Source organism: Lagopus leucura, unplaced genomic scaffold (assembly GCF_019238085.1).
Source record: "Lagopus leucura isolate 7727_CA_CO unplaced genomic scaffold, USGS_WTPT01 Super-Scaffold_100030, whole genome shotgun sequence".
NCBI classification, from domain to species: domain Eukaryota; kingdom Metazoa; phylum Chordata; class Aves; order Galliformes; family Phasianidae; genus Lagopus; species Lagopus leucura.
In genome coordinates this window covers 267,619-388,156 of record NW_024962281.1, presented here as the reverse complement: position 1 = coordinate 388,156, position 120,538 = coordinate 267,619, and the positions used below count along the sequence as shown (strand labels likewise).

The window sequence follows — 120,538 nt, the reverse complement described above, 5'->3', positions numbered from 1 at the left end:
GCCATTAATAATGAATAGCAAAAACAAATGTGGGGCGGAAATCAATAGAAGCACAGCTGATATCCCAGGGAGAGGCGGGGGGGGGGGGAAGGCCCCCAAATGCACAGAGCTGGGGGCAGGAGAGGAGGGGAGGATGGGCTGTGGGACACTGCTGGGCACCCTGAGGGCCTCCATCCCATCTCTGCTGCACGCAGTTTCTCATCCCGCCCAGTTCCAACCCATGCAGAACATCCCACCCCGCTCCTCGCGCTCCTCTCCGTCGCTCTGCAGGCACTGAGTGCCATCAGCTTCAGGTGGGCATTCAGCAGAGCAGTGGGAGCACGTGGACTCAAAGCAGAACGCTGCTTTGCACCCATAGGAGAGGAGGAGTGGCTCCATTCATGCGGCTGTGCCGGTTACCTTCAGAGCGGTGCGTTAAGGCAATTAAGCAAATTTGTCTTTAATGAGAGTGGTTGTGCTTTGCAGTTTGCCTAGAAATGTTAGAAACAAATTTCTTCCATCATCAAGATGTGAATTAGACATTGTTCCTTAAAGCAAATTCAGGACCATATATATGGAGCTTTGTGTCACCATGTCTTCAACAGAATTTTATATGGAGGCACAGCATGCCGATGAAATGAAATCTTTGCTTTAAATCCGAAGAGAATTAAAAATGTGCAATACCATTATATAAATCAAGATCAGCTGTTCTGAAACAGCACTGCATGAGCTGAATGCCCTCATCCTGCCTGCTGGAAATGGGCCTCCGATGCATGGAAGGAACTCGCACACGTCCCCTGTGCTGGGCAGCGCTGGGTGCCCGGGGCCGGGGGTCGGTCTGGGGGTGCTGCCCCCTGCGTGGCCAAAATGGAGCACTGCATGGGCTCTGCTCTGCTGAGCTGAGCTGCTGTGCTTTCTGCCAGAGATTTGGTGAGAACTCACTAAATGTTCCCGGGATGTAAATAGAAGTAGATACAAGAGTGTTTGAACAGCTACCCTGTGCTGTGCTGGAGCACACCACGTGTGCGAGGGCTGCAGGGCTGTGAGAGGTGTATGCAGGTGGGTTTGCAGGGAAACCTTTGGTTTTCTCCTCCTGAGCCCGGTGTGCCCAATGCACGCACACTGTGAGGCTGCGTTTGCATCGGCCCCGGGTCCTCAGAGCATCGTGAGGGCAGCTCACACTGCAGTGCAGGGATGGACCTGCAGCCATGCAGGGCAGAGGCTGCACCCCAGCAGCACCAGAGCCGTCTGTGCAGCTGGAAGGGGGACAGAGCCGGGAGTGCAGCTCTGAGCTGAGCACCGTGCATTGGGCTTGTCTGCATCACTTGTTCAAAAAAGAGAAGACAAGCAGAGTGGATTGCGGCTGTTTGAGCTCTTCAGACACACAGTGAGCAGAGCCCTGCACAGAGCTGCAGCATTTATGGCACGCAGAGAACATCCCTTCATCTGCAGTGTCCAAAATCCTCTTCCAGGGCCACCTGTAGGACCGTGCTGCTCACAGCCTGCCTGAATTCACATGGCAAAACACGTGAAGGGACATCAGGGCTGGAAGACAAACCAGGTAATGAGTTGGGCGGGATGGATTGCGACAGCTGCTGCAGGATGGAGCTGTCTGAGGGGTGTATGGGCAGCAGCAGTGCAGCACAAGGCCAGGACTGCAGTGCAGACAGCGGTGTGAGCAGCCATCCTGCAGCCCTGCAGCCGGAGCACGGTGTGCAGGGATCCGAGTCAGGGCGGTATTTAATGTTTGATGTCTCAGTTGTTTCCAAATCTGTTTTCTTCCCCAAATGCCAGAACAAATTAGTCTACAAACATCACCACGTTACGGCCTGAGTGCAGCTTTCTGCCTGTGGAAAAAAAAAAAAAAAAAAAAAAAAAAAAGAACAATTCTCCTTCAAGCAGCGCAGTGAGAACATGCAAAAGCATCCGGGAAAACGTGCCGACTTCTGTCTGCTGCTGGGGAAGGAGGACTGCTTGCTCCCCGGGCCGTGCGGCGGCTGTGCTCTGCCCACACTCGGCAGGGCTGCGCCCCCAGCCCACGCTGTCCTCCGCCCTGCTCCATATGGGGACACGGCCAGCGTCCCTTCACCCCGCAGACGCGGCCAAGCCGACCGGGGACGCAGGAAGGCGCGGGCAGCGGTGAGCGGACACGTGAGCGAGCGGGCGATCGGCAGCGCCACGTGTGCGACGGGCCGCGTGCCACGTGCACCACGGCGACATGGAAAACGCATCAGGCCCCGCCGCTGAAACCTGAGGCGATTGGCCGTGAGAGCGCACGTCCTGGGACCGAGCGCTGGTGCCGTTACACGGGACTCCGCTGCGGAGCCGAAGCACGGCGGAGCGGCGCGTTGCTGCGATGTACGGCGCTGCCCGGCGGCCCAAAGCTCACCGGAGGCCGGGGCGCTGCCCGGGGAGCTCTGCGATAGCTCTGCCCTCAGGGCCCGGCCGTGCCCCTGCTCCCCAGGCTGCTGCTGCGTGCTGGTGGGCCCGGCGGCCCCCTCGGCCTCCGCCTGTTCCTCCGTCCCCGGAGCTCTGCGCTCAGCCCTGCCCGGGGGAACCGCGGCCCGGGGCCTCGTGCTGTGCCGCCGGGCATCCGATGGGCAGCAAATGCTGGTGGCTGCGGTGAGCAGCCTGGGCCCGTGGAGCCACCACGGGGAAGGAGCAGCGCAGGCACCGTGAGCGGCGGAGCAGGGACCGGGGAGCTGAGCACCTCGACGCATCAATAATTCATAAAATGCCAGCAGCAATGAAGGGAGAGAGGGACTGGAAGTAGGAGAACAGAATATCATAAAGCTTTTTAATGGTCTTTTTCCATTAGTGTCAGATATGTGGCTGCTCTTCAAGCAGGGGATGTTCCCCGGACTCCCACGGAGTTCAGCGTTCCCGGCACGCTGCGCCCTGCTGCCACATCCCAGGCCGCTGTGATGGCAGGCGCTGCTCAGGGGCTCCCCATGGCTTTGGGGGCATCCACAGGGCCAGGCACCCTGTGAAGGCGCTGCAGTGCGGAGCGGTGCTGTGCCCACCAGCAGTAAAGCTGGCCCAGCTTTGTTGGCCGTGTTCACTCCCTGACGTCCAAAAAAGCCCAAGTTTGAGGACCCTCTGCTCTCGCTGCCAGAGGGCACCCTGCAACCTGTCCCATCTCTGCAGCCTCACCTCGGCCGAGTGCCGTGGTCCTTTCTCCGCAGCAGCACCAGGCATGGCCAGGGCAGTGTGACCAGGGGGTGGGCGCAGGGTGCCAAGGGAGGAGCATTGTGCTGGGACAGGGGGATGGGTGCTGCATCAGAGAGGGGGGACGGACAGACTGAGTGTTTTCTGACTGCACAGCAGCTGATGCAGCCAAATTTCTGTTCTCTTAAGAAAGCACCTGAGCACCTTGTGCTGAAAGGAATCTGTATTTTCTTCACGGAACAGTAGGGGAAGAATGAGGCCAGAACAAGTTGCTCCGCGCCCGGGGACTGTGTGCACTGTGCTGCGTGGCAGTGAATGTGGCACGCAGAGACACACCTCATTAAAGTTTAACAGCACCCAGAGCTCCTGCATGGGTGCCTCCCCCCAGCCACAGGCTCTGCCCCATGGCTGAGCACAGTGCTCACAGCAGACAGAAGGGTGTGAGGGGCATGTGCTGCACGTGGGGCAGGGGATGGCCATCACCAGGCGTCAGCCCTTACATCTGCCTCCAGAGCCATTCAGGCTGCTGTGCTGGGGCTGTGGTGCCAGGAACCAGCATCGTCAGAGGATGCCCAGCACCGACGCTCGGTGTTCCTGTTTGCTGCATTGTTTGCTATTGGGTCTGCTAGCAGCTGGGGGTCTGTCCCAGGCCCCTGTGCAGACCCTGCCCACACCGAGCCCATGGCCCTGCTGTACAGCACGAGGGGTGAGGGAGGGCAGGGAATGGGGACACTGGGAATGGGGACATCAGGTATGGGAATGCCAGGAGTGCTGCCCGCCCCCTCCAGCTGGGCTCCCCCACTGCTGCCCGATGCCAACCCAGGGCTTTGGCCCTGTGACACAGCACCCCTGGGTCTCCTTGGCAGATGCTGGCACTGCAGTAGCCTGCAGGCCCTGCAGACAGCCCAGGGCAAGATTTTTAATTCAGCATCACACTTCAACCTGAAGTCTGAAACAAAAATGGAAAAAGAATGACAGCATGTCAGCACCTCCGAGCATGTGGTGGAGCTGCTGGATGTGATGGAGCTGCTGGATGTGGTGGGGTTGGGGCAGCATATCGGGGTTCCTGGCACAGTGCTGGGGTCAGCATTTGTCACATCGCTGTGAGCGGGGAGCAAAAGGCCACCCGATGTACCCAAAGGAACTTGGGAATTTGAGCAGATTTGGGAGGGAGCAATCACAACATGGAACTCCAAGCATCCTTCCCGTATGTCTGACAGTGATGTGGGACCACTTAAAAAATACTCTTTTAAAATTTACAGCAACCTGAACACTTGGAAAGGTGGAACGTTTAGAAACCTCCACAAGAAAATACTCCCTTCCCAGTGATCCCGCAGCAGCAGCTCTGTGCAGTGATGCTTGGAGCAGAGCCAGCTGCTGCTGAGCTGCCTGGAGCTGCAGGGCCATGGGTGCAGCACCAGAGCAGCATGGAGGAGCAGCGGAGGAGCACAAGGCTGCAGCTGCCGCCCCGGCTGCAGGTTTTACAGAAGCTCTCTGGACACCCCTCTTGCTTGGAGATATTTCATTCGCACTGTCACATCTCTGCTTACTGCCCGCAGTCACTGGAGCTAATGCAGCGCTGGGTTCTCCATGAAGGGGTCCAACCCCAAGGCCAAGCGCTTGCTGAATCCACACTCCCCCAAGGAGCAAACCCAAGATGTGTTTCCAGCCACAGCCCCGAGGATTTCTGCCCATGCTGTGCATTACGTGAGCAGCCTGGCCCTGCTGGTGGCTGCGTCCCACTGCTCCGTTTTTTCTCTATGCTCCCAGTCCTCTCAGCTGTCAATTAGCATCCCTCACACAGCAACTTGTGGAATAAGAATATAGAATTCAACTAAATTCTGGGTGAAGTTTAAACCTGGGTATTGAAAATGCAATAGATGGTACCATTTCCAAAAGCCACATCATGCTGAACAGCCGGCTGACACCAAATTCATCACAGCGACTTGCACATTGCATCTCACAATTAATTGCTCTTGAAACAGCTGCAGTCTCAGAATTACTGACTGATGCTTTCTTGAGAAAACAAACCTGAGCAGTGAGGGAGGGGCTGTGGTGAGGGGCTGTGTGTGGAACGGGGCCAGATCTCTGCTGAATGCAAGACGGGGTCCTTGCAGATGCTCCTCTCTGCCAGCCCGTAATTAATGAATTATTGAGACAATCCTGAAACAAGCAGATGAAAAAAGAGGATGAAAGATGCTAGTGGCAGACAGACAGTCCCACTGTTTGGGGGGATCTAAGCAATCATGCCCAAAAATTGTTTTAATCTCCTGCTGTCACAAAGCACGGCGTTCCTGTTGGGGCGCAGGGTGGGGATGCTCAGCCCGTCCTGTCCCTGCAGAGCAGCACAGGCGCTCATCTCACTGCACGCACAGCTCCGTGCCGCGGCTCCTCGGGGTGAAAGCAGCGGGGCTGTGCTGCCGGGAGCCCCAACCACCCACAGCTGTCAGCTGCTCTCACGGCTGCAGCGACTTTGAGCGAAACTCATGAATAAAGAAACTGAGCTGCAAAATCAAAGTATCCAACAGTCTCTTCAGCACAGCCCCAGCAAAAAGTCCCTTAGTAATTTCAATTATTATTTAAGAAAAGACGGATTTTTATTTTTATTTTATTTTCTGTGACATAAAGAAAGAGATGGGAAAAGTGGGACGGCAGAACCAAAGCCGGCTGGGACGAGAGGACCCGGCGAGCCCTGCTGGGGCTGTGATGCTCCTGGAGCACCGTGGCCTTGCAGGGAAGTGCTGAGATCCGCCTCCTGGCGCTCTCAGGCGCTTCTTGCCTTTGAAACATGCAACTCGGCAGTGGGGGCTTCTCAGCAGGATGTTTTATAACGTCTTGCATCTCAAATGGAACATCAACGCCACACCTGAGCTCGCAGCTCCTGCAGCCGGTTCCTACAGGCTGTACCTACAGTCTGCTCAGCCATCAGAGCAGCCGAGCCAGCGAGTGTGCCACGGAACTGCCACGGAGACTGGCCGTGTGTTTCAGCGACGTGAACAAACAGAGTCGCGGCTGAGCCGCTGAGCTGCGGCCGCATTTCCCGCACCGACTCCACGACTCCCGGCCGGCTGTGCCCGCATTCCGACGCTTCAGTGCTGGGCACGCACCTCCAGCCGCCTTTTGCGGGCAACATCCCTGCTGAGCGGAACGGGGCAGCGCCGCTGTGCTGGAGCTGCGGGCGGCCATCGTTCCGCATCTCTCGTGGGATCGCCCCGTCACCGGCACCCGCTCCCTGGGGCCGCGGCAGGACCGGACTGCGGGGCTCCCACCCCAGGACTCGTTACGGGCGGTCCTCCGGCACGGACCAAGCTGACCGCAGCTCAGGCGCTGCCCGCCGCCCTCCAGCGCCGCCCAGACGCGGCCCCTCGCACGGCGCAGGACGGAGCGGCACCGCCCACACACGCACAGGGCGGCGCGGCGCGGTGCGGAGCGGAGCGCCCCCATGAGGCGGTGGGGATCCGCGCCCGCTCATTGGGCGCCAATTCGCCTTCTGCGATTGGAAGAGCGCAGCCGCCTGCGCGATCCGTTTGGTGCACGTGCTCCACCCGCTCTGCCCGCTGATTGGACGGGGTTCCCGTCGCTTTTTTTCCTACCGCCCGTTCCGGCGGACGTGACGTTATTTCCCGTCTTCTCACTGGGTCACGCCTCACGTGACCGCTTCTCGAGCGGCGCGGGAGGGACTCCGGCAGCCAATCCCGGTGCGTCTGGCTTCCCCCATTCAAAGTCGGCGGGCGTAACGGCCAATCGCGGGGCGGTCCCGCCCCCGCCGTCGTTGACGGGCGTGGGCGGCAGCCAATGAGGCGCGGCGGGGCCTGGCCGGGGCGGCAGCGGCTCGGCGGCGCTGCGAGGTGGCGATGGCGGAACGGGGCGGCGGTGGCGGCGCGGGGGCTGGCGGCGGCGAGGGGGAGGCGGCGGCAGCAGCGGCGGCGGAGCGGTTCGGCGGCGAGCTGAGGTACCGCGCGGTGCGGGCTCCGACCGGGCGCCGCGGCCACCACCGGCCTCCCGCGGCCTAACCGCGGCGCGGCCTGAGGGGCTGAGGGAAGCCGGGCTGCGGGCTCCGTTCCCGTCCCGCCCCGCCCCGTCCGCCTTTGTCCGCGCCGCGCGGGGCCGTGGGGCTGGGCCGGACCTCGCGGACGGGCGGGGAGTGCCGGTGCGGAGCGGGACGCGGCTTCTCCTTCCGGGCCTGGCGCCGGGCCGTGCCGCTCCCTGCTCCCCTCGTGCCGTCGCGGCGCAGTTCCGCTCTCGGAGCGGCGCCGGGCGCTGCGCTTGGGGCCTGGAGCCTGGCCTGGCGGGGCGCTTCCAGCCCCAGGCGGTTGTTTCTCCCCGTGCGTAGAAGTTAACGAGCGCCGTCCTTTGAGTTTGCGAAGGGAAGAATCTGCTGGAGGTTGCAAGTGATTTTTACATACGTAGTGCAGGCTTGGTGTTTTTTCCTCGCGCGGTTGAGCTTTGTTAGCTTTCGCTTTTTTTCTGTTTTAACGAGCATTGATTTCCCTGCAGCTCAGCAGTGAGCGATAGCGAGCTCGGTTTCTCTCCCCTCCCCGCAGGATGGCCCAGCAGCAGGCACTGCGGTTCCGCGGCCCGGCGCCGCCCCCGAACGCGGTGCTGCGCGGTCCCCCCCCGCTGATGCGGCCTCCGCCGCCCTTCGGGATGATGCGGGGCCCCCCGCCGCCGCCGCGCCCCCCCTTCGGGCGCCCTCCCTTCGACCCCAACATGCCTCCGATGCCGCCCCCGGGAGGGATCCCGCCGCCGATGGGGCCTCCACATTTGCAGGTAAGCCGGGCAGTCCGTTGTGTTTGTGGGAACGGGGAGATGAGAGCGGTGAGGAGGGGGAGGAAGGCAGCTGGGATGGCACGCCGTTTCTGTGTGGCGTTATGGAACGCAGGCTGACGTGTGGCAGTGTGAAGCGCCCTGCGTTCAACTCCTTACAGCAATTCTGTGTTAATGGTTTATGCAGAGTGAGTTCACCGCCTGTGTTAACCAAAACCCAACTGCACTTCGGTGCCCTGTGGCTGTGCAGAATGCAGAGTTAACTGTGCACGGCCCTCTGTGCTTGGAAAAATGCACAGCTGATGTGTGTGTCGGCCTTCTGGGGTGTCCTGGTGTGCTGTGACTGCTTACTGGGCAGTGGTGAATGAGCACAGACTGGCAGAAGGTACTGCGGTACAGTGAGCTGAATTCTACCTGAGTTCCAGCATGCACTGTAATGGCAGTTGCTGTGGAAGTTTGCTGCTAGTTCTCACTGCCAATCGACCGGTCAGATAGGCAAGCAGTAATTCTGATAAGCAGATCTCTAATCAGCGATCGAGTATGTTTTGTTTCAGTGCTGTATTCAGAAGGTTATGTCAATAGTGATGCACCAGAAATTGTCAACGGACAAACACTGAGCAAACATCTGAAAAACCTGAGAGTAGACACAAGGTTTGACCAAATCATCAGCACAGAGCTTTCATACTGACATGAGTCTGTGTATTCCTTTGTCTGGGGGAGAACCTTCTTTACCTCACAGTACCTTTGGTGCTTGTCTGGATTTTGTTCTTTTTTAACTTTGAGTGCTCCTGGCATCTACAGGATTAGTCTGAGCGCATTGTGAGCCTGTTGGGCTCAAGTCAGGTGCATCTCTGCTCACCTTTTATCATGTTGTATGTTTAAGTACTTCTGCTTACTTTGCAGATACCTAGACAGTTTGAAAGGCACGACATATCTGGGAGTAAGAAAAGTTCTGTTGTAATAGCAATGTAGGGGTGTCAGGACGGTGTGATTACCATGCAGGGCTGTAGGTGGTGCATAATACTGTGTGGTGTTTAAATAATAGTTTAAATCCACGCTTTGTAGTGGAATACTGAACACTTCTGTGCTGTGAAATTTATTTGAAAGAGTAGGGATGTGGGCAGGAAGGAAAGAAAACATGGTGACGTGGGTCATTCTATGGTATTATTGGTACTTTTATGGTATTTTTGGTCTTGATTTGCCTATGTCTTTGGCAGCTGAGCTGTAGGAGCTTCTTTCCATGTCACTCCTAATGCATGGGAGTGTATGGCTCTGCATGTAGCTTTATGCAAGTGGTGGAGCAGTAGGAACGGAAGCAAAGCAGCCACCAGTGCAGGAGCAAGGAGTTCATGTGGATTTCATGTGAAATAAACCAACATCAGACTGCAGTCTCATCTTGTGTCCTGTCATCACCTTGAATATGAGATCTTTAAAAAAAATGTGTGTGTTTCCCACAGCAGGCTTTTTTTCCCTTGGACATGAGGCACAGTGTTAGAAATTGGCAGTGTGAAGCAGTTGAAAAGACTTGTGGAGTTGAAGATGGAAACAGTAACTTTGTGGGATGTCAGCAGCCACAACTCATCTAGTGCAAAGTTGTCTTTTCTGTTCCCTTCATCTGGTACCAGGACCTTGTTCTTGATCTTGGATGATTTCACGCTCAGCTTAATTTTTTTTAACGCTATTTCCACATGCCATGCCTTTCGCTTGGTGCTCTGTGGTCCCATTTTCTCACTGATATGGTGTTAAAATTCAGGCACCCATTCTCAGACCAGAGAGATCTGAAGGAAATGAAGGTGTGGGACCTGGGAAGGAAGCACAGGACCATGCTTCCTGGTGCCTGCACCATTTCAAGAATCAGCCAGTTAATTTGAAACCCAGAGCCCTGACATCTCATTGTTTTGTGTGCTTGATTTATATTCTGAATGTGCTTTTGCTCTCAGCTGTTAGTTGTGGCTGTTCAATCACACCATGCACTAAATGTCTTCTACAGCTCGTTGCCATACATGAAATTCACACACCAAGCTTGTCTGCGTTTCTTCGTGCTATCAGCACTGTGCTCTGCTTTGCACATGATTCTGAAGGTGATGTGGTGCTTAGTGGGGAGCTGAGCTGTTTTCTCAATCCCCTGACTGCACACTGGATCCTCTTCTCTGCTCCTCGTGCTGCCCTGCATCAATCCAACTTGTTTTTCTTTAGGAAGCAGCAGCAGCAAAGTAAAAGTGGGCTACTGGGGTTCTTCTTACAAGCTGCAGGGTAGTAAAGATAGAGATCACCTAACGGCCAGATGGAGGAGCTGCAGAGAAGTCATGAAGAAAGGAAGTCACCTTAATCGCTTTCTCGTTAGTTTTTAATCCTGTCGGTGGCCTTTTGACTTCCTTTACAATGGTACAGAGCAAAAATCAGAGCTGGTACATGAGTTTAAAAAGCAGTTAAAAATGCATCTCTTAGAGCAGAGATCTCAGGAAAACTTTCAAAAGAAGCCAAATGTGTACAGGATCCAAGGATGCTGCACACACTGAACACTGCCATGGGTAGGACTCAGATTCCATAGTGTGGGTGCAGCTCAGTGCTGGCTTGCACGGCACATCCCACTGAGCCACCCAGTTGCTGCTAATGGGTTTCCAATGTTGTGATGGGCAAACATCACTGCTTCAGCAGAGCCTTCGTCCGTCCTGCTGCGTGTGTGCATTTCTGTATGGTGCCTGTCACATAGGAGGGTAGGGCTGGAAGCTTTTGTGGTGAACTGCCTTGGTATTGCTTTTGCAGGTGGAAATCTTCTGAAGTTTAATTAAAACAGGAGTTATGTGGATAATTGGGCAGTTGTAGGTGCCTGCAGAGTGAATTAAACAAGTTGATGAATTTTGTCGACTGCCGTTTTTTATAGGGGAGCATCTGTTGTGCTTGTTACACACAGGAAATTTCAGAACAGTCCAAATAAACAAGTGAGATAAATGAACGTACCTCTAATTAGAAAACCAGGCATTCAGTTTTCATGTGAGAGCGAATGTGCAGGGCAGTTCTGGATTTCTTCTGATCATGTGACAGTGAAGATGTGTGATTTTTTTTTTTTAATTAGTGTTAGCTAGTGTTGTAGTTAATGGATGTTTGAGATGCGTAGTGGATTGTAATAAAATCTACAGCTCTACTGTGCTAATTAACGGGATGCTTGCTTGTGATTTTAATCTTTAAATAATTACCATTGTGTGACTGCAGTAGTAATGCAAGAAATCATTTTGCTTCACAGTGTGAGCAGTCTGAGGGGCAGTTACTCAGGAATAGTTCCACCACTCGTTCTTTTTTGCCTAGGGATTTTTTCTCCTTTTTCAGAGAGTAGTTTTCCCTCACCCCGCTCCTTTTCATACCACTCCTTGCTGCTGCTTTGCATTTACAGCAATGTCTCAGGTGTGCAGTGCTTCCCTCCGCTGTTCTGCCGTGCTCGGTGGTTTGCTGGGGAGTTCTCTGAGCCGAGGTTGGTTTGTTAAAGCTCTCAGGATGGGCAGTTACCCTCAGCGCGGCTGTAATGAGTGTTGATGCTTCAATAAATGTAAGTTTGACTATGGTATTACATTATTACTGTTGTTTGCCTTCAGAGACCACCATTTATGCCTCCTCCCATGGGCAGCATGCCCCCACCTCCCGGAATGATGTTCCCTCCGGGGATGCCGCCTGTCACTGCCCCTGGGACGCCAGCGATGCCCCCAGCTGAGGAGATATGGGTGGAGAACAAAACTCCAGACGGCAAGGTGAGACGGTCACCAGGGACAGCAGAGCCACGGGTGCTGGCTGCCGTTGTCAAGGTGTTGCCTTGTACAGTCCTACATGCGGGAGCCCCAGATCTTTAAAGAAAGCTTGCGTGGTAAAATCCCGTGTAATTCTATGGATGCTCTTGTTAAAGTTATGTAGTTGCACTTAGAGCAGGAGTAGCTGAAACACTGATGAATGCTCCCTTTCTGCATTGCACCTGTTTGATGGTGACATCCTTAACTCGTAGGTCTATTTCTACAACGCACGCACACGTGAGTCAGCGTGGACTAAACCGGACGGGGTGAAAGTCATCCAGCAGTCGGAGCTGACGCCGATGCTGGCAGCCCAGGCCCAGGTCGGGGCCTCCACACCAACAACCAGCAGTGCCGCGTCGCCGTCGACCTCCTCGAGCACTCAGTCCTCCACAACCTCTACCACAACCACGGCCACGTCGGTTTCACAGACAAATTCCAGTGAGTCCCTGGGGGCTTCTCAGCTTTGCGCTGTTGGGGTGCTGCTTTGGGGAGCTGCTGCAGCGAGAGCTGAGCATCCAGCAGGAAGCAATTTCCACCTACAGTGGGATGTGTTCAAAGTACAATATTTAATCCATGAGAACATTGCATGGGTTTTGTTGTTGTTTTTTTTTTCCTGATTTGGAAGAGTTAGAGTAGTACTGTGCTGGGGTAGGCGAATCTCGGTCAGCATGCAGCCCTTTTTCTTTAGGTCTTTGTGTGTTGTTGTTTTTTGTTTTTTTTTTAATCACATCATATCAAAGCTATTATACATTCATTTCCTTTTGACTGCAGTTAAAGCAAAACTGGTTTTAAAAGTACCTCTCAAAAGAAAAAAACTAAAAAAAATTGAGGTAGGAATAACAATTGTACCAATTTCCTCTGTTTCCAAAACTGCATTTGTTGCTTTAAGAGGAAATCTTTCAGTGCTGCTTTTGGGCTACGTAGAATTGGTTGATTGCAGAATAGAGCTGCTTCTGATGTCTTATTTTCACCACTAGTAGCTTTCTAGCTGAGCCTCATAAGTTTGCATTTGCTGGAGCTGCACAAAAACGGAAAAAGAAAGTCCTTAGCCTCATTATTATTCAGAGATGACCTTTGAATAAGACTCTGAAGATTACTGCTGATTACATGGTCTAAGCCTTTGCTTTTAAGGATTTTCTTACTCAGAAACCCTGGGAGTTTAGGGGTCTTATTTATGCAGCATGGACATAATGAACGTTTGTATGTAGCAATAGTTTACAATACACTTTGGCATATATATGCTCACAAATGCCTCTAGAGCATCGACACAGCTTCTTATCTTAGGTACTCAAATCTGTCTGCATGCATATGTCACCAGCAAACAATTGAGTAAAAACGCAGTGTGTGGACAAAGCAAGGCATGCTAATTAGCAAACGCTTTGGTTTGTGTTCTGCCCGTGTGCAGGGCACTGAAAGCACAGCATCTCTGCTGCTCTGGAAGCCTGTTTAATAGCCCTTATGGCTGTGCTGGCAGAAACATGTACAGTGGGCTAGGCAAAATCCTCTGCAGAAGATGAGCAATTGCTGGGCTGTCTGAACTCCAGCTCTAGCACACAGATGCATCCCACTGAAATATTTGACCTTAATGCTGTCACAAGAGGGACAAGTCAGGCTTAATTTTTTTTAACCCAAACTTCTGGTATCTTTGTTTGAAAGCAAGTGACATTTGGTTTGTTAGTCCTGGAAGGAGGTCAGTGAAGGAGCAAAAGATCTGCATTGCTCAAAACTTTTCAGGGCTTTAATATGAAAGATAAAGCTGTGATCAGCTGCTGTGTTGAAATAGGTCTGGTGTCATCACCTGAGGCTGCGGCCATTTTGCTGAGACACTGGAAGCAGGCAGAAGGTGAACGTTTGGTGCTGGCATAGATTTCTGGGAACTGCTCCTAGTTTTGATGTCGCTCTTCATGCACCTTCTCTGAAGCAAAATGTCTTGGTACTAAATGCTAAGAGTCTGTTCTGCTTCTGCCTGTTCTACCTGCTAAGCTTTGTCTTTGCTTTCAAGAACTGTGACTGTTGGTGTCTGTGCCCAGGTGATAACATTTATCAGTTGAAATAGTTTTACAACTCTTGGGCTTGGCCTGTAAAAGTCTGGGGCTTCTGGTACCTCGTCTGGTACTGATTTGATGCAGGCCTTAAAACAAATCACCTGCTCACTCTTGGCTCTGTTTCCCTAAATTTTAGGCTAAGAACTCTCTCTCGTCCTGAAGCACTTAAGAACAACAGACCAAATATCTTCTTCTAAGTAGCTTAATACCGATACCTGGTTGGGAGTGCTTCTGGCTATGGTTAAATAAAGAAGGCTTCCAGGGTGCCCATATATCATGTGCTTATAAGCTGGGGGTTTTGGTTGTTTTTTGTTATTAACACATTTTTCAACAGTTCCTCCTCTACCAAACCTCAGAGTATGAATTTCAGGGCTGGCCGTTGACTTCGAGCCATCAGGTCTCTAGTTTCTGATATGCAGCACTGCTCCTGGTCACATGCTGATTTCAGGCATGCTACAGGGATTGCTGAATTGAATGCTGGTATTGTCTTTTTCCACTGCGAGGCACTGAAAACCAAGAAATTTCTTGCAGCTTCTGAACAAAAAGTACTTTCCTTTTCCGTGCTTAATTACACATTCCTTAATTGACATTTGTCCATTCTTGGATCACAAATCCATGAGCATGGTTTAAATGAACTGTTGTCATGCACGTGCTGGTTATTACGCTCACTACAATGGAACCTTTGTTAATTCAATATAAGAATAAGCTTTTTCCATTTGAAACTTTCTGTAATGTTCCCTTTCTGTTCTTCTGAACAGGGATGCAGAGTAGAAGTTGATGTATTTGCTGAATGAGCTCTGTCCTTTGCTGTGCTCTTGCCTCCATACGGTCCTGTTAGCAGTAACAAATGGTACAAAGTAAAATCTGAAATGGACTTCCTTTGTGTAACTCAGTGTTACAGAGAAGGCAAAAGCTATTTTCTGTCCAAGAGTGTCTTCCTGTTGATTCTAAGCGTACCTGCTTATGTGACATCTGCTGGGAAACAGAGAGCCAGTATGTTTGCAGCGAATATATTGCAGTATCTGAGATACAAGGTGTTCTTTGTTTTTTTGTTTTGTTTTTTATCAGCACCTACTACACAAGACCAGACCCCAAGTTCGGGTGTTTCAGTTGCCACACCATCAGTCAGTGTTTCAACCTCTGCTCCTTCTGCTACACCTGTGCAGACTGTACCCCAGCCAGTCCCACAGACATTGCCTCCTGCAGTTCCTCATGCAGTACCTCAACCAACTGCAGCAATTCCTGCTTTTCCACCAGTAATGGTACCTCCATTTCGTGTCCCCCTTCCTGGCATGCCTATTCCACTTCCAGGTAAATTGGCAAACTGTGATTGTCTTGTCCGCTACATGTCCATGTTGTCAATTTGTTTGCACTCATGTGTCCACTGTGTATGGAACTTGCCTGAATCCTCTCCACTTAGAGCATTTTTGAAAGAATTCAGGGATAGCAGACAGACTTTTTAATTAACAGTGAGCGTTAAATTTTTCACTACTAATTCTTTGATATCCATATCAGAAAATAGGTACATTTAACCATGTAAACGTTTTTGGTTTTAGATTGTTGAAAATAGCAGGGAGTGTTTAGTGCAGTTCTTGTCTTACAGCAGGAGTCCATGAGTCCATCTCATCAGCCCGTTTAAGAGTGAGATTCTGGACAGAATCTATACGTGGCTGAGAGTACAGGAGGACTGCATTCTGCTGATCACAGTTTCACTTTAATTTTATTCTGCTTGCTAGATTTAGACCTGAGTCTTGTGTTTGAGTATTAGTTAGGACATGGGTTGCACGCCCCTCCCCCCAAAAAATAGATTAAAATAACCTGTGAGCAGGAAAAGTTACCATTCAGATGCACTGCCCTTGATGATGTCAGGAGTTTTTAGCTCTCTTCTGTTGCAGCTCTCAAGTATGATGCCGAAAATTGAAGCAAAATGTGGAGGTTTAAACTGGGGACAATTTAAATGAAGGTATTCAGGATACTAGATTCAGATGCAAAGACTACTGTGAAGAAGTCTTAGGTGGGAGCTCTCTGGTGTCTACGTAAATCAAATTTTATCAGGTTTCAATCAAATGTTTAGTTAGATACTGGAATATTTTAGGCTGGCAAAACTTTGGACTTGCTGTTTGTAATCGTTGAACGGGTCCTGACTGATTCTTAATTAGATAATTCAGTTTGCAGTGAGTTCCCGTTGAGTTCCTGCTCTAGTTCAAAAGTGATCACCTTTTTTTTCCCCTATGTGCAATATCATGAACTATACACTGATGGTTTTCTGTTGCAAGGAAAGGTTTTAGGTTGTGGTTGTGTTGGATATGAGTTAGTTTCTACTTACGAGGAAGGACTCTCAGCTGCCTCCTTGTGCTTGTGGACAGACAGAGCAAGGTGACTCTTTCTCCTGTACCTTCAGTACATGGGTGCAGTACATAGGAGGGGTGCTCTTGACCTCCCAGTGAATGGATTGGATGAGAAATAATACTCTAGGACAGTTCCCACACCTTCTTTTATCAAAAGATAGAGATGTCAAGGCAGCTGAAATGGAGATGAGTTTTGATAATTAGTTAGAAATGCGTGGAATAAAAAGCATTTTTTTGAGAGACAAGAAGAGAGGACTGACTTACAGTTGCTCTTTCTAAAAGAGTATTTTTTGTCAAACAGTGAGCTGTTGTCATCTGTGCTGTGCTTGGAAAGGCTGTCACAGTGTAGCTCTCACTGTTCTAGGATAGGCAAAAATATTATTCTGAGCATAATATCCAAAGCTGAATGAAAAATAGATGAAGGATACAGGGAGGATGCTGATGTCAGTGTGTTGTGAGGTTTAGAGAACAGCAGAAGTGGCCTCAGCAGCAGTCAGCCAGCTGTTCTTGACATTGTCAGCAAGGGGTCAGCAGAGTGTGAAGGGTTGGTGCACGTTAGGGGGATTTGATCAGGCACTGAGGTGTGAACTCTGCTAATGTGGGGATGGTTGAAGCAGCAGAGATGGGTGCCAGTGGGATGGGGTGGGGCTGTGTGGTTGATTTGGTGCTCTTTTGCTTGTTAAAGAGTTCCTTGGGTACTGCAATACAGGAGGAAAGACAGAGCGTCAGTCTTCTCCTTCTTAAGCTCATGTTTGAGAACATGATTCTTCCAAAGCTTTCCTGGTACTGTCTTTGGTGAGATGAGCCTTCTGGGTTGAAGTCATTACGTATGGGAGGATACCTGGCAGCAAAGAGTCTGTTCCCACTAATGAGTCTAAGTTGCTAGTTTGCCTGATCACAGGATAAAAACAGCTTAATCCTTTCAGCCAGCTCTAGCTTGATTGTAATAGTCATAGCCACCATCAAAGAGAAGGAAATCTTTAAATTACAATGAAGAGAAAGTGAAAAGAAGTTAAGGCGACTCCAAGGCAGCACAAGGTGAATTCCAAAAGGCTCATGAAGTGTAATGTGCAGATATTTGGGACTTTGGGCACCTTGCATAAAGTTAGCTGGATTGTTCTCAAGTTGCAGAGACAGAGCTGATGAATGCCATTGCCATGTGATTTCAAAGCTGCTCTCTGCATTACGCTGTAGTAAGACGGAGCAATGGAAGAGTTGATTAGTGATATGTTGTAATCTCAGATCTTAAAAAGTAAGTCTGCTTTCTCTTAATTCGTCTGTTAAAAGTAGCTGTATGTTGGAGCTTGGCAGAGGAAACAGCTCGGGTGTTGCTCAGTGTGATCTGCACTGCAGGATCTCTGCACTGCGATCCCGCAGCGGTGCAGGTCCTGCTGCCCTGCTGAGACATGCTGTAACTTCCGTAACAAAACGAATCTGCTCGTTTGTCTTCAAGTGCATAACGTGATTCCTCCTAAATTTAGACAAATACTTCATTCAGTGCTGTTTGAGTCGATGTTTTTGTGTCTCAATTCACACTTTTTTTATAAGACTTGTTTTGGATTCTTTCATGGAAGCATTTAGTAAAGGTCATTGCAATTCTATCTTCTCAGAAATATTTTTGAAATAAATTGGCAGTATTTTTAGTATGCTTTTGGTACTAGATCTCTGCTGAAGAAAAACAGTAGTTACATTTGTTATAAACACAGGGGTTTAATTTCACTTTGTACTGGAGGTTTTCCAGCTTTGCATGGGGGCGTTGATACACGTTAGGGGAAGAAGTTTCTGAAGCATTCCCGTTTCTGAGAGTCAAAACCTGACTAATGCAGAGAGAACTTCTGCAGTTTCCTTCCATAGCCGAAAATGAAGAGTTTGAGAAATGCATTCTCCTTCTCCCTATCTAATTTCTTACTAAATTTTCCATCTGATTGAGGAGGATTTGATGCTTCCCCTTTGGGCTGTGCCGTTTCTTAGGAGCTGGAGAGCAGAGAAGTTTGTGCTGCTGCCTTTTGAGGGCTGATGCTGTTTTTAGAGCATTTTCAGCTCGCAGCTTTCTAGGAAATGAAAAACGAGGGCCACGTTTGTTGCCTCTGCAGCAGCACAGTGCTGTGTACCTCTGCAGCTTCGTGGCTTTTACTGCTGCACCCCTTTCTTCCAGCTGCAGCCTTCCCCCGCCCCGCGTCTCCTCCGGAGTGCAGAGTGCAGCTCTCACCCCACAGCTCCCCGCTGTGCTCGCCGGGCTGCCTGTCCTGCTGCCCTTCCCTGCACCTTCCAGGCACAGCAGCAGCGCTGATAGCTTCACTTTGCTGCTGCTGCTCGCATGGCTCTGCCTGAGCGAATGCTGTCTGTGGAGAACATCTCCATTAGCAGGATCTGCTCCCGTGGTGCTGCCCCTGCATGCAGGGCTCTGTTCCCCCCTGAATGAACTTAAACCCCTGAGTCATCAATGCACACTTATTTTTTCTAAGCAGCATCCCAGTAATTGCTGAAAAGATGGTTTAATGGAGGTAGAAACTGTTGCTACAGCTTAAGATTAATTTGAAATTGGATCTGGCATAAAATATCAGTGTGAAAAACGTTTGTTTTCTTGCCGGGAGGCTCTTATTGCCTGCCGAATGGCATCCCAAATTGTGGCAGGAGGTCTTAGCACCCAGACTCCCAGTGGTAGCTGACGTACCATGGCAGCTTTCCAACATGCTTGCTTATCCGTTTTGCAGGTGTAGCAATGATGCAAATAGTCAGCTGCCCGTATGTAAAGACAGTCGCTACCACCAAGACCGGTAATTTTCAAACCCATCTTAGTTCGTTTTGTCTGTAAGTTGGCATGGTAGTGAATGTTGTGCTTTATATTTTATTTATTTATTTGCTTTTCCAATTGATTGAATATATATATATATACACACACACACACACACACTTTATTTTCAAAACCAGTATAAATGCAAATGCCATGTTTGGCCAGGAAGTAGCTTTCCCAATTAGCTGTTAGCGCCAGCTAATTTTGTACATCAAACCCAGGACAGTGTTCTGTAACCATTGAGTTCTGTGATAGCTGTGTCCCTTTTCATGCCCATACTTCTCAGTTAGCAGTTTCCTGTGTGTGGATTTTTGTTTTCCCCCCTCATGTGCAGTGCCATGGTTGTGCTCGCGTGTTGGTGTGCGTGTTTGTGTGTCTTACTATGAAACTTAAGAAAAGCCATTTACTGAAATAAGCTCATGGCAATGTGTAGTGTGTACCTTCTCCTTTATTTAAAGAGAAACAATTTTCACGTCAATGTTAAAAGTCCAGAATTGTGATCTTGTAGTGCTAGTCATATCCAGCTTGCTCTTCTAGAAGCTGTCCCTCAAAACATGGTCAGTATATCCATTTTGTTTGATAGAGCAGAGAAATAATTATGTAGCATTTTGGTTGCTTTATTTTCCATATTCTCTTGTCATTTTGCTTTAGGATGTGAATAAGACGTTTTTTTCCAGTCTTTACTACTAAACAGAACCATCACAAACTCTGAAATAGTTTCATTCTTTTTGCTTGTAATCCAAGGCTGTGAATTGATGCTAGGATGAAGTCAGGGTTTAAGACTTAGCAAAGTTCTGCTCTATAACACGTCCTGTGGCTCAGAGTCAGGGCAGCATTGTTTCTTTTCACAGCAGCTTTAGGAATATCCTAAAATGACGGAACTATTCCGCAGTTTAAATCACTCTGGAGAAATAATAAAAGCATACTTTAAAAATACATCTCCTTTTGACGTATTAAAGCAAACATCTAAAGCCCAGCTGTCCTTGCGCTATGCAGAATTGAATATTAATTAAAATTAAGTTGCATTTATGTAACTTTCCTGGTAATATGGGCATTAGTGTTCATTAATACGTAGGAAGAAAACCCAGTAGCAGTGCATTGCTTTCAATCTCATGTAGAAAATAACCTTTTTAAATGTGGGGTGATTACTTGTGAAGTCAGTCAGAAACGTGCCAGGTTTGGGGTCTCTGGTATTTCATTGTCACTCACTGTTCCGTTTCCTTCTCTTTTCTCTCCTCTCCTCTGTTTGCTCCCCCTTCCTGCAGGTGTCTTGCCAGGAATGGCGCCTCCCATCGTTCCGATGATCCACCCTCAGGTCGCCATTGCTGCTTCACCTGCCACTCTGGCCGGAGCAACTGCAGTCTCAGAGTGGACAGAGTACAAGACAGCAGATGGAAAGACGTACTATTACAACAACAGGACTTTGGAATCAACGTGGGAAAAACCCCAAGAACTGAAAGAAAAAGGTGCTGTTTTTTTAAATATAGCTATGGGGAGGGGGAACAGAACTGCTTAGACTAGTGATGGTTGTGTTCGAAATGTGAACAAGAAGTTCTCTAATCCCCCATCTGTCTTAAACGAATCTTTACACCTTGATTGTACGGATCCATTCAAGTCACGAGTCTGAAGTGGCAATCTAAGATGCACCTTTCCTCTCCTGTAGAATCTAAGTACTGTACAGACTCGCAAATTTGAGGAGACCTCAATTACAGGAAGATAGAAAATGGGGGAAAAGATCATTTATTTTAAAGTTTGTAAGCCAGGGAAAATGAAAGTCATTAAAATTCTGAAGGCAAAGTGCGAGGCTGAGTTTGTAAACAGCTTTGAAGTATGAAGAAAAAGGAAATTGCCTCCTGTCCACTAAGTCTGAAGTTGTGCTCTGGTCATGTTCTGCAACTTGCATTTGTTCTAATCCACTTTGTGTCCGTGGGTGTTGTTCCTTTGGAGGAAAATACTTTTATCAGAAAGAAGTAAGAAAGAGGAAAAATCTCGTGGCTCTTATTCAGTGTGTAAGGTCTTTTTTGGGGAAGAAAATCCAGTCAGACCAGAAAGTCCTTCCTTTTATTGTCTGATGGTTCTTTTGGTAACAAGAAGTCATTGTTTAGACATTCATACAGTTATTTAAGTAATTGATATCCATCTTTCTAATAATTCAACCAGCTCTAGCCCATGTCACTCAGTGACACATCTGCCCTTTTCTTCAACACCTCCAGGGACAGTGACTCCACTGCTTCCCTGGGCAGCCTGTCCCCGTATCTCACCATCCTTTTTGAGGAGATTTTTTTCTTATTATCTTAATGTCTCCTCTGGTGCAATGGGAGGCCATCACCTCTCATCCTGTTGCCGTTAGCTGGGAGCACAGGCTGTCCCCCCACCTTACCACAGCCTCCTTTCGGGGAGCAGTAGAGTGATAAGATCTCCCCTAAACCTCCTCTTCTCCAGGTTGAACCATCCCGGCTCCCTCAGCCACTCCTCTTAAGACTTGTGCTGCAGAGCCCTCGCAGCTGCCTTGTCCTCCTCTGGACACGCTCCAGGGCCTCGGTGAGCACAGTGTGGAGGTGCAGCCTCACCTGTGCTGAGTGCAGACAACAGGCACCTCCCTGCTCCTGCTGGCTGCGCTGAGAGTATCTGATACAGAGCCAGGGTGCCGTTGGTCTCTTTGGCCACCTGTGCGCAGTGCTGGCTCGCGTTGGGCTGACTGTCAGCTGGCCACCCCAGATCCTTTTCCTCCATGCAGCTTTTGTGCCAGTCTGCCCCGAGCCTGTGGCGATGCATGGCGTTTTTGTAACCAGAATGCAGAACTCAGCACTTGCTCTGGAGGGTGGTGCATTCAGCTGGCTTTTTAATAGATTGTCTTACGGTATTTCCATGTTCAGTCCCAAATAGATCTTGTACTGGAGATAATCACGTCTTTGTAAGCAGATGTTGTAAAGTGCAAGAATGGAATGTGGTGAAAATACTTTGAAAATAAGTTTTGTTTTTGCTGTTGTGCTGGACAATCGTACTGGAAAAAACACGACTGTTTCTATAATTGTTTGTTAACAATAGTAAGGAGAATTTTATCTTTATGCAGAAAAAATGGAAGAGAAGATTAAAGAGACAATTAAAGAACCTACAGAGGAACCTTTACCAATGGAGACGGAGGAAGAAGAGCCAAAAGAAGAACCTATAAAAGAACTTATAAAGGAGGTAAAAGACCTTGCAACCAAATAGTATCGTCATTTTAGTTCCTACATCCTGCAGGGGTGGATGCATCTGTAGACCAGGCATTATTGACAGGAAACATGGTTGGTAATCTGAGTTCTTGAATTTCTGGGGTGATTTTTGAAAGCCTTTTTCTTTTTTTTTTTTCTTCTTTTTTTCGGCCTTTTAGTGTTTTTTTAACAGAAAAAGGCAATTAAAAAAAAAAAGAGCATGAATTAAGTTACAAAATTAATATGAACATAGCAAAAAGAAAAAAGGTAATCTGATTGCACAGACGTAATCATCTTTTGCTCTTCTTAAGGCGTTCACAAAAATGAAACTTTTCCTTTAAAATCCCTAAATAGCTATTGCTTTGTTTCTTTACTGCTTTGAAACAAAAGTTGCACTTTTCCATGTGCTGTAACAATCTAGTTAGTTTGTTAGGAAGGCATGAGCTAGAAGGTGTTCAGTGCTTGTGCTGCAGTAAAAAAAATCAGCCTTTTTTTTCCTGAAAGGGATTTTGTCGTGCTGAAAAAGCACAGGTTTTGAAGATGCCAAGGTGCTTGAATGAAAATAAATGAAATAAATGTTTTTATATTCATTTCTGTGAACCTGTATGTACACTTCTTAGCATAAATGCAGAATTCAATTATTATTTTTGCTACCCCTGTGTCCTGTTTACTTTTGAGGTTGCAGCTCGTTTGTTTATTTCTGTTACAGAGGTCATTGCAGAATTTCGACTGTTTCATGCTCCACGTCTTTGTTTTGGATAAATGGATTTTAAGACCAAATACATATTTCTTTGCCCCTGCATTTTAGTCCTTGATGAACTGTGTCAGAGATTTGTGCAGATCTAGGGAAGTATTTGAGTAAGGTTTCAGTGAAGTCTAAGCGAAGCAAACACCTGGAGGTTTCCTAGATTGAGTTTTGGAGCAGCTCTGACAGTCTGTGTGATGAAATTCCAGTGCTTTTGTTTGAAGTGTGGTTGAGGTGGAATTGTGAGCTGGTGATTAGCATTGTTTCAAAATACAATTGCTCATTTAAAACAAGTAAATTACCCTGTAATAAACAAGTAGTTGCCTAGCTATCATTGCGTAAATCCTGTAACTTGATTTTGTTGTTTGTTTGTTTGTTTCTTTGTTTGCTTGCTTTTATCTTGAGGAGCCAAAAGAGGAAGAAATGACTGAAGAAGAAAAAGCAGCTCAGAAAGCCAAGCCAGTTGCAACCACCCCTATTCCAGGAACCCCTTGGTAGGTACTGATTTTCCCTGCAGCCTGCAACTGGAGGACTGAAACATCACAAGGAATGTTGCTGGATAGGTAGAACAAGTAATAGTGCATGAAGATCCTTTCATGGCACACTTCTGATCCCAATAACATTGGATTCCTTCAGGCAGCAGTCTTTGTAGTGTAGTCTTTGTATCTCACGCTCACTGCAGTCTGCAGTCTGGGAGGTACATTACCAGCATAGCTTCCTTAGCCCATTCCCCTTCATCTGCTGCCGGTTCCTCCTGATCTGGTATGAAATTCTGGCCCCCCAGCATTGTTTGCTACTTCTGCCCTGTGCTTTGGGGAAGGAATAGGTGCAGCTGCCAACCAAAACAATCCAGTTTTTTTAAGTGATATGGCAATATGAGCACGATGTAACAAGACAAAACGAGACGTTTTGTTGTCTGTTGAATTTCTAGGTGTGTGGTGTGGACTGGAGATGAGCGTGTTTTCTTCTATAACCCTACCACACGTCTTTCTATGTGGGACAGACCAGATGACCTCATTGGAAGAGCTGATGTAGACAAAATTATTCAAGAGCCTCCTCACAAAAAAGGGATGGAAGAAGGGAAAAAACTCAGTAAGAGCATTCTTTTCACCTTCCTTTAAAAGTCTAAATATAATTTATCATTTATTTTGTGTTCATTTCCAAAATTAGTAATGTCCAAACAAGTGAGAAAAATGTAGGCATATCAAAAAAATGCATATAGTTTTGGAATTTCTTCAAGAAAGAAGGTGGGAATGCAAGAACATCAGCTACAGTACAGTTTGAAAATAGCTGCCAAGAACAGAGAGCACGTAAGAGGCTGCTCAGTTGAGGCATCTTTCTGATATGAGTTGTAGTAAATGATCCTGGGATGACACGTGGGCTTGGTAGTTGGAGGAGAGCTAAGTGCAAGTACGTAATCAGGAGATCCAGATGTGCTTTGTTAGGCTGCTTAGTCTGATTTCTTTCCTGGAAATAAAAGGTCAGTGTTCATCATTTTAAATACAAAGCCTGCCATAAATCTGTTAGTGCCCCCAAAACGTTCTGATGGTATTTTTCTGGAAGCAACTAGGAATGCCTCTTCCTTTATCAGAAAGCAGTACTGCAGGTATTGTCCATCCTCTGATTTTGCATAAGGCTTCGTGTGTGAGTTACCGAAGGTAAAAACCTAAAGTAGTATTGAAATCTCTTACAGTTAGAGAAGAGCATGAATCTATAGAAGAAGCAAATGAGGATGAGCCAATCAAAATTAAAAAGCGCAAGTAAGTTTTGAGTTGGTTGTTTATCTTGCTTATGAATATCTATCTTTGGTGGACGAAGTCCAGCAGTCTAGGTTTTAATAGCAGTTATTTCTGTGAGATTTGTTCTCTCTCTGTTACGATAGTTTAGATGTTTTATTTCCTTTTTCACGATGCTCTCTGTAATGGAAGCAGTAGGCCTTAGTTTAGTCAAAGTCATTTCTAGATGCTGTTTTAAAAACAGTTTCACAGGTTTTTTTGTTGTTTTATACTCTTAGTGGTGATCATAAAGTTGTTGATAGTTTGTGAGTTTGTGTTTGGAGCTAAGCACTTTTGCCCATAGTAAATATAAATCAGCAAATTGTGCATTTCTTTCCAGAGAAGTTTTGATGGATAAATTTCTATTACAACATTTTCTGCTTTAATCATTTTAAGGTATTCTCAATTTGAACTAACTGCTGTAGTCTTTTTCACAGAGCCTCACAGTCTTGCACAGGAGATGAGAGAATTAGTGCAGCTAACCTAAAATCTAGTGCACGTCTGGCGAGGCCTCTGAACACAACCAGAACGTGTTAAGTTCTCAGGCTCGCTTGTTGGCACTGAAGTTGTTGAAAATATCTTGGTTGCTTGAACACTTTCAATACGAAAGCATTCCTACCCAAGTCTCAAAGAATGGTCACGACTTGTAAGCCTGTACTTCTGAATTAACCTGTCCCATCAGTTGTGTGACCTGTTACCATTTAACCTCTGACCCGCAGAGCTGACTTGCTACTTCCCAAGTCATACTGTATATTTAATTTTCTTTTTTTTCCCAGGAAGGATGATAACAAAGATATTGACTCAGAGAAGGAGGCTGCTATGGAGGCTGAAATTAAAGCTGCTCGAGAGAGAGCCATCGTCCCTTTGGAGGCTCGGATGAAACAATTCAAGGACATGCTTCTAGAAAGAGGGGTTAGGGAAATAAGCGTGTGTGTGAATGAGTGACTGGGCGAAGGGGTGAGAGGAGGATCAGACAGAAATCTCAGTTCTTAGCCAGTTCAGGACCTGCAGCACTTTATGCAAGGAGAACAGTTTCGTAATTCTTCCAATTCATGGTTGTGTTTGGTACAAGAGCCTATATTTCAGTGAATGTTAAAATCAGCAACATTTCATTTCTAAATAGGTGGAATTAAACAGTTTAAAGATGGAGGTGAGGGGCGAGGAGAGAGGAAAAAAATAAAATAAAATCCAAGTTAAGTAAGCATAAAATTGGAAGATGCCAGTGAAAATAAATAAGAAATGGACACTTAATGTTTTAGGAGGTGTTCCTACATGGGAAAAGCAGTAAGTTCCAGTAAGTAGTAAAATTCGGTAGAGAAGCAGTAAATAGGTTTGTACATCATTATCCTTAAATGGAAGTTTTTATTTTTAGCTAACTAAATTGGGAATTTGCTTTGTACCAATCAGTTCTGGTAAATAAATTAGACTATTAGAGTGTAAATTCAGTTTTTTTGGAAGTTAAATATGTGAAGTGGTTCCAGCTGCCAGTGAGCTTTTTTTAGTTTCAACAACTAAATGTCATGGGTTAATTGTAATAAGGCTTTCCTAAGATTAACTTGAGCCTGTTTAAGTTGGAATCTTGTACCAGAACTGTTGTTTACAAATCATAGCACTTATATCCAACGTCTGCTCTGTATTTTTTCTGAAAACACAAAATCTCAACACTGACTTCTCAGTTTTCTTTTAATGTCACACAGCAGTAGTTATTTTAATGAGTAATTAAGTGTGTGTTACTATTTAAAGTTTTCAGAGCCAATTAGTGTTGGAATTTGCTTTGGCCACCCCCCATAGCTCATCATCTATTAGTGATGAAAACTTCACCATGAGTTTGTCTTTATCTTTTCATGCCCTGTATTTTTTAAGCAAAACTGTACAACCTCTGTATATTCAAGATAAATTAAGCCTCAGTTAAAGTCTGACTTTATTTTTAATTAAAGGTCTCTGCTTTTTCGACGTGGGAGAAAGAACTGCACAAGATAGTTTTTGATCCTCGTTATTTACTTCTCAACCCTAAAGAAAGGAAACAGGTAAAGAAGTGAAATTCACTCTCCTTCCAGCTGCTGCTGGTATCTAAATCCTCCGCCAATTATTTTTGCTCCATGTAAGTCTTTCTGAGTAATCAGTGTTGGAAGGGATTTTTGTTATGATTAGGGTTTGTCGTGAAACTGGAAAAGCCAAAAGAAGTTGGTTGGTGGTTCTGCTGTTTCTCGATGCAGCGTTTTAGCGCAGTAAAAGCTGTATGCGTACAAAAACTTCCAAAACGTGAATGAAGTGATCAGAATCTTCAGTATCTTGTCAGACGACTGGAGTAATGATTAATGCAGTTGAAAAAATAATAGTGAGAAAAAATAATTAAAAAATCCCAAACACCTCATTTATTCTTAAGCAAGTTCTCACTCAGGAGGCTTTGAATGGACGAACGGAAACAGAAAACTCCAAAACACAAGAAGTGTCTGCTTGCTTAAACACAAGTCCCAGTGGAATGTTAACTGGAACTTGTAAGGAACTGTTCACTGTTCAGATCACACGCTCAATATACTGGAGTAATTCACATATTGAAGTGCAAAGCACTTGTAACCATTCTTTCTGCCTTGTCTGTATTGGTTCTGTGATGGGAGGAAGGGGCCAGGGGAAAAGGAAAGAAGTGGGATTTTCTCCCTCCTTGCCTAGAGCTGGTGTGGGTGCAGGTTTTGTTTGGTGTTGTTTCTGCAGGTATTTGATCAGTATGTGAAAACCCGGGCAGAAGAGGAGCGCAAGGAGAAGAAAAACAAAATAATGCAGGCCAAGGAGGATTTCAAGAAAATGATGGAAGAATCAAAGATTAACCCGAGGTAGGAACTTCTTTGTCATTCGTGTGCATAGGAACCAAGTACTTTGGGTAGATTACCTTCATTAACCCCTTCCAAATGGTGAAAGAGGAGAAAAATAAGGTATTAAAATCTTTTTTTGCTTACTATATTATTCTATAAAATAATAGAACTTTATCATGCTTTATGTATTTTTAGTCATTTTGAAGAAATTCCCACAACGTTCTCTGGACTTTGAGAGGTTTCAAGGTCCACCACAGTTGTTCTTTAGTAACCCTGTTTTCTAAGAATATTTGTAGTCTCTGAGAAGTGTTAGGGAAGATTCCCCAGTTTGAGAGTTTGAAGGAACATTTTTCTGTTTAAAAGTGTCTTAATAATAATAAGACTTCTTAATGTTTTGATTACTTTCATATGAAAAGTGTTACTTACCCTTCTCAGCCAGGCCAGCATGCAGTGGTAACAGTGAGATGATAACAGTAAATGCACTAACGCTCAAGATCACGTTGCTAGAAATGTTTGTTTCACAACTTTCTCACACAGAGTTCATGAAATAGGTGCTTATGTCAACAGGTGAGCGTTCTCTTTCAGCATCTCTTGGCTTACTTGGCATTAATTCTTTTACAGTGAAGTAACTGCTTGTTCGGTTTGCTTCCATTTAATTATTTTAGTGATCGGCGTTGGAAAATGATGGAACCCAGTGTTATGTGAATTCTTACATGACTTCAGATGTGATTAACTCTTACTGTGAAGCACCAGTCTGCTCATTTAACGAGGGCAGAAAGTTTGGTAGTCTAGGACGAATGGAGCGATGAGAGTGTTTTAAGGAAAAGTGGATCAGTGAGTTCCACTTAGCATTCACAGACTAACACCAAAGGTTCCTGTTAGCTCTAGTGTGCTCAGCTTCCAAGGTGTCTGCAGTGTGTCGTACTGGGACTGATTCTTACCTAATTATGGACTGGGGTGGGAAAGAGAACTCCGACTGAAAGACTGCCTTGTTTAATCTTATCCTTTGTCTTCTGGTTTCAGTGTTTGTCTAAAGATATTGCTGTACCTCTGTGAGCGTCAGACTACTTTTAATCATCTATCTCAGTCCAACATGCTCAAGAGTTTGTGTTCCACTTAAGCAGCTCTTGTTCTTCAATATAGCTGTACATTCATTTTCTAATCTTTTTGAATAAGCTACCAAATTCTCTTCTTGTTTCAATTTACCCTACAGCAACAGTAGGCTGGATTTTCCAAGTCTAATTATTTCCATGCTGTGATGAAAACATTCGTATGATTATAAGTGTCTCACGTATTCTTGGGGCCAGATTTGCATCAGAGCTTGGAAAAAGCAGAATAGTGGTTTTTTTTGAGGTAAGTGGCAGTACTATATCTACTGCACAGATTGGAATCTGGCCCTGGAGGTGAGAGAACTGCCAGGAAAATGCTATGGGGATAATGGGTGAAAAGCCCAGTACTGCTGCAGCTGCCCATAGTGTCTGAAGTATTTTCAACTCCATGTGTTTTAAGATAAGGCAATACAGTGTTCACTGTAGGGGAGGATTTCAGCAGCCAGTGTTACGTTGTGACTAGCATAGAAAGATTGTTTCCTCAGTAAATCTTAGCATGGTTTGGCTGCAAGTGAATGCATGCGAAGTTTTTAATTTCACAGGTGTGAAATACCTGGACAAGACTGGTGGCTGAACTGCTTAACCACAAAAAAGACAACTTATAGTCAGCTGAGTTTTCATTTCCTTTTCTTGGTTGTGTTGTAGTTTCTCTTCCTCCACCTGCATGTTCTGCAGGTAGCTCTATTAAGTCAAAATAGCAACAAACCAGTACCTTACAAGTGTCTAACGTGTGTGTGCCTACACCGGACTCCCTTCTGTAATTCGTTGATCAAGCATCTCTACAGTGAGAACATAGGATGGTTTTTCTCTTTTTCTTTTTGGTTTTCATTGTGCTCTGGCATGTTTACCAGCAGAAGAAATGTTTTCTCTGCTGAACCTGCTTCCAAGCAAAGACAGCTCTGCCACATTAGTTCACTTGCCATTTTGTTGCAGAACTACTTTTAGTGAATTTGCAGCCAAGCATGCTAAAGACTCGAGATTCAAGGCAATTGAAAAGATGAAAGATCGAGAGGCCTTGTTTAATGAGTTTATCGCAGCGGCAAGAAAGAAGGAAAAAGAAGATTCGAAGACCAGGGGTGAGAAGGTAAGGTGAATTTTTTTAGCTCAGCGGTGTGAGTGGTGTGAGCCTGAGTGAGATGGGACAGAGCAGGGCTTGGTTGGCAGCATGCCTTGGCCGGGACTCAGTCCTTCCCTTCCTGTAGATGTTTTACAATGTAAGCACTTCACGGATGTCTCTTTGGTCTTTCTAAACTAACTGCTTTTAAGTTTGCAGGTATACTGACGTAGAGTGTGTTGAGCTCATATTTGTGACCCTGAGAACACTTTAAGATGCCGTCCCTAGGCACTGAGAGGAACACAGTTCTTGTTCTGCTTGGCTGGGAGGCCCAGAGCCGGCCATTGCCTCTCTGTTCTTAGTGAAGGCAGTAAGATCTTAGAATTCTCTGCAGGCTGCTCCAAGTAAATTTCAAACAGCTTCCATATTTTCTTTGCATTTAAAGCTAGCACTTCCGTGACTTAATCTTTCAGTAAATATATTTTATGTATAAACTGCTGCTTATTAGAATTAAAGGTCAGCTATTAAAGATTAATGAATTCCAAATGTCGTCTGACCGTAGTGTCAATAGTCAAGAGCAGGCTTTCATAGAATCAGAGAATGTTTTGGGCTGGAAGGGACCTTTAAGATCACCTAGTTCCAGCCCCCTGCTGTAGGCAGCGATCCCTCCCATAGCCCAGGTTGCTTGCAGCCCCATCCAGCCTGGCCTTGAGTGCTTTCAGGGAGGGGGCATCCACAGCCTCTCTGGGCAACCTGTGCCAGTGTCTCACTACCCTCACAGGAAAGAACTTCTTCCTAACATCTAGTCTAAATCTACCCTCTTCCAGCTTAAAACCATTTCCCCTTGTCCTGTCACTACCTGCCCTTATAAAAAGTCCCTCCCCAGCTTTCCTGTAGGCCCCTTCAGATACTGGTAGACCGCTATGAGATCTCCCTGCAGCCTTTTCCAGGCTGAAAAGCCCCAGCTCTCTCAGCCTGTCCTCATAGGGGAGGTGCTCCAGCCCTCATCATCATCATCACAGCCCTCCTCTGGACCTGCTCCGACAACTCCATGTCCTCCTTGTGTTGGGGGCTCCAGAACTGGGCGCAGTACTCCAGGTGGGGTCTCACAAGAGCAGAGCAGAGGAGCAGAATCACCTCCCCTGCCCTGCTGGGCTCCCTTCCCTTGCTGTGCTCTCAGTGCGAGGAGAGCAATTAACTGCAGAGGTGACGCTGGGTGTCACCACCAAAATGTGCAGCCTTCCTGCGATGTCCCCGTGTGGTGTGTGAGTGGAGAAAACCTCTAAAGCCTGATTTTTAACATGTTGAAGTTTGCAGTGTTTATTTCATAGCATAAAGTTAATGTATGTTGCACTTAGAATATTTGCAGAAGAGAAAAATGCTGAACAGCACGTTAGATTTGCAGACAGTTTTCTTGTTCAGTAAGTCTCATGTATTTTTTTCCTTAATCCAGGTACTCTGATCTTTTTTTTTCCCAAATGTTGCCTTATTGCTGATATTTTCAATGAATAATTGTGCTCTTAGAGGAGAACTGATGTATTTCAGCTCTAGAATTTTACATACTGCGTTTCGGTTATGAACGAGGAACTTTAAAGCGCTCTTGCAGCGTAGTGCAAAGTAAAATGTCGTATTGTTGCATGACTGTTCTTAAGTTAAAGTTGAAAGAAGAGAGACTGTGTTTGTTTGCTTTTGAAATAATGTTTTTTTTTTCCTCCAAAAGCCTTTTGTAACCATTTTATGTATTCTGTTTTATAACAAGTGGATAGACTTTACAGTTATGTGCTGTGCGGCCTGTCAATCAGTTCAGTCTGACAGCTGTCAATCACTGACACGCAAATATTATGGGATTCCCTAGTGAGGAAAGAATTGGTATCTCTGTGTGGTGACTTTAGCCTCCCGCAGCTCCGGTACTTTACATTTTTTTAGTTTTTTTCCTTGTGAAGTGATGAGAGTTGTACCTGCAATGTGTTAACTGCCAAAAAAAAAGACCTAAATACACCTGAAATATTTTCCGTCTTATTTTCCTTTGATTTTGAAAGTGTTTAAAACAAAAGAAAATTTAAAGCATTGAACTTGAAGCTTTCTCAGTCTGTTTTAAAAGTCCAAAATCTCTATTTAAGGAGGATCCGCTTTACAGAAATCTTTAATGTAAGGGTTTGGCGTTGTCCAGTATTTTGGTTTTTGCTGGCAGTTGTGGCTCACTGGCTGCTGATGGGTGCTTGGGTTTTCAGCTGCCGCTCAGCGGCTGGGGGTGGAGGGGAGCCGGCAGGAGCAGATCCCTGTGCTGGCGCTGTGCTGGGCGGCCCTGCCGAGGGTTCCCCCTCTGTGCTGTTTGTCAGCTGGTTCCTGTGTTAAATGCTTACGTGCACTGAACTTCACATCCAGGAGCTGCGATCCCAAAAGGCCGCTCTTTGGTGAGACGTTCTGGAGTTTTAATTACAAAGCAAATCGCAGTGCTTCTCTGTAGATGCTGCAGATGAAAGATAGCTCTGGCCGAAGTTAAACCCGTGCTTTGAGAGTCACTCATCTGTCTTAGGAAGGAATTGGCTCAGCGCTCCCTTCCTTCTGCAGCCATTGCTTGCGGAGCACCGGTGTGGGGCTGGGCGGCGGTGGGGCAGGCGGTGCTGGGCTGGGCTGCCGTCCCTGACGGAGCTTTGGTCAGGCTGTGGTTTGCACTGCGCTGCCATGGAAGCACTGCCTGCAGTGCTGCCTCCTGAGGTCTGACCGCCTTGTTCCGTGGGATGTCTGTCACACCTTGTCTGTGCAGGGGCTTCTGGTTAAGCTCTGAGAGACCCTTACTTTATAGACTTCTGTATTATGATCTGGGCACCGTCTGATTTTTGACGTATTTCTAATGCCATGGCTTAGAAAGCTTCATATTTTTATACTGCATGCATGTTTAAAGATGTTTTGAAACAGCATTCTTTATCTTAAAATGAATAAATGGTTTGTTTAGCATTTTGTTAGCTTCTTTAAGCAAAATGATAGTGCTGTAGATACAGAGTAACTCCTCGGCTGGCTCTAACCACTGTTCTCTAATCTCTGCTTACTATCTGAACCTTTCTGAGATAGTAAAAAGTCTATAAATCCTTTATGTTTATGTATTAATATTGTGAAGAGTTCCAGTTATGGCTGGCTCAGCCTGCAGAATGTTGTTCTGAGCTTTGTTTCATTGGTGCCATAACACAGAGCAGCAGGTGAGCAGTTCTCTGGAAATGCAGAGTGTTCTCCTTTGTGAACCTCAGTGTTCCAGAGCAGAACTGCTTCTGGCGATGTTCTTTTCCAATGGACGAGGAGAGGTGACAAGTATCACAAACTGAACGGCCAGTCCTTCTTAACCGATTGTTTTAGTGGTGTGCCAGGGCCGGGGACTTTGTTCCATCGGTCAGCAAGGCTCGGGCTGCTGCGAAGGCAGCGTGCTCAACCTCTGCGTCCGGCCTGTCCGTCCGCTGGCTGCAGGTCGCTCAGGGAGCGAGGCTAACAGGTCCCTTGCTTCTGTTCTCACGCACGGGGTCTTAAATGTCAAAGCAGACTTCTGCGGCACCAAGTGTAGGAAATAAAAAGGAAAAATCAGCTAGGAGTTAACGCACATCAGGAAAGAGGGAAATCATCTACCCCAGAAAACAGAGGTGTAATAAGGCACAGGAGTTGCTCTTGTGACGGCTGATTCTGGGAGTTTGGGTGAAAATTGGTTGCTCGCTTTTGTCTTAAGATTCAAACAAACAACAACAAAAACAAACAAATAAACCAGAACAAAAATCCAGCAGGACTGATGCTGTGCCAGCCGTTGGTGGCGCTGTCATTTTGGACAGTGTTGACGTCCCAGTTAAAACTGAAAATGTAAACTAAAAACTTTCCTTATTTGCATACCTGTCTTCTAATGTAATTCACTTAATTACTACTATGTGTGTTCTTTATTGGTTAGATCCATCTTAAGATGAGTAGATCCAAGTGTTTACCTCTGTTTATTGCACACTTGGAATACGAGTCCTTAAATAGACGATTTATTTAGAGCCCTGTTTAAAACTGCAGAGCTTCTGTGATATTGATAGTAGGATGCTACAGTGGAGAATCAGTAGCTTGTTATTTTGATATGTAAAAGCTCAAAAATAAGCTGAAATTGAAGAAATAAAATTGGTGAATCATTCTTTAATGAATATAGCTCATCGTAGATTTAGCAGATCTTCCTGATGTGAAATCTTCCCAAAGAGGAAGTGAGTTTTAGATGTGAGGTCTAAATTCAGAGTTTTAGTAGTTTTAATGCTTTTTCTAAATTAAAATGGTATGTAATGTTAGTATACTTCCCTCTAATGGAGGTAAGTTCATTTCTTCTTTCATAAGAGCAAACTGCTGCGTATCAAAGTCTCTTTCTCAAGTGTTATCTTTCTGTTATTGTCTGTAAAATAGATCAAAATGGACTTCTTTGAACTACTGGCTAACCACCACCTGGACAGTCAGTCTCGCTGGAGCAAAGTGAAGGACAAAGTAGAGACTGACCCTCGTTACAAAGCTGTGGATAGCTCTTCACAGAGGGAAGACCTTTTCAAACAGTACATTGAAAAAATAGCTAAGGTATGTGTGTGCCATTGGGAAGCAATTTTGCGTGTTCTGCTGTTATGTTGCTAATGATGTGTGAAGGAACCAACTGTAAGACAGCCTCACGTGTGCTTTCTTTCCATGTTTAAGCAGACTCTGCACGGTGGTTATTTGTAGCAGTTCCCTGGAATGACTGCAGATCTTAGCAGTGCTGTCCGTGGCTCTGCTGCTACGTGGTGTGTGCATGCCTGCATGCATACATTGCATACGTGCACAGGTGAATTTAGTCAGCAGAGCAGGAAAAGCAGAGTGCAGTAAGGTCATTGGCTATAGAACTTCAGAACGTGCAGACACCGCTCCGATGGCTCTGACCCAAAATGGGCACTTTCCCGTTCTGTGATTTTCCTATCAGCTGAACTTTCAGGATGACAGGTGGCTCACACACAGCTCCTTCACTGGTGCCCATCTCTGAGTGCAGCGTTCCTGCTTTTCTCTTCAAGGAATTAATGGTGGAGTAGGGAAAAGTTGGCTGAAGATAGTTATACTGCTTCCCTCAGCCATCATTCAGTTAGGGGATGCACTCGTGAGAAACATTGCTCTGTGATGAGAACAAGTGTGTGTTGTAACCTGGCTTCTTTCCCCCATGCAGCCCCAACAGCAGTTCAGCAGTTCTTGAAGCAAAGTTTTGCAGATCTTACATCGCTTTGAAGTATTTTGTTCTGAGATACTTTTGGTTTGATAATCCTTTAATTTGCTAACCTGCCTAATGAAAGCATGAAAGATGTCACATTGTTTGTATTGAGGAAAAACTTCTATTCTTACATTCCAGAATTTAGACTCTGAAAAGGAGAAGGAGCTGGAAAGACAAGCTCGCATTGAGGCAAGTTTGCGTGAACGAGAAAGAGAAGTGCAGAAAGCTCGATCAGAGCAAACCAAGGAGATCGACAGAGAGCGTGAGCAGCACAAACGGGAGGAAGCTATACAGAACTTCAAAGCACTGCTGTCTGACATGGTGAGGCACCAGCACGTTCTCTCTGATTCACTCCAGGAGCTTGGCAGTGCATTCTTTTCCAGTCATGCTGTGTATGAAAAGCACTTTGGCTTATATAGAAGTAGAATTGTCTTCACTTTCTTTACAAGAGCGTACTCTTCCAGGACAGTGATTTCTCCTCCTGCATTTGAGCTAATGCATAGTGCTTCCCCCAGCTGCTGCTTGGTTAGTGTTTAACAGAAAGCTGCTGTTGTCTCTGGATTTTTTTGAAGAGCTTTAATTCTTAATTTGATCTATAGTTTAAAAGAAGGGATAGAAGAACGCTAAGGGCTGGGTAACAATTGTCAGTGAACCACAGGACAGCACGTTGACAGCAGTAATCCTCCTTGTGGCCAGGTGCGTTCCTCAGATGTGTCGTGGTCTGACACCAGAAGGACCCTGCGCAAAGATCACCGCTGGGAGTCTGGCTCCTTGCTGGAAAGAGAAGAGAAAGAGAAGCTCTTCAATGAGCACATCGAAGCACTTACCAAAAAGAAGAGGGAGCACTTTAGGCAACTTCTGGATGAGACTTCAGCGGTAAGAGCGATATGTACTCAAACTGAGATATTTGCAAGTCCATGGGGAGTTGGATTTTTCAGTTTTCTGCCAGGAGTTGATTTTTGTTTGGCTTTATTTTCTGGGACTGTTTGCTTCACCAGTCTCTTTTCTCCATAAGAAAAATGTAAGCGTTACGTTTCCTTGCTTATCTTGAGTTCTGTTTCACTTTAACATACAGTTCATTTGCATTTGAGCTTCTAATCAGTGATTTTTTTTTATCTCCTGCAGGATGTTACGTTTCTTCAGTATTGAGTTGCTTGATATTCCTTTCTATATGGCATCTTGCTCTTTCAAATAACCAGTGTGTTTGTCTCAATACCAGTAGATGATCTTTTGTCTGTCTCAGCGTTCTGTTTTAATTTCATGCTCTTTAATTTGAACTTCTGTGCCATGCTGAGGAAGCCTGTCATCTTCTCAGTGTGCTGTGAGGTTCTAGACAGTCTTGGTCTTTTAAAATTGTGTGCAAGCTTCAGCCAGCTTTCTTGACCCTGCAGCTTTGAGTGTTTGTAAGGCATTGGTTAAAAGCTGTTGGAACAGCAGGCAGATCTTAGTGTGACAGAATCATATGGCAGATGTTATTTTGAAGCAAGTTTCCTGTAGGTAATTTTTCACAGCATATATCCATAGATATGTTCTAGAAAAGGATCTTAGAATGTAAATGGTGTTTGGGAGGATGTTGATTCGAAAGTGTCTGAAGAAAAGTAAATGTGTGAGATCATATAACAAAAAATACGAGTATAGTAATAGGAACGAGAAAAACCCAACACTTGGATACAGCAGTGATTTTGTTGGTGTGCTCTGGGGATATTTACTTTCAGATGTGGTAATATTTATATTCCACATCTGTAGTATATCATTTTTCTTGCAGTCTTAACTATTTTTGCTTCTTTTGAAAGATAACTTTAACATCGACGTGGAAAGAAGTAAAAAAAATCATTAAAGAAGATCCGAGGTGCATTAAATTTTCTTCAAGTGACCGGGTAAGAGCTTTGCATTGCTGTTGTTGGCCTTCACTGTGGTGCAGCATATGGAGAAGGAAAATCAGGGACTGCTGACATGGTGCCTGCTTGATGTGAACGTTAATAGTTTTTAATTAAAAAATGCAAGAAGTAAACAAAAATACATTCATCCTGTGACTTGTACTTATATTCAGTGTGTTGAGTTGCATGAAGTACTTTGTCTGCATTCAATGTTCTGGGTTCATCTTTTGTCTTTCAGAAGAAACAAAGGGAGTTTGAGGAGTACATTAGAGACAAATACATTACTGCCAAAGCTGACTTCCGAACACTATTGAAGGAGACCAAATTTATCACATACAGGTGTGTAGCAGAATGTCACCCAGGAGCTCTTTTTGTGTGTTTGCATGTAAGTGGCAAGAAGCTGCTCTTTTGTTCCCTAGAATAATCTTGCCTACATTTATTCTATAATTTTTTCATAATCTGTCAAAAAAGAAAAAAAAAAAAAATATATATATATATATATATATATGTGTGTGTAGCTGATAGAGGATTTGTTTTGGTTTAACTTGGCATTTCCTAATGGTTAACAAATAATGAAAATCAAACCAGCACAGAGGTCAGGTTGTCTTTTGCTTCAGAATAGCACTGTGTGTACCCTGGCTGCCAGGCAATGGATTCATTTTGAGGTGAGGGCCATCTCCTGTGCTCGTGTCAGTCCTTGCCCCTCCAGTCATCACTGGAGTGTTTTGGAGTTTTGGTTTCAGGTGGTGCTGCTCAATGAGCAAATCACAGTGCTGTCAACTGAGGCAGTGCACACAGTTTAGTACCAAAGCTGTGAAATCCTAATTGTCTGCCTCAGTTGGATGCCTGATTTAAAACTCTAGATTTTTGTCCCCCTAGGTTTTGGCATTTAAACAGTTGATGTTGTGCTGTACAAGGCCACGGCAGCCAGACACAGGTCTTCCATGATGCTTAATTAATTTAGCACAGAGGCTACAAACACTCTAGCTCCTGTGCCTTGATACTGCCAGATACTTCAGCATCCTCGTGCTGCTGACTGAGCAGAAAGTGCGCGTGGCCCAAAGCTCCGTGCAGGTTGCTGGCGTTGCTCCCCCCCGGCTGCCTGCACCGCTGTGAGGGGTGGCACCCAGGCAGTAATTCCTTGCGCCTGCTTCCAGATCCAAAAAGCTGATCCAGGAGTCAGACCAGCATCTGAAGGATGTGGAGAAGATACTGCAGAACGACAAGCGCTACCTGGTGCTTGACTGCGTGCCGGAGGAGAGGCGCAAACTCATCGTGTCCTACGTGGATGACCTGGACCGCCGAGGTCCGCCCCCGCCGCCCACAGCCTCGGAGCCGACGAGACGGACGACGAAGTAGAGCTGAGTTCACTTAAGGCAAGAGTATCTGCTAAATCAAAAAGCTTGCATGAGCCATCTGTCAGGTTTATACATATACATTACCGTGAATATATTGCAAAACCATCTTAGGAACAGAGGAGAAAGCAGTGTTTGTGAGCATAAAGTGGTCTCTGTATGAAAATAGAAGATGTATATAAAAAGAGGAAGAAAAAAGAACGTGGCAGTTATTTATGAGTGTCTGCAGGGCGGGATGGCGGGCCCAGCTGTGCAGGCTGTGTCAGGGCCGTGTCCTGCAGCGGCGGCGCAGGAGGAGCGGTGCTGTGCAGCTCCCAGAGCTGCGCATGGGGCTCAGGTGTGAGCGTGGCCCTGGGGCTGCCTGGCTGTGAGGGCGAGATGCTGCTGTAGCTGATGGCTGAGGGCCGCGTTATGGTAACAGGTGCTGATTCTGTGCTTGATTTCACCCTTGTATGTGGTGGTAAATCCGTTGGAGCCCCGAGTTAAAACTGAAAGGAGAATTAGCACTACAGAGACCAGATCAAATTTGCTCACAGGTCTGCTTTGTTCCTTACCCTATCCATGGATTAGAAACAAAATCAGGTTGCTCTGCCCAGGCAAAGATCTGTCCAATGATTTTTACTCCAGTTGGAAACACGTGGCTGGTAGCAGTGGCTACCCACCAGAGCAGGACGGTTGTATAAATGTTTTTATTTACGATAAGTGATCTTTGCATACTTCTGGATTAGACTGTGGATTCCCCCTCTGGGCAATTCTTGTAAACTATACTCCTGTTTTGAATGTTAAACTTGTGTTTCTAAAGTTTAATTTTGAAATGTTGGGATTGTTCAGTTTATGTATTTGAACTACAATAAACCAACTCCTTTTTTATATGGATTGTACAGGCCTAATGCCAGTTTTTGTTGGGTTTTGTTGGAGTTGTGAATTCAAGAGCAGAGGAAAGAACTGAAGTCCTATTGCCTAAAATGTTGGCTGTGTTTTGCCAAACTGTGTGATACTGTACAGCATCAAATTAAATTTCATAAACATTCAGATCAGCATCTGTGCAATTCGGTGCCAAACAGAATTATTTTCCAGTTCAGTTCTTCAGGCTGTGGCGTTTCTTCCTTTGCCTGCACATGTGGTGTGGGTCTGTCTCTCTGGGCCAAGGAGTGGTAGATTAAGGTCATGCCATTAATATGAAGGTAAATGAGCGCCTGTTTGTATAACATTGCCTTTGCAGCATTATCCATGCCCTACAGCTTCTAATTAGGTGCCTCTGTTTAAATTCATCACCAGCAGCAGCTGAGAATTAGCGCTTGGGCTGAGGAGGAAGCAGCTCAGTGTCGCGTGTTACCAGTAATGAGTCCTGTCCCAGTGGGGGTGCAGGCCGTGCAGCTCTGTGCAGCGTTGGGTTTGGTTTCATTGTGAAACCAATTCCACTACCAGCAGAGATTGCAGCTGAAGGAGAAGCCAGCGCCTGTTCCTGTGGTGGTGACTCCTTCACCCCTGCCTGGGTTCTGACGGCCGCTGCTGAACGCGTTGCTGCCCTCAGCAGCGCCCCGCTGGGCAGCCTGGGGCCAGAACCAACGCTGAAGGACTCAGCGCTGCAAACCTGGCTGGGAGCTGCCAGTGCCCCCCATGCACGGGGATGGTGCCCTGCACTGGGCTCGGGGCTGCCCGGCTCTTGTGCCCCCCGGCTCTCAGGGCTCCCTGCACCCCCCCAGTGTGGACCCAGCTGCAGACACCTGGAAAGCACAACAATCAGCAGCTCCACACAGGCACATTTGGAACAACTTTACTTCTGGTACCAGAGTGCAGGCTTTCTGTACAAGAACAAAAAAAAAAGAACATTTAAAAAAAAAAGTTACTTTATCTTGGCTTTTTTTTTTAACCATTTAAAAAAAAGGTACTCCTGGAAGCCACCACTTGTAGTAAATGTGTGAGGCAGTGCACATCCCCCTACTCATCCCTTTGGGATGGCGAATGCCCCCTGCTCCTGCCCCACAGATCCAGGCAGGGCCTCCCCAGGCTCCTCCTTAGGGGCTGAGGGCCAGAGGCACTGCAGGAGCTGCAGGGCATCCGAAGCACGCAGTACAGGAGGGGCGGTGGGCAGGGAGCACTTTGCCCTTAGAGCGGGGTGGAAGCTTCCCTGGGGGACACAGGTGAGGTGGTGGCGGCTCAGCAGGGCCGCCGTCCTGGGGACACTGCTGAGGTGGTGCTGTTGAGTGCTGTACTGCCTTCATTTGTTCACTGGGTCTTGCAGGAGCGGTTTCCAGACTGAAAATTATTTTTTTAATTCAACATTTGCTCGAGTAAAAAAAGGATCTGAACAATCTTAACAGTAGAAAGGGGGAGCCTGGCCATGCACACAGGAAGAGTTACTGATTTTATTATTATTATTATAATCTAGGACCGTGGGCAGCCCATGGAGGAGCTGAGAGCAGTGTTGGGCTGGGTTCTCTTTTAGAATGTCATAAATTAGCAACTTACACTTTTTCTTTAAAAAAAAAAACCAAAAAGAATAAATAAATAAATTAAAAAGAGAAAGAGTATGAAGTGCAGGTGTACAGCAACAGGACAATAACAATGACCACAGTGCAGAAAGAGAAAAAAAAAAGGAAAAAAAATTAAAGCCCAGGTTCAGTTTGGTTTGCAATCAGTGTGTTTTGGAAGCATCATTTATAAAGGTATTTCATATACCCAAAAGGCACCACAGTATCGAAACAAAGCCAAATCCTGGGGAGTTTCCTGGGAGCTCCGGGCGCAACAATTCCATTCTGTGTTCGGTTTTGCTGTTGGTAAGAAGAGGAAATGATGACGGCAAAATGACAGATGTGAAAAATGGGGACAGGGCTCTGCTATCCTGAACCAATAGCTGGGATATTTAGGATTAAGCTTTAAAGAATCGGCATGGATTACAGAAGCCCAGCACCCCGCACTGCGGTGCACACAGCCGCCCCGTCTGCTCCCCCTGCAGCTGATGGCGCCCTGCGCTGCCGCCTCACCACCCGTCAGCCAACTTCACAGCAACGCCTCGGGGCGCTGGGACAGCAGGAGCTGAAGCCCCCCCAGCTGCTCCGCACCGAGTCCGAGCTCCCAGCACTAAATGGAAACCTGGGAGCTGCTCAGCCCCGGCCCCACGGCAGCTGGTCCGCCTGCCCCTGCACACTGCCATTCCCCGAGCAGCAATTTAACAGAGGAATAGGAAAGAAAGGAAAAAAAAAAAAAAAGAAAAGAAACATGTGGAATCTTGTGTTTACTAGTATTCAGTACATGAGAGACTCCTAAAGAATAACTTGTCCTCCTAGTTAACCTTGTCCTGGAATATATACAGGTTATTTGTCGCTGCCACAGCAATGATGTTCTCTGAAGGGTGCCAAGCCGTATGCAGGATCTTTTTGCTGAAGTCCAGACTGTCCACGCTGATCTCATCTTTCCTCCTCTTGCCTCCCACGCAGACCTTGCGGGGTTTGAGGACGGCGCGCGGCTTGCTGTTCTCCCGCGAGGCCTCCAGCGTCACGTCGCGCTTGGTGTTGCGGTCAAACATGCGGAAGAAGTTGTTGTAGGAGCCGGTCATGATGACGCTGTGAGGGCGGAAGGGCGAGTCAGTGAGCATGGCCACGGCCCCGCTTCTGTCTCCTCCCCGCCCTGCCCCGCTCAGCCCAGCACTGCACAGTGGGCATCTCATGGAGTCGTGGAGCGGTTTGGGTTGGAGAGGACCCCGGGATCATCAAGTTCCACCCCCTGTGCTGTGGCAGGGCCACCGCCCTCCAGGTCAGAACAGCTCCAGGGATGGAGCATCCACAGCCTCTCTGCCTCACCGCTCCACCTGTACAGAACTTCTCTCTGACATCTTACCTAAGCCTTCCCTCCTTGAGCTTAAAACCGTCACCCCTTCTCCTGTCGCTGTTGACCCTTCTTTTTATCACCCCCTTTTAAACACTGGAAGGCTGCAATGAGGGCTCCCTGCAGCCTGTGCAAGTCCAGCTCCCTCTGCCTGTCTCTGCAGGGCTGCTCCCACCCTCTGTCTTCACAGCTGAGAGCTCATGCAGGCAAGAATTTCTTCCAGGATAATTACACAGATATCGCTCTTTATGGCAAAGATTTGGCTGACCCAAACCAAATGATTTTCACACCTTTTTCAAGGCAAACTCTCCCTGACTTAAATGGAACACACAGAGCTGTAACATGATTCAGATCAGACTCAGAATTCAGGCCCAGCTGTCTCACTGTGAGGTAAGCAAGGAGCCACTGCCCCAGGAGCCAGGCACACAGCCCCAGGCACCCCGCACACAGACCCCAGCTGTGCCCAGCCCCACAGCCACCCCTCACCTGTCAGAGCCGTTCCACACGCACTCGAACTTGTCGAAGATGCAGTCGTTCTCATACAGCGAGCACAGCTTGCTCCGCAGGTAGTCGTGGACCTGGAGGCAGGGATGGATGGAATGAGGCAGGGGGCATCCACACCAGGCCCCATGGCCGCTCCCATCCTCCCATCCCGCCCTGCCCGCAGCCCCGCTCTGCCCACCTGGTAGGTCTCGATGGGCCGGTTCTCCATGTTCAAGTCCCACACCTTGACAGTGAGGTAGTCCCGGGTCATGATGTACCTGCCGCTGTGGCTGAATTTGACGTCGGAGATGGAGGAGATGATCTCAGAAAAGAATGAGCGGTTACTGGGATCCTCGGGCTCCTCAAAAACTGCAAGAGAGGAAGGGACAGGCCTGGCATCGGTGACCCTGTGGGACCTGCTGCCCTGCCCAGCATGGGGGGTGCAGAGCAGCTGGGGACACGGCCGGCACACGGGAGGCTGTGAGCACCCTGAGCCTGCAGTGCTGAGCCCACTGTGAGCGCTGGGCATGGCATAAAGCGAGCACCTGTGTGTTATGGACTGTGCAACTCAAATGCATCTATTTTTAAATGAGTGCAATAACCAGGAAGGGTCAGCAGAGACTGATCTATCAACAGCACAAAAGAAGACCAAAAGATTTAGAGCCTCGTGTACCTTTTCTCTATAGAAATCAATGCTCAGTATAACTGAAAGTCAATGTAAATATTTTATAGCTACTGCAACCTACAGATTTAATCCGATGTCTCTGAATAAATCACAGCCTGTACAGCCCAAAGAGCATTGATGAAGGTCCAAATTAAATGCATTTACAAATTCAATTTCAAAGTAATGTCAGGTGGGCTGGCATAGCTTTAAAGAAAACAATAGATCTGCACCAACGAACAGGCTGCATTTGGAGTGCATCTGTCAGACCTTTTCCTTCCATCCCTACAGACCCCTCACCACCTCAGCACTACAGAATACTGCTGGGGAACAAGGAGAGGCTCCTCCTCCTTCTGGAAAGAAACCCATTGTCCCAACACTGACTTGGCCATAAAGCTTATGAGCATGAGCACTGCCTGGCACCCACACTCCCTGTATCCAGAAAACAAAGGCAGGAGGAGCTGTTCCAAGAGCCAGGGCTGGGTTCGACCATTCACCTCCACTGCCCCAGCCCAGCCTTGTGCTCATCACAGCTATTCTCCAACACAGCAGAGAAGGCCTGACATACAAAGGGAGCCCTTTCTTAGGGCTGGGGATGTTACACTTACAGTGAATAAACAACCATAGAAGTAGAAAGCATCAAACTGCAGATTGAAAAACAAGACGCCTCAGAGAGCAAACCCAAGAGGTGATGGCAGCACCAAGAACACGAGCAGGAGGAGAAGGGCAGCAGCAAGAAGGGCTGGCTTCAGATCCTGACCCCGCAGTGCTGTGCGCTCTGCATGGGCCGAGCAGCACTAAGCTGCACTGCGCCCCGAGAGCCTGCAGCCCAGAGCAGCTTCTGCACAGCGCTGCTGTCCGAGCTCCTGCACGGCTGTGCATGCAGCCCGAGGGCTCTGCGGGCAGCTCGGAGCACATGGCTCCTTTCCATTCCTTAGTGAATGCAACCGCCCCTCCATTTCTGTAACACCAATTCAAACCCCGTCTTTTCTTTCTCTCCTTCATTTAAACTCTAATAGGGACCATTGGCCACACGTACCAGGAAATCCAAAACAACACAAAGCCTGTGGCACAGCACCCAGAGCCCCCACTGCAGCGATGGTCCCGCAGGGCTGCAGAGCCCTCAGCCATCTCTCCAGGCTCTGACTCCGTGCTGCAGGCCACAACAGATTTCTCACTTAAAATGGAGATTGGGGAGTGCTGCAGAGGCAAAGAGGTTTGTTTCCTCATTAGCTAAATGAGCCCAGGGTGGCAGACAAGGTTTGTCATCCTCTGGAGATTCTGCACAATCAGCTTGTTAATTTTTAGCTCGAGGTCTTGCCAGGCTTATTACTGCATGCAGCAGGACGTCGTTAGCCGCTGCTCGGGGCTGAGGAAGGAGGTGATTTGTTTCTGGAGGCACTGCCACATCTCAGCTCTGCACCGGCTGTGTGCTGCCCCAACTGACAGCAGGCAACGAGAGCTCTGCACCACGGATCCTCAGCCCTGGGCAGGATGTGCTTCATGTGTCTGGAGCAGGGAGTTCCTAATGTGAGAGCAGATCCTTGCACCCCATTTATGTGCCCTTTTTCTAGTATAAAAGGCTTTGGTGAAAAGGAAAACAGAAAAAAAACAAAAACAAAACAAAAAACCAAGAGAATATTCTGTCAACAGGAAGGTGACAGCAGTCGTGCAGCAAGGTGTGCCTGTACCCAGGGCTCAGTCCTGTAAGGCTATAACACAATGGAAAGTGCAGCAATAACCAGGGGGTGGCAAAGTCCTGAGCTGCAGCAAGTGAGGATTTGCTCGAACAGAACAGCTGTGAGCACTGAAACTAAAGGAAAAGGCTGCTTACCTTTGGAAGGCCTCAGATATGCAGGAATCTCCAGTGAGACCCCCTCACTGCCAGCCCTTAAATGAGGGCCAGGAAGGGGTGGATCCTGGCTCCAGCCCTTCTATCAGGTACATAGCATACAGCTGAGCTCCTCTGGGTCAGCCCTGCCTTCCCACCAGGTGCCCAATCACTGCTTCGAGCCACTGCCAGCAGCCTCAGGTCAAACAGGATGGCAGAATTTAATAGAAGAGCATTTCAATAAGTCTGCCCCTAAGCTGCAAAGTGTGTCTGCCTGATTGAACACAACAGGGATGTGCAGTGCTATCACAGAATGGCCCAGGTCGGAAGAGACCTCAAGGATCATGAATCTCCAACCCCCCTGCCTCAGGGCCACCAACCTCCCCATTTAATACTACTGACAGCTATTAAATACCCCTGCTGGAGAATTTGCCTCCAAAGCCAATGTTGCTTTTCATTCTGAACTCTGATGAACTGTCTCAATTTCAACTTACACATCTGCTGAGCTGCAATTGACTCAGGCTGCTGCTTCAGAGGTGCAGAGGGAAATCAGTAAGAAAATTTCAATGGAGAGGTCAAACCAAACTCTTGTTCACCGCTGGTCGGCGCTCACTGTGGGCTGAAGGATGTGGCAGCACCAAACAAAGGCAGTGGCCATGTAGGGACTGCTGCCTCCAGAGCATCAGGGAAAGGGATTGCCTTAGCTGTCATTGCACTCCAAGTCACTGTAGGACTGTAAGACAGTCATGAAGTGCAAGAACAGAGAGATGCGTTCTGCTAGGGTTTGGGATTCACAGATTCACAGAATTGTAGGGTTTGGAAGGGACCTCCAGAGACCATCGTGTCCAACCCCCTGCCAAAGCAGGCTCCCCAGGCATCCAGGCAGGCCTTGAACATCTCCAGAGGAGACTTCGCAACCTCCCTGGGGCGGCTGACACTTTCAAGTCTCCAGATGTCCGAGCAAGCTTCCCTCTGCACCTCCTGTGCTGCAGCACACAATGGCAGCTCGCACAGCACTCACACTTGGCGTGGCGGTCGCAGAGGGCGGAGGTGCGCATGTCGCACAGCCGGATGGTGCCTTTGCTGCTGCTGTACACGAAGGTGTTGCAGTGGTGGGGGTGGAACTCCGCGGCGGTGATCACTTCCGTCAGCTCCTCCATGTTGGCTGGCTTGATGTCCACGATATCTGGGGGTGAGTGAAGGAGCCCGCTGCTCCCTGCTTGGAATTGGTGCCTCGAGCCATCAAACCCCTCAAGTTTTGCCTAAATCCTCCCCTCATTCACTGAAATAAGCACACATGGCAGCGTTGCTCAGATGTGGGCCCCCACCGACCACACACCTGTGGCTGCTGAACTCCGGCTGCCTAACGCTGCCACGTGCCCCCAGGGCTTCTCAGTAGAGAACACGACATAAATACCAGTGGCGCTTAGTGCCCCACCGTGATTATTTCTGATGCAGCAGTTAGGAGGGTGACAGGCATGATCTCATTTGTGCGCCTGTGACTGGCAGCCTGTCACCCTGCTGCGCTATTAAGATTTCCCCTCCCCGTCTCCCCCAGGGCATCTGTCTTCTACATCACCCCCAATCCCTCTGCCCCAGCTCAGCCCTGCAGGCAGAACTCAAAGTAGTGGCAGTGGGGGTCCCACAGAGCAGGGGGCTCAGCACCCAGCACTGCCAGCACACTGCCATGGCTCAGCCCACGCAGACAAGCACCAGCAGCAGTGACTGCTCTGGGGATGAGGACGTCCAAAGCTGTGACTGAGGGGGCTGTGGGTACTGTGGAGCACTGAGCCCTGCGGCTTTGCTGTGCTCTGTGCCTGCACCGACCTCCTGGCAGGATCTGGGGTAACTGGCAGTAATGAACCTGTAATGAGCAGGACCAGTTAGTAACACTGCCGAAGAAAATCACAATGGGTCGAACCTTTACCTTGGTTCTCCCTTTTCTGGGTCAGAAAGGACTGAATGCTTCCCTGTGCACCCGGCCCCGTGGCTCTCTGTTAATACAGCTCCTGGCAGCAGAGGGGCCCAGGGACACCATAGGGTGCGCGCACCAAAGGATACTGAAGCTCTGATTTGTGATCTCAAAGTTCCAGAGGTTTATCCGCAGGTCGTCGGCCGACATGTAGGTCTCGTAGTCGCTGTTGACAGATATGGAGTTGATGTGGTACGTGTGCGCGTTGGCAAACACCCTGCGGGGGGTGGCCTCCACCATCAGGTCCATGGGCCGCAGCACTGGCACCTGCAGGGGACGGGCAGTCAGCAGTGGGCACGGGATGCTGGGAGCCACGTGGGGCAGCACCGCAGCATCGTCTGCTTTGGGAGACAACAGTGCCAGTCCGGAGCTCTTCTACAGCAACAGTTCCTTCTTCGGTCAAACAACAGCAAAACCTCTCCTATTTTGTCACTTCGGAATGTGAAATTCCTGCCCCGCTGCTAACAGAAGTGCTGTATTAAGAGCTGAATCAGCTCCGGATTTTCTTTCAGATTTTCAAGATTTGCCCCACAGTGAATGGTGGAAGTAAAGGAGGGGAAGAGATAGAAGGGAAGCACAGGGCAGGGACAGATGGAGGAAATAGGAATGTTTGCCTTTGGATTTGTAAGCATAGCTCACGTAAACATGAGGGGATGGAGGGAGGCATGAAAGCAGCATATGCAAGGAGAGGTGTACTTAATAACTTCAGACATTGTGCTCTTAAGGCAGCTGCGTGCACCAGTGCTACCCCCGCCAGGAGCTGCGCCCTCCAGCCACTCCATCACAGCAAATGTTTTCTGTGTGCTGCCCGAAGAGGTTTCCCATGGCTGCAGAGGTGGGGATGGGAGCATGACAGCCAGATCAAGTGACACAGGAACACAGGAACTGCCAGCCTGGAGCCTGAGCTTAATGTGATGCGCCTGCTTCCTAATTCAGTCTGACACACTCAATGATGCATCGTTTGCTGCTGAAGGACTCTGCTCAGCCATCTGGGGACAGAGGCTCGCATTGTGCTCAGAGATTGCAGGACATGGGCTGTCACTCAGACCATCAGAAACATGATGGTTTTGCAAAGTGCGTGGGCTCAAACGTTACACTGGGCCACTCTGGACACAAAAGTAAATCATCATAGGCTCCGGAGCTCAGCACTGCTGTGCAGCCTGACAGTGTCCCAGTCAGACCCATGGCTGTGCCCAGCCCGCGTAGCACAGCAAACAGGGCATGGGGTGACCTACAGATCCAACACCTGCGTGGTCCCAACCTGGTCTCAGTGCTACTGACACCGGCCACAGCAGAAGGGAGCAGTGCAGCTGCAGGGCTGCACTCCGCCACCTCCTTCACCAACAGTGAGAATTCCTGGGTGCAGCCCTTCAGTTACTGAGCGGACCTGCAGGGTAGTGCCTGGTATTACATACACCCATTATTAAAGGGTAATTTGGTGTAACAAACCGCATCAAGTACATAGAATGGCTGTCAAATAAAATAAAGCACTAATAAATTATATTACTTCCTGTTCTGTGGAAGAGGGCAATGCCATTCATTACTCACTTTAAAAAAATTATGTCTTCATTTTTCTTTTTGCTTTTTACCAGGCACCTCCTGCAAAAAGCGCGCTCCCACCACCCAACACGTCCCACCCCGCCGCTCCTCACCACACTCCTGGCAGAGCAACAGCTTCACGTTCCTCAGGACTTGGCCTTACCGGGCTTTCCTGATGCCATCTGAGAAGATCCCTTCCCATAGAGACAAACCTGCTGTCTGGCCCCTCGCCGTGCGCTGATGGAGCTCCTGGTTCAGCCATTTCCCCAGCACAGCCCTGCTCCCAGCCACACGGTGTGCAGCGCCAGCAGAGCTCCAGGTGTGGGAGAGCCTTTCCTATGGGGGCCCAAAGTGCCCCGCAGGGCCTGGCTGGGGGAAGAGGGGCTCAGGAGCAGCACCTGCAGCAGTGAGGGCAAACCCAGCCCTGCAGTGCAGCCAGAGCACCTTGGAAGGGTCGGGGCAGTGACTGCCAGCACCGTCCCCAGCCCAGCCGCCCCCCTGCCTTTCCTTGTTTTTGTAGCAGGACAGAATCCTTTTTCAGTTTGTAACTGAGAATCTGTCCCTGCTTTTACATTTCAGAATGACTCACATCATCTGCACCTGAATTCTGCAGTAAGAATTCAGAAAACAAACGGCCCTCCCGAGGCCACGTGTGTGTGAGCATGGATACATTTGATACAGGAGAAGTAAAGAACAAACTCTCCATGAAGCCACACCCAGAAGCCAGAAAATATGAATGTTTTGTCAAAATGGGAGATATGAAACTATTTATGATGGATGCTGTCGGAACTGAGTGAAACAGCAGCTCTTAATCACCAACAGCACTGTGACAACAGCAGTCGCCGTGCTCCTCTCAGCCCCCTTGTGCCTTGCAAGGATCTAAGACAACTGCAGTCCTTGTTCAAAGAGTTTTCAGCCCTGGCTGTGATCTGTGTTAACGATTCCTGCAAACAGCCCCTGGCACACAGTGGTGCAGAGGCACTCAGGGAGCCCCGTGAGGTGGTGCAGAGGCTGCGGGCTGGGACCTACGCTGATGTGCAGAGCTCTCCCAAAGAAAGCAAAGGCCCTCGTGGTCTGAACAGAGGGAAATAGTCCTGCATTACGTGGGTTAGAAATTCCTCAGGTAATAATGCTCATCAAGTAAATCCAAACCATTACAACGAATAGGAAGAGATGACTGCAGCAAGGTGGTTTTAAATCTTTTTTCTTGTCTGCAGTTGAACACGGAACCACGGATGGATGAACAAAACGTGAGCAGCAGAGGAGCATTAAGTGCTCAGGATACACCAAGCAGCAGTAAAACCGAGAGCTATGTAAATATCTGTCTGAGGAAACCCATCAGTGTGAACTGGAGCAGACTGAAGGCTGCTCTCTTTTGCATCCTTACGGACAGAAGGTGTTGTGCACAAGGATAGCAATACCCATAACACCGAGCACTCACATTGAGCTTTACCTCTACCTGCTGATATGGAGCAGGAATCACATGTTCCCACGGGGCTGCTTGCTATAGACGTCAGGAAACTGTAGGGAGCATTAAAAAACACCAAAAAGGAAAACTTGTGCAGCCAACAAGCACCACGCTGAGATCCAAGCTGTGACTTTGGGCTGAATGTCTGCAACAAATGCCCAAGTTGTTCTGACCCCGCTGCAGCCCAGCAGCTGCCAATGCCAACGCCAGGATGCAGCCAACCTCCACCAGCCAGCGCCAGCAGCCAACTGTGCAGACAGCAGCACGGGCTGGGAAGGAAACCCGGCAGATGTACCAACACCAGCGTCACTTTGAAAAGCAGTTTGTGTTGGAAACTGAGACAGGCATCTCTTCTACCCTGAGCTCAAGTTACTCAACCGCAGTGATACCCCTTAACCACACCATCCTTTAAAAACTCACCTGTATCCCACACAGAGTCAGTAAGCACAGCTCCTACAGCACCAACACCCAGACCCCAGGAAGGCCCCTCCTGTGGGCTGCACTGGGCTCAAACTCTGCCTGAAACGTGGCAGCAGATGCAGATACATATCACAGAATCACAGAATCACAGAATTGCAGGGGTTGGAAGGGACCTCCAGAGATCATCGAGTCCAACCCCCTGCCAAAGCAGGTTCCCTACAGCAGGTCGCACAGGTCGGCATCCAGGCAGGTCTTGAACATCTCCAGAGAAGGAGACTCCACCACCTCCCTGGGCAGCCTGTTCCAGTGCTCTGTCACCTCACTGTAAAGAAGTTCTTGCGCACACTTGTGCGGAACTTCCTATGCTGCAGTTTCCAGCCGTTTCCCCTTGTCCTGTCTCCATTTCATATGAAATGAAATGTCTCTGACTCAGTGAAGGAAACACCTGCTGGCCCCAGGAGCACCTGGAGCAGAGGTGAGAACTGGGTCTGAGGTTCTGTGAGGCTCAATTGGCAATGAAGTCTGAAGCTACAAAGTGAGCCAAGGGCAGACATATCAACAGTGTTGTATTCATAAATACTGAACTCGAGTACTTAGAATGCAAACCTTGACAGGAGGTTAATAAATCACAAGCTGCTCTGGCTGATTAATGCCACCATGACATTACTGTGTAGCTGGAGTTCCTAGGCCTGCAGGTGAAGGGAGACCTTGAGTCTCTGCTCTGAATTCAGGCACAGGAGTGTGGCCTCATGGTGCAGCCCCTCCTTAGGACCACACGCTGCCCAGGCCAGGTCTCTGTGCACAAATAAAGTTCAGAAACAGCCCCGGGGACCCTCATAGGAGGAGTGGGTTCAGTTGCACCTTCTGCCAGCACTGCCAGGCACAGGGTGACTGCTTTAAAGGGTCCATGCATGCATCTCTCTCGCAATAAATGGCACACATAGCCTAGGCTGTTTACATCTGACTCGGGAGGCCTGTTGTGATCCACCTAGGTGGCCAGAAAACTCACAGAGAAGGAACTGCTGCTGCAGAAGCTGCCACTGTGCTGCAAATAGTGCAAAGGAGGCAGCTCTGCAGCTCCATCCCAGCAGGACAGCAGCTCTGGGCACGGCTGTGGGATCGCTGTGCTCACGATGTGCCTGCATCCCCAGCCGTGCAGCACTCCCTGTGCCCCCAGCAGCCGTCAGCACCATCCCTGGACACACAGCCCTGCCAGCACTGCTGTCTGCATCCCACCCCCAAAGAAATGCACCGTGCCGGCCGCTCACCCGCAGCGAGGTGATCATGGAGGGGTCTCGGAGGCGGCCGTCCTCATCCTTCAGGTTGTAGCCCTCCGGCCTCTTGTCGCGCTCACTGACCTTCCATAGCTTCACAGTTTTATCTGCGAGAGAACAGAGTCACACCTGGCTGCTGCTATGAGCCCCCTCTCCTTCAGGGTCGATCTCTGTGCCACGTTACTTTGAGAGTGAGAATGGAAAGAAAGAGGGCAACGTGGGAATGTGTTACAAAGCATCGCTTTATAACTCACTACAATACGAAACGCTGTCCTAAACACAGAGATAATATCCCTGTTAATCAAAAAACTGTTTAAAAACTCAATTAACAGATCGCCGTGCTCTATAATTAATCTTCATTGCATTTCAGTAATTCTCCCCCAGATGAATTTAGTAAATCTTCGAATTTTATTACAGTGATCAATAGAGTCAATTCTGTAACACAAAGTTAGTTGGTTACGGGAGATAATTAGAATCCTCCTCGTCCCCTGAAGTAATTAAGTCACAACCATCCTAGGGCCCCATTCATCCCAAGTAATATTCCTGGATCCTCCTGCTATTTATCTGAATATAACATGGAACTGCTGAGCTGAGCGCAGCTGCATGTAGGAACACAGCAGCTACGGCTTAAAAAAGCCAAAACAACAACAAAAACTTCACCCAGAGAGCTCAGAAAACGCCCAACAGGAGCCATCAGCAGAACAAAGCGCACAGAGGAGCCCCCCTGCCTGCACCACACGCACCGTTGGTGGACAGCAGGAAATAGGCGGCGTTCTGCTGCGGGAGCCATCGGATCTTATTGATCTTCTCCTCGATCTCCAAACTCTTCAGGTAATCGAACTCCGGCTCGTGGCTCTGGAAAGTGCTGTACACATTGTACTCACCCCTGCGATGGGGCTGGTTCTTGCTCTGAGGAGGACAGAGAGGATGTAAGACTTGGAGAGAACATTTCCCACTGAATCCTTCACCCCCAGGTTCTCTGCACACCTGACCCAGCGCTGCCCTAGGGCTGGGAGCTGAGATCTGCACTGAGCCCACAGCCCCCAGGGGACAGGTCGGGCCCCGGCACAGAGCCCTGAGGCACAGACTGCGTTGGGAACAGCACCACAAAGAGAGTCCATCAAGATGGGAATCATGCTGCTGGGAAAGGTGACAACGTCTGAGAACCATCTGCCCAGAGAGGCACAGCGCCCGTCTGCCAGGGGCTGCATTTCTCCAAATCGCACAGAGCTGTGCAGCGCAGGGCTCTGAGTGGGGCTGGGGCAGTTCTGTGGATCTGTGCTGCAGGTCGCTTCCTGCACACTCTGATGTTGGTCCCTTGGAGCACAGGGCTGTGACAAACAGGAGGCGGACGGAATGCATCGCAGGTGGTGTCAGGGAGGTGGAAGTTCAAGAAAAGTGGAAGAATAACAAAAAAGAGAGAAATATGAAATGGAATAGTAACAGAAAGGCCAACAAAGCATCTGTGTGTAACCTCATACTGATCAGTTTCCCCCAGCACACACAAAATACTGGGCAGATTTAACGTCGGGTGAAACATAACCCATTGATGCCCCATAGCATTACTGGTGGCCTCATGCAGTGCAGCCCTCTCAGGAACCCCCCGAGGAGCTCTGCAGCTCCGAGCTGAGGGCACAGTGCCCCAGGCCTGGGGGGCTTCTGAGGGTGGGACAGCATGGCCAGGGGTGGATGGCAGCCAGCTGTGCCCGTGCTGGGCTATGGGGGAGCTACAGCATGGCTGGAGGTGTGTGGGAACGCAACGCAGCATTTTAGGACATTCTACAATGTTACTCCAGGTCTTGCTGCTAATTGCCTCTTTCCAATTCTCAGTCTGCTAGGAGAGAACTGAGGTTAAGAGTGACAGGCACAGATTAGGAAACAACAGGACACTGCTTTACAAGGATAAAATGGCATTTTGTACTTACCTCCTGCTCACGCTGAAATATGACAACCCGACCCCCCTTGTCCCCTGTTGCCAGCAATTCTCCGGTGTGGTTGAATTCTACTGTAGAGATAATGTCAGCTGAAAGGAAGAAGACAAAGACAATTTAAGTAACTGCAGAGTGGCTTTCATAGGCATCTAAATGCACCATTCCCACGCAGCTCAGGCAGCGCACACTGTCAGCGCCTTCTCTCCCCTGTGACATTTCCATGCATCTCAGCTTTTCTTTTGTACATAATGACAGTTGCAGCATTTTGGAGCGCTGCTCTGTGTCCCACAGCCTTGGGGCGCAGGGATGCTCCCACCATGGCAGGGGACAGGCGGGGAAGCACTCATGAATCTGCAGCACGTAAAGACTTTAATCTGCGCGCTTACCCTTGAGGCAAAGCAGGAGAGCTGCTAATGATTGGATTTATTGGGGCTATTTTTAAAAGAATGTCAGAGGTTAATTCTGTGACAATTACTGCCCGACTGGTGTAACCAGCTGCCTCGAGCGCAGCGCAGCAAACAGAGCAGGGGACAGGGAAGGGTGGATGCAGTCTCCGTCATTTGCATCGCCCTGGAACACCCATAGAAGGCCACTACAGCAGATTGGCCACAGCCTCGTCCAGCTCAGCACAGAGCAGACCCTGCCATCACCATTAATAACACACAGTCACTATTTCTGCCAAGCAGGAAGCAAAATTCCTCCTGGCTTTATGCCCTGAAGTCCTTTCAATGTCTGTGCTTTGCTAAATGAAACCAGTGAGCAGTGATGGCTTTGCCCCACTTCCGTTGCTCCTGAGATGGTGGATCCCCTCTGTGCACCAGCCCCAGCTGTAACCACAGCCCTCAGCTGTCAGCTGCAGCTCCAGAGTACCCGCAGTCACTGGGACCTTTATAAGCTCACTGGAGTGAGTGAAAGCTTTGGGTGCTCACTCACTTCCTGCATCCATTCAGCCTGGTGATGTGCACAGAGCCCCACGTCTGCCAAGCTGGGAGAATCCAGATGGCAGCAGGCAGGTGAGTGATGAACTCCATGCTGCTGCCATTAACATGCAACATGCGCTTCTCTTCCCCACATTACCCCATCTCTCCAGCATTCAGCAATTTGTAATGACACATGAACGCATTCCAAAGTTTCTTGTAATTCATTTACAACTTCTGGTGGCTGTGAACAGCCTTGGAAGCCCATTTCCCTGCAGATGGAGATGGAACTGCAAAGACAAACCCCAGGGACCAGAGGTGAACAAATGGGAGCAGGAATGCAATGAGGGCTGAGGCACTGCGTGGGAACGCTCCTCAGCAAAGCACTTTGTCCTCTGCATGGAGCCCTTCTGCATCAGCCTGCACGTGTGGGCAGCAGAATCTGTCGGGAAGGTTTTAACCATCTGTTACTAACATTAATAGAAGCACCAAAAAGCAAAGCAGAAAGGCCAGCCTGGTTCAGAGCCAGGCTAAGTGCAGCGGTGCTGGCTGCATCGCTGAGCACTGATAACACCTGTTCGGAATTTCACTCTTTTGGGGTTCATTTCAAGCTACCAAACAGATCCTGAGCTCCTTCAGACACACCTGTTATTTTCTGCTTGGCTGGATTTGAATTACTGCTTAAACATCAGTCCCATTTTGCAAGTGAAAAGATGGGGATGGGAAGCTTTCCTGCCTGTTTTCTTCCCCATGGAGTTATGGAAAGAAAAAAAAAAGCAAAAAATGGGAGTGAGAGCCCAAGTGTGGGTGGCAGAGCAGCCTGCAGCCCCCCATGCACTCACTGCACCCACTGGGTTCAGGCAGAGCCCCCAGCTGCACGGGCTGACAGCACCACTGCCCACAGGCGATACTGAGGGGCGCACAGAGACTTCCTCACACTTTTAGCCCAGGCTGCCCCACAGCTGCACCCAGGAGGATGTGGTTCTGATGCTGCTGTTAATAACCAGCACTAGGAAGCGCTCTGCCCCAGCACCCACTGTAACCGTGCTGTAACCTCAGATCTGCTGAGTTGAAGGTGGAACTGTGAGGAGACACAGAGTTCTGTGTACCAGGGAAAGCTTTGCACAGAAACCGTGCTGCATGGGCCTCCAAAATGAAATCAGCAGCACTTCAGTGAGCAAAGCATCCACCGGCACAGTGCCCTTCCGTCCGGTCCCCTCACTCAGTGGATGCCTCCTGCAGGCCAGGACAGCTGTTGGTATCTACAGCCCTGAAAAATCAATCCAGAAGACATCTCCCTACATCCCCAGAGCAGATATGTAGCTCAGCTAAAACGAAACACACTCAAACACTGACAGACTTTGTGCTTGGAACCAGATGGGGTTCAGCAGCGCCAGGTTAAGCCCTCATACAAGCCCAGGTTTTCACTGCTAATGTTTTCCAGCTGTCAGTGCCTTGGACACAACAGCTCAGGCAACATTTGCAACTGCAATGCTACTTTCCAGCAACGTTTAGGCAACATTTTCTAACTCCTATGCTACTTTCTAGCACAGTATAGGCAACAGCTCCTAATTCTAAGGCTACATCCCAACCACTGCTGCTAAAAGCCTTGTTTATCGGGAGGGCAGCAGCAGCCACAGCCCCAAGCAGCACAGCGCCACCCGCAGCGCTGAGGGCAGAGCAGCCCTGGGTGCAGAGCACAGGACAGGAAAAGGCCCCGACTCCAGCAGAGCACAGCAGAGCGCAGGCGACCTCCAACGTGGTGAACATCACCACGGCCCCTCTGCCAACTCCACGCCGGTAGAAACGGCACCTGGAGAGCACAGGGACAGGGCTGAGCAGACGCCGCTGCAGCAGCACAGCTACGCAGCACAGAGCTGCGCCTCACACCAGGAGGCGTTTTTCCTTCTGAAACCCTTCCCATCACCAGCTCTGGTTTTAGGTCACCGCATTTGTCAGTGCGTTGCAATAACTTCCCCTGCTGCACTGAGACAGCCTCCAGACAGCGGCCGCTCGCAGCGCTGCCAGACTCAACCTGCAGCCTCCCCCCTCCTCAGCACAGCGCTGTGATCCAGGGACTCGAGCGGCTTCTGCCCCAGCGCAGACGTCGTCCCGGACAAACCACCAGAAGCTGCCCAGAGGCGGGCAAAGGGCGGCTGAGACACTCGGCTCATCCCCGGCTCCCGCCCCGGCAGCGGGACCTCACTGGGGTCCGGTGGGCCGGGCCTGGGCTCTGCCCCAACACCCTCAGGCTGTAACAGCAGACGGGCAGCAGCCGGGAGAGCATCTCCCAAGGGAGAAGGACGGAGCTTAGAGATGACGGCACAGCAGCGGAGCAGCGCTGGGTCCCACGCCAAACTTGCAGCCCCAGCACGGCGCACTGCGCGCTGCTGCCCGCCGCTCCCACCCCGCGCTCAGAGCAAACCGGCAATTATTTATTAAAATTCCTGTGCACGCGCATTGAAATGATCAGTAATTGAAGTCCATTTCTCCTAAGGTTCCTATAGTAGTTTTGTGACAGTAAGAAGGAAAAACGCTTCTTTTTTTTTTTTTTTCCTGTTTCTATTTCCTTCATTGCCTCCTACACGCTCAGTGCCCCGAATGTGGAGAATTTAAAGAAAACTGTTTCCATGGAGACCCTCCCCTCCGAGCAGCACCAGCCCGCAGCTTTCCCTTCTGTGAGCATTAATGTTCCTTCACGCTTTCATGCTAAAAATATCGAGGGCTGGATTTGATTTTCACCCTAGCGATGCGGTTTTATCAGAAAAATAGAAAATTTATAACACACACACCCTGGTATGCACACGTGCTGCTGAATGGCAAGGTGCCCCTTCCCCTCTCCTACTGTGGGAGGAAGGCACATTCCCCAGCAAAGGGACAACGAGTGGTTGTTAAACATGGATGAGAAAGCCAGGGGCTGCCCTGGTGCCCTGGGCCCACACACCCCATCCGTGCTCCCAGACACCCCCCTAACCCCACACTGGGACAGCCCACATCCCCACCTCTCTCTGAACACCTCCTCCTGAAATCCCTGTGTTCCAAGGGGCAGAACTGTGTCTCCAAAGGTGCGGTGGGGCAGCTCTGCACATCATGTGTGCAATGCCTGCTGGCACAGCAGCACGGATGCAGCAGGTTGTAGCACTGCACGGCTGCCCCAGCACAGCAAACCAGGGCAAGATTCAAAGCCCAGGAAAGGTAGGAACACCATCTCAGCTGAAGCACTTCTAGTGGATGACCAAATCTCTGCAGTACCTCATTACAAACACATCCTTGACGTGCTCCCAGCACTCACAGCCTATCCCACTGCTGCAGCAGGGCAGGCAGTGCTGGTGGGAATGTGCAGCTCCATTGCTCGGACCCCATCAGCTCCAAACAGTCAGCACATGATGGTATTTTCCCTCCACCCCCCCTTTGCTCTGCAGCCTGGCAGCCACGCAGCTCTCCTGCATCCTGCTTCCCTCCATCTGCATGGCAGGACCATGGCACACACATATATTTTTATAAACCTTCTTTCTCCATGAACTGAAGAGAAAACGCTTTGGAGGCAGCAAGAGCATTACTGCAAGCATCATTATGATAAATTGGCTACAGTGGAAGATTGTGAATAGCAGAGCTTATGTCTGAGATCCACAGATGAGTCAGGCACACAGCTGCAGTCAGTCATTTCCAATCTAGCCAGGCCCAGAGCTGACATCTCCACGTCACCACACACAGCTACCCTGCAGCTCCACACCTTGCACAGCTCCTCTGCTCCACGCAGCCATTGCAGACCCCACATGTCCCCATGTCCTGGTGCTGCTCAGCCCCAGGCAGTGCCTGGCAGCCAGCAGCACCCCTGGGTCCTCCACGCCATGTGGGGGGCAGATGTGCCCACCCCACATCCCACTGCTGACACCACAGGCCAGCACTGGGAGAACCCTTCACACACCACTCCAACTGTAACTGAGGCGTCCTCCCATAAAGTGACCCCAGATCCCTTTCCAAAAGCGACACAAACAAGTGTTCCTACTGCACTGGGACAAAGCAGAGCTTTGAGGAGGTCTCAGGACCCAGCGGGGCACTGAAACCCTGTGTTCTGTCATTGGTAAGAATCACTTGGCCAATGGCAGCACACACAAAGCCTCCAAGCCTGCAAATGGTGATACATTGGAAGCACCATAAATAACAGCAAACCAGGCTGCCAAACGAAGAAGGGTTTAGATCGTTCAAATCCCATGCTATAAGATGTCAAATCCAGTTTAACACCGATAAGTGTGGGATAGAAACTCAGCATCAGCACATCTCCCACCCAGGGCAGCCCCCCAGCACTGTGGGGACAGGGATGCCGCAGGTCCTGCTCCTGCAGGAACACATTCACCTTTCACCACTATGGGACACAGAGAGGTAATGAAAAACTGAATGGTGCAGGGAGAGAAGCACAGAACTCGGCCATGTGCTGACAGCAGAGCCAGAGCATCAACTCTGCACCTGACTGCTGCATGGCACAGCACAACCCTGGAGCTCAGAAAGGGCTTTGAGGGCGCAGCCCCTGGGATGCCTCCGGACAAAGCAGTGCAGATATGGGCCTCCACTCCAGGAGGATTCTCAGCCATGAGCCCCATGGAAGCCTGTGGGTCTTGTCTCACTCAGGAAGTCGTGAGGCTCGCTGCTTTCACTGCTTAAAAGAGATTTCTTCAGTTATCCTTTTCATCTGCCTCTCAACAAGAAGGGGAGTGTGAGGTTTTCCCATTACCTGCAATTCACCCGGTGTCAGCTATGACAACTTTGTGCCACACATCAGAACTTTAAATACACATCTGAAGTTTTGAAATAGAGTTGCAAAAGCACCAGTGCAAAGCTTGCACACTGCACAGCTTTTTAACAGGAGCTCTGTCCTTCTTTCTGTTTCATAAGTTTGTATTTACAAAAGAAAATAAATTGACCTGCTCAAAACAAAACACTCAGCCCCAAGCACATGTAGGCAAATGGTGCCTTCCCTCCACAGGTGTGACTGGCTGACAAATGGAGAACATTTCTGGGAGCAGAGCCTCTGTGACCCACACGTGACAAGAACTTTGTGTATGGAACCTGTGGCACAGTCCTGGCCAGTTCACGGGCTTTGAGGCTGCACAGATCCCATTCACCTCTCCCAGTGATGGAACTGGGAAAGGCTCCCATAAGACAAAGCAGGGCTGCAGGTGGCTGGGAGCAGCAGGGGGTGAGCAGGACACGTCCTGCCTCCAGCACAGCCTGAGAGTTGCAGAGATGGGCTCTTCCCAGGACCTGAATCTCCCACTAAATTCCTCTGCGGCCTTCTGCCCTGCCTGTGGAAAACGCCAAGAGGAAACCAAACAAGAAGGGCACCAAGGCTTCTGGGCTACAAAAAAAGATGGACTTAAAAGGAACACTTAGGACACATGGTGGGCCATACAGGGATGTGCTCCTCCAACCTACGTGAACACAGCAAAGTTTGGCTGTGGGTCACTGGGGTTGGGCTGGGCAATCTGTCCTCCTGCAAGGTGTGGTGCCATGTGGTGAGAGCACGGAAGGAAGGGGAACAGCAGAGGTTCAGTGTGGATCTAATGACATGCAAAATCACACGTGATTGATCTGCATTGATTTTTCCCCACTGTGGGGAATGATAGGCTGGCAAACAGAAATCAATTCCACTGCATTAAGCCCAGTAAGAATCTCGTACCATCAGCATAATGCCCCACAACATTATTACACACCAACAAAGTGAAACACCACATTGTGCCCATCCGAGCCCTCACACTGCACCTCTGCAGGATTGCATCTCCAGCCCCTCCCCACAGCATGGCTTGGCTCAGGGGGGCTGGCAGGGTGCAGCGCTCAGCAAGATGCGGACCATTTCCCAACAGCACAGTGCAATGCTGCTGAGATAGCAGCAGCTGCGAATCTTTCCCAAAATGGAATAAATCTCCTAGATTTAAACGCTAAAAATACCATCACATTCAAAATTTCTCTGCCCTTGTTACAGTGCAGAATAATTCAGTGCTGCCGACCCAAACTGAAGACATTTCCATCTGGCAGCTCCTCCAGAGCAGCTCTGCAGCTTCCCCCACCACAGTGCCTATTTCAAAGTGCTTACATGAAAGAACGTGAATTTACTTCTCTCCCACTGTCCTCACAAGGCTGAGTGCACTGTAACCGCTCGAAGCGGGCGCTCAGGAGGAGCCAGCCTGGGGGAAGTGCTGAGCACCGCGGTGCCCAACTCACTGCCCGCAGGGCTCAGGGAGCCCTCACTGCCCACCTCCAGGGTGATCTAAAATAAATCAGATGTAGACAGCACCTTAGCATTGATCAAGTCCTCTGCTCTTCTCACTTTAAAACCTCTAAAAGCTCCAAGGAATTCCAAGAACCACCTAAGCCTCGCAGACAGCTCCATCACCGTGGGATCGGGGCATCAAACCCTGGAGCACCTCTGGTTCGTGGCACACAGCAGGCAGCAGCCAAGGAAGTGATCTGGTTTCTAAACACCTCCTGAAAGCCCATCGGTCCCAGCGACACCACATTGCTGCAGTCTGAACAGCTGGTACCCCAACTCCCGGATATTACCAGTCCTTTAGGGATAGAACATCTTTACGCTCAGCAGAACTACAAAGATCTCTTTTCTAGCAGACTGTGTTGTGCTGATGACTACAGCAACCAGCTCTGATCATCATTACATACGTATTCTCCAGACAGTGCCTTGCAGGGCAAGGAAACCCCGATGCACGCGCAGCTCCGTCAGATCGCCATAGCAGCAGAAGGCTGGCTGTGCTGACAGTGGCACCGATGCTCTGCCAAGCGCTCAGCACGCCACGCATTCTGCCTTTCTGGTCATCTTGCCGAAGCCATCTGTCAGCTTATCACTAAAACCTATTGATTTTTTAAAAACTGTAATTAGAAGTACCCAAATGTCAGCTAAGTGAGTAAAATTTGGAAGCTGCGAGCTTTCCTCTCGTAGCCAGCAGCTGTTTTCAGCTTATGACTGAAATTTGTCACATTTTGCATTGATGTCACTTTCTGTTCTTCTACCATTACTCCCGTTTGATGCACAAGGAACAAGCAGTCAGGGTGAATGCTGAGAGCACGACATGCAGCAGCTCTCACAGACTTCCTCCTGCTGGGGGTTCAGGCAGGGCACTGTGACAGGGAGGTAAGGAATGGCAAATGCCGCTCAGCCACCAGGATGCAGGGACAGCATAGGGGTCCAAACCCATGGGGAATGGGAAATCCAGCACAGAGTGTGACTGGTGGGAGGCAAACAGCATCCCAGAGTGGCTGAGCCACCCCAGCATCCCTCTGCTCCAGAGGAACAGAGCAGAAACCACAGACCAGAGAGCACTGCATTGGAAAGAGCACACCTAGCATCCCAGTTCTGTACTTAGGAGAAAGTAAACACACTGAAGCCACACACAGACAGTCGCTGGCATTTGTGGCTTGGATTAGAATTTAATCAGCTACAGATGGCTTAATCCAACATCTGGAGCAGTATTGAGGTGGAGGCACCAAGGAAGGGTTTCTCTCTGCTGGGCTCCAGCAGCACTGCAGCCCCTGCCAGGCTGCCCCACGGCCCAGCAGTGCCTCTGGGGGGCACAGCCCTTCTGGGAGCAATGGGCACGGCAGGGGAAGCCCAGCAGCCCCACACTGGATCAGCCCCCAGCGCTCGGGTTAAAGCTCCACTTCTGGCTCCCTTAGTGCTTCTTTCCATGGAAGATGAGCACTGTGCCACCACTTGCAGTCTGCCCTGAAGGAGATTCGCTTCAGGACAGTTTCCATGCAGTGTTTTAATTAAACTTTCCTTTCCTCATCTTGGCATTAAGTTCATAAAACGAGGTTCTGAGTCTCTGAAATGAATTGCTTAAAAGTAATCTGTGAAGCAGCTGAAGACAGATTATAAATGAATTCATCTTCAGAACCTGGCATTTTGCTCACACTGGTTCACGCTGTGTGCTGTACGTAGGGATGCTCAGCACCCCCCGCTGTAAGCACACAGGTCCCCACTGCAGGCACCGGCCCCACCAAGGCTGTCCAGCATCAGCACGAAGCTGCAGCAGCTCGCCCAGCTCTGCACACACCGGGCAGAGCCCACAGCAGTGCTGCCAGGTGTGCTGCTAGTAAATAACAGAGAGCCAAAAGCAAACAGCACCAAACAAACCAAACGGCACCAAAACCCACCTGTTCTATGAGCTGTAAGTATCACAACAAACATTTTTTTAAAACCAGTCAGGGGTTTCTGTTTCAACAAACACACGCCTGCCTGTACTGCTCTTCTCTCAGCTCAGATAAGGATCTGGTACACAGCTGAAATACCATCTCAAGTTTGCCCAGAAGTTACAACCTTGCTTACTTCCCTGCACAATAAATCATTTCACTCTGTATTTGAAACGGAGAGGCCGCGGCCATGCTATTTCTACGGCCTGTGGTGCTGTGGTAATAGGAATTCGTCTTTACTATTGGAGAACTAATATCCTTAAGCTTAATGATGCCAACTGTCAGCATCCCCTCCACGCTGCTCATCGTCATCATCTGAAAGAAATAAATACAGCAGAACTTTGAGAAGCCCTCTGGTAGCACACAGACCTGGGCACCTGCTGGCTGCTCCCTACCAAAGCCTTGCATTACCACTAAAGCAGCCTGCTCTCCTTATCGTGAGCTGAGCATGCAAACAGCTCAGTTTAAGAGCTGAAGGAAAAAATGCCCTCCAGAGCAGCCCATGGGGTTCAGCTGAGCACCTTCCTGCTGGATGTGTGGGCTCCATGGGAAGGGTGCAGAGGCAGGACAGAGCCCTGAGCACAGCCCCGCACCACCAAACTCACTCCCTGCCCCCTTTGCCTTTCATTTTTAATTAACCATCCCTCCCTGGATTTTGTCCTCCTGGAAGGAAATTTCCATTTGGCTTTCATTCTAGTCAATCTTTAGTGGCAACAGGCCGGCAAACAAACCTCGCTTGTTATTAGGGAATAAACTCCAGGATGTAAGAAGCTTCCAAATGGAAGTACGGACATTCATTAGACCAAACGAAAACCCTCTCTCGGTCAGATGGGATTTAATTAAGTTGATTCTGACAGGGAATTAAGGATCTTTGCTGGGAGCTCTGCTCCTGGTGGTGGGGGCTGTACCAACAGGTGATGCCCTGCCAAGGCAGCCAGCCATCCTCCCCAGCACCCCGCATCCCACAGACCCACTGACACTGGGGACAGTGGTGTGGACTGCACAAATTGTGCTGAGAAATCGCTACCCACTGCAATGGAAACCTGGGGGTCACCAAACCCGGAACAGAAATCGCACTGAGGATTGTGAGCACGTGTTTGGGCTTCTTTCAGAAGGGGAAAAAGTGAAAATGCAAATTAACCTCAGCTGTTGGAAGAACACCCTGCAGAAATGAGACTCAGAATGGGTCACAAATCAAAAAATAATAATAAAAAAAAAGCCACAACGCTCTGGGGACATTAAGCTATTACACAGAGTTGTTATTTGGCTGATTTTCACACTTCATTAGCATATGCATAATTTAACAAGGGAACGTGCTGAGGGCTGGCAAGACATAAGAGCCACTTTCTCAGAACATGAACTGTAAATTGGGGCTGCCGCAGTTTGAATTTTTTTTAATCATGGCAGAAAAGCAGCAGACACCAATTCCAGGCCCTGGGCAGAAGGGACCAATGTTCAGGAACTGAGCACCAAAGGACAGACAGACAGACAGACTGACAGCTCGCCCTGCAGCAAGGCTGGGACGGAGTGCAGCACATCCAGCTTCAGATGGCTCTGAGCTGCTTAGAAGCACTTTAAATAGAAATAGAGAAACGTAGGTGAAAATTACACAGTGAATCCATGCCTTTCTACCACAAGAAGTGTCTGTGTTCTGCCACTTCATGAGGAAATCAGTTCACGTGTGCCAAGTGAACAGCCTGTGTCAGTGGGTCTGGCTACTCCAATGCACAGCTACTATTTTTTGCAACAGCAAAAAAACACTAGGAATAATTTCCCAGCCTGTAATTGTGGGAAGAAGGAACTAAATTTTTTCATGACAACATTTCCATCCAAACTTCTTAAATTAAAAGCAGAATTTCTCATCAGAATTTCCTCCCAGGCTGCCCAGCTTCCCATCTCAGCCCACCCCTGAATCGTGCCCAGCTCTGCAGCTCTGCTGCACAGCACAGCAATGTCAGCCCTGGGCACACACTGCTGTCCCGCTGCAGCCCAGCTCTGCACCAGCACAAACCATCACTCTTGTGCCCCTGGAAGCTGCTGCCACTGCACTGAGCACTGACTGCACCTCAGGCAGGGCAGCATTACCTCCACTGCCTAATTGCTGCAGTAATTAATGAATTTTCTTTGGCCTGCCAGTCCCTGGGAGCATTGCTGCCGCAATCACAGGAAGAGAGAAAATCTGACTCACTGGCACTTGGGAAAGCTGGAGCTCACCCTGCTGCTGCTGCCCTGCTCCCCCACCCCAGTGCACCATCGCTTTGGGTGGGAGCACCCCCTTGGCCTCAGCCATGGGATGGAGGCGTTGCCCTATGGGGCACCATGGATGGAAAGCTGCTCCCACAGCCACAGGCACCACCAGAGCTTACTGGGAGCTCTACATGGGAGACGGGGGCAGGAAAGAAAAGGTCCACCTGTACCCAAGGCTGCTGCAGTTGGATGGAAAGGGAAACCCCGGGGCCAGCCACAGCACACGGGGCTCAAGGCCACCACCAGCCCTGCCCACAAAGCAGGCACGCTCTTCACTGCCACCCACAGCTCCTGGGTGCTGCACTGAGCTGAGGGCTCCACGGGGAGGCTGCAAGCTGACAAGGGCCATCCAAAGGCAGAGATGAGCCTCGGTGGGAAACACCCAAAGGCATTGCTCCTTTTCCTCCCCAGACTGTGGCGGCAATGTTCCCAACAACCATTCCAGGTCTAATTTCTCCAGATTTTAGCAGATGTTCTGTTCAGGAAACTGCAAGAGGATTTAGGATTTAAATAATGCCATGAGACCTGGGAGATGTTTCTTTACGTGACTAACTGACCGCAGCTGTTTGTTTTACAACAAGAATACTCAATGATCTGTGCACACAGGTTGATTCAGACCCTGCCTACCATAGTGGCTGGTGTCACTCTGGCACAGATCACTGGCATCTGAACTCTGACTGCAGGGCTGCGAGCAATGAAAGAAGTCCCCATGGCTCTCGAAGATGGGCTGTAAGCTGGGGCAGAGCCAGTCAGCGGGGAACCCCAGATCACAACGAGAGGAACCTGACAATTAGGAAAGCAAATTTCACAAGCAAAGCAGGCTTGGTGAAGCCCCACTTTCAGGGCATCCCTAGCACTCCAACTGCTGGCACTATTTTTGCACGGTGCATCCAATCTTTCCAATTTTTTTAATGCAATATTTGCTGCAAAGACAGCAGGATGACCTCCCTACTACCCCACAGCTCCACTGCCTGCACGGCCCATCCAGCGCCGCAGGGCTCAGCCCTCAGCCCCACAGCAGCTCCAACTGCTAATGAGCAAACAGGAGCCCAGGGGATGAGCACCTCTCGGGCAGAGCGCAAGGCAAAAGCTGACTGCTTTAGCAAAGAGTATCTACACATAAGTAGTATTTTTCCATTGCTGTACAGTGAATAAACTAGGGGGAAGAAAATAATATCCCTGTCATATCCTAAAGCTCCCTGACATTATTTTACAGCTGAAATCCTGCTGTACTGAGATGCTGAGCGATAACTGGCATGTGAAACTCACGCTAACCAGAAGTGGATGCGACAAATACATCTTAACTGTCCAAATTGAACAGCTGATGGCAATACCTGTCATCATCCAGGTAACCACGCTGGCTGTAAGCGCTGCATTTCAATTGGTCCAACTGCCAGGAAGGGCAAATGTTAACAGATCCTTGAAAGGTTATCCTTACTCTGACTTTTAATGAAGGTACAAGAACTTTGTGACTGTGGAAGAATGGCTGGAGTTTGCCCATTGGAAGCAAAGACTTTAACCCCGGGATGGCACTTCATGTTGTTTTGTTTTGCTGCACATAAATAATCACCAGTGAGACTGCAGTACTTTGAAGTTGAACTTATGAGTACGAGCAAAGCTACAGTGAGGGTAATAAATTATGCAGAACTGTTTGTGCTGGGAATGGCAATGCTTCAAGATGATGCAAATAGGCACTTTCTGAACCACTTCTAAAAACCCAGAGAAACCTTGGGACCAAACCATATGGCTCAAATCAGCCACCCATAGCAAGCTTAATGCCTCAGCCAGTCAGCGAGGATTTGGGCAATTAGGTTATTAATGTGTTTATGCAAACACAGAGAAAAAGAGTTGGGGAAAGTCTCCTTGATTTCTCTCTACCAAACCTACTGAGCAGCACAGAGTCGAGAGAACATCAGTCCAGAATGAATTTAAGGGAGACGGAGCAGCTGACGCTGTGCCCACAGACAGCAGCGTGCGGCGCCCAGAAAAGAGCACCGACAAACCAGCCCAGCAGGCAGCGACCCCCCGAGCAGCACTCAGCCGCCAGCCCAGCCCTGCGCTCACCTCCTGCTCCACACAGCCTCTGAGCTCCCAGCCCAGCAACCCCTCAGCCTGGGCTGTGCCCGCGGCACTTTGGGTCGGTCTGCGATCAGCTGAGAGCGTCCGTGTTCACACAGTGCCCTGCAAGGGAGCACAGCATGCCCGTGTCTGCAGGAGGGGAAGGCGGCTCCTTCAGAGGGAGCGGCGTTTTGCTAGGGGTCAACGGGAACAGGCACAGCGATCCCTCGTGTCCTTGAAAGTCTACCAAATCTGCAGAGGAAATCCGCTGTATCGGTTACAGTTTATTATTATATATCCTTGGCTCAGGAACAGGAATATTTAATTACACTAATTGCTTCTGGTTGGGGAAGGGAGCCTTTACGCTTGGACAAAGCTGCCTATAAACCACTGCGCTTCTGCCGGTTCGGGCTGCGGGTCAGGTTTTACATGTTCTGAGAAGATTAACTTTACTCCTCGTGAAGAATTTAATTACAGGAAGTGATTAGCCAAGTGCTCCCAGTCAATACAACTGCAGCACGAACTCCTAAGGAGTGTGTTTTCTATTACATGGGTAGCCAAAGAATGGCAAAACTGTAGCAGGGCCATTTGGTTTAAGTGATACCAGCGAGCCCTGGGTCTCCACAGGAAAATTACAACATGCTGACTCAAGCAACATTCAGCAGGGCAGGAGAGGGGAAACCAATAAGAAGACAGCAGGAGACCAAAACTCCATTTTAAAATACAGAAATAACACCATTTTATAGGCTTCTTGTTTTCTAATTGCAGTGCTGCAAAAATCAATGGCTTTTGGAAAGTAAAAGAAACGCACACAGCGAACTGCTGGAAACCCCACTAAGCCATAAACCAATACTTAAGGTAAATATCAATATTGTTCGGGCGCCCCCCCCCCCCATGGGGGGGGCACTTTTATGTTTATTTTTTTTTTTTTAAAAGGGAGATGGGACAAAGAACAGACCTGCTTTGTCATTTTTCACTCCTGGTTAGGAAATATAATCGCACGCATCTCATGAGGGAGAAAACTCCGTAATTCAGCAGACCGAACACAGCAGCATTATTCAGAGGCTGGAAGGCTAACAGCACAACAAAAGCCAACTCCAAGTCTAACCAAGCACCTTTGCATTCCCACCCTGGAGATAACCGAGTGCAGTGCCTACAACAAGCTGCCTTCCTGCTCGCTGCCATGCAGAGATTCTTAAATGGCACAAGGGAAGCGCAGCCCATTTCTCAAGATGGGGATGTCCAGGATGGGCTGCCTGGCAGCGTTCTGTGCAGCACAACAGAACAGCCACACGGATCACCCTGCGCTCAGCTACGGCAGCTGTGCAAGCAGAGCTGAAGGTGCAGCACATCCCAGAACCAATGCCACGTGGGTATCTGCCATCTGAACGGGACATTAACTTCACAGAATTACAGTATTTCCCAGCACTCTGTCAAAACAGGATTTTTCCCAACAAACCATTCCCATAAGCTCAATCTAGATGAGCTGTTAGTGTTGTCTGTTGGGAGCTTCTTCTCACTTAATGAATCCGATCATATTCATATTCTGTCAGTCTCACTTGGCAGAGGCAGCCTGTCGCTGGGTGACTCCACCAGGCAGCTCCTGGCCTGAGGTCAGACTGCCCTCCACATCACTGTCACTTCAGACTTCAGTGACCCTCACCTGCACCACTGGCACAAAACTGAGCTCCCGGAAACATGGTAGGTGCAAAACAATTGCATCTCGAGACAGGCTTAAAAGCAGAACTGAGGATCGCTCCCTTTGCAGGGGACACAATTGCTGCACATTTATCCAAAGAGAAGGGGAGGGTTTGATGAGCAGTATCCAGCTCCTGGGGAAGCAGAGCTAACAAGGACAGCACCCTGGTGTGTTCTTCCCCTGCACTGCCCCATAGGCACCACTGCTGGGCCCTGCGGTCACTGCCTGCAGCCACAGCTCTGCAGCCAGCAGCAGCACGCGGGGCTGAAAGGGCGGAGGTTTCTTTTTGGGGATGGGTTGCATTATGAGGAGGAAAAAAACTGCTTCTTTCTGGCAAATCCTTGTCCACCAGATTTCATCACCTTGTCAATAACTTTACACATTGTCAGAAACAGATTGCAAGGAAAGAAGGAGGTTTGGTGAGATAGGAGCTCCGCAAAACAGGGAGGAATCAAGAGAACAAAGTGCTGCAGCACGTCGGGATTCCACTCTGCAGTGGTGCTCCAAACCAGGCCAAGATTCCTGCCTGGATCCATGATGAACATTTACAGCCAGTTAAGTAGCAGCTGCACATTCATCAAACTCATTGTATTAGCACCTTGAAAACATAAAAGTCATGAAACAAAGAAGGCAGCTGCAGCGCTCCCTCTGGGAGAGGAACACAGGTGCCGGCCGCATCTACTGCAACCAAGGCTCCCTGGTGCCCAGCCCCAGTCAAGGAGCACAGTGTAATGAGCAATGTAACCAACAATGAGCACAGTGTAACAGCAAGCTTACAGGTTGTGTCAGTGGGAGCCCGCGCGGGTGGAGGTCAGGGCACTCATACTGAGGAAGACTTCAGCAAATGTTTTCTGCTGCCACAGTGCAGAGGGTTGGGAATGGGCCATTGGAGGTTGGGGCAGAAACAGGCAGTATTGGGAGAACACTGTCACAGAGTCAAACAAGTACAGCCTATAAACCCAGCCGGCAGCACCAGGTGTAACCCAACCTCTGCACCCATAGCAGGAGGTGGGGCAGGGCTGCCAGCACAGGGGGCAAAGGCACCATGAGGATCCCATCCCACAGCCCAGCAGCACCAGGACGGCAGAGCACCTCCCAACCACAGCTGGCCTTAGCAGCCCAAAGGGAAGCAGAGCTCTCTCAACTAAAGGCACAAAGTCCTTGAGAGTACAACTGCAAACCCCTGCTGGTTTCCAAGGCTGCGTGGGTCCTTGGCAAGTGGAACACGCCAGCCGTGAGCACAGCTTGGAGCCATTTCTGGCAGTTTCTCTAAATCCAGCTCAGTGCACAGTGCTTCCCCTTGCCTCCAAGAGATCCCCATCTCACCCACACTGCTCTGCAGCCCCACAGCTGCCAGCAGCTCCCTGGCACCATGCGCTGCCCCTGCAAGGGGATGGGTGCAGAACAGGCAGGTTTGTGTGCAGAACAGGGGAAGAACAAGGGCTGGTGTGAGGATGAGGAGAAAAAAAATAGAGATTACAATACAAGGAAAGTGAAAAGAGTCTAAAATTAGCAAAGACAGACAAAAGATGAAAGGGAAGAGGAGAAGAGCTGACTGAAGAAGGGCTCAAACTGTGCAGAAAGCTGTGCAGAGATGGCTGCCCATCTCCTCCAGCCCCACTGCCCCGGGCAAGGATCTGCATGGCAGCAGCTCTGTGTGGCAGGATGAGAATGCCCTGCAGGATCTTGAGCAGCTTAAGGAAGTGTGAAATTCCAGCAAAGGATCTATGAATGATGTATTGAATAATGTCATGGTTCTTTAACTTTAGCAGCAGATTTACACGGTTATGGAAGCAGGAGGCAAAATGCAATTCGGGGAATAAAATTAACTGAAATTCCTGAGACTCCGAGCAGAGCAAAAAATAAACTCAAAATCCTCAGCCATGAATGTATCACATTTGCAGCCACCAGCAGTGGAAGTGGCTGGGTGCTGCAGTCCCCCCCACCTGCACTGCCCACAGCCACACACCCAGCCCACAGGAGGACGCACCATGAGAACTGCACCCATCTCACCTGAGCAGGGCTGAATTTACAATAACACATTTGCAATTAACACAGCAGACACACCCCACTTGCCCTCCTGAATGATTCCAGGGGGAGGCAGTGAATTTTTTCCCCTAGTCAAGAATGGCAAGCAGAATGTTCATGAAAGTTAATTGCAAAGCTGGGGCTGGTCAGTTAAGTGCATGGGTACATGAGGTATCAAGAGAAGGCACCAACAACCACTTCCAGCTGTAAGGGCTGCCAAATGCCCTATCCCTTGAGATAGGAGCAATGCTCATGTCTCCTGTCTTTCTGCTTCCTCCTGCAGGTAACATATCCCTGTCAGAATGGGAGATTTGGCTTCCTGTACAGAAAACCATCGTGCAGAGAGGGCAAGCTGCACTCCAGTTGATTCCAGCTTTTAACAGAGAAAGGCGAGTCCAAACCCTTAGCAGCCAACAGCCGGGGACAACATAGATGAGCAGCAGCCCAACACTTCTCCTATCCCAATGCCATGCAAACCCATGGGACAGTGGGATTGGGAAGCTGAGGGTGTGGATCAGAACCATGCTTGCTATCGAACAGACAGCACTGCTACTAGCGCCATGGCTGAGTTCTGATAACAGCCATGAGCAACAGGAGGATGTGCCGGGTGGGTTGCATGGCAGGGCCCCAGAGGAGCTTCACACAGAAAGCAAGGGCAGCATTTGGCCCTCAGAACTTAACTTAGCAAGCCTAATTGCATTAACTACCACACAGCCTACTGCTTCATCTGTAATGAGTTTTAGGATTCAGAAGCTCAGAATTGCATCTGCAGAAGCAGACTTGCAGGATTGAGCTATTAACAGCCCCTGGTCCACACTTAGTTCCAGTGGAGAGACGCAAGGGGGAGGAGACAGCCAGAAGGAGATAATGCACTTGGGTGACACAAAGCCAAAAAAAGGCTGATCTGCTTCCCTACCCCTCACACACAGCTCTGCCTTGCAGCAGGGAGCAAACAAAGCATCATACAATTAACTCATAAACATTCTAATTAGAAAGTTCTTACATTCGATCTGATGCCCAAACACAATGAGACTTCACTGTCTCCTCCTAAAGCCACGTAAAGATGAGGTAAGGCTGCAAGCTTCCACCCAGCTCCAAAGCAGCACTGCCAAGATCTGCCAAAATCAGCACGTACCCTGGGAGGGCTCTAATGGATGCGAATCAGCACATCCACTTGTACCGCTCAGGCAAGAAGCCTCATCTCCTTTGAGAGGCTCTCTGAAATCTGCTGGTGTGAGGCTCTGGGTCAGCACTGGGACCATTGCTGCCATGGTGCAGCAGAAAGGTGCCCTGGGCACACGGGTGGCAGCGCTGTCCCTGGGTCACCTCTGGCTGTGAGAGCAGCAAAGCCGTATCTCGGGGAAGCAGACAGCCCCAGCCAGGAGGTGACCTCCGCATGGCATCGCAGGCAGCGCCTCGGGGGACTCAGGCAGGTCAGGTGTTGGCCTTTGGCTGCATTTTTACACAGAAGGAATGCTTCTTTATTACCTCCACATCTAAGAAACATTTAACAACCTGTTGCTGTACTTCAGCAGCAGTGTCCAGCTGCTGGATTTTGCAGCCCTCCTCATGAGAGCGCCGTATCAGTGTCACACAGCAGCATGAGATGGGCTCTGTCCCAGCTGCGGTGCAGGAGCCGCTCTGTGCACAAGGAGTGCAGGGCTCATGGCACCACACAGCACAACACTGTGCTCAGCATCAGGCAAGGCTAGCAGAGATGGCTGCTCTGCAGCTTCCCCAGCACACACACAGCCCTGGCACACCTGCTGGCATCAGCTTGAAGGCTCCTCACTGTCACCATGCCTCTCCTTCCCACCTCTGGGTTGGATTCTGCTCTGGCACATGATCATGGCAAATGCAAACATCAGCAGCTCAGAGCACAAGTCAGCACGTTTCCCAGTCCAGCACAATGTCTGGGATCCACAGGCACTGCCATAGGGCTGAGACCCACTGCTATAAGACCCAGCTGTACTCTGTATAGCTGTGGACTGGCAACTGCAGGAACCCACGGCCCAGAGATCTGCAGGAGGAGGAGAGACACCTCCAGAGCATAGCCAGAACTCAGCAGCACATCGCTGCTTGGAGACCTGCAGATCCCAATTGACTTCAGTCTCTTTTAACATAATGACTTCTTGCAGAAGATAATTGCTGTGGAGACGCTTGCAAGGATTTTGATGGGCCTGTGCAATGACACCTTGGCTTCTTCCAAAGAAACAAGCAAACAAACCACAGGAACACCATAACCTGCATTACTTGTATCCTCCAGCTGAGAGTGTCACCCCCGAGCCGATCCTCACAGCCAGAGACAATCTCTCATCTATCGTACCATTCGTGCTAGCCAGAATTACGCAGTGGGGAACCAGCCACAAAGCAGCACTGCCAACGCTGTTATTATAATTAACAACCTGTCAGGCACAATCCAGGTCAAGTTCACCTAGTGACTTCTGAGGAAGGCCCTCAGAAACCTCCTCTCATTCTGCCTGCTCCACCCCAGCCCTCAGCAGAGGATCACTGCCCTGGCAGCCAGACAGGCTCAGAGTTCCACCCACCACTGCTTAGGGCTCACCTGCAGGGTAGCTGCGAGCATCCTCCCTCCAACAGCCACCACATCCTCTGCTCAGACAACAGCTACCTGCAGGCAGCCGGGGACTGGCTGCAGCATCTGATTTCAGAAGGGTTCATTTCATACTTATCTCCTTGTACATGTTCAGATAACTCATATTAAAAGTGTGAGATGTTCAGCTCCCTCTAGATTTCGGTAGATCTTGTGTGAATTAGCAGCCTATGAAAGCACTTCCTGCTGTATGTGGTTGGATGATGACCGTTCCCTTCCTCTGCATAATTCCGTTGCCTGTGCAGAACAAAGTCCAACCACTGCCACAAGGGCAATTTCCCTTCCTCAGGAAGAACAAATTGTGCCTTAGCGCTCCCTGCATCCAGACAGCTCACCAGAGCTCTGCAGTCCAGGTATCATCCCTATGAACCATCGTGGTGTTTCACAACAGCATAGCTCAAAGCGCTTCCCTTAAAATGAAAGGACTAAAGAATAGCAATTCTCTGAGCTGTTCATAAGGGAGCTGGGAACACACACAAGTGGCTGCAGAGGCAGCTGGGCTGTTCACTTCTCTCCCACAATTCACGATCCTTGGAACACAGCAACAATGGACTTCAGCGCCACATCACCCCGCAGTGCCCCTCCGAAGCGCCCAGCGTCAGGGCAGCAGCAAGAACCAGCCTCACCTCAGCTGGAGGCAGCACTCAGCAGCACCGCGGTGACAGGGGCTCCTCACCCACCTCAAAGACACACGAAGCAGCGGGCGCTGAGGACACTGCATCTGGCAGCAATGCTGACGGGCCCTGAAGAAGCAAAGTTCATTTTCTCCCTGTTCCATGAGGGATGAGCAACCCACACCTGCACACTGCAGCTCTTATGGCATTTCCTGAGGCTGTGCTCTACAGAGCTGCCACATTCCTGCAGCACCATGACAGACAGAGGGTTCTTCCAGGAGCTGCACCATGAACACAAGCACTTACTGCTCTGCAACATTTATCTGACCAAGTTTAATGGCAGCAGCCAGGTGTTAAACAAGCGATAGCTTCCCCCAGACAGCAGTCAGCATCTGGCTCCCATCAGCCTGAGCTCTGCGTTTGGACACATCCATCAGTGCTCACTGCAGACACAGCGAGGCGGAGAGGACGGCTCCTTTGCACTCTCCTGACCTCTGTCCCCTTCTCACCCAGCAATATTTACTAAACCTGCAACTGAAGCCATCAGTCATGCCTACTAACATTGCTCATCAGCTGCTAACTGCAACAAGGCTGCACAGGATTGAATTGTCAATAGCAGGTACTGACATTTGGCCTAATGCTCATGTTTGTCAGGCTGCTTTTCATCAGTCAGATTACTTTTCCTTTACTCACCGAGCACAACAAAGGGAACACAAGGAAATGCCTCATGATGAACCACTGGGCTGCACAGCTCATTTCAAGAGCAGTGACACAGCCTCACGTGAGCAGAATTGCACCTGGGGACATGGAGCTCCACTGCTATGGGCTCAGCAGCAGCACCCGGAGCTGCCCAAGAGAGCACTGGGCTGCAGAATGCTCCATTAAATAACAGCTGGTACATTTGTTATTAATAGATATGTCAGTGAGGACCTCTAAATTAAGTATGAAAATGCTAAGATTAAACTTAAAGAAGAATCAAGTAGCTTCAAAAGTCTGCAAGACTCTGGAACCGATGCACACACAGCTGAGCTCACTGGACTGACACCAGCGTGGTTGTTCCATGACACTGCGCTCCTCCTGCTCCCATGTTTCCTGGGGAGCATCAGCACTTTGTTCAGCCCCCACTCCCGTAATGTTCTCTAAGAAGAGCTGCAAATCTAACCAAACAGCCAACAGAATTTTTACACTAAACTAGAGATTTATATCAAATCCACTTTGAGGATGTTATCGCAGGGTTAACACCCACTCAGGCTTCAGACAGTACAGCAGCAATAAATGGTAACGTGCACTAAAGAACATGATTTAGATTTTGCTGAGCAGGCTTGGCATCTATAAATCTCAGCACTCTTAATATTTAAAGTTATTATTCCAGTGACAAAATAGACACGAGGGAGATAACAGTCTTCATCACCATTAACGTTTTATTGTTATTCAGAGAATACGGACATGGACTGATCCAAGCCAAATCATGGCAGCTTGTTCACATACTTGGGGGGCAGAGATAGCAGTCGTGTTTTATGCCCGCTCTTTGAGCTGAACCACAGGGCAGAGGAGATCAAAATGGGGGATTAGTTGTCTATTTTGGTTTCTGCTTTCTATTTTCATTATCTTTCCATTCAAAGGATCTGCTTTAGCATGGATTTAGGAGAAATGACCGGCACACTGCTGAGCAGCTGACTGCCTTGCACACACACAAGAGAGCAAACAGCTCTAAAAAGAAACAAAAAAGGCTGTGCAGAAATTCTGCCTGGAAATGGCTCTCTCCTGCAGCCCTGAAGCCCAAACCCCTGTGATTCCTTTAACTTCCCACAAGGTTGCAAGAAAATGCACCTAACCTACTTGGAGTCTTCCTTTCTTCCTAAGGTATGTATTGCACCTCAAAGCACTTCAGCATCCTTTGCAAGTTGACCCCGAAACAAAGCGAGCTGAAGCTGCAGTAAGGGTTGGTTTGAACTCAGCAGCCTGAAGCAGTAAAAGACTGAAAAGCAACAAAACAGAAAAGCCACAGAAGCCACACAGCCACCTCCACAGCTCCTGCATCTCCCATGCTGCTGAAGTTGGCACTGCTGGTGCCCAGGCACCCACCCCAGACAGTTGAGAAGAGGTACCACCAATCTGTGCCTGTGCCTCCAGAGCTGCCAAAGGCCAGCAGCACAGCACAAAGGGAAACAGTGCCGTTCTCCACCCCTCCATGGCTGCAGCCACTATGGGAAAACAAAATCTTTCAGTAAAAATCCATCAAAAGTTTCCCTTCGAGAAATTAGGCTTATAGTAGCACATCAGGAGAAAAATAACAGTGCTGGAATGACTGCTCTGAATGGAGATACTGACTTCAATTGTTCAATTACACCTTTACTGGGGAGGACAGCAGGATGCAAGTTGTGAAAAGCACTTCTGACAATGAATGAACAACATCTCCCATCAGAAATGGGAGCTGCCACACAACTCACACCCGTTTCACACAGAATTACATTTCTGGGGCATCTGGGAAACCAGGCACTATGGATGGTGCAGGCACCATGAGGTGCTGTGTGCCCACTGCCTGAACCCCGCGGTGCAGGGGCTCCTGCCAAGGAGCAGAGTGGCTCCATCCTCTGGCCACGTCCACCTCCTGCCCCTCTGCACTGCACAGAGTGCTCAAGCAGCCGTAGCTGTGCTCCTGGCCCTGGTTCTGCCACTGCAGGGCCGGGATGCTGCCAGCACCTGAAGGCACAGCTCTGGGGAGCCAGGAAGAGCACAGGAGGAGCGTGGGATGTGCAGCCAAGCTCTGCAGGGGCGCTGGGAGAGGAGGGCACGTGCTGGGTGCTCAGCATCCAGCTCCAAGCTCCCCCAGCGCAGCCCGGCGTGGCCCCACACTCCCTGCGGTACCCATCCCCGTGGCTGCAGCTGGGCTTTGTGCCTGCTCAGCACGTCGACATAAGCATTTCCAGCTCCTGGTCGCAGCCACGCAGCCAAGCTGGGGAGGAGCAAGCAGCTGCTATTTTTAACCTGCTTGATCAGCATCCTGCCACGTCAACAGCAGCCTCAGCCCCGCTGTGCTGTTGCTCCACTTCCTCACCTCCACACACCTCTCACAGCCCATGCCAGCCCATTTCCAGCATCTCATACGGCTGGATTTTGGTTTTCAGAGGATCTCTTCCCCCAGCTCTCCAGGAGTGGATTGTCTCTGCTCCAGCCCAGACTTCAAGCCAAGCAGCAGCAGACCGTCAGCTTTCATGACCTTGCCCGGTTTCTTCTTGCAGACACTGTTCACAGAGATCTAACGACCCACAAGCTGGGAGCTTCCCAGCTGTGTTCCCCTGTAGGTAACTGCTGCTCTGGGGAGGTTTCAGAAGTTTCCCCATCAGAGCTATCACACCTCTGTCCTAGCACAGCCCAGGGACACCACAGCCCCAACATGGCTGCAGGACGCAGCCCGGGGTGTGAGCACTCTGCATCGCTGCAGCCCCATCAGTAGTGGGCCTGAGTCTCAGCATTACCCGCTCCCAGCACTTCCAGTAATCCAGGATTACAGAGTCCCCAAGCAAATCTATTCTCTCATTAATCCACAGATTAGAGCATCCCAAGTCAGCTTTGACGCGGTACACCAGGAATGGCCAAGTTAGGCTCATCCCTTTAGCAGCGACCCCAGGATTAGATAGGAGACAAGTCCACAGCCCTGCAGAACAACTGGACCACGTGCAGGGAGAGGTCAGGGAGCCCCATAATGTCTGTGTAACTGAAATAATATGAATTTTGAATAACTGAATATGAATTGAATAATTTTGAAATAATGAAAAAAAAAAAAACAAAACCTGAAAGCACAAAGGATGGAGTTGTGTAATCAAAGTACTTATGTGATAAAACAACCACTTCAAGGAGGTTCCTGGATTAATCAAATCTCAATCCAGATGATCCCCAGACCACAATTAACATCATTCATAACAACAAAATACCTGGTAGCTCTCATCCCGAGCCAGGCACGGGGGAAACGCCTCACTTCCTGCTTCTAAGAGGACTATGCATAGATGGAAAAAAAAAAGCCACTGTCACTGCCACAGAAAGCTCTTAGCAAGTGGGCACTGAAAGCGAGAAAGCTTTTAGGCACTCAGCACAGCAAGACTCAGGTCCAGAGAGCAGCTGATCCATCCCTGCAGCTCTGTTGGTGCAAGGAGAATGCAGCAGCCACCCAGTGTCACCTGTGACCTGAGGGAATGAGTGGCCAGAGGCGTCCAGGTGTGGGTGCATGGATTGTTTCTCCCTCCACAAACCAGAACAAAAGAGCCCTGAGGAAGCTGTTCACAATCCAATGCTCCTGGGGCCCGTGGGGCAGGGACTGCTATGCATGGGGCACACCTGAGTGGGAATGGAGGGCGGCAGAGGAGCCACAGCTGGGAGGAGTGAGATTAAACTGGGAAAAAGAAATGAGGGTTCAATGACAGATTTCTTACTGGCAAATCCATTTGGTTTTGGAAACACAGTTCAGAGCAATTAAAGATCCACTGACCAACACCAGCGAGTGGGTGTGCAGGCAGGAGCTGCATCCTCAGCACCTGGCAGAGCCCTGGGGCCACTCCATGCCCCACGGACGTGGCCATGCTGCCAGAAAGCAGGGTCGCTGCTGGAGGTGCAGCCGAGGGCTGCACTGTCAAACTGGGACAGCACCAGTTGGCCAAGGGCAGGAGCCAGGAGTGGCTGCTAGCAAGGCCAGGTATTCTGTACAGTTCCCCAGAGTGCTCTGCTGGAAAGTGAGCGTGCCAGGGAAATGCCAGCCAATGCCTCATTGCCTGGTGCTGGGGCACTGGCTGCAGTGCGTACAGCCGGGGCACACAGCACATAATGCACACTGCAGACCATTCCTCCCACAGCTTTCCTGCGTCTGCAGCATGGAAGGGAGCAAGGGAACAGACGTTTGGAAAGGAAGGGCACCTGTCAGGCCTTGCAGTATTTCCCTGTGTATCATACCAGGCCAGCAGGAAAGCACAGCTCTCCAAGAGCCCTACAGCAGGGCTGAGCTACATGGGCTCTCTGCAATTGCAGCCCTGGAGTCCCACAGCAGCATAAAAGGTACAGACAGAGGACAGGAGGACCCAGTCCCACCAACCAGGCATCTGATGGGAGATGCACCCCATGGCCACACACACCTCCCAGAGCACAGCCCTCGTTCTGCCATTCATCTTGTGCCCTGCTTGCTGAGCCCTGATGGCCACAGCTCCCATCCCATCCAAACCACAGAGTACAAGCTCCCGGGCACCAAGCAGAGCAAAGACTCCTCCCCTGTCTGTAGGCATTTGCCCAACTGCAGCTATGGGAAGGGCTCAGAATGGCCAGGTGGGTGGGAGGGCTGCACAACCGCGGCTCACAGCCCAGCTGGGGGCTTCAGGAGATGATGCTTTTGATTGGGTTGCTGGGAACTGCCCAGCTTTAGGATAGGGGTGTGAGAAGCCCTTCAGCATCTCTAGCAAGCACATCTCAAAGTGGAAGTTACTCAGATGGTTGGTTTATATTCAGGTAGTCTTTCTTTGTCCTGTTTTTGACTGGGAGCTCAGCAAAATTTCTAATCAAGATGGATTTCTGCGGCAGAACAAAGCCACCCAGTGTTCCACACACACAGCCCCCACTCTGGGGACACGCTGCGAGGCCCTGGGCCACCAACCCTGGGCACTGCCCTGCGGAGGAGCCCGGGCCGGACCCCCTGGTGTTGTGCACCACATCTCTGAAACTCGATCTTCCCTGGCAGCTAGAGTTAAATTAGCACAACGGGTGCATCTCCTTCATTGGGATACTCCTGAGAGTCACACAACAGGGCACTGAGTGTGTGCTTTTGAAATACCATCCTCGCCCCGTATTTGCATAAAAATACCAGACCTATTTAAGTGACACTTCACTAAACCACATTACATAAGTCTATTTACTTCCTCAGCTGACACACCACAGACAACTCCGTTTCCAAAACAAGTCTTTGCCCTCCGAGAGGGCTTTGGGAGGGTTTTTAACTGAAGGCAGGTTATCAACCAGATCACTTTAGGAATACGCTGCTTTCGCATGCAGTAAATAAATAATTAAATTGAACATTTTCTTTCATAATTTTTTCCTTTCACGCCACACCAGTAAGCCCTACCACTTCAGAGCACACACAGCTTTCTGGGACAGAATAAGTACACCTAGAATCAGAAGCAATGGGTTGCCTACAAACATTTCTGTCTATTTCATGTCTATGGAGAGGATTGGTGGAGTTTTCCAGTGCTGTTTGCTACACCACTCTGAAAACACCAGCGTACAACTTCGAGAAATTTACCATGGATTACCAGACCAAATCTTATCACTGCAACAGCAGGCTAGAAAATCCCCGGCTTTCCGAGTGCCACCGGCTGACCTCACTGCAGGCGCAGCTCAGCCACTCATCCCTCCCAGCCAGGTCACAGCAGGGCAGCCACATTCCATCTGCACTGTGCTGCATGCCACAGTCATGGTAAGCTCATCCTTCCACAGACCACAACCAAGGCTGCCTGCCAGGTGGAAGCACGGAGCTCCCCTGCCCTGTGTGCACTGCCCCATTGGAAGCCCTGTCTTGCATCATCCCACAAACACAGAAAAGTCCCCACCTGTGCAGGCAGAGCCAGGCCAGCACCACAGCCCTGCCCCATGGATTGAGGCACATGGGGACACGGTGCCAGGAGCCAGCAGCACTGCAGCTTCACTCCACTGCCTCCAGTCCTTGCCAGCTCTGAGTACTTGCATTTCAGGTACACACAAGCAGTGCCAGTTTGCACAGGATCTTCTTGTGCAGCTCATCAGGTATCCAAAACTTGCAGTTACTATATTAAGGTGCCATTTTTCCAATAGATAGATTAACTCTCCTTGAGTGATGCCCTGAAGTCATAACTTCCACCAGTTCCACCAGTTCGGTCCTATGCTATCTTTCTCCAGAGCCTTACAGGAATGAACCAATAAGGTGAGGAGTGTTTGGCTGCTAACCAAGCAGCTGATCAGCCTGTCCATGCCCTCTGGTGTGGAGGCTTTGTCAGGGTTTCCTGTAAGGTGTCAATTCTGGCAGGAGAACCAATAACTGCCTGGATGGGGCATTGGGTTTTGTCTCAGAGAAGCTGCATTTTCCTCTTGAGGCAGAAAGCAGGAGGGCTGCACCAGTGCTGATCCGTGGCTGGCTGCACTCCAGCTGCCTGTTTGCCATAGGTGAGCACTTTGCAGTTCACTGTTCAACCCCTGAACTGAGCACAGCCTCACTATCTCCCCTAACCCAGAACCATTACAGGAAATTCATGTCCCAGTGCAGCAGTGGCCAGGGCCCAAGGCTGAGCCAGGGCTATGACGCTGTTAATGTCTAACAGGCATCTCCTCACCTCTGTAATATACAAGTCAGAAAGCATGTTTCTTCTTGCAGGGGCTTGTAGGAAGAATAGCCCTGAGACAGCCATTTAATTCCTATAACAACAATTACACGCATTTATACTTCCTAAGCATGCAAGAACAGCTACTGTCCAAGGCTACTTAGGGAAGCACCTATACAATCATAAGATAAGGAAGCCTCTTTTGACCCTGTGCCCACCCACATCCCCCAAGCCTTCCCACTTAGCACAACAGCCATCAGGAATGCTCACCCTTGCAGGGCAGCAGCAGCATGAGCGCTTTGTTGCAATCAGGAATTCCTCTGCTCCACAGCAGCCCCACGTGAGCTCTGCTGACTCCCACAGAATGGAACAGGCAGTGGGACGACGAGTCCCATGCTCACCTGGCCCACACAGCCGTGCCCTGACACAGCAGCTCCCCGAGGAACGGACACACACCGGTGACACACACACACGCGCTCTCGAATCTGCAGGGAGCGGCTCGCTCCCGCTCAGGCACAAACCCGGCGCTAAGCGCTGCTGGCACTGCCCCGTCCCATCGGCCCCATTTGGGCTCCGCGGTACAGAAGCATCCGCTGCCCTTCCCGAGAATCACAGCGACGTCGGGCAGCTCTGGAGCGCGGCGAGGAGAAGGGCCGGGACTCGCGAGCGCTGCAGCGCTCCCAGAGCCTTTGCTACAGTTACGATCTTCTCTGACTCGCACGCAACTGCGGAGCAACACACCGGATTGCGGCTCCAGCCCCTGCGGTATCTGTTGAGGGACAGCTCTGACTGACACCCGAGAGGCTCTTGTGCATCCAAGATGTCAGACCTCATCCTCAAAGCCGGATCCGGAGAGGACTGCGGCCGCAGCGGGCGGGCAAGCCGCGATGCTGGTGGAAAGGCACCGGGTCCGGCGTTGCTGAGTCACCGGAGCGGGGTAACCGCAGCCCGCACGACTCTGCGGGGCTCGGCCCGCGCCCCCTCCCGCTCCCCGGCAGCAGCTGTCGCTGCCAGGCGGGACGGCCGCAATACCCGGCCCCGGGCGGGCCGAACCGCGCCGCGCTCCGGGGAGATGTCGGGGAGGAGGAGAGAGGTGCCGGCGGCGCGAGAAGAGGGAAGACGGAGGCTCGAGGGGATGCTGCCGGGGGGCGGCCCCCACCTGCTGCCGCCGTCGCCCCCGGGGCGCTCACCTTCCGTCGCATAGCTGTGGTCTCGCAGGAAACTGCTGTTGATCTTGCGGGTCTCAACGTCCTCCTCCATTGACGGCGGGCTGGCGGGCTCGGGGCGTCAGCAGCCGCAGCCGCGGATCCATCATCCCCCCCCGCGCCCTGCTCCGCGGCGGCCGGCCGCGAAATGCGGCGGCGTGGGGGGAGCGCAGGGGCGGTGGAGCCGCTGGCTCCTCCCATACGGCACCGCACGGCTCCGCGCCGCGCTGCAGGGCGTGCCCCGCTCCGCCCGCCCCGTCGGGTACGGCGCAGCGGCTCCGGGATGCTCCTACCGCGGCGCAGCTCTCGCCTGAAGGAGAACCGGGACGGGGAACGCGGCCCCTCACGGCCCGAACCGCAGTGCGTTGGCGATCTGACCGCAGGCCCCTTTTCTGGCAGAAGAGAAGCCGCAGCGCGTCCCGAGCCACTGGGCTGACCGCGCCGCCAGCAGCGATACGGTGCGCACCCGGGGCTGCTCCAGGGGGGTTCGCCGTGCCTCAGCTGTGGAAAGCGATCGGACTGCGGGGCAGTTATGGCTGCGAGGGTCAACGCACGCCAGGGAAGCGGTGACACCACGAGGTGAACAGCACAAGCGCAGGAACCACTAGGAAACTGAGCGTCCTGCACCTCGGGGAACATTTCCAACAGGACAGGCTTTGTTCCAGACGTGGCACCTGGTGCACTCCAAAACGAGACAATCACCTATTGGGTGTGTTTTGAGGGAATCAGCCTTGGCAGTGACTGAGCAGCTGTCAGACACAGAAATACACTAGAGGGTGATTTCCTCTGACTCCACCTCTGCTACTTGCTGCATCTGAACTCAGAAGTAGAACCCATACATGGTGTTGATATACAAGATATCCCCAGATGGGCAGTGATGCGTGCCCTGGGAACCAGCACACCTCCAAGCACACCTCCATGTCTCACACCAGAGCCACAACTGACACACAGCTTTCCTTCACCCAATCGCTGCTAAAGGAACACGGGCACACGAACACAGCCTGTGTCCTACCTGGGTGCCCACCTCCTGTAGCCCCTCAGTCCCTCCACAGAGCACAGTGCCACATCGGAGCATAACTGTTACTGGGATGGAGGGGAAACTTGGGATGCGGAGGGAGCAGTCGCAGATGTTGGGTGACACTGTAAAATACATTGCTGCACAGCAGTTTGATTTCTTCTCCTAACTGTAGTATAACTAGAATCTCATTGGCAAGGTGCAGCATTTTATAGCCAGCAGCATTCTGTTGGGACGGCCCTGCCTCCTGGGGAGGTGTTTATTTCAGGGGAGCACGGGAGACAGCTTCTTCTGGCGAGGAAGCTGAAGGACTCCATTGTGCACCTTGTGGGCAGGGCAGGGCCATGCCACGCAGCTGAAGAAGCTCACAGGTCCCCACAAACAGGTCTGGCTCCTACCAGACCAGATACCCCAACCTTGTGCATTCCCAGGTCCTCAGCTGTCTGCCCCCCCCAGGACCAGTTCTGACATGCTGTCACTTGGAGGCTGATAGAAGGCATTGTAAAACTGCACTGTGGAGAACACCAGCACTTATTGCTGACCCTGGGCAGGACAAACCACACCTCTGCACTTGTGTTCTTATCCACATCCATTTCCTGTCTGCAAAGAGGAGCTAATGGTCCCACAGTAAAAGAGAGAAGGAAAAGAAAGATTAAATGCATATATATAGACACACAGATATCTGATTATCTCTACCTACTACGCGTGCTTGCCTGCAGGTAGGAACTTGCACCCTTTAAAGGATGCAATCTGACTCAAGCAATTCCAACTCCAGAAAAGAAAGATGAAGATAGATATTTTTGAATAACCAAATGTTAACTTCCTCCCTTCAAGCCTCAGATGGCAACTCTTGGTCAAAAGGCAGCATGCAGCTCAACCACAAGCTCCAGAAATGGTTGTAGATATTATTATTGAAACATAAGCACAAACCAGCACCTCCTTCCCTTTCTTTCCAGCAGGTTCTGCTTTCAATGTAGTTCCACTTCAACATGTGCCAGCTCCTTTCTACTTTATTAACTAGAAAAATTCTCCTCATTATGCATAATTACAAATTCATAAGTCCTGCAAAGTTTCTCAATACACTGTAATACACCTGCGAGCCACCTGTTTGTTATGCAATATGCATAGGAGCTGCATCATGAAATCCATTTATTCTCAGCTTTTTAAAATCCAGGAATGAGCCTCCACAATATCTAAAAGCATTAGCTGTCCTAAGCAGGAACCCATTTGCAGATTAAATTCGCCAAAGGTCAGCTTGGAGCTGTCACTGTTTCCCAAGCTCCCAGGTGTCTCCACGTTCTGTACTTTGACATCTCCTGCAGAGCCAGGACACTTTCCACTCCACTGATTTTGCTTCAATTAGAATAGGCTCTGTGCATGGTTTTCTGCAGGACCTATGCAGTGTATTAATAATAACTGAATCAAGTCTGATTTGATTCTCAGCATGAAGCTTGCATGAAAAACTTCCTTCATCAAATCTGTTTTTACCTTCACATCCATGAGTATTATTCTGTTTTCCTAATTGCTGGTATGTGTTAGAAAGGCATCTTTTTTTCTTTTAATTGTTTAATATATTATGAGGTAGCATTCCTTTTGAACTTCAAAGGTCTCTCTCCCTTACCTTGGCTCATGCCACAAGTCATTCACAGCCCATGGAGCCCATGGATTTTGGAGAGCACCTAGGAAAGTATTGCACTGCCCACCAAACACCCATCCAACCCAGCCATGGAAGGACGTGCACTGCAGGTGAATGTGCCCCAGGTGAGTACCTCGTGTGGGCTCTTCCCTCTCCACCTGCAATCCCAGCACAGGACTGCCCTGTGGGCACAGGACAGCATGTGAGTCCCACTGCTGTTACGGGCATTGCAAAGCTCCTCATGGATTCCCCCATGCGGTGCTCCTAAGCTGCATCCGCAGGTTTCTCATGCAGTGCACCAAAAAAAAGACAACTGTGAAGCTTATTTCAGCATGACTTAAACTAAGACAATGAAATCTGGGAAGTCAGGCTGAGCGTAAGGGACAAGAAGCATGCCTCCCTCTGTGAGGGACTCAGGGTCAGGACCTCAGGGCAGAAAAGGAAAGAAACAATTCATTGAATGCAAAATAGGCAGAGACTTCTGCTTCCCAAAGGGAACGTGATAAACTGATCTGCTTTGCCTCCACCCTTGCCACATGCTGTTGCTGTGCTCCCTGGTTAGCGGTGTAACAGGAACGAGCACTGTCACATCTGGCCCTGGCTCAGAGATTACCTGCTCTTGATGTTTTCTCTTCTGCCTTGAATTAGACTGGGCAGTTTCTGTGACATTTTAGCAGCACTTTCTTTGTTTTCACTCTTTTCCTGCTGAGTATTTTGCGTCAGGTCTGAGAAGTGCTTCCTCTGGCCCATTTTGCTACTTTTACCCTTTTTTCAATCAACCTCATTCAGTGCACACTGTCAGCACTTCTACCTGTATTTTAACCTGGCCAAAACTTCACTCATCTGCCCAATGCACTCTGGTAGTATAAACACTTCCTTAAAGGCTGCTTTGTGCTCACTGCTCCAGCTAAATGCACATTATGGAACTTCAACACATTGAACACTCCATCTCTTTTCACTTTTGGAAGCCACAACTCATTTGAAAGATTCTCCCCCTCTGATGTCACGCAGTGCACACCTATAGTCTCCATCCTGAATGACACTTTGTGACAACAGATACCTTAAATGCAGCAGAGCTCACCGAGAGGATACCAGCACCACTGCAGCAATGCCCATTTTAACAATTGCCATCCTAGGGAACAAAGTCTCTCTCCCTTTGTACATACAACAGCAGCTACAACTGAGCTAACGCAACTCTTTTTTTCAGTGTGAAACTGCTCTCTCTTTTCGTCTGCATTGCCAGAACTGCATGCCTAAGCACACATGTGGCTGTGTGTACTTTGGATACACTATTCATTTCTTCCATTAATTTTATCTTTCTTAGTTGAGGGACAATCACACTTCCTTTGGGAACTGTCTTCTGTTCTGGCACATGAGCTGATCCGGCATATACTCATACATGTACCGCCTTAGGGTTCTCTGCTTAGCTCTTCTCATAGTTTGTTTTCCATTTCCTTGGGTCATTCTTAGCTAGCATCAGGATTTCCCTGAGGAACTGGTCATCTGCTGACTGTAAAAAGGGTTATGCAGTTGGTTATCTACCTCATCCCTTACGGACATGGAACCATCTTATGTCTATCAGTGATGCACCAAAAGCACAGGCAGAGTTACTTGTGAAGTCTGTCTCACTCCACATGTATACACACCAATTATACATATGCACATCTATATTATGAATTGAAAAGCTAACTAAGCAGGTGGAAATAACTATTGAATGCATTTAAATCAGAAAAAGAGACGCCATTTGTGTGTCCCAAAGAGCAGACCTGGATCACCTACTGATTATTCCATAGCAACCCGAATTGTATTTTGCACCTGCAACACCTGCAGTCCGGCTGAGAGGGGCACAGACCAGCAGGCAGAGCAGTGAGCAGCACAGCAGCTTTGTGGCTCACACAGCCCAGCACGGGTTGCCAGCACTCAGCCTGCTTGGCTGTGCTTGCCATCCATCCCTACTAGCCCGGCTTGTGCAAACAGGGACAGATCCCACCACCAGGAGCCCTGCACTGCTTCTGTCCATCCAGGCAGACACGGCCCATCTTCACACTCGGCCCACTGTCATTCAGCTCCCTGTAGCAAACTGCTTCCCTTGGCAGCGTTCCGACTCCACCCGCATCCTGCAGGCAGGACCGGCCGATGCTGACCTTGCCTGTGTCAGTGGCACACAGCAGAAACGCTCCCTAGGCAGTCAGTGCACCATGCAAACTGCACTGCCCCCAGGACGTTTTGTATCCATGGGATCAAACACTGTTCCTTGGTTTTCTACAGAGGAGTTTGATTTCAAATGCAGCTTTTTGAAAGCCAAAATGTGTTTCTTTTTATCCAATCACTCCTGATAACACAACAGATACCCTAACTGTGAAACTGCAGTGCAAACAAAGCCCTTCCAGGGAAGACTTGTTACAAACTGCAGCTTCTATTATTCTACAAATTATCTACCGTGACAAACACATTTGTCTCTGCATTAATTCTAAACTACATTACTTCAGAACACATACAACACTCCCAGAACAGAATGAGACTATTTTTTTGAGGATCCAAGACTCCAACATTTTTAAAGGTTGTAATGTGACGAAAAATTCACATGTTCCTCACATCAGAGATATAATTAGCTTAAATAATTACTCAGTAAATAGGATTTCCCACATCTGAAGATTAAGGCCACTTGTTATAGCATCAGTGTACCAGAACTCACTGAGAGCAGTTCATGCTAAGGAAAAAGGTTCTGCTTGAGAGCAGTGCTCCAGCTGAGGCTTCCTGTTGTGGTTGGGGCAATTTGCTGTCATTGGCTTTTTGTCTGTCTTAACTTTCCATACAATCCACCAAAAACGACAGCGGAGTGACAGAAATTGATTTGTGTTGGTTGGGTACCCAGGTCTGAGATCAGTAGAAAGGATGCAAGACAGTACTGGAACACTGTTCACAGGGCAGCCGTTTACAGGAAGTCTAAGGCCTAGTAACTAAATCTAGTGAGCGCAGGGTGGAAAAATAAGGGCAACATTTTGTTTATCACATTTCCCTATTGATTTATTTCCAGTTGATGAAAAAAAGTCATACTGTTAATTCCGATGTATTATGCAGCAATATAAATACAACAACATTTTAGATTTGGTCACTGTATAGAAGAACATGTGAATTTGCATGTGCATTTGAGCAAAAGAAACACTGTAAAACTATACTGAAGATAAATTTCTTATCCTCCCAGCGGAAGCATGCTTCAGCTTCATGCGCCCTTCATCCGCTGCTCGTGGGATGCAATGTGAACCAGGCTGATTTCTCTCTCACAAACTTTAGGGAACAGATGCTGTTGGTGTCCGTTCCAGTGAACAGCCCTCCAATAGCATCCTTCCTCATCATTCACCACTATCCTACTTTAAAAAGTCTGGTCATGGAGCCAAGGCTGAAAAACAATTCCACAGTGCAAAGATTGCAGTCACACACTTCAGCAGCGAAGAAAACTGGAAAGCTACCAAACAACCAACAGTCTGTAACCCAGTTATCCATCAGCTGCCTGACCAGAAGCACCACAAAGGAGAAAATCAGGTTAGTTAGACCCAGAGAAAAGCTGAGTTTGTCAGGCAATGCATTTCTACAGAGCACTCAGAAGCTTCCCCTCATGAACCCCGGATGAACATTGTCAGCATGACTACTTAAGATTTATTTCTATTAAATCAACACTAAATACACAAGATTTTGCATGGCTCCAAATGTGGATTTTATTTGAAAGGACTTACGCTAATACAAGGCACCAACACATCATCAATTTGAATCATATATCCTAAACTGCGATTACTCCACTGCCTTCATTTCATTTGAATGAAATGGACTACACCAAAAAGTAATGAAATCACAGCATAAATCTAAGCAGGGCTGCCTACATCTTATAACACAAGCACAGCCAGTGCTAGTGCAAACCTTTGCACTAGGATTATTACATAGGAATCATCCTGCTTGTGTTCAAATGTCATCTAGCAGCAGAACTGAGCAGAAAACTTGCATACAGCATGGCCATCCGTATAAAACTGAAAGCACACGGGCTAATCAGCCAGACAGGATTAACTCCCCAAAGAAAACAATATTGCACGTCTGGCAGAGCAGCAGTTCTGACCTGCATTGGGATTAGTTTGTTCTGCAGTCATCGAAGGATGGCTGCCCAACCATCATGGTGGGAAGCTCAACGTCGGGTAAGGCAAAATAAAACCAGTGTTGGCTGCAATACTGGAAGCCAGATGATTCAGGAAGCCCAGATCAGCCACCTGCAGGCAGATCTCTGTGCTGACTGTTCTGAAATTCACAACAGCCTGCGATTTTTAGTGACCCTCCACAGAGCACCAGCGCACACTGCGCTCCCTCGTGCTCATCGCCAGCTCCTTCCTCACAGCTGACTTGACAGAAAGACACAAGTCTGCAGGCAACAAAAGTAAGTTTGAGATCCATTTGAGTGCTGGAAAGCAAGCCCAGCCCCACTCATGCTTCATTTCACGTGGAATGTATTTTAAGCACAGAACTATTTTGGTATGAGAAAAATCAACAAGTCATCATAACATACTCTGATTCATCCACTTCTTTGGCACTGTAAAGCCACGCTGTTCTACAAGAATGGCAGGGTTGTCACAGGAGATGACAGCCGTGGCATTCAGCACATGAATTTCCTGCCACAACACAGCTGAGTAAAGGGAGCAGGAACGGAAAGCACTTGAAAGGAAAGCAGTTCCGCCCATCCAGGGCTGCCCATCGGCAGGGTAGAAACCACACGATGCTCACATCACACCTACACGTGCATCTCATCATTATCTCCTATAAAACTAAGCCCTTCAGATAATAATCTCTCAGCTTAAATCCCATTCGTATTTGAAGTGTCTGCATTTTAATGGAAGGCTGAGAAATGTTACGCTTTTACTGTTCAACATTGCTTACATGAATGTGCTGCTGAATTTAGATGGCAGTGCTCCTTCGCCACGACTCAGAGCCACAAAGAGGGAACAAAATTAGCAAATCCAGCAGTCCATGGCTCCTCTTTACACCCAATTTCTACTTTTGGAAGCCTCCAGGAGGAAAGATGGCATGTGAATGTTGGTCAAGGAAATAAATGCAATGAAAGAACATCGCAGAAACAGGATTCAGATAGAGAATGCTTTAGGACATGGGCCAGGTCTGTGCTCTCCATTCACAGAGAGACACATTTTAACAAAACACAGCAATTGTGCTTCCAGATCAAAGTGAGCAAGGATACCTTGGGAACAACAAGAAGGGCACCATGAGGACCCTTGGAAGTTTGCACTATTTCTCAAAACGCTAACGCTGTAAAACTAATATTTGTATGCCACTGGTATTTACATCTACTCTACCTCATCGTGTGGAAAACAAACCTGAAAAACTGTTAATTAATAAAAGATATCACGTCTTATTACCGTTTGTATAGTAATTACAAAAACCACAAATCCATCTGTTAAGTAGTCAGCAAACAAGACAAATGACTGTGTTATGTTAAACAGATTATAAAATGCCTCAGGGAAGGAATCTAATAGCCCTGACCAACCATGAACCAACAGCCTGCTCTGCCACACGGGTTACAAGCAAGCACCAAGCATGCGTGCTCTCACACAGATCTGCATTCTCAAAGGCATTTCCTGCACTGCACATACTAACAATGTGAGCAGTGAGGCCACATTCCGTGCAGAAGAGTCTACATTGAAACATACTGATGTGATCATTAAGATTTTATTGTCCCTCAGAAAAATTACTTCCTAAAACAGACAGCTATCTCCACCAAGATGAAACTGAAACAATATGCAAAGTAGCATTAAATCTAATTGCCCAATCCATATGGGAATGCAGTTACTTTAATCCAATTTAAGAAACAAAATTGATTCTATTCTTGTCATGTTTCCTAATGATTTCTGAACATTTAAAGGAAGAAAACACTCTTTCATGGGGAGTAATTGATTCATTTGTACGTTCTGTGGGCACTCAGCACAGCACCAAGGCAACAAAACACCGAGCATCTTGCTCTTCACGTGTTTGAAATTCTGTGCCAGTTGTTCCATGCCATGGCCACTCACCTAGAACAATAACCACACTAGCTAAAGAAAAAAGGCATTGGTGCATTTCAGGTGGTTATCCTGAGTTCACACAGACTAGAAACTCATTCAGCCTGGCCTGTAGCAGCACACACCAGAACTGCTGCAGAAAGATGCCCTGAGATAAGAGATTACACACTCAGCTTCTCCCAGACAAAGCACAGATGTTAGCTCCTATGAACACATGCCTTGCTCCATCTCCTGCAGCCCTCCTATCCAACTCCCCACACCTGATCAAAGACCTAAACCCTATTTTATATCTATCCACACAGCCTCTCTGCTAAGGTCTGTTAGCAGACATTACTGTGCTTAATTTTCCCAACACTCACATTTATGAGAATAAAGTGCCAAGAGTATGACAGCAACATCTTCCTCACTCCTGCCCTCAAATAATGCATCAAAAAGACGTGGCTGTGACATTCCATCAAATGTACTTTCCTTGGCCACCTCAGTCACACAAGTGAAATTTTGTCAGGGGCTGAACTGCCCTTGGAAAGCAGCAGGGGAGCAGCTGCCTGTGTGCAGGCAGCAGAACGAGCTCAGCGGTGATGCTGAGGACACACAGCAGCTGCTCCAGCCCAGCAAGAAACCACATACAGTGTGGAGAATGCAGCCCCAAAACCACACGGGATGGGGAGCCCCTCCCCTACCATTCTGCTAGCCATTCCTGTGAAAATTCTGTAAGTACTTCGTTCCAGACTAAGACAACAAAGGGAGTAAGAAAAACAAACACCCATCGTGATAGAACACTGCATTTGAATACAAAACACATCCACAAGAAGCACTAGGTCCTGACCTCATCCCCATTTGCAGTTATTTTTCTATTCTCTAGCTTCTTAATGCACAATGCCTTCATAAAGATGTTGTGCAGATTAATTAGGTAATGTTTTAAAAGCTTTTTTGATGCCATTTAGTGCTAAATGTCTTCATTATGCAGGTGGGCAGAGCAGCTGGAATAGGCACAAGGGGAAGATATTTGTGGCAGAGATCAGACAGTGTGGTGGAAGAACCAGGCTGAACTGCACTGAGGTCAGATACACGGGAAGAGAAATAAACAGGTAAGGACTGAGTCCTGAGAACCATGGAGCATCTGCTGCTCCCTGCACAGCCAGCGAGGCCACAGGCATTCCACAGACACAACCATGACTGTTCAGTGCTTATAGGAATGCAGCCCATAAGAAACAGAGCAATGCATGCCAAAAATCACACGCAGCTGTACACACCTACACTGAAGAACATCTGATGGAGACCAGGAGTCCCATCTCACATCCATCCCATGCAGCACTGCACCACACTGGGTACAGCCACATGTGTTTGCATCCCTCTCCCCTGCACACCTGCAGCCTTCTATGCAGACTCAGGTCACCTCAGCTCCACACTGAGGACATCAGAGGGAAATTCTTTAGAGAGAGAGGTAAAATGCTGGAACTGTTGCCCAGAGAGGTCGTGGATGCCCTGTCCCTGCAGGTGTTCAAGGCCAGACTGGATGGGGCCCTGGGCAGCCTGGTGTGGTATTACCAGTGGCCCTGCATGTGGCAGGAGGGTTGGAGATTCATGATCCTTGAGGTCCTTCCAACCCTGGCCATTCTGTGATTCTTCTTACACACAGACCCTGCTTGGCAGCAGCGGGGCTCCACCAGCACGCAGGGCCCTGGCACTGGGCACAGAGCTCCCACCCTAGAAGCCAGACCATCACATCTCCCCAGGCACCATGATGGCCTTCTCCCTCTGCCCACATCACAGAGTTGGTGTCTCACACCTCCAGCTCCCAGTCAAGTCCAGCAGAGTAGGAGCAGAAGAAACAGAAGAGAGCAGGTCTGGTGCCACACATACGAACACTCAGAGTGTGGTCTTACAAGCTTCATTTCCAGAAGAAACGGATCTTAAAAAAGGTTACATTATTCTGGAAAAACGCATAGAAGTAAAAAGCATTGCTGGAAATGGCTCTGCATAAGGACAAGAACTGATGACGTGAAGCGCACCGGAATTTGTGAGAGCTCACTAAGATCAGTGTTTAATTCTACTGCTGAGACAATAGGTGGCCTACAGCCACAGCCAGCTGAGCACTCCCAAAACTGCTGCTGCAACAGGAGAACAAAATGAAGAGTACTGAACTGTATGCTGGAAAACATTACTGAGCGCCTCAAACTTGCATTTGAAAGGAATTGCTGATTCTGAATAAATCCACCATATGGCTTTAGAAAGCACTGATAGAGCACTTATTTCTCAAATTTAGCAAGATCAGTCTACGATGGCCTGCTTTTCTTTTATCATCTGCATTAGGAAATCATTCATAGTATCAAATACAGTTTAGATTGCTATCAAATAGTCAGTAGCCTTTCACAAGAACGGTGTTGTGTGTATTTTAATCACACCAGCACATCTTCACTACGATGTCAAAATATTTAAGTAATTTCTAGGCTTTTTTTGTGACTTTGCTGCAGCAAATTTGCCTTTAGAAAAAGAGAAAGCTTAAATCTCAGACTCCTGTTTCCATGGATGTTTCCACTGAGTTGATACACTTGGGCTCATGGTTCCTCTTGCACTTCACCAACACAGTAATTTATAAAATTCCCAGCTGGGTTCAGTGCAGAGAACCAAGCAGCTGCAGGTTGTCACTGGGCATTCACAATCCAGCCCCACCAGCCCCAGGCAGCAGCTTCAGATCTCCAGGTGTCACCAGGATCACAGCAGGGAGCACTGCAGTGCTGGTCCTGCAATGGTGCAGAGGCCAAGCTGTTGAGTTGAGAGCAGAGGCAAGTTCCCTGCTTGCTCTTTGCAGGTAGACATCCTGCCAGCCCAAAAGCACTGAGTTACATCTCAAGGCACAGGAGGGGGAAAGAGGTCTGCTCAGGGGCAATGCTTCCTGGCCAGCAGCTCCTCCTCCTGGCTGCACAGCCCAGTCAGGTCTGTTCAGAGCAGGACAACAGAAGGGTACCTTAGTGTCAATTTAAGAACTAAATATAGATAAAGGAACACCAGCAAGCTACAGCAGAACCTGTGTTTAGTGACATAATGGAAACATTTTGGAGCCCTAGAAATGTGCTCCTTTGTGTTGCTGAAGCTGGTTTGACACACAACTGCAGGAAGCCTTAGCACTGGGCAGCCAGGAAAGCAGTGGTTGCGCTGGGATTTCTGATTAGAACCAGCACAGGAAGGGGAGCGACACACCAACACAAACGGGGAGAAGAAAAATCACTTCTAAAACCCTCTGATAATAGGGTGGAGTATCTGCAACTAAAAGCATCTTTGATATAAACAAACAGCCAACCTGAGTAGCACTATCTGCGACTGAAGGAGGAAGCAGTTCGGCTGCCTGCAGGTGACCCCATCAGTGCAGAAGGGCCACAGAGCTCAGCAGGGACGCAGCGCAGCTCAGCCCTGCAGTTCAGATGCTGCTGCCTGGAACTTGACAGCCCATCAGATGTATCACAGGCTGTAGCCATAGGGGCCTTATGTCTGCTGCTGCAGCCTCCTGACATCACCCATCCAGAAGGGCTCCGAGGGAAGGGGCAGCTTTCCACAGACAGTGCAGCCAGAACTTATCCATGAGAACTGTTTTGTGTTTGTGCTTCTGACACCAAATGCATGAAGGCCATTCTACCTGGAGCCAATATCAGCCAGTCATCATTACACTTCTGGTCCGAGCACTTCCCTGCAGATGCTTTGCAGCGCTTTATAACATCAACCCAACAAGTTCCTGTGTTGCTATATGAAACCAAGGACCTTGTAGAAGAATGTCAGTGGTCAGACCCACAGGAGAGCTGCCTGCCACCCCAGAGCCCAAAGAATATCACTTTATTTACAAAAATGAAGAAGTAAACATAATGAGAGAACGTACCCTCCCAGCCTGGAAACAAAGCTTCAGGAGAGGGCCTATGAGACACCCTTAGTAAGCAGCTTATATAAGCAGCATGCAACTCTAATAACCACCTCCCCTGGCAGCACTAATCCTAGATCCATCCTTTCAATCTCATCTTAATTAAACTCAAAAAAGCCTACAGGCTCAGCCTGGGAGTGGATGTTGGGCAGAAGACCATTCGCAGTGACAAATGCTGCAGTCAGAGAATTTCCCAGCTTTCAGCCTTCCCTTACAGCAAGCGGGTTGCTAACATGCCAGACTTCATACAGCCTGGTCCAGGTGCACTTCACCTGAGATCTACAGCTGCAGCAGCACCTCAGTGACACCCAACCACATCCAGGCAAAGAGCCCCCAGGGCCTCAGCATGAGTGCGAGGGACTGTCCTCAGCTCATCCAAAGGTAAAATGTGAAAAACTTCCTCAACTGTGCTCATGCAGACATCTCTTCCTGGCCCGGGTAGGATATGGAGATTAATTCCTTTCTAACAGCAGCTCAGTATCAAACCAATGAGAATTTAAAATGAAACTCAATCCAAACTTCACCCAATAGCTCTGGGAGAGCACAAATAAGGCCGCACTTTAGTTTGTGAAATTAGTGCCTATGATGCACTTCTGTAGCATTAAGGTGGTCTCCAGCTCAGGCCTCATCTACATCTAGAATTTACTGCTTTATGTATTTCAAATAAAAAAAAATACTACCACTTGAGGGTAGTTGTACCAATTATGGCTGTAAGCTTACAATAGCATAAGAACTCGTCCATGGCCTCAATACTCAAGTGTTTACATTAACAGATCTCATTTACGCATATGAAGCACCTTTATGTTGCACTAAAGTTCAGAAACATCTGACTTGATTTTAAAAACTTCAGCTTTTATTGAAGAAAACATCAGCTGTGGCTTAGACCTCTGTGCTGGCTCATGTTGGTGTTCAGTGCCTGCAATGAGCTCCCAAGCCAAAGCTCAACATGTGCTCTGAATGGGAGCTGCCATCAGCGGGGTGCAACTGTGCTGATGTCAGCTCAGCATGAAGGACACAGCAGAGGATCTTCCCCAGCAAAGGAGCAGCGACCATCCGCAGGCAGTCAGCAGTGTTGCACACACACAAGATGTGACACGGATCCACGGGAATCCTGGTGGGACCTCAGGGACAGGCAGAAGGACCTGCTGCTGCAGGAACACGATGTCAGCACACTGGGGCCGTTGGTGGCTGCAGAAGGATGCTAACCAGCTGGCAAACTGCCTCCCATTGCACAGCCTCACACCAATCAGCCAGTGAGCATCATAACCTCACACAGCTGCACCTGGGCTCCTCCAAGGGGTGAGATAAAAGAAAACAATTTTTCGTTCTCCCCAGTGACTACTTTGTTGTTGTTACAGCCTCCTGGGCCCACAGCATCACATATCCTGGAAGGAGGAACAGGAATCACTTAGAAACACACAAAGGTCTGTCTCAACTCTCATGAGCCCCCTCTTCAGTGTGCAGGAGGATGCTGAGGGGCAGCAGCAGTCACTGACCTCCCAAGTGCCTGGACACAAAACCAGCACAGTGCAAAGCAGGGGGGCTCCACTGCCCACCCCCCATTGCTGCAGCGCTGTCCCAAAGCCCAGTGCCAGGCACCAGTGCTGCACCACCCCCAGGGAACACCAAAAGCCTGAGTATGGGCTCAGATAATGAAGTACGAAGAAATCACCCCAAATGCGTTCTCTCTCTCTCTCATCTTTGACTCTCTACCTCCTAAAAGACAAAACTCTGTGTATTAAAGAGAGACTTCAAGCTGAGTTCCTAATGGCACCCTAACATCTGTCAGTGCCTCGTGCACTTTTCCACACTGAAAGTGCTCTGAGAGCATCACCATTCAGACAGAAACGTATCTGATTGCTTTCTATGGCAACAAAAACACACTGCGCTGAGAGAATATAACTGCAACTATAAAGCTCTGTTTCTGCAAGAGCTGAAATTATCATCATCTTCTATAAATTCCCAAAGGCGATACAGAACAAAATAAAAACCTGTAAGAACATATATGAATAATAAAAATGTTTTTGTTTTCCTAAGAGGCCTTGAAATGGACAAAGGAAGGGAAAATACAAAGCAGATGCAACAGCCACAGCCAAGGAAAGATATTTTCAGCTCCTGAGTTACCACCACAAGAATGTGGGTGCACCATTCATCCCAGTGGAGAGAACAGACCCGTGCCTACCACCGATATGCCTGAATAGCAATAACTGAACCTGGCAGCCCCAGACTGGGGCACCATGCCAGCCTGTGAGCAGCACTCTGCTATCAGAGCTCCCCATCACCTCCCGCATGGGCAGAGTTTGTTATTTCTTGTACAGAAGAATCCAGACAGGGGCCTGCTGCTTTCCTCCTCTCCCACTGAAGCTCATTTCCATGTCTGGCACTCAGCAGGAACTGCTGCTGACACATCCAGAAGGGCTGGACTGTGTTTCAACTCCACAGGAGTAAAGACAAGCAAATAAATAGAATTTGATGCAAAGGAACAAAGCCTTAAGCTCGCTAGAAGGAGAAATAGTTTTCATATACTGTATTTCGTTTTCACACTATGCCCATAATTTTGGGCAAAGTATTCCCCCTTCCCCCTCACTAGAAACAATCCATATCTTTATGGCTGCACAAAACTCCATTTGCCGTTACAGAAATAACAAAGCAGGCAGGATTCCTGCACATGGAAGGATGCAGTGAGGTTAGGGGGAGGCTGATACACCATTCCATCCAAAAAGTTGAACAACAGCTAAATCAGAGAATGCAATTACCGTAGAAAGCTCAGTCTCAACTTAGTATTCTCCTCCATGGGCAGCCTGGGCTAGTATTCAACACAGAGGTTGGTGGCCCTGCCTTTGGCAGGAGTCTGGAGCTTAGTGATCCTTGAGGTCCCTTCCAACCTGGGCCCATTCTGTGATTCCATTGCCATTAAACTAATGGCCTCTCTAATTAGAGACTGCTAGTTACACCAACAGTATTTGCATGCATACACACCATCGCTGTGCCTACAGAGCACGTACCAATCTGCAATATTAGCACTGTTTCAAGTGCAATTTACGTGTTCTTCTCCAGTGCAATTCAGAGCAGCCGCGGAGCTCCCACCTGCTGCTGCCCGACCGGCTCACCAGAAAAACAAACACGCGTGGTGCTGCACAGAGCATAAGGCCCAAGGTAACATCCCCAGAAACGAACTAAGGAGAGCCGGTGCCTGTGGGCTCCCTGCTGCCAAGGCTGTGAACGTGAAGCTGCCGTCAGGCACTCGGCGCCGGCTCTGCACAGCGCGGCACGGAGCCGGGGAGCAGGACGCTGCTGGCACCGCTCACACTGCCACCCTGCGGCACTTCCCTTTAACTGATGTTTAACGCCTGCGACCGCTTAAAGCACTTCCATCGGCTGCCACACGAGCGGCCCCTCGCTTTGCCTTTACCGCCTCCCCCGCGCTCCGCTGCACCTTCACCAAACACCGCGCTTCGTGAAGGGCGCCACTGGAATTCCTTTCTGCGCTCACAGCAGAGGAAGCTGCTGTCTGGAGCACGCGAGGAAATAACCTTTTATTTCTCATATGCATTAATCAAAAATACTCTAAATGCCAAAATCCAAGCCCAGGGGCGCCCCCGAGGCAAACAGCTCAGTTTTAAGGTGCCTTTGGTAGAGCTACGGTGTTAAAGATCCCCTGAAACTCTCTCCCTGGAGCTTAAGCTTTAACATCAGCTCGCGCGTAAGTGAAAAAATGTTACAGCCTTCAGGGTCACCTCCAGAAAGGCAAAGCTTCAACGAAAACAAAGTTACAGCTGCCTCTGGGATCTGACACGCAGACACTGCTGTGCTATTTCGTAGCCTTGCTGAGAAAAGTCATCTGGAAAATAAAACCTGACTTTTAACTTAACAGGAAAGCCACATTTTGGCCTCTCAGTGACTGAAACTTGCAGGCATTAGAATATTCAGTAAATAGTCCATTTAAACGCCATTTTCATCACATAGTGCATTTTTCTTCCACTAAAACAGTATTCAATCTCCAGCTAAGCTCAGTTCTGTTAAGCTCCTAAAGCAGCAAATCGACATCCTTAAAGTCATCCCAGCAAAAGAGGCAAGTTGCTCCAGACTTCTCATGCCACAGGTTGTGCTGTGCAGCCTTTTGTAGCTCTACTTTGTCAAATAATGACACTGAACAGAGACCACCCAGGACACACACCTACAAGGCATATTTTCATGTATTACACAAACCTGAATGGCAAGCAGAGCCCAATGCACACCTGAGTGCAGGGTTGAGGTGCAGAAGGATGTCTGAGGCTCACCACAGCCCCGGGCAGCCCGAGCAGCACCGCCTCACAGTAAGGCCAGCAGCTCTTGGCAGCAGCTGTGCTTTCTGCACAGACCCAGCTGCATGCACAGGTGTCAAAGCCAAAGCTGAGATGCAGATCTGGGGTCAGGGAAACAGAGGCTGCTCTGCAGGAGACCAACAAGTTGCCATTTTACCAGGTGGCAGAGATCATAACTAATCTGTGTGCCGCTGCCCTCTGCGCACACTTCTGTAGCTTTTGAAGAAATGTGGAGGTGCCTTATGTTTAACCTCCCCACAGGAGGGACCCCAGCTGCAGAGGGAGGAGAGCTCACTGCCACACGCAGAGCAGCACAGACCCAGACTGGCAGACGAGCAGGGGCAGCACCCAGCTTGGGGTATGGCACGCCACGTCCTGGTGCTCCCCAGTTTGACCCCAGTTGGCTCTGCCCTCCCTTGTGGGGAAGACACCGGGGACAAAGGCGTGCTGTCCTTGCAGGGAGTGGGGCTGTGCCCACCCTCACTGTGCGGCCCTGCCAGGCACTGCCCTGTGCCACCACACAGCTGCGGCTCAAGCAGAGCATTGCCTGGGAGCCAGCCATTGTCCAGAGGCCATGAAAGAAACATTCAAACGTGTCATATTTACCCCATCTATTCATTTAAATCTATTTATTCAGCTGCACGTTCAGCCCTCGAGCACTATGGCTGCAGACAGAGCGCAGTGGCTGCTCTGCACAGAGCGCTCTGTGGGGTCCCTCCCCAGGGTCACGGCAGGCCCAGCTCTGCTGTTCCCATCTGCTGTCAGCTGGGATCTGTTACAGCAATGTCATCGGAGCAGCTCTGCTGGTCAGCAGTGCTGACAAGATACACAGAGCCTGCGAAGGATCCTAAGATGGACAGCGAGCAGGAGGGCACTGTGTGCACCAGCACAGCACAGCTCCAGCCCAGCATGGCAGCTCCCACACAGCCCTCCTCCGACCACCTCCCACCACGGGGCCTGGAGCTGTTCTGAGCTGCAACAGAGTGAAGCCCTCATCCTGGGAATACTTCTTAATTAATCTGATTGATGTTAGCACAAAGATGTAACCGAGGACTGAAGATTCTCCCCAGAAGAAAGCAGAGAAAACAACAACAATCCTTCCAAAACATCATCATGCTATCTACCCATGTTTTCTTCCAGCCCTGGTCCAATACTCAGATCCCCAGGCAACATGGAAAATCCACACTTGTGCCAGTGATCCTACTGAGTGTAGCTCAGAATAGGTAAATCATTAACAATACCATCTCCCAACAAAAAAGTCAGCACTAATTCAATAGAAGGGCCAGATAGCAGCCAGCAGAGCAGCAACTGCAGCCAGGAGGATAACGTCATAAAGACAATAGAGACGGCAACTAATGAGACTCACACCCAGATGATGCCTTGTAATTGTACAGCAAACTCTTTGTTTTCCAGTTCTGCAGCTGTGATCCATGACTTTTTTCTGCACCCCAGACCACTTGTTGTTCTCTAACAAGTTACATTTTACCATTTCTCCCTTCACATCTGCATCTACAGCTGCTCAGATGAAGCATGGCAGGATTTCAAAACCCTTCGTTACCAGTGGCAGCTACTGCTCAACTGCACCACACAAAGCGAGCTGCACCATTCACGTGCTGCCTCAGTTTGGGGTACAGCTGATGTGGAAAATCTCTTCCCCCTCCCCCCCCCCCCCAACTTTCCAAGCAAATAGAAATCTATCCACAGTGCAGTGAAACATTGTTTTCTCCCCTCCACAAGAAAGAAAACTGGCCAGCACCAAAATTGCACATTAACAATACAGACCTCACGCTTGGCTTACTGAGCATGATCCCAAGGTACCTGCTCTGTAACCTCTTGCTGAACTCCTCAGTTTAATCAACCTGCATTACTTGCACAAACAAAGAACGCACAGAGCTGAGCTGCAGCGTAATGCCACACTCCTGGTCAGCTCTTCAGGAAACAGTGAGAGGTGCTGGTGCAGACAGATGCTGAGTTTATCACCTGAGCCCACACACAGCACCAACTCAACTCCAACCTTCATCTCATTCTCATTAGAGTTAATGAAATAGTATAAAATCTTCAGCACGTATTTCTGAACTTAGTTTGAGAGCAGCAGTGGTAAGTTCTCATTGTAGCATTCAGAATTTCAGCATTAAAGTATCAGAGGTGCATCACTCACATTCTGCGACACTAAAAACTGCATCTGCACCTTAACAACCCTGATCTCCTGGGCACATCAACAGGTTTAAGGGCGAGGAGTCTCAACTCAAGGACAATTAAAGCTCAACTTCAGCTGAAGTATCCAAAATAACACTTGGTAGAGCAGCCAGCATTTCTCCTGGAAACACAGGACTACATTTCTGTGTTAGGTCTGGAAGAAAAACACACGCATGACCAAAACTTTGTAACCGTGACCTCAGAGCTCTCACTTCCCTTCTTTGTGCTCGCTTCCTTGGCTGCAGGAAAGGACATTGTTTGTGCAATTCAAAGGCTTTTTCCTGAGCATTACTTAGCTCAGGGTTTAAACAATCATCCATATCCTTGAGCTGAACATGTTGCAGAAACAAAAAAAATTTGTTTTTGAAAAAAAAGCAGTTATTGTGATCAGCCTGTTTGTGTTCACACTGCTCACATATCTTGTGTTCACACGTACTGAAGTGCTTTGTTGCGTAACACGTTCTCCAGGTGTATCATTGCTGCAGCTCCTCCACTGCTCCATGCCAACCTAACACTAACATGAATACAGCTCCATCAAGGAACCACTGAACCCTTTTCCAGCACATAGAAACTATTAGAAGTCCACAGTGCATATTCTGTATCAAAGAAATATTTGGATTAATTTTCAGTTCACACATCACCATGAAAACAACATAAATCCAAGTAGTTACTTTGCAATCTAAGTGACAGATTGAGAAATGCTCTTCTACAGCAATACTCCACCCTCAAACAGCTCAGGAGTACCAAACCAAGTCCAAAAAGTTACAGAACTTGAGCCAACAACGCAAACTCCTCATCTTCAGCCAAGCTACAGGCACGCCTTTAGGGCCAGTGGAACACAAGTGTATGTTTCTGTGCATTTGAACAGGACTGAATTCAAACACATCACTCTAAACACCTGTTTGAATACTTCACTGAGGTGCCATTGAGGCTCAGCTTGCCAAAGCTCTGACAAAATCTGAGGATGCAGATGCTGCTCTGAATGCTGTCACGTGCACTGGCACGAGGAGGCTGGCGCTTCAGGATGACATCGAGCACCAAGAGCTCAGTAGCAGTAACAAGTCACATTGCCACCAACGTAGAGGTTAAAGGTGCCAGCTCCCCCCAGGTGAACCCTCTCCTTCTGATTCATTACCATAAACCAGCACATTCACAGGAAAGGTAACAATGCTGCAGCATTCCCATGGCATTAGAAGTGGGTGCAGAGGAAGATCTCTGTCAGGACAGCCACGTGTGTGGGGTGATGTGCAGACGCTGCTGCTGGGCTGACAGTGGGAAGGACCTTCTCAGTCCTACAGGCTCAGCCCTCCTGCATCATCATCTGCTCGTGGAGCAGAGCCTGAAAGACCTGCCAAGGAAGCCCTGTGCTGGGTGCAGGCCTGGGCAGCATCTGAATCCCATCACTGAATCATCTCAGCTTCACCCACAGAAGTTCCATCATTTGTGAATGTCTGTGCCCCATTAGATCAAGGTACAGCTCCAAGTGCAGCTTCACCAGTCCGACAGTCCAATACATCAGGCTCCTGCCAGACCCCACGCAGAGGATTCTTGTCTGCTCCATTGACCCTTACAGCCACACAGGGGACTGAGAAAAGAACCTTCCTTGTGCCTGTTCTCACCTCAGTTCAGCCAGCAATTAAGCCTGTAGTCACTCAAACCCTCCAGATCCCAGTTTCACCCACAGTTAATGACACATCTGATAATTGGTATGAGAAGTTGCTCCGTATAAGTTTCTTTTTTTTTTTTTTTTTTTCTTCAAATGGATGAGAACAGATAACACAACAATACAGTACTCCATTTTTTTTCCTCTCAGTACTCCCCCATGACCTCCCCTAAAACAGCAGTATCTTTCTCTGTTGCATAACTTATTTCAACAAAGCAATCCAAAAATTACTTATTTAGAATAAGTTAAGAAGTGCCTTTGGACAAAGTCAAAGCAAAAACAAAAGAAATGTTCAGAGAAGAGGTTTTCAAAGAAAGAACTCCAGAGTAACTAATTCTGGAATTAGTCTGAGTCATTCTAAGCAGATAAAATTATCCCAATAGATTTCAGAGTAATTTCTTTCTTAAAGCCCATACTGCCTGTTTGAAGCAAAACATAGCAACCAAGAGAGACGGAACAGTCCAACCTGGAGTCTATCGCCCTGTCCTTCCCGCCCAGCCCTTCCTCTGCGTATCTTAAACCTGACAACGTTCTCAGCCGAGCAGCAGAAGCCAAGGCAAGGTATTGCCTGCCATATCTCCTTGCAGCTACATCATGCTGTGCACAGAGATTGAAGCCAATCATCTCAAAAATAGCCATGACTGCACATCCCTACAGTAACTGTCTTGATCGTCATCTTGTTCATGGATGTGGTTGGTGTTTCATTCCATGTACAGCCTTGAAGCAGCCAAATTAGTATGCAGAAAGCTGACTGACAGGAAGGCTACTTTCCCTTATTGAGGAATCACCAGATGGCCATAGTTTTTATGCCAGAATTCCCCTGCATGTCCACTGCTCACACTGCTCACTGTATCACATTCAATCACCAGTCCTTCCTTCACTTTTTCAGGTTTATACACAAACATACTTGAATGACCTCAAAGCAACATTGCCAGTACTGGTCCTTATCCATGTGTAACTTAAAAGAGCTTTGCCTCCTAATTTCTCCTCGATTCTGTGTCTTTGGTAGCACATGTACAGTTGGACATTGCTTCTCAGCAAGCAGATTTATCCACCACAACTGACTACAGCTGGGGAGCATGAGGGAAAGTGCTGCAACTCCACACAGGGAAGTTGGGAACAACTGAGCACGATTCACAAAACAGCTAACATTCATGCAGTCATCACATGGGATTATCAATCAGTATGAGAAAGGACTCCTTATGGGAGAGCTCTCACTGAAGTCTCAGCAAAACACAGCCCTACTGCTCTGCATTCCCATGTGCAAAACATGAAGTTCAAGCGCTGTTCAGAGCATTACAATTAACTCAAATAGTTGCACGGCTGCTTTGCTGAGACCTGGAAACAGGCTTCCCTGAGTGAGGGGAAGAGCACAGACAAGCAAAAACAGGATCTGCAAGATGTGTTGGGTTTTTTTTTCCTCATTTTCTTCGGAGCATACCAGATGAAGCAAGCACTCCAGTCACAAACCACATAAACCTGTAAACCACGCAGGGCAACAACTAGAAAGTCTTCCCTTAAGCCAGACCTGCTGCTTGCTGGTTCACACAGCACACACTTGGCACGTGCATTTACAGAATCAAAATCATTTTCTGCTACGCCTATCCAGCCTTTCCCCCCGCCTTTTGAGCCCTCTCCTGCCACATCACCCCGGCCAGCCGCCGTCCCCGCGCCCCGCCTGGAGCGGCCGACTGCTGGGGCAGAGCGCCGCGCTGCAGCCGCGTCCCCCTCTCCGCCCCCCGCCGGTACCTTCCGTGTGGCAGCTGGAGGAGAGGATGGTGTTCGCAGGCCTGAAGATGTAAGGCAGGTAACGTGAAAAGCATTTCATCTTCCAAAAACGGTAATTAAAAAAGGGCGAGAAAAACATCTACAGCTTAAAAAAAACAAACCAACCAAACCTCTGAAAATAAAGGAAAACATGAAGCAAGCCCTCCTCACTCCACGAGGATCTTCCCCATTTCCAGATAGCCTACATGGCGCAGGCAGGGGCTCGCCGCGGGGGCTGCCCCGCCGGCCCCGGCGCTGCCCGTCCCCATAACCGCCGGCCCGGCCGAGCGGCCCCGGCCCCGGGAGGAGCCCCGCGGGCGGAGCGGAGCTGAGCGGGACGCCCGGCCCGGCCGGCACCGGCGCGGCATTGGCTGGGCGCGGCCGGGCGGATCGCTGACTCAGCCGTCCTGCCGGGCCCGGCCGCTGCCCCTCCGCCGCCGTGCAGCAGAGGAGCCGCGATCGCTGCGGCCGCATGCGGCGGGGCGGGAGGAGCGCGGAGCCTGCCCGGTCATCGTGCTCTTAAACGCCGCCGCTCTCCCGGTGCAAAAACAAAACGCGAATGAGATTTCCAAGGTAACGTCAGTTACAGTTACGTGCTGCCTTCGGGGGTCAGAGCAGCCGAGCGGCTTTGCTCCCTCAGATTGCAGGTGGGGGACAGGGAGCAACCTGAAGGTTCACAGAGAGCACTGGGAAACAAAGCGTAACACACAGTCACAACGTATTTCAGGTTATTCTAGAGAGGCACTCATAATTCTGCCTTCCTAACACCCAGTTACACACGCAGCATTTAGGCAGCAAAACAGACCTCTCGTGGTTGGAGCTTAGGGCACAAATCTCACAATCCGAGTGCAATCCAAACCCTGCACCAGCTCTGTAGCACCACTCGAGTGCACATGATGGAAAGTATCAGCTTCAGGAGAGCAGACTGGAAGGGCATAGCATGACAAGTTGCCGGTCTAATCTCTCATTTTCCTGATGTTTAGGTACTCTATGGACAAGTTTCTGTTTTAGGACCAACTCACCCAACATTGCTGTGTCATGTGAGCACAAGATCAGTTTGCTGTTCAGTTTCATCATCTCCCTACAGCCTCATTTGCATTGTCAGACAATGACAATATGACTGCATTTATACCAACAAGATGCAAAGCACCTACGGCACTGAGGAGAGAAGCTTTTCACTGCACATTTGTCTCTTTATTAAAAAGATACTCTCTGGTCTTGTAAGGAAACTGCAGGTCTCACTGCAAACAAGGCAAAGCCATCCTGCTCACTACATCTGCATCACACAATAATACTTGATCAGCCACCCTCACTTGTGTACCTTAAATCCATCCCAGGAAATAAGGAGGCAGTATTTTATCAAGTACTCTTTACGGCAACTACCTGCATACGCTCATGCATGACTCACACAATGACATTATTCCACACTCTCATCTGGAAACATGAAACTACTCCTGAAACAAACAGTGCTGTTTATCTGGACCTGGAAACCACATCCAGGTTCATCTGAGAAAGAGATAAATATTTCCTGTTGTAATTACGGAGGAAAGCTGGGTGTGGTGTGCGTAATTAAACCACATTACAGATGTGAAAACTGCACTTACATTTCTCTGATGATCAAAGCTCCTCAGTTATCAATGTTTTAGAACAACATCTGGAAAAGACTGTGCACAGCTAACTGCATGGATGGACAGATTTGGGAGCCAGAGAGACTTTAGAGAAAGCCCCAAAGCCGCATCATCTGAGAACAGTTCTGAAGGAAACATTCAACTTCTACAAAGAAAAACGTGTGCATGGCTCTTCCGGTTGCACCCTTCCCACACTGCTACACCTGCATGTGCAGGAGGGCACAGGGAGGCAGCACACACATGGTTACCTGCAGGCAGTGTGACAGGGAGAAATGGCAGCAGGTGGCAGCACACCGGTGTGCTGCTTTATTCAGGACAACCCAGAGCTGGGTCACCCCCGCAGTGGATGAACCACCTCGTACTTCGTGGGCTCTGAGGCAGCATTACCCTTCTGACTACACAGGATTTGAGGTTTATAGAAGTTCCCATGGAGCTCTTGGCAGTTATCAAGTCCCAAACAAACTACTTCATCAGCACAATCTGCTGAAACTGAAGTGAGAAATCAGTCTGAGAGGTCTGTGCCCAGGCTGCCCTGTCTCACAGTCTGCTTCTTGGTGGTTCCACCTCTCCAATAAACACAGTTTGTTCCATTTAAAGACTTCAAAACAAGCAATTTCTTTACTAACAATCAGCTGTGTCTGCTTCTTATGCAAACACACCTGAGAAAGTTAATTCTTCTGGAATAAGGTCAGTCCATGCAGAGCTGCACAGTGACTCACTTAAGGTTTACCAGGAAACTCATCACGGAACAGAAGCCACCACTGAGACCCACATGTAGGACAAATATGAATGTCATGCCTCTCTGCCATGCTCTGTGTGGATGTGGGTATCTTCCACTGGTGCTGAAAAATAGGCACTTAAAGACAGACACAAACATTCCCTAAGAAGCAGATTCATTCCACTTCATTATAGTCATGTAACAAAATAAAAAGCCTTCACTATCATTATTGTGGGCTGCACCTGTTTGAATACAGTCAGTTTTTATGTTCCATTGACAAATGGAATCTCACCTCACATGCAGGGTTATACACCTGAGCTTAATTAGCAAGAAACACAGAAATGAAAACAGACAGGAGCACAAAGCAGGCTCTGAGTCAGCTTGGTGAGCCCACAAACAGCCATTCAATATTGAAGGAGTAAACAGCCCCTCATTTGGAGCTATTGGTATCACTTGTGGATGATGGGGTGAACAGATCAGGCAGCTGTGATAAAACCTCAGGTGAGCTGGAAGCAGCTGTTGGTTGCAGGAGCCTGCTAGGACTGGGGGGTGTTCCAGCTGCACAATATTCCAGACCCCAGGAAGAACATCTGACTGCAGTGGGGCCAACATAACTGAGCCACTATCAAGGTGGTGTTTCTCCAGTGGGCAGCTTTGCTATATATGCTCACAGGGCAATTGTGACACCACATTCAAAGATAAAAAAAAGCAACAAACAAGAAAAGAACAGAATGATAGAGTTCATGAGTATCTGTGAGGGTTTATATGTGCAGGGAAAGGAACAAACACAGAATTATTCTCTACCACAGTTTAGATCTAGAATAATAGCATTGCATCCAGCTTAAGGATGCTCTGCCTCACTGGAAGGTGCAGAACTCCATCAACATAACAGTAGCACCTCCTTCCAAATATAACTGCATGCATCCCATTAATAGCCAAAATTCAGACAGCTTGAATATTACCAAGATTTCTGAAGGTCAGAAATGTGCCATGAGGACTGGCATGGAACAAACAAGTTACGGATAAACTTCCATTGAGCAGAAAGGGAGGTGTGATATAGGCACAAGTAGAACACATAACTCTTATCTACACACATCTGAACACATACGTGCCTGTGTTCACACACAAGCACAAACAAAACCAGCAAAACAGAACTCTTAGTCACACTGAGGCCGTGTGCACCTGTTGACCAGACCTGACGAACTCAGATGCCATTTTGTCACTGGTTTCACAGCCTTATCTGTACCCCTCTTCTGCTTTCTGTCTCCTAAATACCCCAAGAAAAAGATTGCAGGCTCTTCCTATGTAATGTTATAATGCAATAGAACACACAGCAATGACAGTAGAGCAACAAAGCCCCAGGCTGCAGCAGGTGAAGATACTCAATATAGCTACAGACACCAAAACAATGGAAGAAAAATCTGCTTACCCTTACAAGATCTCAGGAACTCCAGCAAAACACTCACACCTCCACTGCCGAGCCTTAAATGAGGGCTGGGGTGGGGTGGATCCCGGATCCAGCCCTTCCATCACTCAGTACATTGCATGCAGCTGAGCTGGGCTGGCCCTGCCTTCCACCAGGTGCTCCATCACTGCTGCAGGCCATGACTTTGCACTGCCACTGCACCCTGCCATTGTGGCTCTGCGTTCCTTCAGCACTGAGTCCCAAATTTAAAAAATAAAAGCTTATGGTCTTCAGTTTGTACCTGGCTACACTAAAAAAGGGAAAGTGAGTAAGAAGAGGAAACTTTGTGTTTCATTAATCAATGAACAAATGAATAATGAACCAGCAAACAAGTGCTTTGGACCACTTGAAATGATTTCCTGATTATACAGTAAAAGCATGAAACTTTTGTAAATATTTTTGCAAAAAGCACCTTAGTAAGTGGAGCTGTGAGGAGCAGCACTTCTAGCAGCACCTTTCCATACCCTGCTGCATTTCTGGGCAAGCTCTTCCCCAGACCGCTCTGTCAGAGGGATGAGATGCAGCCCATGCTGTCTGCGCAGCGCTGCCTGGCAGCAATGTGAGTGCAGCCCTGCCCATGCACTTCCATCCCACCAGTCAGCACCCTTGTGTGGTTGTGCCTGTCTGGTGCGTGGTGAGCCTGCAGCGGGTCCTCACAGAACAGTCTGTGCTCTCCAACACATCCACAATTACACAGCAAATGTATGTGCATGTGCAAAAGGTCTCTATGCTAACAGCAACTGCCTGCTCTGCACGTCAGAAAACAGAACTTCTCTGCTGCGTTTGGCCTCCCTGCAGCTCCAAAACACTGCACGTGCTGGGAGGACTAGAAGAGGCAGGTGGCACTCATTTGTCTGTGAGAGACAAAGTACAGAGGGGAACAAAATGTGAAGTAAAGGAGGAAAAGAATTGATGGATTAATAAGCAATGCAATAAGAGAAAGCAAGATAGAAGAGTGAAATGGGAATAAGAAAATATAGGAGGAAGCCCAGTATGGAGCTGAGCACCAAATGGTCATCATAGGAGGAACAGGGCAGCATGAGCACATTCAGTTTTAAGGGCAGGAGAAAGGAATGCATTAATTCCTTTCAGTTGCCCATGTGTTTGCAGTTCACGTGCTGGTTGAATGCTGTGGATGGAAAAGTACCAAAGTGATTCATGAGCACAGGTTGCCCTGAAAGCTGCAAGCTCCCCTAGGAGCTACCCTCAGCTCCTGAACCTCCCATACACCTGCACCAGCTCCTCCTTACCTTTGAAGATGCATGTATCTCATAGATACATACCTGTGTCTGTGCAATTAATTTTTAATGCCAGTACAAGGAAGGGCAGCAAGTCAACGTTATGTCACCCAGGAATGGAACCCGGCTGATTCTCAGGAAGGATGTTATGGTGGAGCAGTGTGTCACACACACTGAGGCATTCAAGCAAATAAAAGCTCAAAAACAAGGAAACGTATTTCAGGTATTATTATGCTATTAAATAAGAATGCCCTCCAATTAAACCTTCGGGTCAACAGCTAATTTTGGTTACCACCCCCTCTACCATCTCTACACCAGGAAAGCAGGAGAGAAAAGAAGTGCGCCTTCTCTCTTCACCCACCAGCACGCAGGCAGCCCTGTGCAAGAAGTAGGTGACAAATGAGGACTTTGTGACTGCAGCCAACAAAAGGGGAAACTGAACCTACCTTCTGTCACCCCAACATCGATGGTTCCCTTCACCTGACTGAAGCACCACAGCACATCCTGCATGAGGTTTCCAAGTCCTGCCGAGGAAGCACATGCAGAATGAAGATGTGATGACTTTGGAATACGGGTTGCCCTTTCTCAAGAAAACACACACATACGTACACATAAACTGGCACACGAATATCTACAGTCTCTGTGAAAATAAACTCACCTGGTATCATTCTCCCAGCACGCAGGGTCAGTGTGGCAGAGCTGGCAGCATTGTGCCTGCCCTATGAATCGCCCATCTGTGTGCTCTGTGCCATCTCAGGGCCAGTCCCAGAATGGTGCAGTCGGAGCCGTCCCCTCACATCACAGCAGCACACAGAGCAGTCAGGAGGCCCCGCAGTCACACTCTTTGTCACAGCCTCTCTCCATCAGAATACTAATGGCCCCAATCCTTCCCACCACCGTTAAAGGGAGAGTCAAACAGAAAATGAGAACTTACTACTACCACTGACGTGGTATTTTTTCCAACTTAGGGCCCATCTCATGGTGAGTGATTGCTAACAAACCCCATCAGAATAAAGTCACAGTACAGTACATCACACCATTACCAAAATCCCCTCGGAAGCAGAAGAGCACCGAAGTCGCTTTAAAAGAATACTGGAGGCATGTTGACCAGAGGGCACACCAGCAAGATGCAGCTCTCAGCTGTTCTTGCTGCCATAGCAATACCCTGTTATAACATCAGGGAAATGAGGATTTTATCTACTGCTACCCCTCAGCTTATTGACAGCTCAGCAAAATTTCCCTTTTCACATCACACAAAAATTCCACATCCTCAGAGGACAACTTGCAGAGCATTTCCCAGAGCATTTCATCCTGGAGCACTTTCTGAACAAGAAGAAAGCAGCACAGTGGATCTGCAAAGGCAGGAAGTGCCATCATACCTGTATGACACACCAGGGAAAACTGGAACAGAAAATCTGGGCACCTTGCAGTGATCTCAGGCTCATGTGGGAGTCACACTGAGATACAGCCCAAACCTGATACTTCCCCCCAGAAGAAAAGGAACACCTGAGACAAGGAAGATAAGATGTGGTCCAAGATGGAACTGAGTTCCTCAGACTCTCCCATGGCCCATCCGTGCCTCTGTGAGATTTCTGTCTATTTTTGTTTAGTTCGATGACTGGGTTTTGTATATTAATAGCAATCAATCTGTATCATGTATATATCAATGCATACATTAAAAGTGATCTGATTGCCCGGCGGTGCTGCAGCCCCAAGGAGCCCTGCCTGGTTTCAGCATCACCAGATTTACCCATCGGGGACTAAATGGCACTGCTGGGACAATGCGTGCTCACAGCTGGCGGAGTTCTTTGGGTTGCCAGAAGATGACTTTTGCTAAGGGAATACGCTTCCCTGGCTCATGTTTGTTCAGCCTCCTCCCAGAAGGATAGGAGGGAGAACATTTATGCAAGTTAGTTCATACAAATCAACAGCTGTTACAGCAATTTTTTCCCCCACTGATTTGAAGTGTGAATTATAAAGGCTGGAAAGCAAACACAGCAATCAAGCCCATCTGAGACAAGAATATTTTTATGTGTGGGATTTTCTGTATGTGGCCATGACAATAATGAGATTTCTGATTCTCTACCCCAAGCAAACCAGTGAACAAATAACTTCCTTTTCTGATATGGTGGTAAAGTTTATGGGGTCGCTATTTTCTTCTTACAGGAACTTTACTATTTATTGTTTAGTCACTGTGGGGATGCTGTAGGAGCCTCACGCGAGGTTGATAGCTGCCATCTGATAACGTTTGTCTGAGGAACAAAGTGTCTTTTGCTCAGTGAAGGAGTGAACGCCTCGCTGTGCTCCCAGCTGCTTTAACGTAAGGGATGGGGTTTTATGACATGTGGATGTGCTGCAGGAATGGCCAGGTCCCAGTTAAATCTGCTGCATCACCATTACTTCTGCATAAGCACCAGATTGGTTTGAGCCTTTGGTCCTTATTCTTCTGTTTGCTAACCTGTGAATGCTTTGTGTTGCAGCTTTATTAATGCAACACTTGCATAAGAGACGTCCGACGTTTCAGACGAAATTCACTTGCTGGCACTTTGCAAAGATTTCTGTGTGCGTAAACACGCCTCATTTTGTGTGACTGTTCTGAGGAAGACAAACACCACATGTTTAGTGACATTCTCTCCATGTTTTCAAAGTTTTCCCAGGCACAGCTGCTGCTGAAGATGTTCATAAAGAGCTTTCAGCAATAGGAATGTGAAGTTAGACATCTGAACTCATTCAAATGCTGAACACGGTCCAAAAGAAAGCCAGCTGTTTTGTGACTCAAAGTCAGGAGCTCGAGATGCAGTTGTAACAGTTTCACAGGTGTGCAAGGCATTGAAAAAAAAAAAAATACACAGAGCTCCCAGTTGCCATTGTAATCCCCAGTTCTTATGGCACGGCCTTCTGCCTCTACAAATTGAATTCAAACAGACAAATTAAAAGTTGCCTGAATAACAGATCGATATCTCCTGAATTTGCATTCAAGCAGTCCCTCTGTGGCTGGATGTAAGCTTGCTAGGAACTTCACTGTAGTCCAGAAATGATACGAATCACAGAGCTGTAAGGATTTGTGCCAGTAGGCACAGCTTCCATTCATCCACTGCAGAAACTTGTAAAAAATATATATATTTTTTAATCCTTTCAAAAAAACCCTGAATCCTGGCCGTGCCTTTGTCACTCCCTGTCCTCAGCCCTGCACTGCTCACATCGGAGCTTTCTCTCCTGCACCGTGCTGGTCGCACTGCGCACAGCAGGCAGGGCTCCTCGGCCTCCGCAACCTCCTGGCTGCCAGAGCATCGCTACCACAGTACTGCAGAAACCAGGCTGGAAGTACGGCCTCTGGCGGCCGAGTCTCCATTTGGCGTGTTGGAGAAGACGCGAATTGAACGAATGGTGCCGTGTTTTCACGCTCGATTACTGACTGCACGAATTCTCAGCAAACCACGTCGAGCTGCTGTGCTAGCCATCATCTGTAAGTGTTGAACTTGTTTCCTTCAGAACATCAGTTCCTGCCAGGAGAGGATTTCAGTAGCAAAGTGTGTGCCATGATTCTGATGTATGAAAAAGCCTGCCTGCAAACCTCTCTCTTCTGCGTGCAAATACAACACTCTTTTATTCTAAGAAGTTGAAGATCTCCCTGAAACCAAATCTACCTGGGGAAGGGCTGCATGTGAGAGCAGATTGGCTGTGTGCTGTCAGCTGCCAACGGCACTGCATCCCATTCTGGAACTCAATGAACCATGAATGCTGTACAGCAGCAAGAGAGCATCCACCTGAGCTGTGTGTGACACCTGTGGGTGCTGGGGGGACTGGGTGCTGTGCACAGAATGAGGACATTCCCCGGTGTGCCTGAGGTTACGATTTGTAGTAGTTCAAAGGAGGGGAAGTAGAAATACTTTTCACTTCCCAATCCATCTATGATTATATCTCGTAACTACAAACCAGCAAGTTTTGGTGTGTGTCTGTTTTCACTGCTGTAAGGCAGTCTGTTGGAGTAATTTTTAAGTTCCCAGCTCCTTGAGGAGACCTATTAAAATAACAGGGTTTTTTTCCCCTCACAAAGCTATACATAAAGCATTCATTTCTGCAGAAGCTGACCCTCCATAGAGCACTTCTCACCCTTCAGATCTGGATATATTCATATGCAGTTGAGATTCGCTGCTGACCTTTTCAAAGCCAACGCAGCCAGCTCTGTGCCCCGGTGGCACCGTAGCAAAAGGAACGTACAGCTCAGGGCCCCCAGAGCTCTGCGCTGCAGGAGATAAGGGCGAGGGCACTGCTCTGCCAGCGGATGCACACAGAGCGCGCCGTGATGGGCAGGATTTTGCAGGCTCTTCACCAGGAGTAGAACCGCAGAAGGAATATGGAGCTTCAGTGAACAGTACCGTGATCGCACGAGGGGCTGCCCAGCAGTCCTCTAGCAGGCGATGTCCTCTGAGGTCCCCGCGCTCCGAGGACCTGCTCTGCCGTAAGCTCCGGTGTCCCCTAGCGGGACAGTCCTGCAATTTCACTCATGGCGGGGTGGAAAAGCTGTTGGCGTCTTTTCCAAATTGGAGATCAAACCCTAACAGAAACCTTGCAGAAGTATTGCTGGTATGTGCGAAAATTCTCTCTTAAATTGGGCTACTGGATATTTTGGATTGCTTTACAAGGATGTTCCATCCGTGTTCAGAAGGAGCCGTATAACTGCACTACTGCATGCCTGTGCAGGTGGCTGCGTTGTGCTGGAGTCACAAGCCAGCAGTTCAGGTAAGTTACTCCCATCCACTTCATTCATCTAGTCACCACTTTTCCCCACATCTGCTAGCAGTTACTCTACGTGTGATGCACAGCAGAGTAAGGTCAATTTCACCCTGAAATGGTGGAGAAGGGCAAAAGCTCCAAAGCGAACCAGCGCCAGACTGATCCAGCACAATGCCTGTCAAAAAGCAAAGTCAGCAGACCCAGGCATGATTATAGGAACTACATACAGCATGCAGACATCACTGAGCATAACACCTGGTGCCCATATCAAGAGTTTTCCCAAGGTCTGCTTTGTTTCATTACATAACAGCAGTTTGATATTTTACTCATCTGACCACCAGGACGAACATGCACAGCACGAAATGAGTGAGCAGGCACTGGCATTCCAAATTCACAAGTGTATGCCAAAAAGCCCAGCAGTCACAGTGCTCTCCAGGCATGGGGCACTGCAGGCTGGTGCTCCCTCCATGTTGTCCTGACGGCGCTCTGAAGGGCTCCTGCAGTGCAGTGCATTGGCAGCAAACAGCAGAGCTGCGCCGCTCCTGCTGCAGGTTCCAGAAGTCAGCAAGGAGCCTTCCCTGCCAAAGCTTTTGGGAAATTCATTGTTGCTTTCATATGAATCAAGGGAGATGAGCAAAGGGTTAAAGAGAGGACAAAGGTCGAGCTGCTGTGTAAGATGACTGGAACTACCCAGAGAAGGTCGTCCTGGCTGTGGGAGGAGCCGCACTGTGCAGCCCAGAGACGCGGGCCACTTGATTGTTGGGGATGAAGGGTGTAAATGTATCTGTCACATTAATGATAAAAAACCTCCAAAGCCTAACAGGGCTTCTCATTGTTCAGCTTATCCATCTCTGTCTAGAGCTTTCCAAAGCCTTTACTCAAGCCAAAGCGCAATGTTGGCACTGGCTCATAAGAGTTGCGGAAGACAGTGATGTTTTTGTGCAGTCATACTTGAAGCCGTGTCCTTGGAGAAGGAGTCTCCTCTCAAGATTTTTCTTAAGCAAATCCAATCTCTGATGACTTTTAAAGACCCTTCAGAAGAATAGTGCTGTTCCTTCCCCCACCTTGGGGGACGCATGGGCGCTTCGATCTTTTTTGGGTGCTTGTTAAAGTGAGCCCATTCAAACCATGACAGGCTAGCAATGGCTATTAAAACACGGTCTGTGGAAGACATAATGTTAAACATTGCTGAGAGTTGCAGCTGAGATATGGATGCTGAATAAAGTTTCAATCCTTTTAGGGTTTAATGTTCCAGAAAATACATACTGTAAATGAGGTTAAGCATCCTGGGCTTGGCAAGCTATTGCTAAAAGTGAGTTTGGTTCCTGAAGGAAAATAATTCATAATTGGCTGAACAGTGAAATTTTTAGAAGAGTGAACGAAAATAAAACGTTTTTCTCTAATCTCTTTGCTCTCTTGGCCCCTCTGGAGCATTTCGTTCTGCTGTGCGTGCAAAGCTGCAGACGGGCGGGGAAGGGACGATGGGGATGGAGATGGGGACGGGGAAGGGGACGGGGAAGGGGACGGGGAAGGGTGCGCAGCTGAAAGCGGGCAGCGCTGGGTGTGCCGCGGGGTCCTCCAGAGCGCAGGGACCGCTTCGCCTCTGCTCCGTTGGGCGGCATCGGAGAGCCGCGGCTCCGAGCTGCCCGCCTCGCAGTTCTGACTCCTCAAAGAGAGCTCAATTGCTGTCTGAAGCAAACTGGGGAAAGGGGGAGGAAATTATTATTTTTTTGAATGTGCCTTCTCTTAATGGAGATTAAACGCAGTCTCACCTAGAAGAGATTGGGCTCCCTGTCTCCTATGGAAAATCAATCCTGTTTCATCTCTCTGCAGGGGCAGACGAGCAGTGCCCTCCGCTGCTCAGTGGCGGGTGGGAGCCGCACCGCTGCACGCAGCTCTGCTTTCTTTTTCAGCCCTTGTGCTCATCTATGAGCCAATCTGATTTCGTGCATTTCTCTAAAATTCAGATCGTTTCAGGGGAACCCAATATGTGTTTCAGCTCGTTGGTTCTTCTCCAAGTAATAAATGAAGGCAGTTAAATTTGGATTAATCACTCTGACGTTTTCAGCTGCCCTGGAGGAAGAGCTGCTCTCCCTGGGAGCCCCAGGGGTACAAGCACATGCCAAGATCTTGTGAATGAGAGAGAAGTCAGTACCTAAAGAACACGAGCAAAAGGACAAGAAATGTGGTCTCTGCCCTTTTACAGGAGTCTTTCAAATAGGAACGAGTTTGGAAGAGCAGACAGAGGTGCCACCGGGACTCGGCAGTGCCACGAGCAGAGTAACCCAGACTGTCTCTGACAGGGTCCTGCTCGCCTTCACACCGTGAAGTCCCACCAAATCATGCAAAGCACGGGAGGTGGGCAGTGCTCGAAACTAGAGAAGTAATGGAGCATCAGCGCCTTGCGGGGCCAATCCCTTCTCGAAGAGGACAGATCCTTGCTTTGCGATGTAGTGCACCTACCTGAGTGGGATGGAATCCTGAACATTCTCGTAATAAAAGCAGTAAAAATCTCTGGCACTGCACGAGTTAAAAAGAAGAAATAAAACCCAGACAGGCAGCAACAAAGGGAATAGTTTGCAAACACATCTCGAATTGTCAAAACGTTTTCCATTGTGGCGGACGACCGGATCGTCCTTCTCTCGTCGCAGGAAACGCCACACGCAGGGCCGCTGAAAACTGCTGATCTGGGAGGAGGACAAAAGCCGCGCCGTGCCGGCGGAGCTCCGCAGCCGCGCCCCGTTGCCAAATCGCTCCGCGCCGGTCCCGGCGCCGCACCCGCAGCCCCGCGCCCCGCTGGGCTCGGCCTCCCCACCCCCCGCAGCTCTCCTGCCACAGGCGGGGACCCAACCCAGCGCATCCCAGCGCATCCTCTCGCGGCACCATTCGCCTTCTCGCAGCTGCAGCCGCTCCGCCGCCCCGTCTCGCTGCCGCTTCTTCCCCTCCCGCGAGGTAAGCGCTTTCTTTCGCTTTATCTCTGGGGCTCCTGACGGGTCTGCTTCAGCATTGCTCTGTGTCCCCCGCTATCTTCCCTTAAGTTCTGTATGGGGTCTCCCGTGCGGTTCTGCAGCTTGCAATATTTTCTTTTTTCCATGTGACCATTAACTTGGTCACTTTCTGCAGTAGGGAAGTTGTGCTACAAGGTGAAGGGCTGCAACAGGGCAAGAAACAAAGATGACACTGAGCAATATCTGCTTTCCTCCTCTGAACTTCCCTGCAGCTGCACAAGTGTTCCAAATAATCTTTAGTTTCTGTGGGACAGAGATGTCAGTACTGAAGTAATAGCGTGTTGTAATGTTACTGTACAGTTCCATCTGCTCAACAGAACAGTAGCATCCCACCACTTTGGCAATCGAGTGCTGATGAGAGAAATAATTCCTGGATCCCCACGAGTGGTCCTCTTCAGAGGAAGCTCAGTAGCTGCCTGACAGTGATGGCTGTAACTGAGTGAAACTGCCTGCTCCCTGATGGACAGAGCTGCTGCCACTCTGCCTGCAGAGCCACGAGTGCTCCGAGAACAAAACATGAAGGCATTAATGAAAATAATGATTTTAATCATTCAGTGAATTTGCATTGCGAAATAGGGAAAGATTTATCACTGTTGAGTGTGTATATGTTGAGTACCTCTTATAAAGATACAAATCCTAGTAACTGCTATCCAGACCACTTAGCTCTGAGGAATACCTGTAGCCCTTCCCCAAAGCTTTTAGATCAATGTATTTTCAAAAACAAATTAAGCTACAGACTCCTTCACAAGCAAACCTCCCAGAGCAGACGACCTTGGTGCCACCGATGAGATCTCTGATGTAGAAGCATCTGTGTGCAGAACTGACCTGTGGTTTTTATCTCTCAAGGTGTATTTTTACTTTGAAGCACAAGTTTTGGAGCTTGGAAAGACGTGCTTGCGTAATTTTGTTCCAGACTGATGGCACTGTTTGTTCCATTGAGGGGTATCATAAACATCTGCTGTTTTGTTTGCTTTATTGTTTGATCACATTTCAGGTGAGAAGTCAAGAATTCACCTTCTTTAAAAACTGCTTTTCGGAGGGGGAGGAGGGTTGTGAACTGTGAGCTTCCCTGACCTTTGCTACAAATCGTGAGCGCTGTGTGAGCCACAGCAGGACGGTGGGCTGCATTCGGCTTTGTAAAACACCCTGTGAGCTGCATCTGCTTTGTTCGAGATGCCCCTGGCAGTGCTGAGGAGATGTGGGGAGTGCTGGGAGACCTCTCAGCTCCATCTGACCGAGGCGTGGCAGACCCTGCTGCATGCAGCGTGTGGCTGAGCCGCGGATGGACTCCCAGGACTGCAACGATGGGGATGGATTTTGCATCCCTGCAGAGCAGTGCGGGAAGATCCATGAATACAGACGTAGCTTTAAATTTCAGACCAGCTTCGGCACTTGCTTAAGGTCACTGATCTGACCCAGGGCACGAGGCTGGAGCTGAGCTCCTGGCTGAGCAGCAGAGATAAAGCTGAAGTTCACTGGGGAGGAGCTGAGTTGGTGTGTGGAATCAATGGCAGCCCTCATTCCTTGCGTGGTGCAAATAATTACCTTTTCACCAACACTTTTTTGGATGATCTCTCCCTTTGTGTATCATTGGCACGATTTTGTTACTATCAGGTAAAAAAGCAAAGCTGCTCAGTGTTTCCAGAGTGTACGTCTGAGAAAAAATGAATAAGCTGCATTGCACCCTGATGTTCAATGGAAATGTGAATGTCTTGGAAAGTACTCCAGGTTGGACAAAGTCCAGATTGTGCTGCATTGCTGCTCCTTCATTTCAATCTTTTACAGGCTTACAAGCAGAAATAAATGCTGTGTGCTTCACATGGATGTCCATAGCAAAGCAAGCATATAAAGATCACTCATGTAAATGCTTTAAAAATCAAAGCTGCCACTGCGCCCACATAAGTCTGTGAAAGCAATCTTTAATGTCACTGAACTACAAGAACCATGTGAGAATTGGGAAATTAAAACCTGTGCCGTTTAAATCAAAAGGTGGACACTGAGTTCCTTGTACAGTTGTTAGAATTTCTTGCAACCTTCTTGGTCAAAAATGCCTTTCTGATTTCATGTAGCCAAGTCATTAATTTTGTATACTGACATCGCTACGGTTAGTCATGCTTTATCATCTCTAAATTGGTCATAACATCACCGGGGCTGCAAAGCTCCATGCGTTAGATGATGCTGCAAACACAAGGCACGCCCTCAGGCCGCTGCCCTGCTGGTCTCTGTACCTCACCTCACTCAGCAGGCAGCTGCTCTGGTCAAGGAGGCAAGGTTACACTTTTCCTGAGTTTCTCAGCTCAGGTCCATTTTGCTGTGCTTTTTCTGATTCTCAGTTTTGTCCCCAGAGCTCTCAGTGTTCAGTAGGAAATGTATGGGCTGCGAAGTGTTTCTCAAACCTCGGTGGTGACACATTTTGCCTCTTGTTTTCCCCAGGATGCACCAGCAGAGCACCGCGCCGCGGGCCCACCAGCAGTGACCCACGGCATGACAGCCCCGCACACGCCGGGCTCGTAGGAGAAACGTCAGGGGGAGGAGCGGGAGAGCTGATTCTGGGCGGGAGGCAGCATGGGAGCAAACACCTCCAGCAAGTCGCTGCCCTTTGGTGAGAATGAAGAAGGTAAGAGCTCTGCTCTGCAGAGCGGTTGGTGTCTGAAGCTGCGAAGTCCACATAGAATATCCCGAGGGCAGCATGGCTAGGAGTCACCCCAGCTCCGGGCACCCCAGCGAGGCACAGCAGCGTCAGGCGTGCCGCAGCCCCGTGCCTTTGGGCTGGTTGTCGGTGGCCACGAGCTGAGCACAGGATGGGGGCACTCGGGGTAGTGTATGTGGACTTCGCAGCTTCAGACACCAACCGCTCTGCA

The 120,538-nt window shown here is 49.0% G+C and overlaps 3 protein-coding genes across 7 annotated transcripts in view; 2 read left to right on the top strand and 1 right to left on the bottom strand.

Annotated features, from left to right (window-relative positions):
• The first annotated feature begins 7,001 nt into the window (after positions 1–7,001).
• Positions 7,002–38,896, top strand: TCERG1 (transcription elongation regulator 1). 4 transcript variants are annotated; one of them, XM_042881667.1, is made up of 21 exons: positions 7,002–7,099; positions 7,692–7,917; positions 11,505–11,657; positions 11,906–12,131; positions 14,807–15,049; positions 18,801–18,863; positions 20,146–20,346; positions 21,954–22,069; positions 23,225–23,313; positions 23,751–23,911; positions 24,495–24,579; positions 25,371–25,506; positions 26,532–26,621; positions 27,307–27,425; positions 29,447–29,597; positions 33,975–34,139; positions 34,933–35,115; positions 35,491–35,670; positions 36,588–36,671; positions 36,910–37,010; positions 37,829–38,896. In XM_042881667.1, exons 1-21 carry the CDS (start codon positions 7,002–7,004, stop codon positions 38,028–38,030), a joined length of 3,072 nt encoding a protein of 1,023 aa, XP_042737601.1. In that variant the 3' UTR covers positions 38,031–38,896. The 4 variants fall into 4 exon arrangements, with proteins under 4 accessions (XP_042737601.1, XP_042737602.1, XP_042737603.1 ...); XM_042881668.1 differs by having other exon boundaries at positions 7,089–7,099; positions 23,228–23,313; XM_042881669.1 differs by having other exon boundaries at positions 7,089–7,099; positions 24,513–24,579.
• Positions 38,897–39,787: 891 nt separating this feature from the next.
• Positions 39,788–105,137, bottom strand: PPP2R2B (protein phosphatase 2 regulatory subunit Bbeta). 2 transcript variants are annotated; one of them, XM_042881671.1, is made up of 9 exons: positions 104,866–105,137; positions 53,428–53,525; positions 52,246–52,411; positions 51,497–51,609; positions 46,891–47,068; positions 45,851–46,015; positions 42,537–42,706; positions 42,341–42,432; positions 39,788–41,592 (listed from the first exon to the last, which is right to left on the bottom strand). In XM_042881671.1, the coding sequence occupies exons 1-9, from the start codon at positions 104,981–104,983 to the stop codon at positions 41,313–41,315; spliced, it is 1,380 nt and encodes a 459-aa protein (XP_042737605.1). In that variant the 5' UTR covers positions 104,984–105,137; the 3' UTR covers positions 39,788–41,312. The 2 variants fall into 2 exon arrangements, with proteins under 2 accessions (XP_042737605.1, XP_042737606.1); XM_042881672.1 differs by lacking the exon at positions 104,866–105,137 and adding an exon at positions 82,328–82,430.
• Positions 105,138–120,225: 15,088 nt separating this feature from the next.
• STK32A (serine/threonine kinase 32A) overlaps positions 120,226–120,538 on the top strand; it is an 18,260-nt gene continuing 17,947 nt past the window's right edge. The window contains exon 1 of the mRNA XM_042881797.1: positions 120,226–120,294. Coding sequence (XP_042737731.1) covers positions 120,243–120,294 — 52 coding nt within the window. The 5' untranslated portion in view covers positions 120,226–120,242. The remainder of the gene's footprint in view (positions 120,295–120,538) is intronic.

Coding starts and splice junctions, on each gene's coding strand:
- TCERG1 (XM_042881667.1), top strand. CDS start 7,002: ATGGCGGAACGGGGCGGCGGTGGCGGCGCGGGGGCTGGCGGCGGCGAG. Junction 25,507..26,531: donor ACATGCTTCTAGAAAGAGGG/GTTAGGGAAATA, acceptor TTTTAATTAAAG/GTCTCTGCTTTTTCGACGTG. Junction 29,598..33,974: donor CGAAGACCAGGGGTGAGAAG/GTAAGGTGAATT, acceptor TCTGTAAAATAG/ATCAAAATGGACTTCTTTGA.
- PPP2R2B (XM_042881671.1), bottom strand. CDS start 104,983: ATGTTTTTCTCGCCCTTTTTTAATTACCGTTTTTGGAAGATGAAATGC. Junction 53,526..104,865: donor CTCCAGCTGCCACACGGAAG/GTACCGGCGGGG, acceptor TCTTCCTTTCAG/CTGACATTATCTCTACAGTA. Junction 42,707..45,850: donor CTGCGACCGCCACGCCAAGT/GTGAGTGCTGTG, acceptor CCTCTCTTGCAG/TTTTTGAGGAGCCCGAGGAT.